At 43.4% G+C, this 144,179-nt stretch overlaps 1 protein-coding gene across 1 annotated transcript; it reads left to right on the top strand.

The window, feature by feature from the left end:
- The first annotated feature begins 58,340 nt into the window (after window positions 1–58,340).
- Window positions 58,341–138,680, top strand: LOC110503298 (Yes1 associated transcriptional regulator). Its single transcript, XM_036961713.2, has 8 exons — window positions 58,341–59,095; window positions 62,700–62,929; window positions 87,843–87,961; window positions 99,199–99,312; window positions 110,482–110,660; window positions 116,571–116,704; window positions 128,942–129,138; window positions 132,972–138,680. The coding sequence occupies exons 1-8, from the start codon at window positions 58,895–58,897 to the stop codon at window positions 133,205–133,207; spliced, it is 1,410 nt and encodes a 469-aa protein (XP_036817608.2). The 5' UTR covers window positions 58,341–58,894; the 3' UTR covers window positions 133,208–138,680.
- The last annotated feature ends 5,499 nt before the right edge of the window (window positions 138,681–144,179 follow it).

Here is a 144,179-nt window from a genome sequence, read left to right as displayed (position 1 = left end):
CAGGTAGTGAAACCACAGCAGACTGGTTGTTGTTCAGGTAGTGAAACCACAGCAGATTGGCTGTTGTTCAGGTAGTGAAACCACAGCAGACTGGCTGTTGTTCAGGTAGTGAAACCACAGCAGACTGGTTGTTGTTCAGATTCTTATCTGCAGACTTAATAGCATTGGCTTCTCAAATGACTACCTTGCATGGTTCACCAACTACTTCGCAGATAGAGTTCAATGTGTCAAATCGGAGTGCCTGTTGTCCGGACCTCTGGCTATCTCTATGGGGGTGCCACAGAGTTCAATTCTCGGGCCAACTATTTTCTCTGTACATATCAGTGATGTTGCTCTTGCTGCTGGTGATTATCTGATCCACCTCTACGCAGACGACACCATTCTGTATACATCTGGTCCTTCTTTGGACACTATGCTAACAAACCTCCAAACGAGCTTCAACGTCATACAGCACTCCTTCCGTCGCCTCCAACTGCTTTTAAATGCAAGTAAGACTAAGTGCATGCTCTTCAACCGATTGCTGCCCACACCTCCTGCCCGACTAGCACCACGACTCTGGACGGATCTGACTTAGATATGTGGACAACTGCGAAATACCTAGGTGTCTGGTTAGACGGTAAACTCTCCTTCCATACTCACATTAAGCATCTCTAATCTAAAATGTAATCTAGAATCTGCTTCCTATTTTGCAACAAAGCCTCCTTCACTCATGCCGCCAAACTTACCCTCGTAAAACTGACTATCCTACCGATAATAAACTTTGCCGATGTCATTTACAAAATACCCCCCAACACTCTACTCAGCAAACTGGATTTAGTCTATTACAGTGCCATCCGTTTTATCACCAAAGCCCCATATGCCACCCATCACTACGACATGTATGCTCTTGTTGGCTGACCCTCACTACATATCTGTTGCCAAACCCACTGGCTCCAGGTCATCTATAAGTCTTTGCTAGATAAAGCCCCATCTTATCACTATGGCCTATTTATTGCCTTACCTCTATTATCTTACCTCATTTGCACACACTGTATATATACTTTATATACTGTATTTTTGACTGTATGTTTGTTTATTCCATGTGTAACTCTGTGTTGTTGTATGTGTCAAACTGCTTTGCTTTATCTTGGCCAGGTTGCAGTTGTAAATAAGAACTTGTTCTCAACTAGCCAACCTGGTTAAATAAAGGTAAAATAAATAAAAAATCAGCCAGAAACGTTGCACACACACTTCTGCCATCTTGTGGACAGCATCTTACACATAGAATCCTATCTCGTTGTGTGGCCTTTCTCTTGCATTTTAAAGATGATGGGAAAAACTCATGTTTTTGTTTGTATTATCTTTTACCAGATCTAATGTGTTATATTCTCCTACATTAATTTCACATTTCCACAAACTTCAGTGTTTCCTTTCAAATTGTATCAATAATATACATATCCTTGCTTCCGGGTCCTGAGTTATCGGCAGTTAGATTTGGGTACTGTATGTTATCCTCAAGAGATGCTTTGGTAGGCTGGACACAACATTTTTAACAATGCTTTTTTCATAATATTACCATATGTCCCAGTTGCTTGCCATAGTTTTGAAGTAGTAGCAAAAAAACAGGCCTCATTTTAGTGCATTTTGCACCCTGCCAGCTCCTATGAGTTCTATTGAGCAGCGTAGCACCAAATCTCCTTCCGAACATTCTGTTCCCAGCCAATGTTCTGCATCCCAACGCCAGCTTCACTATTGTTGACAATAAGATCTGCCTGTGTTAACCTTGCAGTCTTACCTCAGGTAACTTATTATTAACAAGGTTATGGCTACTTGATGTACAAGCACCCTTTTTGCCTGGTTACACATTGTGGTGAGCCAATGTGTTACCGATGGCTGGCGCGTATCGATTAAATGTTAAACCTTTTTTTTCTTCAGAAAAAGCTGTAAAACAAAATGTATGTCCGTGTCCTCTTTTTCAAGATGTGGCCAATTTTAAACAGCCAGACACATTTTTTAAATTAAGAAATAACCTTTTTTTTTTTAAATGATTTGTAGTTTATGGCTGCTGGGTAAATGGCTGCTGGGTAAGTTGATATGCTTTGAAATTTGTTTATTTGTAGGCATCGAATTGAGCGAATGCTGCGCATCTTCACTGAGTTGAACCACTAAATGGATGGGTCTAGCTCATTGATTTGTATATCTGACGCAGATTATGAGCCTAGCAAGTGTCGCAAATGAGGTATGTAGTACCCACAGAAGGCTACAAGGAGGAGCAAGAGAGCTGGAAATCCATATAGTTTTGTTGCATTAAAAACCCTAAACCTACGTATAACCTAATTTAGCCTTAACCCTAATTTTAGCGTGGGGTAGAACACTTTTAACCCTAATTTTAGGGTAGGGTAGAACACTTTTAACCGTAATTTTAGCATTGAGTAGAACACTTTTATCCCTAATTTTAGGGTAGGATAGAACACTTTTAACCCTAATTTTAGCGTAGGGTAGAACACTTTTAACCCTAATTTTAGCGTAGGGTAGAACACTTCTAACCCTAATTTTAGGGTAGGGTAGAACACTTTTAACCCTAATTTTAGGGTAGGGTAGAACACTTTTAACCCTAATTTTAGGGTAGGGTAGGGTAGTTATAATATTAGATTAGTAAATAACATTATAACACTAAATAGCATTATGATATTTTTCCTAATCAAAAGCTATTTAAAATGTTGCTGTCTTTATTTTTATTTTTTATTTATTTTTATTTATATTTATTTTTGCCAGGTAGAACACTTGATCATCAAGCTATATGTGATGTTTTATTTGAAACAGGTGTGACCTAGTAACCTCTATGTGGAAGTACAGCAATTGGCGTGGGATAGGAGGGGCAGGTCTGAGACTGATCTCAGGAACCAATAAGAAAAATACCCTTTATTTCTCAGCTGCCTCACCATAGTCTTTATGTGAATTAATAACTTTGAATTGCTCAATATTTCCAATAGATGGCAGCATGAGACCATGATGCATCAGTTTATAGGCTATAGCAGCAATATGAATGACATGAAATTGCAACCAAAGACTATATGTCCCATTATTTTCTAAAATGGTTACTCATTACTTTACAGTTATATCTGTCTATCTCGTATGAGGCCTGTGATGCTTTTGGGAGAGCAAAAATGTACTATCTATAGCAGGTATTGAACACCGGCTAACTAATCACTAGTCAGATGCACTAACCCCAACTCTAGTAAACATATATTATATATTAATCTTCATATCTCATATGACACTGCGAGCATACACCCTCTGAGTAGAAAACAATAAAGTACATCTCGCGGTTAGCACATTTACCTCAACATGTTCCTCACTTGTGCGAGAAGCGGAGTGCTCACTGCCGCTGACAGCACAAGCTTTTGTCGTGGCTTGTTGAGTTGATCATGGGTATGAGACACGTGAACATGCCAGTTGGCTACTTGTGTGAGAAGGCAGGGCGGGTCGATGCTGGTTGATGAATTTGACAATGGTATGAGACATGTGAACATGCCAGTTGGCTACTTGTGTGAGAAGGCAGGGCGGGACGATGCTGGTTGATGAATTTGACAATGGATGAACTAGGAAAATAAGTTTCTCGACCAGAGGTGACTGAATTAATGTTAAAGATTATTGATCATAGTTATTTAACTATACATTCATATACACACTACCTCAATTGGGCCGACCAACCAGTGCTCCGGCACATTGGCTAACCAGGCTATCTGCAATGTGTCCCACCACCCGCCAACCCCTCTTTTACGCTACTGCTACTCTCTGTTCATCATATATGCATATTCACTAACCATATCTACATGTACATACTACCTAAATCAGCCTGACTAACCGGCGTCTTATAGCCTCGCTACTGTATATTGCCTCTCTACTGTATATAGCCTTGCTACTGTATATAGCCTCTCTACTGTATATAGCCTCTCTACTGTATATAGTCTCTCTACTGTATATAGCCTCTCTACTGTATATAGCCTCTTTACTGTATATAGCCTCTCTACTGTATATAGCCTCTCTACTGTATATAGCCTCTCTACTGTATAGAGCCTCTCTACTGTATAGAGCCTCTCTACTGTATATTGTCTGTCTTTTTACTGTTGTTTTATTTCTTTACCTACCCATTGTTTACCTAATACCTTTTTTGCACTATTGGTTTGAGCCTGTAAGTAAGCATTTCACTGTGAGGTCTACTACACCTGTTGTATTCAGCATTTTACTGTGAGGTCTACTACACCTGTTGTATTCGACATTTCACTGTGAGGTCTACTACACCTGTTGTATTCAGCATTTCACTGTAAGGTCTACTACACCTGTTGTATTCATCATTTCACTGTGAGGTCTACACCTGTTGTATTCAGCATTTCACTGTAAGGTCTACTACACCTGTTGTATTCAGCATTTCACTGTAAGGTCTACTACACCTGTTGTATTCGGCATTTCACTGTGAGGTCTACTACACCTGTTGTATTCAGCATTTCACTGTAAGGTCTACTACACCTGTTGTATTCAGCATTTCACTGTGAGGTCTACTACACCTGTTGTATTCAGCATTTCACTGTAAGGTCTACTACACCTGTTGTATTCAGCATTTCACTGTAAGGTCTATTACACCTGTTGTATTCAGCATTTCACTGTAAGGTCTACTACATCTGTTATATTCAGCATTTCACTGTGAGGTCTACTACACCTGTTGTATTCAGCATTTCACTGTAAGGTCTATTACACCTGTTGTATTCAGCATTTCACTGTAAGGTCTATTACACCTGTTGTATTCAGCATTTCACTGTAAGGTCTACTACACCTGTTGTATTCAGCATTTCACTGTAAGGTCTACTACACCTGTTGTATTCAGCATTTCACTGTAAGGTCTATTACACCTGTTGTATTCAGCATTTCACTGTAAGGTCTACTACATCTGTTATATTCAGCATTTCACTGTGAGGTCTACTACACCTGTTGTATTCAGCATTTCACTGTAAGGTCTATTACACCTGTTGTATTCAGCATTTCACTGTAAGGTCTATTACACCTGTTGTATTCAGCATTTCACTGTAAGGTCTACTACACCTGTTGTATTCAGCATTTCACTGTAAGGTCTACTACACCTGTTGTATTCAGCATTTCACTGTAAGGTCTACTACACCTGTTGTATTCAGCATTTCACTGTAAGGTCTACTACACCTGTTGTATTCAGCATTTCACTGTAAGGTCTACTACACCTGTTGTATTCAGCATTTCACTGTAAGGTCTACTACACCTGTTGTATTCAGCATTTCACTGCAAGGTCTACTATACCTGTTGTATTCAGCATTTCACTGCAAGGTCTACTATACCTGTTGTATTCAGCATTTCACTGTAAGGTCTACTACACCTGTTGTATTCAGCATTTCACTGTGAGGTCTACTACACCTGTTGTATTCAGCATTTCACTGCAAGGTCTACTATACCTGTTGTATTCAGCATTTCACTGTAAGGTCTATTACACCTGTTGTATTCAGCATTTCACTGTAAGGTCTATTACACCTGTTGTATTCAGCATTTCACTGTAAGGTCTACTACACCTGTTGTATTCAGCATTTCACTGTAAGGTCTACTACACCTGTTGTATTCAGCATTTCACTGTAAGGTCTACTACACCTGTTGTATTCAGCATTTCACTGTAAGGTCTACTACACCTGTTGTATTCAGCATTTCACTGTAAGGTCTACTACACCTGTTGTATTCAGCATTTCACTGTAAGGTCTACTACACCTGTTGTATTCAGCATTTCACTGTAAGGTCTACTACACCTGTTGTATTCAGCATTTCACTGTAAGGTCTACTACACCTGTTGTATTCAGCATTTCACTGTAAGGTCTACTACACCTGTTGTATTCAGCATTTCACTGCAAGGTCTACTATACCTGTTGTATTCAGCATTTCACTGCAAGGTCTACTATACCTGTTGTATTCAGCATTTCACTGTAAGGTCTACTACACCTGTTGTATTCAGCATTTCACTGTGAGGTCTACTACACCTGTTGTATTCAGCATTTCACTGTCAGGTCTACTACACCTGTTGTATTCAGCATTTCACTGTGAGGTCTACTACACCTGTTGTATTCAGCATTTCACTGTAAGGTCTACTACACCTGTTGTATTCAGCATTTCACTGTAAGGTCTACTACACCTGTTGTATTCAGCATTTCACTGTAAGGTCTACTACACCTGTTGTATTCAGCATTTCACTGTAAGGTCTACTACACCTGTTGTATTCAGCATTTCACTGTAAGGTCTACTACACCTGTTGTATTCAGCATTTCACTGTGAGGTCTACTACACCTGCTGTATTCGGCGCACGTGACAAATAAACTTTGATTTGAAATGGTAATAAATGGTAATAAATGGTAATACATTGTAATAAATGGTATTAAATGGTAATAAATGGTAATCAACTATAATTTTGAAACATGAGAATACAAATAGTATAATAATAATAATAATAAACGTATCATCATTATAGTAATAAACAGTCATCTGTTAAATGAAGTTTTGGTCCTTCCTCGTGCGTTAGCAGTGTGGAAAGGGACAGAAAAAAGCTTGTGCAGGAGTTTTTATGTGAGGGTGAAGGGGGGAGTGGTGTGTTCAAGAGAAAACGGATCTTCTGAGATTTCATTCGTTGTGCTGCCGATATTATTTAGCAACTGCAAATCATTTTTTTCGAAGCCATGTCGTCATCTGACCATCAATTTCTGTACCTTGTATACCTAGTAATTACTCAGAATTGCAATATATACAATATGTGTTAGTTAATTTGATCACTTAAAAGCATAAAATAGCCATTTACCACATTACAATGAACAATGCAACAATGGTCCATATACCCTTAAACCAAAAACACCATACATTTAGTTAATTATAAAAAATCAAACCCTTTCTTAAATGCCAATAAGCAGTTGGAAAAAATAACAATGTGGTCTCCTGACACTGTTTTGCTAAAAGCTGGAATTGGGCTGGAGAAATGTAACCACTAAAATGTATGGACAGGATTATGGATGCAAGGACTGACCATCCATGGTACAAAAATGATAGTTTAACCATGTTATGAGACTATACAGGACTGACCATCCATGGTACAAAAATGATAGTTTAACCATGTTATGAGACTATACAGGACTGACCATCCATGGTACAAAAATGATAGTTTAACCATGTTATGGGACTCTACAGGACTGACCATCCATGGTACAAAAATGATAGTTTAACCATGTTATGAGACTCTACAGGACTGACCATCCATGGTACAAAAATGATAGTTTAACCATGTTATGAGACTATACAGGACTGACCATCCATGGTACAAAAATGATAGTTTAACCATTTTATGTTAACCAGTTTTATTTATTTATTTATTTATTTACAAACATTGGAGTAAAACAAGCTTGCATTTTGGGTTCTGATAGAGAATGACACTTGAACAAAGCTCATAAGTTATATTATTTTCTGAATCAATGAGTTAGATATAATTAATGTATAAGTAAAACAATTGATGTAACTGTTGATTCACCTTTAACATAAACACACACTGGAAATTAGATGTGTATTTATCTCTGTCTTTGGTAGATCTTCAGAGCCTTTGATTTGATTTTAGAAGTGTGCTACCTGTTTGCCATGTAATCAGAGAATTAGAATAATGTGAATAATGAAAAGTGAAGTTAATGTTCAAACCTCAAAATGTTGAACACAAAAAAAGGCAAATGGTAGCAGATAAATAGTAAGCTGATTAAATAAGACTGCTTTTTAGACATTCCTATTTCCCCAACGTAAAGGCCATGTCTGTTTACTTTCTACACAATTTGTTTTTTTTCAGTTTCATCCTAAGAACAGATTGTAGTGGTAAAATATAGAAGGGCTACATTTAGTTGTGCTATTTAGGGGAAATGGAATTCTAAGCATCATTTCAGTCAGAAGAGGCTCTGCAAAGGTTTTTTTCAATGAATTTGCTATGGCCTCGTGCTAGTGTTCCTGCCTTGGGTGGTGAATTTTGAATTGTTCTATTGCCCAGCCTAGCTTTGACTAACCCAATCCATTGTATTTGAGTCTGATAAGCAAAGTTTCATCTCCTAATCATGTTTTAGCTCTCCGTAATTTATAATCTCTTCTTGTTGGCTAATGAGCTAGCCATCTTGTTATTGTCATAAAGGCTGAACATATTAATCAGATGTGTGTGGCAATAACTAACAAGCTACCACGTTATTTAGCTAATTAGGTTGCCGCTAACAAAGCTGGCTAGCTAGTTAGCTAAGCTAGTGCCAGTGTTAACTATGTAATGTTAGCTAGCTAGGTGGCTAATGTTAGACACCTCTGATTGAATAACATTACTTTCAATAGCTAATGTTTGGTCTACGTTGTGATTACCACTTGATGTTTAAGTGGTAATTAAATACAGTAAGTTAGCTAAATAGCTAGGTTAGTCCATTCTTTTTGACAATGAGCCAAACTAGTTTTTCAGCCAGGTCATGGCTTGTTTTTGTTGCCATGGTGAATGTTTCTTTTGAGGGGGCCAGAGTTTTTCAGTCAGAAAGAGAGTGCTCGTGACAAGCCCAGACGAGGAAGGTAATCATAAGGAAAATGTCAGTGTATAGGCAGCATGAGAATTCATAAAAAATACTATGCCTTTCACCTATAATGCTAACTAAATGTAAATTGTTAAGTCTAAATGCATTCAAATCTGATTAACATTCTACACTGCCAATGATGTAGCTGATATATTTAAAATGTTTGTATTAATATTGGTTCTCAAATTTGAAATGTTTAAGACAACCGGCATTAAAGAGCAGAACCACCAGCAGGGCCACTACCTCCACATAAACACTGCTCAGCATCATCAGACCACCAGCAGGGCCACTACCTCCACATAAACACTGATCAGCATCATCAGACCACCAGCAGGGCCACTACCTCCAAATAAACACAACTCAGCATCATCAGACCAGCAGCAGGGCTAGAGTCAGGGCCAGAGAAGAGTTAGTCAGGGCCAGAGAAGAGTGAGAGTCAGGGCCAGAGAAGAGTGAGAGTCAGGGCCAGAGAAGAGTGAGAGTCAGGGCCAGAGAAGAGTGAGAGTCAGGGCCAGAGAAGAGTGAGAGTCAGGGCCAGAGAAGAGTGAGAGTCAGGGCCAGAGAAGAGTTAGAGTCAGGGCCAAAGAAGAGAAGATTTAGAGTCAGAGTCAGGTCAGGGTCAGACGGTGGCCTTAGGGGGGACCAGAGTGGATCTCAGCCCCGGCTCCAACTCCACCACCATCCCTCTAGCTTCCAACGGCTATCACTTTACCAAGTTGGCCTAGGCAGATGTCAGGGTTCAGGGGAGCAGGCTGCAGGGGTACCAGGGAGACCAGAGTGGAAGCCAAGGAGGTCAGGGGCCAGCAGGAGAACTAGGTGTCCCAGGGTCCCCAGGAGAGTGAGGTCTGCCAGGACAGTGATGGGTTCTGTTTCGTCCAGCTCCAGGAAAGGCACGGTCATCGGACCCCAGTCTGCTACGGAGGCCAGCATGACCCCTTACAACATGGATAACTCTGTTACCACTAAGACCGCTAACAACATGGATCACTCTAATGACACCACTAAGACCCTAACAACATGGATCACTCTAATGACACCACTAAGACCCCTTACAACATGGATCACTCTAATGACACCACTAAGACCCCTAACAACATGGATCACTCTGTCACCACTAAGACCCTTACAACATGGATCACTCTAATGACACCACCAAGACCTTTACAACATGGATCACTCTAATGACACCACCAAGACCCCTTACAACATGGATCACTCTAATGACACCACTAAGACCGCTAACAACATGGATCACTCTAATGTCACCACTAAGACCCCTAACAACATGGATCACTCTAATGACACTACTAAGAACCCTTACAACATGGATCACTCCAATGACACCACTAAGACCCTTACAACATGGATCACTCTAATGACACCACCAAGACCCTTACAGCATGGATCACTCTAATGACACCACCAAGACCTTTACAACATGGATCACTCTAATGACACCACCAAGACCCCTTACAACATGGATCACTCTAATGACACCACTAAGACCCCTAACAACATGGATCACTCTGTCACCACTAAGATCAAATTTATTTTATATAGCCCTTCGTACATCAGCTGATATCTCAAAGTGCTGTACAGAAACCCAGCCTAAAACCCCAAACAGCAAGCAATGCAGGTGAAGAAGCACGGTGGCTAGGAAAAACTCCCTAGAAAGGCCAAAACCTAGGAAGAAACCTAGAGAGGAACCAGGCTATGTGGGGTGGCCAGTCCTCTTCTGGCTGTGCCGGGTGGAGATTATAACAAAACATGGTCAAGATGTTCAAATGTTCATAAATGACCAGCATGGTCGAATAATAATAAGGCAGAATAGTTGAAACTGGAGCAGCAGCACAGTCAGGTGGACTGGGGACAGCAAGGAGTCATCATGTCAGGTATTCCTGGGGCATGGTCCTAGGGCTCAGGTCCTCCGAGAGAGAGAAAGAAAGAGAGAATTAGAGAGAGCATATGTGGGATGGCCAGTCCTCTTCTGGCTGTGCCGGGTGGAGATTATAACAGAACATGGCCAAGATGTTCAAATGTTCATAAATGATCAGCATGGTCGAATAATAATAAGGCAGAACAGTTGAAACTGGAGCAGCAGCACAGCCAGGTGGACTGGGGACAGCAAGGAGTCATCATGTCAGGTAGTCCTGGGGCATGGTCCTAGGGCTCAGGTCCTCCGAGAGAGAGAAAGAGAGAAGGAGAGAATTAGAGAACGCACACTTAGATTCACACAGGACACCGAATAGGACAGGAGAAGTACTCCAGATATAACAAACTGACCCTAGCCCCCCGACACATAAACTACTGCAGCATAAATACTGGAGGCTGAGACAGGAGGGGTCAGGAGACACTGTGGCCCACTCCGAGGACACCCCCGGACAGGGCCAAACAGGAAGGATATAACCCCACCCACTTTGCCAAAGCACAGCCCCCACACCACTAGAGGGATATCTTCAACCACCAACTTACCATCCTGAGACAAGGCTGAGTATAGCCCACAAAGACCTCCGCCACGGCACAACTTAAGGGGGGGGGGGGGGGGGGCGCCAACCCAGACAGGATGACCACATCAGTGACTCAACCCACTCAGGTGACGCACCTCCTCCAGGGACGGCATGAGAGAGCCCCAGTAAAGCCAGTGACTCAGCCCCTGTAATAGGGTTAGAGGCAGAGAATCCCAGTGGAAAGAGGGGAACCGGCCAGGCAGAGACAGCAAGGGTGGTTCGTTGCTCCAGAGCCTTTCCGTTCACCCTCCCACTCCTGGGCCAGACTACACTCAATCATATGACCCACTGAAGAGATGAGTCTTCAGTAGAGACTTAAAGGTTGAGACCGAGTTTGCGTCTCTGACATGGGTAGGCAGACCGTTCCATAAAAATGGAGCTCTATAGGAGAAAGCCCTGCCTCCAGCTGTTTGCTTAAAAATTCTAGGGACAATTAGGAGGCCTGCGTCTTGTGACCGTAGCGTACGTGTAGGTATGTACGGCAGGACCAAATCAGAGAGATAGATAGGAGCAAGCCCATGTAATGCTTTGTAGGTTAGCAGTAAAACCTTGAAATCAGCCCTTGCTTTGACAGGAAGCCAGTGTAGAGAGGCTAGCACTGGAGTAATATGATCAAATTTTTTGGTTCTAGTCAGGATTCTAGCAGCCGTATTTAGCACTAACTGAAGTTTATTTAGTGCTTTATCCGGGTAGCCGGAAAGTAGAGCATTGCAGTAGTCTAACCTGGAAGTGACAAAAGCATGGATTAATTTTTCTGCATCATTTTTGGACAGAAAGTTCCTGATTTTTGCAATGTTACGTAGATGGAAAAAAGCTGTCCTTGAAATGGTCTTGATATGTTCTTCAAAAGAGAGATCAGGGTCCAGAGTAACGCCGAGGTCCTTCACAGTTTTATTTGAGACGACTGTACAACCATTAAGATTAATTGTCAGATTCAACAGAAGATCTCTTTGTTTCTTGGGACCTAGAACAAGCATCTCTGTTTTGTCCGAGTTTAAAAGTAGAAAGTTTGCAGCCATCCACTTCCTTATGTCTGAAACACATTCTTCTAGCAAGGGCAATTTTGGGGCTTCACCATGTTTAATTGAAATGTACAGCTGTGTGTCATCTGCATAGCAGTGAAAGTTAACATTATGTTTTCGAATAACATCCCCAAGAGGTAAAATATATAGTGAAAACAATAGTGGTCCTAAAACGGAACCTTGAGGAACACCGAAATTTACAGTTGATTTGTCAGAGGACAGACCATTCACAGAGACAAACTGATATCTTTCCGACAGATAAGATCTAAACCAGGCCAGAACTTGTCCGTGTAGACCAATGTGGGTTTCCAATCTCTCCAAAAGAATGTGGTGATCGATGGTATCAAAAGCAGCACTAAGGTCTAGGAGCACGAGGACAGATGCAGAGCCTCGGTCTGATGCCAACTAAGACCCTTATAACATGGATCACTCTAATGACACCACCAAGACCTTTACAACATGGATCACTCTAATGACACCACCAAGACCCCTTACAACATGGATCACTCTAATGACACCACTAAGACCGCTAACAACATGGATCACTCTAATGTCACCACTAAGACCCCTAACAACATGGATCACTCTAATGACACTACTAAGAACCCTTACAACATGGATCACTCCAATGACACCACTAAGACCCTTACAACATGGATCACTCTAATGACACCACCAAGACCCTTACAGCATGGATCACTCTAATGACACCACTAAGACCCATAACAACATGGATCACTCTAATGACACCACCAAGACCCCTTACAACATGGATCACTCTAATGACACCACTAAGACCCCTAACAACATGGATCACTCTAATGACACCACCAAGACCCCTTATAACATGGATCACTCTAATGACACCACTAAGACCCCTAACAACATGGATCACTCTAATGACACCACCAAGACCCCTTACAACATGGATCACTCTAATGACACCACTAAGACCCCTAACAACATGGATCGCTCTAATGACACCACCAAGACCCCTTACAACATGGATCACTCTGTCACCACTAAGACCCTAACAACATGGATCGCTCTAATGACACCACCAAGACCCCTTACAACATGGATCACTCTGTCACCACTAAGACCCTAACAACATGGATCGCTCTAATGACACCACCAAGACCCCTTACAACATGGATCACTCTGTCACCACCAAAACCCCTAACAACATGGATCGCTCTAATGACACCACCAAGACCCCTTACAACATGGATCACTCTGTCACCACCAAAACCCCTAACAACATGGATCGCTCTAATGACACCACCAAGACCCCTTACAACATGGATCACTCTGTCACCACTAAGACCCTAACAACATGGATCGCTCTAATGACACCACCAAAACCCCTTACAACATGGATCACTCTGTCACCACCAAAACCCCTAACAACATGGATCACTCTAATGACACCACCAAGACCCCTTACAACATGGATCACTCTAATGACACAACTAAGACCCCTAACAACATGGATCACTCTGTCACCACCAAAACCCCTAACAACATGGATCACTCTGTCACCACCAAAACCCCTAACAACATGGATCACTCTAATGACACCACCAAAACCCCTAACAACATGGATCACTCTAATGACACCACCAAAACCCCTAACAACATGGATCACTCTAATGACACCACCAAAACCCCTTACAACATGGATCACTCTGTCACCACCAAAACCCCTAACAACATGGATCACTCTGTCACCACCAAAACCCCTTACAACATGGATCACTCTGTCACCATCAAAACCCCTAACAACATGGATCACTCTGTCACCACCAAAACCCCTAACAACATGGATCACTCTAATGACACCACCAAGACCCCTTACAACATGGATCACTCTAATGACACCACCAAGACCCCTTACAACATGGATCACTCTGTCACCACTAAGACCCTAACAACATGGATCACTCTGTCACCACCAAAACCCCTAACAACATGGATCACTCTAATGACACCACTAAGACCCCTAACAACATGGATCACTCTAATGACACCACTAAGACCCTAACAACATGGATCACTCTGTCACCACTAAGACCCTTACAACATGGATCACTCTGTCACCACTAAGACCCTAACAACATGGATCACTCTGTCACCACTAAGACCCCTAACAACATGGATCACTCTAATGACACCACTAAGACCGATAACAACATGGATCACTCTAATGACACCACTAAGACCCCTAACAACATGGATAACTCTAATGACACCACCAAGACCCCTTACAACATGGATCACTCTAATGACACCACTAAGACCCCTAACAACATGGATCACTCTAATGACACCACTAAGACCCCTAACAACATGGATCACTCTAATGACACCACCAAGACCCTAACAACATGGATCACTCTGATGACACCACCAAAACCCCTAACAACATGGATCACTCTAATGACACCACTAAGACCCCTAACAACATGGATCACTCTAATGACACCACTAAGACCCCTAACAACATGGATCACTCTAATGACACCACTAAGACCCTAACAACATGGATCACTCTGATGACACCACCAAAACCCCTAACAACATGGATCACTCTAATGACACCACTAAGACCCCTAACAACATGGATCACTCTAATGACACCACTAAGACCCCTAACAACATGGATCACTCTAATGACACCACCTGCTTTTTTTGTTTTATGTACTTTATGACTGATGTCATACACCTGCTATTTTAAATATAATTCAAACTCATCATTTTTACTGAATTAGTATGCATTTCAGCCCTACTAGAGCTGAGGACCCAGTGACCCACAGACTTTCCACTGAACTCTCCCTACACATCGTGTTGGATTCTAGTCCAACAAAAACTGAACTCCCCCTGCATATTGTATTGTATTCTAGTCCAACAGAAACTGAACTCCCATATTGTATTGTATTCTAGTCCAACAGAAACTGAACTCCCCCTGCATATTGTATTGTATTCTAGTCCAACAGAAACTGAACTCCCATATTGTATTGTATTCTAGTCCAACAGAAACTGAACTCCCATATTGTATTGTATTCTAGTCCAACAGAAACTGAACTCTCCCTGCATATTGTATTGTATTCTAGTCCAACAGAAACTGAACTCTCCCTGCACATCGTGTTGGATTCTAGTCCAACAAAAACTTAACTCCCATATTGTATTGTATTCTAGTCCAACAGAAACTGAACTCTCCCTGCATATTGTATTGTATTCTAGTCCAACAGAAACTGAACTCCCATATTGTATTGTATTCTAGTCCAACAGAAACTGAACTCTCCCTGCACATCGTGTTGGATTCTAGTCCAACAGAAACTGAACTCCCATATTGTATTGTATTCTAGTCCAACAGAAACTGAACTCCCATATTGTATTGTATTCTAGTCCAACAGAAACTGAACTCCCCCTGCATATTGTATTGTATTCTAGTCCAACAGAAACTGAACTCCCCCTGCATATTGTATGGTATTCTAGTCCAACAGAAACTGAACTCCCCCTGCATATTGTATTGTATTCTAGTCCAACAGAAACTGAACTCCCATATTGTATTGTATTCTAGTCCAACAGAAACTGAACTCCCCCTGCATATTGTATTGTATTCTAGTCCAACAGAAACTGAACTCCTATATTGTATTGTATTCTAGTCCAACAGAAACTGAACTCCCATATTGTATTGTATTCTAGTCCAACAGAAACTGAACTCCCCTTGCACATCGTGTTGGATTCTAGTCCAACAGAAACTGAACTCCCATATTGTATTGTATTCTAGTCCAACAGAAACTGAACTCCCATATTGTATTGTATTCTAGTCCAACAGAAACTGAACTCCCCCTGCATATTGTATTGTATTCTAGTCCAACAGAAACTGAACTCCCATATTGTATTGTATTCTAGTCCAACAGAAACTGAACTCTCCCTGCATATTGTATTGTATTCTAGTCCAACAGAAACTGAACTCCCATATTGTATTGTATTCTAGTCCAACAGAAACTGAACTCCCATATTGTATTGTATTCTAGTCCAACAGAAACTGAACTCTCCCTGCATATTGTATTGTATTCTAGTCCAACAGAAACTGAACTCCCATATTGTATTGTATTCTAGTCCAACAGAAACTGAACTCCCATATTGTATTGTATTCTAGTCCAACAGAAACTGAACTCCCATATTGTATTGTATTCTAGTCCAACAGAAACTGAACTCTCCCTGCATATTGTATTGTATTCTAGTCCAACAGAAACTGAACTCCCATATTGTATTGTATTCTAGTCCAACAGAAACTGAACTCCCATATTGTATTGTATTCTAGTCCAACAGAAACTGAACTCTCCCTGCATATTGTATTGTATTCTAGTCCAACAGAAACTGAACTCCCATATTGTATTGTATTCTAGTCCAACAGAAACTGAACTCCCATATTGTATTGTATTCTAGTCCAACAGAAACTGAACTCTCCCTGCATATTGTATTGTATTCTAGTCCAACAGAAACTGAACTCCCATATTGTATTGTATTCTAGTCCAACAGAAACTGAACTCCCATATTGTATTGTATTCTAGTCCAACAGAAACTGAACTCCCATATTGTATTGTATTCTAGTCCAACAGAAACTGAACTCTCCCTGCATATTGTATTGTATTCTAGTCCAACAGAAACTGAACTCCCATATTGCATTGTATTCTAGTCCAACAGAAACTGAACTCCCATATTGTATTGTATTCTAGTCCAACAGAAACTGAACTCCCATATTGTATTGTATTCTAGTCCAACAGAAACTGAACTCCCATATTGTATTGTATTCTAGTCCAACAGAAACTGAACTCCCATATTGTATTGTATTCTAGTCCAACAGAAACTGAACTCCCATATTGTATTGTATTCTAGTCCAACAGAAACTGAACTCCCCCTGCATATTGTATTGTATTCTAGTCCAACAGAAACTGAACTCTCCCTGCATATTGTATTGTATTCCAGTCCAATAGAAACTGAACTCCCATATTGTATTGTATTCTAGTCCAACAGAAACTGAACTCCCATATTGTATTGCATTCTAGTCCAACAGAAACTGAACTCCCATATTGTATTGTATTCTAGTCCAACAGAAACTGAACTCCCATATTGTATTGTATTCTAGTCCAACAGAAACTGAACTCCCCCTGCATATTGTATTGTATTCTAGTCCAACAGAAACTGAACTCCCATATTGTATTGTATTCTAGTCCAACAGAAACTGAACTCCCCCTGCATATTGTATTGTATTCTAGTCCAACAGAAACTGAACTCCCCCTGCATATTGTATTGTATTCTAGTCCAACAGAAACTGAACTCTCCCTGCACATCGTGTTGGATTCTAGTCCAACAGAAACTGAACTCCCATATTGTATTGTATTCTAGTCCAACAGAAACTGAACTCCCCCTGCATATTGTATTGTATTCTAGTCCAACAGAAACTGAACTCCCATATTGTATTGTATTCTAGTCCAACAGAAACTGAACTCCCCCTGCATATTGTATTGTATTCTAGTCCAACAGAAACTGAACTCCCATATTGTATTGTATTCTAGTCCAACAGAAACTGAACTCCCATATTGTATTGTATTCTAGTCCAACAGAAACTGAACTCCCCCTGCATATTGTATTGTATTCTAGTCCAACAGAAACTGAACTCCCATATTGTATTGTATTCTAGTCCAACAGAAACTGAACTCCCATATTGTATTGTATTCTAGTCCAACAGAAACTGAACTCCCCCTGCATATTGTATTGTATTCTAGTCCAACAGAAACTGAACTCCCCCTGCATATTGTATTGTATTCTAGTCCAACAGAAACTGAACTCCCCCTGCATATTGTATTGTATTCTAGTCCAACAGAAACTGAACTCCCCCTGCATATTGTATTGTATTCTAGTCCAACAGAAACTGAACTCCCATATTGTATTGTATTCTAGTCCAACAGAAACTGAACTCCCATATTGTATTGTATTCTAGTCCAACAGAAACTGAACTCTCCCTGCATATTGTATTGTATTCTAGTCCAACAGAAACTGAACTCCCCCTGCATATTGTATTGTATTCTAGTCCAACAGAAACTGAACTCCCATATTGTATTGTATTCTAGTCCAACAGAAACTGAACTCTCCCTGCATATTGTATTGTATTCTAGTCCAACAGAAACTGAACTCCCATATTGTATTGTATTCTAGTCCAACAGAAACTGAACTCCCATATTGTATTGTATTCTAGTCCAACAGAAACTGAACTCCCATATTGTATTGTATTCTAGTCCAACAGAAACTGAACTCCCCCTGCATATTGTATTGTATTCTAGTCCAACAGAAACTGAACTCCCCCTGCATATTGTATTGTATTCTAGTCCAACAGAAACTGAACTCCCCCTGCATATTGTATTGTATTCTAGTCCAACAGAAACTGAACTCCCCCTGCATATTGTATTGTATTCCAGTCCAATAGAAACTGAACTCCCATATTGTATTGTATTCTAGTCCAACAGAAACTGAACTCCCATATTGTATTGCATTGTAGTCCAACAGAAACTGAACTCCCATATTGTATTGTATTCTAGTCCAACAGAAACTGAACTCCCCTTGCACATCGTGTTGGATTCTAGTCCAACAGAAACTGAACTCCCATATTGTATTGTATTCTAGTCCAACAGAAACTGAACTCCCCCTGCACATCGTGTTGGATTCTAGTCCAACAGAAACTGAACTCCCATATTGTATTGTATTCTAGTCCAACAGAAACTGAACTCCCATATTGTATTGTATTCTAGTCCAACAGAAACTGAACTCCCCCTGCATATTGTATTGTATTCTAGTCCAACAGAAACTGAACTCCCATATTGTATTGTATTCTAGTCCAACAGAAACTGAACTCTCCCTGCATATTGTATTGTATTCTAGTCCAACAGAAACTGAACTCCCATATTGTATTGTATTCTAGTCCAACAGAAACTGAACTCCCATATTGTATTGTATTGTATTGTATTCTAGTCCAACAGAAACTGAACTCCCCCTGCATATTGTATTGTATTCTAGTCCAACAGAAACTGAACTCCCATATTGTATTGTATTCTAGTCCAACAGAAACTGCAAAGGTTTTTTTCAATGAATTTGCTATGGCCTCGTGCTAGTGTTCCTGCCTTGGGTGGTGAATTTTGAATTGTTCTATTGCCCAGCCTAGCTTTGACTAACCCAATCCATTGTATTTGAGTCTGATAAGCAAAGTTTCATCTCCTAATCATGTTTTAGCTCCCCGTAATTTATAATCTCTTCTTGTTGGCTAATGAGCTAGCCATCTTGTTATTGTCATAAAGGCTGAACATATTAATCAGATGTGTGTGGCAATAACTAACAAGCTACCACGTTATTTAGCTAATTATGTTGCCGCTAACAAAGCTGGCTAGCTAGTTAGCTAAGCTAGTGCCAGTGTTAACTATGTAATGTTAGCTAGCTAGGTGGCTAATGTTAGACACCTCTGATTGAATAACATTACTTTCAATAGCTAATGTTTGGTCTACGTTGTGATTACCACTTGATGTTTAAGTGGTAATTAAATACAGTAAGTTAGCTAAATAGCTAGGTTAGTCCATTCTTTTTGACAATGAGCCAAACTAGTTTTTCAGCCAGGTCATGGCTTGTTTTTGTTGCCATGGTGAATGTTTCTTTTGAGGGGGCCAGAGTTTTTCAGTCAGAAAGAGAGTGCTCGTGACAAGCCCAGACGAGGAAGGTAATCATAAGGAAAATGTCAGTGTATAGGCAGCATGAGAATTCATAAAAAATACTATGCCTTTCACCTATAATGCTAACTAAATGTAAATTGTTAAGTCTAAATGCATTCAAATCTGATTAACATTCTACACTGCCAATGATGTAGCTGATATATTTAAAATGTTTGTATTAATATTGGTTCTCAAATTTGAAATGTTTAAGACAACCGGCATTAAAGAGCAGAACCACCAGCAGGGCCACTACCTCCACATAAACACTGCTCAGCATCATCAGACCACCAGCAGGGCCACTACCTCCACATAAACACTGATCAGCATCATCAGACCACCAGCAGGGCCACTACCTCCAAATAAACACAACTCAGCATCATCAGACCAGCAGCAGGGCTAGAGTCAGGGCCAGAGAAGAGTTAGTCAGGGCCAGAGAAGAGTGAGAGTCAGGGCCAGAGAAGAGTGAGAGTCAGGGCCAGAGAAGAGTGAGAGTCAGGGCCAGAGAAGAGTGAGAGTCAGGGCCAGAGAAGAGTGAGAGTCAGGGCCAGAGAAGAGTGAGAGTCAGGGCCAGAGAAGAGTGAGAGTCAGGGCCAGAGAAGAGTTAGAGTCAGGGCCAAAGAAGAGAAGATTTAGAGTCAGAGTCAGGTCAGGGTCAGACGGTGGCCTTAGGGGGGACCAGAGTGGATCTCAGCCCCGGCTCCAACTCCACCACCATCCCTCTAGCTTCCAACGGCTATCACTTTACCAAGTTGGCCTAGGCAGATGTCAGGGTTCAGGGGAGCAGGCTGCAGGGGTACCAGGGAGACCAGAGTGGAAGCCAAGGAGGTCAGGGGCCAGCAGGAGAACTAGGTGTCCCAGGGTCCCCAGGAGAGTGAGGTCTGCCAGGACAGTGATGGGTTCTGTTTCGTCCAGCTCCAGGAAAGGCACGGTCATCGGACCCCAGTCTGCTACGGAGGCCAGCATGACCCCTTACAACATGGATAACTCTGTTACCACTAAGACCGCTAACAACATGGATCACTCTAATGACACCACTAAGACCCTAACAACATGGATCACTCTAATGACACCACTAAGACCCCTTACAACATGGATCACTCTAATGACACCACTAAGACCCCTAACAACATGGATCACTCTGTCACCACTAAGACCCTTACAACATGGATCACTCTAATGACACCACCAAGACCTTTACAACATGGATCACTCTAATGACACCACCAAGACCCCTTACAACATGGATCACTCTAATGACACCACTAAGACCGCTAACAACATGGATCACTCTAATGTCACCACTAAGACCCCTAACAACATGGATCACTCTAATGACACTACTAAGAACCCTTACAACATGGATCACTCCAATGACACCACTAAGACCCTTACAACATGAATCACTCTAATGACACCACCAAGACCCTTACAGCATGGATCACTCTAATGACACCACCAAGACCTTTACAACATGGATCACTCTAATGACACCACCAAGACCCCTTACAACATGGATCACTCTAATGACACCACTAAGACCCCTAACAACATGGATCACTCTGTCACCACTAAGACCCTTATAACATGGATCACTCTAATGACACCACCAAGACCTTTACAACATGGATCACTCTAATGACACCACCAAGACCCCTTACAACATGGATCACTCTAATGACACCACTAAGACCGCTAACAACATGGATCACTCTAATGTCACCACTAAGACCCCTAACAACATGGATCACTCTAATGACACTACTAAGAACCCTTACAACATGGATCACTCCAATGACACCACTAAGACCCTTACAACATGGATCACTCTAATGACACCACCAAGACCCTTACAGCATGGATCACTCTAATGACACCACTAAGACCCCTAACAACATGGATCACTCTAATGACACCACCAAGACCCCTTACAACATGGATCACTCTAATGACACCACTAAGACCCCTAACAACATGGATCACTCTAATGACACCACCAAGACCCCTTATAACATGGATCACTCTAATGACACCACTTAGACCCCTAACAACATGGATCACTCTAATGACACCACCAAGACCCCTTACAACATGGATCACTCTAATGACACCACTAAGACCCCTAACAACATGGATCGCTCTAATGACACCACCAAGACCCCTTACAACATGGATCACTCTGTCACCACTAAGACCCTAACAACATGGATCGCTCTAATGACACCACCAAGACCCCTTACAACATGGATCACTCTGTCACCACTAAGACCCTAACAACATGGATCGCTCTAATGACACCACCAAGACCCCTTACAACATGGATCACTCTGTCACCACCAAAACCCCTAACAACATGGATCGCTCTAATGACACCACCAAGACCCCTTACAACATGGATCACTCTGTCACCACCAAAACCCCTAACAACATGGATCGCTCTAATGACACCACCAAGACCCCTTACAACATGGGGGTCTGTCACCACTAAGACCCTAACAACATGGATCGCTCTAATGACACCACCAAAACCCCTTACAACATGGATCACTCTGTCACCACCAAAACCCCTAACAACATGGATCACTCTAATGACACCACCAAGACCCCTTACAACATGGATCACTCTAATGACACCACTAAGACCCCTAACAACATGGATCACTCTGTCACCACCAAAACCCCTAACAACATGGATCACTCTGTCACCACCAAAACCCCTAACAACATGGATCACTCTAATGACACCACCAAAACCCCTAACAACATGGATCACTCTAATGACACCACCAAAACCCCTAACAACATGGATCACTCTAATGACACCACCAAAACCCCTTACAACATGGATCACTCTGTCACCACTAAGACCCTAACAACATGGATCACTCTGTCACCACCAAAACCCCTAACAACATGGATCACTCTAATGACACCACCAAGACCCCTTACAACATGGATCACTCTAATGACACCACCAAGACCCCTTACAACATGGATCACTCTGTCACCACTAAGACCCTAACAACATGGATCACTCTGTCACCACCAAAACCCCTAACAACATGGATCACTCTAATGACACCACCAAGACCCCTAACAACATGGATCACTCTGTCACCACTAAGACCCTAACAACATGGATCGCTCTAATGACACCACCAAAACCCCTTACAACATGGATCACTCTGATGACACCACTAAGACCCCTAACAACATGGATCACTCTAATGACACCACTAAGACCCCTTACAACATGGATCACTCTAATGACACCACTAAGACCCCTAACAACATGGATCACTCTGTCACCACCAAAACCCCTTACAACATGGATCACTCTAATGACACCACTAAGACCCCTAACAACATGGATCACTCTAATGACACCACCAAGACCCCTTACAACATGGATCACTCTAATGACACCACTAAGACCCCTTACAACATGGATCACTCTAATGACACCACTAAGACCCTAACAACAAGGATCACTCTAATGACACCACTAAGACCCCTAACAACATGGATCACTCTAATGACACCACTAAGACCCTAACAACATGGATCACTCTAATGACACCACCAAGACCCTAACAACATGGATCACTCTAATGACACCACTAAGACCCCTAACAACATGGATCACTCTAATGACACCACTAAGACCCTAACAACATGGATCACTCTGTCACCACTAAGACCCCTAACAACATGGATCACTCTGTCACCACTAAGACCCTAACAACATGGATCACTCTGTCACCACTAAGACCCCTAACAACATGGATCACTCTAATGACACCACTAAGACCCCTAACAACATGGATCACTCTAATGACACCACTAAGACCCCTAACAACATGGATCACTCTAATGACACCACCAAGACCCCTTACAACATGGATCACTCTAATGACACCACTAAGACCCCTAACAACATGGATCACTCTAATGACACCACTAAGACCCCTAACAACATGGATCACTCTAATGACACCACCAAGACCCTAACAACATGGATCACTCTGATGACACCACCAAAACCCCTAACAACATGGATCACTCTAATGACACCACTAAGACCGCTAACAACATGGATCACTCTGTCACCACTAAGACCCTTATAACATGGATCACTCTGTCACCACCAAAACCCCTAACAACATGGATCACTCTAATGACACCACTAAGACCGCTAACAACATGGATCACTCTGTCACCACTAAGACCCTAACAACATGGATCACTCTGATGACACCACCAAAACCCCTAACAACATGGATCACTCTAATGACACCACTAAGACCGCTAACAACATGGATCACTCTAATGACACCACTAAGACCCCTTACAACATGGATCACTCTGATGACACCACCAAGACCCTAACAACATGGATCACTCTGTCACCACTAAGACCCCTAACAACATGGATCACTCTAATGACACCACCTGCTTTTTTTGTTTTATGTACTTTATGACTGATGTCATACACCTGCTATTTTAAATATAATTCAAACTCATCATTTTTACTGAATTAGTATGCATTTCAGCCCTACTAGAGCTGAGGACCCAGTGACCCACAGACTTTCCACTGAACTCTCCCTGCACATCGTGTTGGATTCTAGTCCAACAAAAACTGAACTCCCCCTGCATATTGTATTGTATTCTAGTCCAACAGAAACTGAACTCCCATATTGTATTGTATTCTAGTCCAACAGAAACTGAACTCTCCCTGCATATTGTATTGTATTCTAGTCCAACAGAAACTGAACTCTCCCTGCACATCGTGTTGGATTCTAGTCCATCAAAAACTGAACTCCCATATTGTATTGTATTCTAGTCCAACAGAAACTGAACTCTCCCTGCATATTGTATTGTATTCTAGTCCAACAGAAACTGAACTCCCATATTGTATTGTATTCTAGTCCAACAGAAACTGAACTCTCCCTGCACATCGTGTTGGATTCTAGTCCAACAGAAACTGAACTCCCATATTGTATTGTATTCTAGTCCAACAGAAACTGAACTCCCATATTGTATTGTATTCTAGTCCAACAGAAACTGAACTCCCCCTGCATATTGTATTGTATTCTAGTCCAACAGAAACTGAACTCCCCCTGCATATTGTATGGTATTCTAGTCCAACAGAAACTGAACTCCCCCTGCATATTGTATTGTATTCTAGTCCAACAGAAACTGAACTCCCATATTGTATTGTATTCTAGTCCAACAGAAACTGAACTCCCCCTGCATATTGTATTGTATTCTAGTCCAACAGAAACTGAACTCCCATATTGTATTGTATTCTAGTCCAACAGAAACTGAACTCCCATATTGTATTGTATTCTAGTCCAACAGAAACTGAACTCCCCTTGCACATCGTGTTGGATTCTAGTCCAACAGAAACTGAACTCCCATATTGTATTGTATTCTAGTCCAACAGAAACTGAACTCCCATATTGTATTGTATTCTAGTCCAACAGAAACTGAACTCCCCCTGCATATTGTATTGTATTCTAGTCAAACAGAAACTGAACTCCCATATTGTATTGTATTCTAGTCCAACAGAAACTGAACTCTCCCTGCATATTGTATTGTATTCTATTCCAACAGAAACTGAACTCCCATATTGTATTGTATTCTAGTCCAACAGAAACTGAACTCCCATATTGTATTGTATTCTAGTCCAACAGAAACTGAACTCTCCCTGCATATTGTATTGTATTCTAGTCCAACAGAAACTGAACTCCCATATTGTATTGTATTCTAGTCCAACAGAAACTGAACTCCCATATTGTATTGTATTCTAGTCCAACAGAAACTGAACTCCCATATTGTATTGTATTCTAGTCCAACAGAAACTGAACTCTCCCTGCATATTGTATTGTATTCTAGTCCAACAGAAACTGAACTCCCATATTGTATTGTATTCTAGTCCAACAGAAACTGAACTCCCATATTGTATTGTATTCTAGTCCAACAGAAACTGAACTCCCCCTGCATATTGTATTGTATTCTAGTCCAACAGAAACTGAACTCTCCCTGCATATTGTATTGTATTCCAGTCCAATAGAAACTGAACTCCCATATTGTATTGTATTCTAGTCCAACAGAAACTGAACTCCCATATTGTATTGCATTCTAGTCCAACAGAAACTGAACTCCCATATTGTATTGTATTCTAGTCCAACAGAAACTGAACTCCCCTTGCACATCGTGTTGGATTCTAGTCCAACAGAAACTGAACTCCCATATTGTATTGTATTCTAGTCCAACAGAAACTGAACTCCCATATTGTATTGTATTCTAGTCCAACAGAAACTGAACTCCCCCTGCATATTGTATTGTATTCTAGTCCAACAGAAACTGAACTCCCATATTGTATTGTATTCTAGTCCAACAGAAACTGAACTCCCCCTGCATATTGTATTGTATTCTAGTCCAACAGAAACTGAACTCCCCCTGCATATTGTATTGTATTCTAGTCCAACAGAAACTGAACTCTCCCTGCACATCGTGTTGGATTCTAGTCCAACAGAAACTGAACTCCCATATTGTATTGTATTCTAGTCCAACAGAAACTGAACTCCCATATTGTATTGTATTCTAGTCCAACAGAAACTGAACTCCCCCTGCATATTGTATTGTATTCTAGTCCAACAGAAACTGAACTCCCCCTGCATATTGTATGGTATTCTAGTCCAACAGAAACTGAACTCCCCCTGCATATTGTATTGTATTCTAGTCCAACAGAAACTGAACTCCCATATTGTATTGTATTCTAGTCCAACAGAAACTGAACTCCCCCTGCATATTGTATTGTATTCTAGTCCAACAGAAACTGAACTCCCATATTGTATTGTATTCTAGTCCAACAGAAACTGAACTCCCATATTGTATTGTATTCTAGTCCAACAGAAACTGAACTCCCCTTGCACATCGTGTTGGATTCTAGTCCAACAGAAACTGAACTCCCATATTGTATTGTGTTCTAGTCCAACAGAAACTGAACTCCCATATTGTATTGTATTCTAGTCCAACAGAAACTGAACTCCCCCTGCATATTGTATTGTATTCTAGTCAAACAGAAACTGAACTCCCATATTGTATTGTATTCTAGTCCAACAGAAACTGAACTCTCCCTGCATATTGTATTGTATTCTATTCCAACAGAAACTGAACTCCCATATTGTATTGTATTCTAGTCCAACAGAAACTGAACTCCCATATTGTATTGTATTCTAGTCCAACAGAAACTGAACTCCCATATTGTATTGTATTCTAGTCCAACAGAAACTGAACTCTCCCTGCATATTGTATTGTATTCTAGTCCAACAGAAACTGAACTCCCATATTGTATTGTATTCTAGTCCAACAGAAACTGAACTCCCATATTGTATTGTATTCTAGTCCAACAGAAACTGAACTCCCATATTGTATTGTATTCTAGTCCAACAGAAACTGAACTCTCATATTGTATTGTATTCTAGTCCAACAGAAACTGAACTCCCATATTGTATTGTATTCTAGTCCAACAGAAACTGAACTCCCCCTGCATATTGTATTGTATTCTAGTCCAACAGAAACTGAACTCTCCCTGCATATTGTATTGTATTCCAGTCCAATAGAAACTGAACTCCCATATTGTATTGTATTCTAGTCCAACAGAAACTGAACTCCCATATTGTATTGCATTCTAGTCCAACAGAAACTGAACTCCCATATTGTATTGTATTCTAGTCCAACAGAAACTGAACTCCCCTTGCACATCGTGTTGGATTCTAGTCCAACAGAAACTGAACTCCCATATTGTATTGTATTCTAGTCCAACAGAAACTGAACTCCCATATTGTATTGTATTCTAGTCCAACAGAAACTGAACTCCCCCTGCATATTGTATTGTATTCTAGTCCAACAGAAACTGAACTCCCATATTGTATTGTATTCTAGTCCAACAGAAACTGAACTCCCCCTGCATATTGTATTGTATTCTAGTCCAACAGAAACTGAACTCCCCCTGCATATTGTATTGTATTCTAGTCCAACAGAAACTGAACTCTCCCTGCACATCGTGTTGGATTCTAGTCCAACAGAAACTGAACTCCCATATTGTATTGTATTCTAGTCCAACAGAAACTGAACTCCCCCTGCACATTGTATTGTATTCTAGTCCAACAGAAACTGAACTCCCCCTGCATATTGTATTGTATTCTAGTCCAACAGAAACTGAACTCCCATATTGTATTGTATTCTAGTCCAACAGAAACTGAACTCCCCTTGCACATCGTGTTGGATTCTAGTCCAACAGAAACTGAACTCCCATATTGTATTGTATTCTAGTCCAACAGAAACTGAACTCCCATATTGTATTGTATTCTAGTCCAACAGAAACTGAACTCCCCCTGCATATTGTATTGTATTCTAGTCCAACAGAAACTGAACTCCCATATTGTATTGTATTCTAGTCCAACAGAAACTGAACTCCCCCTGCATATTGTATTGTATTCTAGTCCAACAGAAACTGAACTCCCCCTGCATATTGTATTGTATTCTAGTCCAACAGAAACTGAACTCTCCCTGCACATCGTGTTGGATTCTAGTCCAACAGAAACTGAACTCCCATATTGTATTGTATTCTAGTCCAACAGAAACTGAACTCCCATATTGTATTGTATTCTAGTCCAACAGAAACTGAACTCCCCCTGCATATTGTATTGTATTCTAGTCCAACAGAAACTGAACTCCCCCTGCATATTGTATGGTATTCTAGTCCAACAGAAACTGAACTCCCCCTGCATATTGTATTGTATTCTAGTCCAACAGAAACTGAACTCCCATATTGTATTGTATTCTAGTCCAACAGAAACTGAACTCCCCCTGCATATTGTATTGTATTCTAGTCCAACAGAAACTGAACTCCCATATTGTATTGTATTCTAGTCCAACAGAAACTGAACTCCCATATTGTATTGTATTCTAGTCCAACAGAAACTGAACTCCCCTTGCACATCGTGTTGGATTCTAGTCCAACAGAAACTGAACTCCCATATTGTATTGTGTTCTAGTCCAACAGAAACTGAACTCCCATATTGTATTGTATTCTAGTCCAACAGAAACTGAACTCCCCCTGCATATTGTATTGTATTCTAGTCAAACAGAAACTGAACTCCCATATTGTATTGTATTCTAGTCCAACAGAAACTGAACTCTCCCTGCATATTGTATTGTATTCTATTCCAACAGAAACTGAACTCCCATATTGTATTGTATTCTAGTCCAACAGAAACTGAACTCCCATATTGTATTGTATTCTAGTCCAACAGAAACTGAACTCTCCCTGCATATTGTATTGTATTCTAGTCCAACAGAAACTGAACTCCCATATTGTATTGTATTCTAGTCCAACAGAAACTGAACTCCCATATTGTATTGTATTCTAGTCCAACAGAAACTGAACTCCCATATTGTATTGTATTCTAGTCCAACAGAAACTGAACTCTCCCTGCATATTGTATTGTATTCTAGTCCAACAGAAACTGAACTCCCATATTGTATTGTATTCTAGTCCAACAGAAACTGAACTCCCATATTGTATTGTATTCTAGTCCAACAGAAACTGAACTCCCCCTGCATATTGTATTGTATTCTAGTCCAACAGAAACTGAACTCTCCCTGCATATTGTATTGTATTCCAGTCCAATAGAAACTGAACTCCCATATTGTATTGTATTCTAGTCCAACAGAAACTGAACTCCCATATTGTATTGCATTCTAGTCCAACAGAAACTGAACTCCCATATTGTATTGTATTCTAGTCCAACAGAAACTGAACTCCCCTTGCACATCGTGTTGGATTCTAGTCCAACAGAAACTGAACTCCCATATTGTATTGTATTCTAGTCCAACAGAAACTGAACTCCCATATTGTATTGTATTCTAGTCCAACAGAAACTGAACTCCCCCTGCATATTGTATTGTATTCTAGTCCAACAGAAACTGAACTCCCATATTGTATTGTATTCTAGTCCAACAGAAACTGAACTCCCCCTGCATATTGTATTGTATTCTAGTCCAACAGAAACTGAACTCCCCCTGCATATTGTATTGTATTCTAGTCCAACAGAAACTGAACTCTTCCTGCACATCGTGTTGGATTCTAGTCCAACAGAAACTGAACTCCCATATTGTATTGTATTCTAGTCCAACAGAAACTGAACTCCCCCTGCACATTGTATTGTATTCTAGTCCAACAGAAACTGAACTCCCCCTGCATATTGTATTGTATTCTAGTCCAACAGAAACTGAACTCCCCCTGCATATTGTATTGTATTCTAGTCCAACAGAAACTGAACTCCCCCTGCATATTGTATTGTATTCTAGTCCAACAGAAACTGAACTCCCATATTGTATTGTATTCTAGTCCAACAGAAACTGAACTCCCATATTGTATTGTATTCTAGTCCAACAGAAACTGAACTCTCCCTGCATATTGTATTGTATTCTAGTCCAACAGAAACTGAACTCCCCCTGCATATTGTATTGTATTCTAGTCCAACATAAACTGAACTCCCATATTGTATTGTATTCTAGTCCAACAGAAACTGAACTCTCCCTGCATATTGTATTGTATTCTAGTCCAACAGAAACTGAACTCCCATATTGTATTGTATTCTAGTCCAACAGAAACTGAACTCCCATATTGTATTGTATTCTAGTCCAACAGAAACTGAACTCCCCCTGCATATTGTATTGTATTCTAGTCCAACAGAAACTGAACTCCCCCTTCATATGGTATTGTATTCTAGTCCAACAGAAACTGAACTCCCCCTGCATATTGTATTGTATTCTAGTCCAACAGAAACTGAACTCCCCCTGCATATTGTATTGTATTCCAGTCCAATAGAAACTGAACTCCCATATTGTATTGTATTCTAGTCCAACAGAATCTGAACTCCCATATTGTATTGCATTCTAGTCCAACAGAAACTGAACTCCCATATTGTATTGTATTCTAGTCCAACAGGAACTGAACTCCCCTTGCACATCGTGTTGGATTCTAGTCCAACAGAAACTGAACTCCCATATTGTATTGTATTCTAGTCCAACAGAAACTGAACTCCCCCTGCACATCGTGTTGGATTCTAGTCCAACAGAAACTGAACTTCCATATTGTATTGTATTCTAGTCCAACAGAAACTGAACTCCCATATTGTATTGTATTCTAGTCCAACAGAAACTGAACTCCCCCTGCATATTGTATTGTATTCTAGTCCAACAGAAACTGAACTCCCCCTGCATATTGTATTGTATTCTAGTCCAACAGAAACTGAACTCCCCCTGCATATTGTATTGTATTCTAGTCCAACAGAAACTGAACTCCCATATTGTATTGTATTCTAGTCCAACAGAAACTGAACTCCCATATTGTATTGTATTCTAGTCCAACAGAAACTGAACTCTCCCTGCATATTGTATTGTATTCTAGTCCAACAGAAACTGAACTCCCCCTGCATATTGTATTGTATTCTAGTCCAACAGAAACTGAACTCCCCCTGCATATTGTATTGTATTCTAGTCCAACAGAAACTGAACTCTCCCTGCATATTGTATTGTATTCTAGTCCAACAGAAACTGAACTCCCATATTGTATTGTATTCTAGTCCAACAGAAACTGAACTCCCATATTGTATTGTATTCTAGTCCAACAGAAACTGAACTCCCATATTGTATTGTATTCTAGTCCAACAGAAACTGAACTCCCCCTGCATATTGTATTGTATTCTAGTCCAACAGAAACTGAACTCCCCCTGCATATTGTATTGTATTCTAGTCCAACAGAAACTGAACTCCCCCTGCATATTGTATTGTATTCTAGTCCAACAGAAACTGAACTCCCCCTGCATATTGTATTGTATTCCAGTCCAATAGAAACTGAACTCCCATATTGTATTGTATTCTAGTCCAACAGAAACTGAACTCCCATATTGTATTGCATTCTAGTCCAACAGAAACTGAACTCCCATATTGTATTGTATTCTAGTCCAACAGAAACTGAACTCCCCTTGCACATCGTGTTGGATTCTAGTCCAACAGAAACTGAACTCCCATATTGTATTGTATTCTAGTCCAACAGAAACTGAACTCCCCCTGCACATCGTGTTGGATTCTAGTCCAACAGAAACTGAACTTCCATATTGTATTGTATTCTAGTCCAACAGAAACTGAACTCCCATATTGTATTGTATTCTAGTCCAACAGAAACTGAACTCCCATATTGTATTGTATTCTAGTCCAACAGAAACTGAACTCTCCCTGCATATTGTATTGTATTCTAGTCCAACAGAAACTGAACTCCCATATTGTATTGTATTCTAGTCCAACAGAAACTGAACTCCCATATTGTATTGTATTCTAGTCCAACAGAAACTGAACTCCCCCTGCATATTGTATTGTATTCTAGTCCAACAGAAACTGAACTCCCATTTTGTATTGTATTCTAGTCCAACAGAAACTGAACTCCCCCTGCATATTGTATTGTATTCTAGTCCAACAGAAACTGAACTCCCATATTGTATTGTATTCTAGTCCAACAGAAACTGAACTCTCCCTGCATATTGTATTGTATTCTAGTCCAACAGAAACTGAACTCCCATATTGTATTGTATTCTAGTCCAACAGAAACTGAACTCCCATATTGTATTGTATTCTAGTCCAACAGAAACTGAACTCCCATATTGTATTGTATTCTAGTCCAACAGAAACTGAACTCCCCCTGCATATTGTATTGTATTCTAGTCCAACAGAAACTGAACTCCCCCTGCATATTGTATTGTATTCTAGTCCAACAGAAACTGAACTCCCATATTGTATTGTATTCTAGTCCAACAGAAACTGAACTCCCCCTGCATATTGTATTGTATTCTAGTCCAACAGAAACTGAACTCCCCCTGCATATTGTATTGTATTCCAGTCCAACAGAAACTGAACTCCCCCTGCATATTGTATTGTATTCTAGTCCAACAGAAACTGAACTCTCCCTGCATATTGTATTGTATTCTAGTCCAACAGAAACTGAACTCCCCCTGCATATTGTATTGTATTCTAGTCCAACAGAAACTGAACTCCCATATTGTATTGTATTCTAGTCCAACAGAAACTGAACTCCCATATTGTATTGTATTCTAGTCCAACAGAAACTGAACTCTCCCTGCATATTGTATTGTATTCTAGTCCAACAGAAACTGAACTCCCATATTGTATTGTATTCTAGTCCAACAGAAACTGAACTCCCATATTGTATTGTATTCTAGTCCAACAGAAACTGAACTCTCCCTGCATATTGTATTGTATTCTAGTCCAACAGAAACTGAACTCCCATATTGTATTGTATTCCAGTCCAACAGAAACTGAACTCTCCCTGCATATTGTATTGTATTCTAGTCCAACAGAAACTGAACTCCCCCTGCATATTGTATTGTATTCTAGTCCAACAGAAACTGAACTCCCATATTGTATTGTATTCTAGTCCAACAGAAACTGAACTCTCCCTGCATATTGTATTGTATTCTAGTCCAACAGAAACTGAACTCCCATATTGTCTTGTATTCTAGTCCAACAGAAACTGAACTCCCATATTGTATTGTATTCTAGTCCAACAGAAACTGAACTCCCCCTGCATATTGTATTGTATTCTAGTCCAACAGAAACTGAACTCCCATATTGTATTGTATTCCAGTCCAACAGAAACTGAACTCCCCCTGCACATTGTATTGTATTCTAGTCCAACAGAAACTGAACTCTCCCTGCATATTGTATTGTATTCTAGTCCAACAGAAACTGAACTCCCATATTGTATTGTATTCTAGTCCAACAGAAACTGAACTCCCCCTGCATATTGTATTGTATTCTAGTCCAACAGAAACTGAACTCCCATATTGTATTGTATTCTAGTCCAACAGAAACTGAACTCCCATATTGTATTGTATTCTAGTCCAACAGAAACTGAACTCCCCCTGCATATTGTATTGTATTCTAGTCCAACAGAAACTGAACTCCCATATTGTATTGTATTCTAGTCCAACAGAAACTGAACTCCCCCTGCATATTGTATTGTATTCTAGTCCAACAGAAGCTGAACTCTCCCTGCATATTGTATTGTATTCTAGTCCAACAGAAACTGAACTCCCATATTGTATTGTATTCTAGTCCAACAGAAACTGAACTCCCCCTGCATATTGTATTGTATTCTAGTCCAACAGAAACTGAACTCCCATATTGTATTGTATTCTAGTCCAATAGAAACTGAACTCCCATATTGTATTGTATTCTAGTCCAACAGAAACTGAACTCCCCCTGCATATTGTATTGTATTCTAGTCCAACAGAAACTGAACTCCCCCTGCATATTGTATTGCATTCTAGTCCAACAAAAACTGAACTCCCATATTGTATTGTATTCTAGTCCAACAGAAACTGAACTCCCATATTGTATTGTATTCTAGTCCAACAGAAACTGAACTCCCCCTGCATATTGTATTGTATTCCAGTCCAACAGAAACCCTTTGACAGAGCTTTACTCTCTTTGTGTGGCTGCCAGTTTGCAAATTTGTTTGAGATTCTTTGGAGATATTATTTTCTCTTTGGAAAGCTTCTTCTTAAGTTGCATCAATACGCTGTGTTTTCATTCCCCCTGTCCCGTTCACCACCACTTACAGGATTACTATGTCATGGTGGAAATGTTATTTTTGGGTCACCTCATGTTTTTATATTGGTGGACAATTTCGAGAAGATCTTGAGGTTTTTCATAACAGAATGTATACCAGGCAGGGAAAACGAGTAACCTCTGGAAATGAAATTCCTTGAACCTTTTCCCTGACGTTATTCTTCTATTGCCTTATTGGGGGCTGTGTAATCACCTTCGATGACCCTAGAACCATTTTGCCTCTCAATGGTTAATTGTGTACTTTGCCTCAAGCCCGTGCCAACCTACAATACCAGTCGAAAGTTCCGACACACCTATTCATTCAAGGGTTTTTCTTTATTTTTGACTAATTTCTACATTGTAGAGTTATAGTGAAGACATCACAACTATGAATTAACAGATATGGAATCATGTGGTAACCAAAGAAAGTGTTAAACAAATAAAAATATATTTTATACTTTAGATTCTTCAAAGTAGCCACACTTTGTCTTGATGACAGCTTTGCAAACTCTTGGCATTCTCTCAACCAGCTTCATCTGGAATGCTTTTCCAAAAGTCTTCAAGGAGTTCCCACATTTGCTGAGCACTTGTTGGCGGCTTTTTCTTCACTCTGCAGTCCAACTCATCCCAAGCCATCTCAATTGGGTTGAGGTCAGGTGAATGTGGAGGCCAGGTCATCTGATGCAGCACTTCATCACTCTAGTTCTTGGTCAAATAGCCCTTACACAGCCAGGAGGTGTGTTTTGGGTCATTGTCCTGTTGGAAAACAAATGATAGTCCCACTAAGCGCATACCAAATGAGTGGCGTATAGCTGCAGAATGCTGTGGTAGCCATGCTGGTTAAGTGTGCCTTGAATTATAAATCACATACAGTGTCACCAGCAAAACACCCCCACACCATCACACCTCCTCTTCCATCCTTCATGGTGGGAACCACACATCCGTTCACCTACTCTGCTTCTCACAAAGACACAGCGGTTGGAACCAAAAATCTCAAATTTGGTCTCATCAGACAGTTTCCCATTGGTCTAATGTCCATTGCTCATTTAGATCAATAGAGTCCATATTAACAAAGGAAATTGAAGGACTAACAGTACAGTTAGATAGCAATAAAAACGTTACCATAGAGGCACAGAATAAGTTAGAGGAAAAACAAAAAGAAATGGAGGAATTTATTCAAGAAAGATCCAGTGTAATATATTCTAAAAATAAAGTGAACTGGATGGAATATGGGGAAAAATGCACCAAATTCTTTTTCAATCTTCAATATAGAAATGCTACCCCAAAAAATGTATTAACTTGTTACAAATGAGGGAGTCACGCATGATTCACCAAATGATATTTTGAAAGAGGAAGTAAAGTACTTTAAGAATATGTTTTCGTTTCAGTCTCCTCCATCTCCACTGACTGAAACTAATTGTATGGATTTTTTTCCTAATAATATTATAAAATTAACATCTGTACAGAAAGACTCATGTGAAGGCCAAATTACCGAGGAGGAACTGCTTGATGCAATTGTGGCCTTTAAGGATGGGAAAACTCCAGGGCTGGATGGCATACCAGTGGAAGTATATAAAACTTTTTTTGGTATACTCAAAGGACCATTATTAGCATGTTTTAACCACTCCTATATAAATGGTAGATTATCAGACACGCAACAAGAAGGTCTGATATCATTATTACTGAAACAGGACCCAAGTGGTATATATAAAGATCCAGTCCATTTAAAAAATTGGAGACCTCTTACACTTCAGTGTTGTGATGCAAAAATCCTAGCAAAATGCTTGGCACATAGAATTAAAGTATTGTCAGATATTATTCATCCTAATCAGACAGGTGTTTTACATGGACGATACATTGGAGATAATATAAGACAAGTACTGGAAACAATAGAATACTATGAAATATCGGGGACACCAGGCCTGGTTTTCATAGCTGATTTTGAAAAGGCTTTTGATGAAGTACGGCTGGAGTTTATATATAAATGCCTAGAATATTTCAATTTTTGGGGAATCTCTTAAAAAATGGGTTAAGGTTATGTATAGTATCCCTAGGTGTAAAATAGTAAATAATGGCTACATCTCAGAAAGTTTTAAACTCTCCAGAGGAGTAAAACAAGGTCATCCACTATCGGCATATCTATTTATTATTGCCATCGAAATGTTAGCTGCAAAGATTAGATCAAGTAATAATATTAAGGGATTAGAAATCCATGGCCTAAAAACTAAGGTGTCATTGTACGCTGATGATTCATGTTTTCTTTTAAAACCACAATTAGAGTCTCTCCATGACCTCATAGAGGATCTAGATACTTTTTGCTATTCTCTCTGGATTAAAACCAAATTATGATAAGTGTACTTACTATATTACGTATTGGATCACTAAAAAATACACATTTTACATTACCATGTAGTTTATCAATAAAATGGTGTGATTGTCATGTTCTGACCTTAGTTGTTTGGTTATGTCTTTGTTTAGTATGGTCAGGACGTGAGTTGGGTGGGTTGTCTATTTTCCCTTTTTCTATGATTTGGGATTTCGGTGTTTGGCCTGGTATGGTTCTCAATCAGTTGCAGCTGTATATCGTTGTCCCCGATTGAGAACCATACTTGGTCTCACTTTTGAGTGGTGGGTGATTGTTTCCTCTGTCTGTGTGTTCCACACGGAACTGTTTCGGTTTGTTATTTCACTTTGCTATTTTTGTATTTTGTGGTGTTCAGTTTGTTCTATTAAATATGGACACTTACCACGCTGCGCATTGGTCCTCCTCTTCTCCTTCATACGACAACCGTTACAGAATCACCCACCACCAAAGGACCAAGCAGCGTGGTAACGGGCAGCAGCAGCGATCTCAGGACTCCTAGACATGGGAGGAGATTCTGGATGGCAAGGGACCATGGGCACAGGCTGGAGAGTATCGCCGACCCAAGGCAGAGCTGGAGGCAGCGAAAGCCGAGAGGCGGTGGTATGAGGAGGCAGCACGGCAGCGCGGTTGGAAGCCCGAGAGGCAGCCCCAAAAATGTATTGGGGGAGGCAGACGGGGAGTGTGGCTAAGTCAGGTAGGAGACCTGAGCCAACTCCCCGTGCTTACTGTGGAGAGAGAGGGACCGGGCAGGCTCCGTGTTATGGCGTGAGGCGCACGGTGTTCCCGGTGCGCAGCCATAGCCCGGTGCGGTACATAGCAGCGCCTCGTATCGGCCTGGCTAAAATGGGCATCGAGCCAGTTGCCATGAAGCCGGCTCAGCGCATCTGGTCTCCAGTGCGTCTCCTTGGGCCGGGGTACATGGCACCAGCCCTACGCATGGTGTCCCCGGTTCGCCAGCACAGCCCAGTGCGGGGAGCATTTAGCCAGGTAGGGTTGGGCAGGCTCGGTGCTCGAGACCTCCAGTGCGCCTTCACGGTCCGGTCTACCCGGTGCCACCTCCACACACCAGCCCTCCGGTGGCAGCCCCTCGCACCAGGCTGTCTCTCCGTCTCCTCCTTACAGGTGCTCCCACCTGTTCAGTGCTGCCAGAGTCTTCCTCCTGCCCAGCGCTGCCAGAGTCTCCAGTCTGTCCTGAGCTGCCAGAGTCTCCCGTCTGTCCTGAGCTGCCAGAGTCTCCCGTCTGTCCTGAGCTGCCAGAGTCTCCCGTCTGTCCTGAGCTGCCAGAGTCTCCCGTCTGTCCTGAGCTGCCAGAGTCTCCCGTCTGTCCTGAGCTGCCAGAGTCTCCCGTCTGTCCTGAGCTGTGGTCAGGACGTGAGTTGGGTAGGTTTTCTATGTTCCTTTTTCTATGATTTGGGATTTCGGTGTTTGGCCTGGTATGGTTCTCAATCAGATGCAGCTGTATATCGTTGTCCCTGATTGAGAACCATACTTAGGTAGCCTGGTTTCACTTTTGAGTGGTGGGTGATTGTTTCCTGTGTCTGTGTGTTCCACACGGAACTGTTTCAGTTTGTTATTTCACTTTGCTATTTTTGTATTTTGTGGTGTTCAGTTTGTTCTATTAAATATGGACACTTACCACGCTGCGCATTGGTCCTCCTCTTCTCCTTCATACGACGACCGTTACACTGATGGAGATGTGGACATACTCGGTATACAAATCCCAAAAGAAAGAAATGATCTCGCTCCAATACATTTTTTATAGAAAAAATACCTGTCTATTTGTGGAAAAATCACCCTGATTAACTCCTTAGTCATACCACAGTTTACCTATTTGCTTATGGTTTTGCCTACACCTAGTGACCTGCTTTTAAATTATATGAACATAAAATATTCAATTGTATATGGAACAACAAGCCAGATAAAATTAGACCTCTCACTAAAGGCATCAGTCATACAAAAGTTATACTTAAATCCAAACTAGTTCTCTAGTAAATTGGTGAACGTATCCTCTGCAGCATGGGTAACTCTGGGTCTTCCTTTCCTGTGGCGGTGCTTATGAGAGACAGGTAACACTAATGAACGTCTCCTCTGCAGCAGAGATAACTCTGGGTCTTCCTTTCCTGTGGCGGTGCTTATGAGAGACAGGTAACACTAATGAACGTCTCCTCTGCAGCATGGGTAACTCTGGGTCTTCCTTTCCTGTGGCGGTGCTTATGAGAGACAGTTAACTCTAATGAACGTATCCTCTGCAGCATGGGTAACTCTGGGTCTTCCTTTCCTGTGGCGGTGCTTATGAGAGACAGTTAACTCTAATGAACGTATCCTCTGCAGCATGGGTAACTCTGGGTCTTCCTTTCCTGTGGCGGTGCTTATGAGAGCCAGTTAACTCTAATGAACGTATCCTCTGCAGCAGAGGTAACTCTGGGTCTTCCTTTCCTGTGGCGGTGCTTATGAGAGCCAGTTAACTCTAATGAACGTATCCTCTGCAGCATGGGTAACTCTGGGTCTTCCTTTCCTGTGGCGGTGCTTATGAGAGCCAGTTAACTCTAATGAACGTATCCTCTGCAGCATGGGTAACTCTGGGTCTTCCTTTCCTGTGGCGGTGCTTATGAGAGCCAGTTAACTCTAATGAACGTATCCTCTGCAGCAGAGGTAACTCTGGGTCTTCCTTTCGTGTGGCGGTGCTTATGAGAGCCAGTTTCATCATATTGCTTGGTGGTTTTTGCGACTGCACTTGAAGAAACTTTCAGGGTTCTTGAAACGTTCCGCATTGACTGACCTTCCTGTCTTCAAGTAATGACGAACTGTCGTTTTTCTTTTGTTTATTTGAGCCGTTCTTCTTTTAATATGGACTTGGTCTTTTACCAAATAGTGCTGTCTTCTGTATACCACCCCTAGCTTGTCACATCACAACTGATTGGCTCAAACGCATTAAGAAGGAAAGAAAATACAACAATTCACTTGTAACAAGGCACACCTGTTAATTGAAACGCATTCCAAGTTACTACCTCATGAAGCTTGTTGAAAGAATGCCAAGTGTGTGCAAAACTGTCGTCAAGGCAAAGGCTGGCTACTTTGAAGAATGTCAAATATAAAATATATTTTGATTTGTTCAACACTTTTTTGGTTGCTAAATTATTCCATATGTGTTATTTCATAGTTTTGATGTCTTCACTATTATTCTACAATGTAGAAAATAGTTATTAAAAAGTAATATGATGATAAGTTCTGCTCCCTAACAGATGTCGGGGTGATTAAATTATCAATACCTTTTAAATTTCTCATTAGTAGCCTTGATTGTAGTTGTCTGCAAATAAACCTGTTAACTAAATAATCATTATTGACATACAGTAGGCTACATTTCCAGTAAAAAAAATAGATTTCAGTTGTAGTATGCCATATTATTTCTTTCTTCCATTTTCTATTTTGTTGTTCCTATTTTGTTGGCCCTCACCTCCTCCCTGTAGATCAGCTGTCTTAACACCGTAACAGCATCAGATCAGCTGTCTTAACACCGTAACAGCATCAGATCAGCTGTCTTAACACCGTAACAGTGTCAGATCAGCTGTCTTAACACTGTAACAGTGTCAGATCAGCTGTCTTAACACCACAACAGTGTCAGATCAGCTGTCTTAACACCGTAAGATCAGCTGTCTTAACACCGTAACAGTGTCAGATCGGCTGTCTTAACACCGTAACAGCATAAGATCGGCTCTCTTAACACCGTAACAGCATCAGATCGGCTGTCTTAACACCGTAACGGCATCAGATCAGCTGTCTTAACACCGTAACGGCATCAGATCAGCTGTCTTAACACCGTAACAGCATCAGATCAGCTGTCTTAACACCGTAACAGCATCAGATCAGCTGTCTTAACACCGTAACAGCATCAGATCAGCTGTCTTAACACCGTAACAGCATCAGATCAGCTGTCTTAACACCGTAACAGCGTCAGATCAGCTGTCTTAACACCGTAACAGTGTCAGATCAGCTGTCTTAACACCGTAACAGCATAAGATCAGCTCTCTTAACACCGTAACAGTGTCAGATCAGCTGTCTTAACACCGTAACAGCATAAGATCTGCTGTCTTAACACCGTAACAGCATAAGATCAGCTGTCTTAACAGCATCAGATCAGCTGTCTTAACACCGTAACAGCGTCAGATCAGCTGTCTTAAAACTGTAACAGTCAGATCAGCTGTCTTAACACTGTAACAGCATCAGATCAGCTGTCTTAACACCGTAACAGTATCAGATCAACTGTCTTAACACCGTAACAGTATCAGATCAGCAGTCTGTATATGAAGAGTCATCAACAGTCTGTATATGAATATATGAAGAGTCATCAACAGTCTGTATATGTAGAGTCATCAACAGTCTGTATATGAAGGGTCATCAACAGTCTGTATATGAAGGGTCATCAACAGTCTATATATGAAGAGTCATCAACAGTCTATATATGAAGAGTCATCAACAGTCTATATATGAAGAGTCATCAACAGTCTGTATATGGAGGGTCATCAACAGTCTGTATATGAAGAGTCATCAACAGTCAATATATGAAGAGTCATCAACAGTCTATATATGAAGAGTCATCAACAGTCTATATATGAAGAGTCATCAACAGTCTGTATATGTAGAGTCATCAACAGTCTGTATATGAAGAGTCATCAACAGTCTGTATATGAAGAGTCATCAACAGTCTGTATATGAAGAGTCATCAGCAGTCTGTATATGTAGAGTCATCAACAGTCTACATATATAGAGTCATCAGCAGTCTGTATATGAAGGGTAACCAACAGTCTGTATATGAATATATGAAGAGTCATCAACAGTCTGTATATGTAGAGTCATCAACAGTCTGTATATGAAGGGTAATCAACAGTCTGTATATGAATATATGAAAAGTCATCAACAGTCTGTATATGAAGAGTCATCAACAGTCTATATATGAAGAGTCATCAACAGTCTATATATGAAGAGTCATCAACAGTCTGTATATGAAGGGTCATCAACAGTCTGTATATGAAGAGTCATCAACAGTCTAGATATGAAGAGTCATCAACAGTCTATATATGTAGAGTCATCAGCAGTCTGTATATGAAGCGTCATCAACAGTCTATATATGAAGAGTCATCAACAGTCTATATATGAAGAGTCATCAACAGTCTGTATATGAAGAGTCATCAACAGTCTGTATATGAATATATGAAGAGTCATCAACAGTCTGTATATGAATATATGAAGAGTCATCAACAGTCTGTATATGAATAGTCATCAACAGTCTGTATATGAATATATGAAGAGTCATCAACAGTCTGTATATGAAGAGTCATCAACAGTCTGTATATGTAGAGTCATCAACAGTCTGTATATGAATATATGAAGAGTCATCAACAGTCTATATATGTAGAGTCATCAGCAGTCTGTATATGTAGAGTCATCAACAGTCTGTATATGAAGGGTCATCAACAGTCTATATATGAAGGGTCATCAACAGTCTATATATGAAGAGTCATCAACAGTCTATATATGAAGAGTCATCAACAATCCGTGCTTCTACACCTGCATTGCTTGCTGTTTTGGGTTTTAGGCTGGGTTTCTGTACAGCACTTTGAGATATCAGCTGATGTACGAAGGGCTATATAAATACATTTTATTTTATTTTATTTGTATATGAAGAGTCATCAACAGTCTTTATATGAAGAGTCATCAACAGTCTATATATGAAGAGTTATCAACAGTCTATATATGTAGGGTCACCAACAGTCTGTATATGAAGAGTCATCAACATTCTTTATATGAAGAGTTATCAACAGTCTGTACATGAAGAGTCATCAACAGTCTGTATATGAATATATGAAGAGTCATCAACAGTCTATATATGTAGAGTCATCAGCAGTCTGTATATGAAGAGTCTTAACAGTCTGTATATGAAGCGTAAGGGGAAGTCTATATATGAAGCGACATCAACAGTCTGTATATGAAGAGTCATGGCAGTCTATATATAAAGAGTCATCAACAGTGTGCATACAGTATGAAGAGTCATGGCAGTCTATATATGAAGAGTCACAACAGTCTGTATATGAAGGGTCATGGCAGTCTATATATAAAGAGTCATCAACAGTGTGCATACAGTATGAAGAGTCATGGCAGTCTATATGTGAAGAGTCATGGCAGTCTATATATGAAGGGTCAAGAACAAAATATGTTTCCTATACTCAACAAAGTCATTACTTCCTAATATGTGGTGCAAACACTTTATTAAGGTGTTTTTGAAAATGTTACAAGTTTTCATTATACCTGGTAAACAAATATATTCTGTCAGTGCCTGCAAAACAACAATACATCTTCATAATCATTCATTCAGCTGGATGTATAGGAAAAGGACCGAAACAGAGGCTCTATGTCCAGAGGCTGGGTCCAGAGGCTGGGTCCAGAGGCTCTATGTCCAGATGCTGGGTCCAGAGGCTCTATGTCCAGAGCCTGGGTCCAGAGGCTCTATGTCCAGAGACTGGGTCCAGAGGCTCTATGTCCAGAGACTGGGTCCAGAGGCTGGATCCAGAGGCTGGGTCCAGAGGCTCTATGTCTAGAGACTGGGTCTTGAGGCTGGGTCCAGCGGCTGGGTCCAGAGACTCTATGTCCAGAGACTGGGTCCAGAGACTCTATGTCCAGAGCCTGGGTCCAGAGACTCTATGTCCAGAGACTGGGTCCAGAGGCTCTATGTCCAGAGACTGGGTCCAGAGGCTGGATCCAGAGGCTGGGTCCAGAGGCTCTATGTCTAGAGACTGCGTCCAGAGGCGCTATGTCCAGAGGCTCTATGTCCAGAGGCTGGGTCCAGAGACTCTATGTCCAGAGACTCTATGTCCAGAGACTGGGTCCAGAGGCTCTATGTCCAGAGACTGGGTCCAGAGACTGGGTCCAGAGGCTGGGTCCAGAAGCTCTATGTCCAGAGGCTGGGTCCAGAGGCTGGGTCCAGAGGCTCTATGTCCAGAGGCTGGGTCCAGAGGCTCTATGTCAAGAGACTGGGTCCAGAGGCTCTATGTCCAGAGGCTGGGTCCAGAGGCTCTATGTCCAGAGACTGGGTCCAGAGGCTGGATCCAGAGGCTGGGTCCAGAGGCTCTATGTCGAGAGACTGGGTCCAGAGGCTCTATGTCCAGAGGCTCTATGTCCAAAGGCTGGGTCCAGAGACTGGGTCCAGAGACTGGGTCCAGAGGCTGGGTCCAGAGACTGGGTCCAGAGACTGGGTCCAGAGGCTGGGTCCAGAGACTGGGTCCAGAGACTGGGTCCAGAGGCTCTATGTCCAGAGACTGGGTCCAGAGACTCCATGTCCAGAGACTGGGTCTAGAGACTCTATGTCCAGAGCCTGGGTCCAGAGGCTGGGTCAAGAGGCTCTATGTCCAGAGGCTGGGTCCAGAGTCTGGGTGGAGAGGCTCTATGTCCAGAGACTGGGTCCAGAGGCTCTATGTCCAGAGGCTGGGTCTAGAGGCTCTATGTCCAGAGGCTGGGTCCAGAGGCTGGGTCCAGAGGCTCTATGTCCAGAGGCTGGGTCCAGAGGCTCTATGTCCAGAGCCTGGGTCCAGAGGCTCTATATCAAGAGACTGGGTCCAGAGGCTGGGTCCAGAGACTGGGTCCAGAGAAAGGGCCAGAGACTTTATGTCCAGAGGCTGGGTCCAGAGGCTGGGTCCAGAGACTTGGTCCAGAGACTGGGTCCAGAGACTCTATGTCCAGAGGCTGGGTCAGAGGCTCTATTTCCAGATACTGGGTCCAGAGACTGGGTCCAGAGACTGTGTCCAGAGACAAGGTCCAGAGACCGGGTCCAGAGACTCTATGTCCAGAGACTGGGTCCAGAGACTGGGTCCAGAGACTGGGTCCAGAGGCTCTATGTCGAGAGACTGGGTCCAGAGGCTCTATGTCCAGAGGCTCTATGTCCAAAGGCTGGGTCCAGAGACTGGGTCCAGAGACTGGGTCCAGAGGCTGGGTCCAGAGACTGGGTCCAGAGACTGGGTCCAGAGGCTGGGTCCAGAGACTGGGTCCAGAGACTGGGTCCAGAGGCTCTATGTCCAGAGACTGGGTCCAGAGACTCCATGTCCAGAGACTGGGTCTAGAGACTCTATGTCCAGAGCCTGGGTCCAGAGGCTGGGTCAAGAGGCTCTATGTCCAGAGGCTGGGTCCAGAGTCTGGGTGGAGAGGCTCTATGTCCAGAGACTGGGTCCAGAGGCTCTATGTCCAGAGGCTGGGTCTAGAGGCTCTATGTCCAGAGGCTGGGTCCAGAGGCTGGGTCCAGAGGCTCTATGTCCAGAGGCTGGGTCCAGAGGCTCTATGTCCAGAGCCTGGGTCCAGAGGCTCTATATCAAGAGACTGGGTCCAGAGGCTGGGTCCAGAGACTGGGTCCAGAGAAAGGGCCAGAGACTTTATGTCCAGAGGCTGGGTCCAGAGGCTGGGTCCAGAGACTTGGTCCAGAGACTGGGTCCAGAGACTCTATGTCCAGAGGCTGGGTCAGAGGCTCTATTTCCAGATACTGGGTCCAGAGACTGGGTCCAGAGACTGTGTCCAGAGACAAGGTCCAGAGACCGGGTCCAGAGACTCTATGTCCAGAGACTGGGTCCAGAGACTGGGTCCAGAGACTGGGTCCAGAGGCTCTATGTCCAGAGACTGGGTCCAGAGGGTCTATGTCCAGAGACTGGGTCCAGAGACTGGGTCCAGAGGCTCTATGTCCATAGACTGGGTCCAGAGGCTCTATGTCCATAGACTGGGTCCAGAGGCTCTATGTCCATAGACTGGGTCCAGAGACTGGGTCCAGAGGCTGGGTCCAGAGGCTGGGTCCAGAGGCTGGTTAGAGAGGCTGGGTCCAGAGGCTCTATGTCCAGAGACAGGGTCCAGAGGCTGGGTCCAGAGACTCTATGTCCAGAGACTCTATGTCCAGAGACTGGGTCCAGAGGCTCTATGTCCATAGACTGGGTCCAGAGGCTCTATGTCCATAGACTGGGTCCAGAGGCTCTATGTCCATAGACTGGGTCCAGAGACTGGGTCCAGAGGCTGGGTCCAGAGGCTGGGTCCAGAGTCTGGGTAGAGAGGCTGGGTCCAGAGGCTCTATGTCCAGAGACTGGGTCTAGAGACTCTATGTCCAGAGCCTGGGTCCAGAGGCTGGGTCAAGAGGCTCTATGTCCAGAGGCTGGGTCCAGAGTCTGGGTGGAGAGGCTCTATGTCCAGAGACTGGGTCCAGAGGCTCTATGTCCAGAGGCTGGGTCTAGAGGCTCTATGTCCAGAGGCTGGGTCCAGAGGCTGGGTCCAGAGGCTCTATGTCCAGAGGCTGGGTCCAGAGGCTCTATGTCCAGAGCCTGGGTCCAGAGGCTCTATATCAAGAGACTGGGTCCAGAGGCTGGGTCCAGAGACTGGGTCCAGAGAAAGGGCCAGAGACTTTATGTCCAGAGGCTGGGTCCAGAGGCTGGGTCCAGAGACTTGGTCCAGAGACTGGGTCCAGAGACTCTATGTCCAGAGGCTGGGTCAGAGGCTCTATTTCCAGATACTGGGTCCAGAGACTGGGTCCAGAGACTGTGTCCAGAGACAAGGTCCAGAGACCGGGTCCAGAGACTCTATGTCCAGAGACTGGGTCCAGAGACTGGGTCCAGAGACTGGGTCCAGAGGCTCTATGTCGAGAGACTGGGTCCAGAGGCTCTATGTCCAGAGGCTCTATGTCCAAAGGCTGGGTCCAGAGACTGGGTCCAGAGACTGGGTCCAGAGGCTGGGTCCAGAGACTGGGTCCAGAGACTGGGTCCAGAGGCTGGGTCCAGAGACTGGGTCCAGAGACTGGGTCCAGAGGCTCTATGTCCAGAGACTGGGTCCAGAGACTCCATGTCCAGAGACTGGGTCTAGAGACTCTATGTCCAGAGCCTGGGTCCAGAGGCTGGGTCAAGAGGCTCTATGTCCAGAGGCTGGGTCCAGAGTCTGGGTGGAGAGGCTCTATGTCCAGAGACTGGGTCCAGAGGCTCTATGTCCAGAGGCTGGGTCTAGAGGCTCTATGTCCAGAGGCTGGGTCCAGAGGCTGGGTCCAGAGGCTCTATGTCCAGAGGCTGGGTCCAGAGGCTCTATGTCCAGAGCCTGGGTCCAGAGGCTCTATATCAAGAGACTGGGTCCAGAGGCTGGGTCCAGAGACTGGGTCCAGAGAAAGGGCCAGAGACTTTATGTCCAGAGGCTGGGTCCAGAGGCTGGGTCCAGAGACTTGGTCCAGAGACTGGGTCCAGAGACTCTATGTCCAGAGGCTGGGTCAGAGGCTCTATTTCCAGATACTGGGTCCAGAGACTGGGTCCAGAGACTGTGTCCAGAGACAAGGTCCAGAGACCGGGTCCAGAGACTCTATGTCCAGAGACTGGGTCCAGAGACTGGGTCCAGAGACTGGGTCCAGAGGCTCTATGTCCAGAGACTGGGTCCAGAGGGTCTATGTCCAGAGACTGGGTCCAGAGACTGGGTCCAGAGGCTCTATGTCCATAGACTGGGTCCAGAGGCTCTATGTCCATAGACTGGGTCCAGAGGCTCTATGTCCATAGACTGGGTCCAGAGACTGGGTCCAGAGGCTGGGTCCAGAGGCTGGGTCCAGAGGCTGGTTAGAGAGGCTGGGTCCAGAGGCTCTATGTCCAGAGACAGGGTCCAGAGGCTGGGTCCAGAGACTCTATGTCCAGAGACTCTATGTCCAGAGACTGGGTCCAGAGGCTCTATGTCCATAGACTGGGTCCAGAGGCTCTATGTCCATAGACTGGGTCCAGAGGCTCTATGTCCATAGACTGGGTCCAGAGACTGGGTCCAGAGGCTGGGTCCAGAGGCTGGGTCCAGAGTCTGGGTAGAGAGGCTGGGTCCAGAGGCTCTATGTCCAGAGACTGGGTCTAGAGACTCTATGTCCAGAGCCTGGGTCCAGAGGCTGGGTCAAGAGGCTCTATGTCCAGAGGCTGGGTCCAGAGTCTGGGTGGAGAGGCTCTATGTCCAGAGACTGGGTCCAGAGGCTCTATGTCCAGAGGCTGGGTCTAGAGGCTCTATGTCCAGAGGCTGGGTCCAGAGGCTGGGTCCAGAGGCTCTATGTCCAGAGGCTGGGTCCAGAGGCTCTATGTCCAGAGCCTGGGTCCAGAGGCTCTATATCAAGAGACTGGGTCCAGAGGCTGGGTCCAGAGACTGGGTCCAGAGAAAGGGCCAGAGACTTTATGTCCAGAGGCTGGGTCCAGAGGCTGGGTCCAGAGACTTGGTCCAGAGACTGGGTCCAGAGACTCTATGTCCAGAGGCTGGGTCAGAGGCTCTATTTCCAGATACTGGGTCCAGAGACTGGGTCCAGAGACTGTGTCCAGAGACAAGGTCCAGAGACCGGGTCCAGAGACTCTATGTCCAGAGACTGGGTCCAGAGACTGGGTCCAGAGACTGGGTCCAGAGGCTCTATGTCCAGAGACTGGGTCCAGAGGGTCTATGTCCAGAGACTGGGTCCAGAGACTGGGTCCAGAGGCTCTATGTCCATAGACTGGGTCCAGAGGCTCTATGTCCATAGACTGGGTCCAGAGGCTCTATGTCCATAGACTGGGTCCAGAGACTGGGTCCAGAGGCTGGGTCCAGAGGCTGGGTCCAGAGGCTGGTTAGAGAGGCTGGGTCCAGAGGCTCTATGTCCAGAGACAGGGTCCAGAGGCTGGGTCCAGAGACTCTATGTCCAGAGACTCTATGTCCAGAGACTGGGTCCAGAGGCTCTATGTCCATAGACTGGGTCCAGAGGCTCTATGTCCATAGACTGGGTCCAGAGGCTCTATGTCCATAGACTGGGTCCAGAGACTGGGTCCAGAGGCTGGGTCCAGAGGCTGGGTCCAGAGTCTGGGTAGAGAGGCTGGGTCCAGAGGCTCTATGTCCATAGACTGGGTCCAGAGGCTCTATGTCCATAGACTGGGTCCAGAGACTGGGTCCAGAGGCTGGGTCCAGAGACTCTATGTCCAGAGGCTGGGTCCAGAGGCTGGGTCCAGAGGCTGGTTCCAGAGGCTCTATGTCCAGAGACAGGGTCCAGAGGCTGGGTCCAGAGACTCTATGTCCAGAGACTGGGTCCAGAGACTGGGTCCAGAGGCTCTATGTCCAGAGGCTGTGTCCAATGGCTGGGTCCAGAGGCTGGGTCCAGAGACTATGTCCAGCGACTGAGTCCAGAGGCTCTATGTCCAGAGACGGGGTCCAGAGGCTCTATGTGCAGAGTCTGGGTCCAGAGGGTCTATGTCCAGAGACTGGATCCAGAGGCTCTATGTCCAGAGACTGGGTCCAGAGACTGGGTCCAGAGGCTCTATGTCCAGAGGCTGGGTCCAGAGGCTCTATGTCCAGAGCCTGGGTCCAGAGGCTCTATGTCAAGAGACTGGGTCCAGAGGCTCTATGTCCAGAGGCTGGGTCCAGAGGCTGGGTCCAGAGACTGTGTCCAGAGACAAGGTCCAGAGACCGGGTCCAGAGACTCTATGTCCAGAGACTGGGTCCAGAGACTGGGTCCAGAGACTGGGTCCAGAGGCTCTATGTCCAGAGACTGGGTCCAGAGGGTCTATGTCCAGAGACTGGGTCCAGGGACTGGGTCCAGAGGCTCTATGTCCAGAGGCTGGGTCCAGAGTCTGGGTGGAGAGGCTCTATGTCCAGAGACTGGGTCCAGAGGCTCTATGTCCAGAGGCTGGGTCTAGAGGCTCTATGTCCAGAGGCTGGGTCCAGAGGCTGGGTCCAGAGGCTCTATGTCCAGAGGCTGGGTCCAGAGGCTCTATGTCCAGAGCCTGGGTCCAGAGGCTCTATATCAAGAGACTGGGTCCAGAGGCTCTATGTCCAGAGGCTGGGTCCAGAGGCTCTATGTCCAGAGACTGGGTCCAGAGGCTGGATCCAGAGGCTGGGTCCAGAGGCTCTATGTCTAGAGACTGCGTCCAGAGGCGCTATGTCGAGAGACTGGGTCCAGAGGCTCTATGTCCAGAGGCTCTATGTCCAGAGGATGGGTCCAGAGACTGGGTCCAGATGCTGGGTCCAGAGGCTGGGTCCAGAGACTGGGTCCAGAGACTGGGTCCAGAGGTTGGGTCCAGAGACTGGGTCCAGAGACTGGGTCCAGAGGCTCTATGTCCAGAGACTGGGTCCAGAGACTCCATGTCCAGAGACTGGGTCTAGAGACTCTATGTCCAGAGACTGGGTCCAGAGGCTGGGTCAAGAGACTCTATGTCCAGAGGCTGGGTCCAGAGTCTGGGTCCAGGGGCTCTATGTCCAGAGACTGGGTCCAGAGACTGGGTCCAGAGGCTCTATGTCCAGAGACTGGGTCCAGGGGCTCTATGTCCAGAGACTGGGTCCAGAGACTGGGTCCAGAGGCTCTATGTCCAGAGAATGGGTCCAGAGGCTGGGTCCAGAGGCTTGGTCCAGAGGCTCTATGTCCAGAGACTGGGTCCAGGGGCTCTATGTCTAGAGACTGGGGCCAGAGACAGGGTCCAGATACTCTATCTCCAGAGACTGGGTCCAGGGGCTCTATGTCCAGAGACTGGGTCCAGAGGCTCTATGTCCAGAGACTGGGTCCAGAGGCTCTATGTCCAGAGTCTGGGTCCAGAGGCTCTATGTCAAGAGACTGGGTCCAGAGACTGGGTCCAGAGGCTCTATGTCCAGAGGCTGGGTCCAGAGACTGGGTCCAGAGGCTCTATGTCCAGAGACTGGGTCCAGACACTGGGTCCAGAGGCTCCCTAGTTCAGAGACTGGGTCCAGAGGCTCTATGTCCAGAGGCTGGGTCCAGAGACTGGGTACAGAGACTGGGTCCAGAGACTGGGTCCAGAGGCTCTATGTCCAGAGACTGGGTCCAGAGACTCTATGTCCAGAGACTGGGTCCAGAGACTGGGTCCAGAGGCTCTATGTCCAGAGACTGGGTCCAGAGGCTGGGTCCAGAGACTGGGTCCAGAGAAAGGGCCAGAGACTTTATGTCCAGAGGCTGGGTCCAGAGGCTGGGTCCAGAGACTTGGTCCAGAGACTGGGTCCAGAGACTCTATGTCCAGAGGCTGGGTCAGAGGCTCTATTTCCAGATACTGGGTCCAGAGACTGGGTCCAGAGACTGTGTCCAGAGACAAGGTCCAGAGACCGGGTCCAGAGACTCTATGTCCAGAGACTGGGTCCAGAGACTGGGTCCAGAGACTGGGTCCAGAGGCTCTATGTCCAGAGACTGGGTCCAGAGGGTCTATGTCCAGAGACTGGGTCCAGAGACTGGGTCCAGAGGCTCTATGTCCATAGACTGGGTCCAGAGGCTCTATGTCCATAGACTGGGTCCAGAGGCTCTATGTCCATAGACTGGGTCCAGAGACTGGGTCCAGAGGCTGGGTCCAGAGGCTGGGTCCAGAGGCTGGTTAGAGAGGCTGGGTCCAGAGGCTCTATGTCCAGAGACAGGGTCCAGAGGCTGGGTCCAGAGACTCTATGTCCAGAGACTCTATGTCCAGAGACTGGGTCCAGAGGCTCTATGTCCATAGACTGGGTCCAGAGGCTCTATGTCCATAGACTGGGTCCAGAGGCTCTATGTCCATAGACTGGGTCCAGAGACTGGGTCCAGAGGCTGGGTCCAGAGGCTGGGTCCAGAGTCTGGGTAGAGAGGCTGGGTCCAGAGGCTCTATGTCCAGAGACAGGGTCCAGAGGCTGGGTCCTGAGACTCTATGTCCAGAGGCTGGGTCCAGAGGCTGGGTCCAGAGACTCTATGTCCAGAGGCTGGGTCCAGAGGCTGGGTCCAGAGGCTGGTTCCAGAGGCTCTATGTCCAGAGACAGGGTCCAGAGGCTGGGTCCAGAGACTCTATGTCCAAAGACTGGGTCCAGAGACTGGGTCCAGAGGCTCTATGTCCAGAGGCTGGGTCCAATGGCTGGGTCCAGAGGCTGGGTCCAGAGACTATGTCCAGCGACTGAGTCCAGAGGCTCTATGTCCAGAGACTGGGTCCAGAGGCTCTATGTGCAGAGTCTGGGTCCAGAGGCTCTATGTCCAGAGACTGGATCCAGAGGCTCTATGTCCAGAGACTGGGTCCAGAGACTGGGTCCAGAGGCTCTATGTCCAGAGGCTGGGTCCAGAGGCTCTATGTCCAGAGCCTGGGTCCAGAGGCTCTATGTCAAGAGACTGGGTCCAGAGGCTCTATGTCCAGAGACTGGGTCCAGAGGCTCTACGTCCAGAGACTGGGTCCAGAGACTGGGTCCAGAGACTGGGTCCAGAGGCTCTATGTCCAGAGACTGGGTCCAGAGGCTCTATGTCCAGAGACTGGGTCCAGAGACTGGGTCCAGAGACTCTATGTCCAGAGACTGGGTCCAGAGGCTCTATGTCCAGAGACTGGGTCCAGAGGCTCTATGTCCAGAGACTGGGTCCAGAGACTGGGTCCAGAGGCTCTATGTCCAGAGACTGGGTCCAGAGGCTCTATGTCCAGAGACTGGGTCCTGAGGCTCTATGTCCAGAGACTGGGTCCAGAGACTGGGTCCAGAGGCTCTATGTCCAGAGACTGGGTCCAGAGGCTCTATGTCCAGAGACTGGGTCCAGAGGCTGGGTCCAAAGGCTCTATGTCCAGAGACTGGGTCCAGAGTCTCTATGTCCAGAGACTGGGTCCAGAGGCTCTATGTCCAGAGACTGGGTCTTGACAAAATTATTTCTTAAGGGAGCGGGGATGCTCATTTGCATAACAATTATGGGAACTGCATGGGATTACTTTTTCTATCAGCACTAGAGAAAGAGAGAGGGCGAGAGAGGGAGAGAGAGGGAATAAGCTACGCAATGTTTAAAAATAGCATAGCCTACATTTGCAACAGTGCAATCTAATTTTAGAGTGAGAGAGAGGGAGAAAGGGAGAGTGAGAGAGAGAGAAAGAAAACAAGAGAGAAGAAAGAAAGAAAGAAAGAAAGAAAGAGAGAGAGAGAGAGAGAGAGAGAGAGAGAGAGAGATAAGAAAGAGAGAGAGCAGAGAGTGAAAGAGGGAGAGAGAGAGCCGAGAGAGAAAGAGGGAGAGAGAGAGCAGAGAGAGAGAGAGAGAGAGAAAGAAAGAAACACAGCTCATCACAGCACAGCACTGACCTCTGGTCTAGGGTCAGGCAGAACACTGTCCTTCAGAGAAGTACACCACATGATGCAGTCTACACCATGTATCATTCAGATCATCAGCCTACATATGCAGATGTAACTGTTATGTTTGTTCCTTATATAATGACAAACCGGGGCGTAGGTTTAACTACTTTTAATGAACATATACTTCAGCTAGAAAACTCCATGTTTAGCCATGCAAGGCATTCTTCAACCATCCGCCTAGCCCGCATAGCCTGCTGGGTAACGCAGTCAAATGTTATTAACACATAACAACACAGCAACCTTTGGCAAAGGACACCTATAACTATCAATGATTGGACAGGTGCACCAGCAACTGCATCTAATATGCAGACTACTGGGCTAGACAGACCCTTTAATTCATAAACACACACACACGAAACACACTAAACACACACTAAACACACACGAAACACACACTAAACACACACTAAACACACACTAAACACACACTAAACACACACGAAACACACACTAAACACACACGAAACACACACGAAACACACACGAAACACACACGAAACACACACGAAACACACACGAAACACACACGAAACACACACGAAACACACACGAAACACACACGAAACACACACGAAACACACACTAAACACACACGAAACACACACTAAACACACACGAAACACACACTAAACACACACGAAACACACACGAAACACACACTAAACACACACGAAACACACACGAAACACACACTAAACACACACTAAACACACACTAAACACACACTAAACACACACTAAACACACACTAAACACACACTAAACACACACGAAACACACACGAAACACACACGAAACACACGAAACACACACTAAACACACACGAAACACACACTAAACACACACTAAACACACACGAAACACACATGAAACACACACTAAACACACACTAAACACACACGAAACACACACTAAACACACACTAAACACACACTAAACACACACTAAACACACACTAAACACACACTAAACACACACTAAACACACACGAAACACACACTAAACACACACTAAACACACACTAAACACACACTAAACACACACTAAACACACACTAAACACACACTAAACACACACTAAACACACACGAAACACACACGAAACACACACTAAACACACACGAAACACACACTAAACACACACGAAACACACACGAAACACACACGAAACACACACGAAACACACACGAAACACACACGAAACACACACTAAACACACACGAAACACACACTAAACACACACTAAACACACACTAAACACACACTAAACACACACTAAACACACACGAAACACACACGAAACACACACGAAACACACACTAAACACACACGAAACACACACTAAACACACACTAAACACACACTAAACACACACTAAACACACACGAAACACACACGAAACACACACGAAACACACACTAAACACACACTAAACACACACTAAACACACACTAAACACACACGAAACACACACGAAACACACACTAAACACACACTAAACACACACTAAACACACACTAAACACACACTAAACACACACTAAACACACACGAAACACACACTAAACACACACTAAACACACACTAAACACACACTAAACACACACTAAACACACACTAAACACACACGAAACACACACGAAACACACACTAAACACACACTAAACACACACTAAACACACACTAAACACACACGAAACACACACGAAACACACACGAAACACACACTAAACACACACTAAACACACACGAAACACACACTAAACACACACTAAACACACACGAAACACACACGAAACACACACTAAACACACACTAAACACACACTAAACACACACGAAACACACACGAAACACACACTAAACACACACGAAACACACACTAAACACACACTAAACACACACTAAACACACACGAAACACACACGAAACACACACTAAACACACACGAAACACACACTAAACACACACGAAACACACACGAAACACACACTAAACACACACTAAACACACACTAAACACACACGAAACACACACGAAACACACACGAAACACACACGAAACACACACGAAACACACACGAAACACACACGAAACACACACGAAACACACACTAAACACACACTAAACACACACGAAACACACACGAAACACACACGAAACACACACGAAACACACACGAAACACACACGAAACACACACTAAACACACACGAAACACACACGAAACACACACGAAACACACACTAAACACACACTAAACACACACTAAACACACACTAAACACACACGAAACACACACTAAACACACACTAAACACACACTAAACACACACTAAACACACACGTACAAGGGGTTGCAGATTGTATTGTACTTATTTTTAGTTCAACCTTATTCCCTTCTTATTGATTTGTTGACAACTATTCTTAATTTTGTTGCCATTGGTATTATTGCTCCTCTTCCACCCCAGCTGCCAAACTAACCCTGATTCAGATGACCATCCTACCCATGATAGATTACGGAGACATAATTTATATACCGGCAGGTAAGGTTGCTCTCGAGCGGCTGGATGTTCTTTACCATTCGGCCATCAGATTTGCCACCAATGCTCCTTATAGGAAGCATCACTGCACTCTATACTCCTCAGTAAACTGGTCATCAGGTACCTACTACAGCCCTCATCCTCCACATACAACACCCGTTCTGTCAGTCACATTCAGTCACATTCTGTTAAAGGTCCCCAAAGATGAAAATATAGAAAAAATCATTATAATTTAATGCACTTTAAACCCAAGAGCTGAGCCCAGAAACAAGCCCTCTCAGTCAGCTGGTGTTGGACCTAACCAACCAAACTGACACCAGCACTGCTTCGGAAAAAAAAGTATTAAAATAAACAAAATCATGAACCAATCAAATTACTCATATTTATAAAATTGGAAAAACGAAACAAAATCTCAAAGCCGAATAAATTGCTATCTGGCCCTAAACAGGGAATATGAATTGGCTGATTATCTGTAACGGTTGTCTTCTTCCTCCTCCTCTGAGGAGGAGTAGGAAGGAGGACCAAAATGCAGCGTGGTATGAATCCATAATGTAATTTAATGGAAAAATTAATACAAAATACAAAAGAACAAGAGAATCGAAATGAAAACCGAAACTGTCCCGAATGGTGCAAACACCATGGGGAAAAAACATACAACATTATACAATCCATGTACACAAACAACAAGTGTGCGGTTCAAATTGGCAAAAAACACACATTTCTTTCCACAGGGCCGTGCAGTGAGACGGGATAAAGCTTCAACTCCAGCCTCTTCAACATATATATCAACGAATTGGCGAGGGCACTAGAACAGTCTGCAGCACCCGGCCTACTAGAATCTGAAGTCAAATGTCTACTGTTTTCTGAAGATCTGGTACCTCTGTCCCCAACCAAGGAGGGCCTATAGCAGCACCTAGATCTTCTGCACAGATTCTGTCAGACCTGGGCCCTGACAGTAAATCTCAGTAAGACAAAAAATAATGGTCTTCCAAAAAAATGTCCAGTTCCCAGGACCATGACACCATGACATCTAGACACCGTTGCCTGAGAAAACTATACGTTGCACAGAAAACTATACATATCTCGGCCTAAACATCAGCACCACAGGTCACTTCCACAAAGCTGTGAACGATCTGAGAGACAAGGCAAGAAGAGCCTTCTATGCCATCAAAAGGAACACAAAATTCAACTTACCAATTAGGATCTGGCTAAAAATACTTGAATCAGTTATAGAACCCATTGCCATTCATGGTTGTGAAGTCTGGGGTCCGCTCATCAACCAAGAATTCACAAAATGGGACAAACACCAAATTGAGACTGTATGCAGATTTTTGCAAAAATATCCTCTGTTATAACGTAGAACACGAAATAATGCATGCAGAGCAGAATTAGGCTGATACCCGATAATTATTGAAATACAGAAAAGAGCCGTTAAATTCTACAAAAACCTAAATTGAAGTGATTCCCAAACCTTCCATAACAAAGCCATCACCTACAGAGAGATGAACCTGGAGAAGAGTCCCCTAAGCAAGCTGGTCCTGGGGCTCTGTTCACAAACAGACCCAACAGAGCCCCAGGACAGCAACACAATTAGATCCAAACAAATCATGAGAAAAACTAAAAGATAATTACTTGACACATTGGAAAGAATTAACATATCAACAGAGCAAACTAGAATGCTATTTGGCCATAAACAGAGAGTACACAGTGGCAGAATACCTGACCACTGTGACTGACCCAAACTTAAGGAAAGCTTTGACTATGTACAGACTCAGTGAGCATAGCCTTGCTATTGAGAAAGGCCGCCGTAGGCAGACAAGAAGACAGGCTGTGTGCACACTGCCCACAAAATGAAGTGGAAACTGAGCTGTACTTCCTAACCTCCTGCCAAATGTATGACCATGTTAGAGACACATATTTCCCTCAGATTACACAGATCCACAAAGAATTCAAAAACAAACCTGATTTTGACACACTCCCATATCTACTGGGTGAAATACCACAGACCACAGTGTGCCATCACAGCAGCAAGATTTGTGACCTGTTGCCAAAAGAAAAGGTCAACCAGTGAAGAACAAACACCATAGTAAATACAACTCAAATTTGTGTTTATTTATTTTCCGTTTTGTACTTTAACCATTTGTACATCGTTACAACACTGTACATATATATAATATGACATTTGAAATGTCTTTATTATTTTGGAACTTCTGTCAGTGTAATATTTACTATAATTGTTTTTGTTTACTTCACTTTTGTTTGTGATCTACTTCACTTGCTTTGGCAATGTTGACAAATGTTTTCCATGCCAATAAAGCCATTAAATTGATATTATTTACTAAGGCATGACTATAGAGTATTCATAATGTATGAAGGCTTAAATAGTTGATTCATCATTTATTAAGGAATAACTATAGTTTATTCATCATTTATTCATTTATTAAGGCATAACTATAGTTTATTAATAATTTATTAAGGCATAACTATAGTTTATTCATCATTTCCCAAGACATGACTATAGTTTATTAATCATTTACTAAGGCATGACAATACAATGGCATTTCAATTGCTATAACAATAAAACAGAACAAGTTTCCCGACACAAAAACACTCCAGATTAGTCTCAAATCTAAATCACAGTCGTAAGAATAGTTGATGAAACGTTGCTGTAGAGAAAGTTCTCCCCACTAGAGAAGAGGGATGTGGTCTCTCTGTAAAGGCTCTCTGTCCCAGTGAATGATCCCAAGCCCTGCCCATTCCGAGGTTCAGATCACATGAGTCAGAGTCGGATGTCCTGCCTGGAGTGTAGAACCAAGTCAGCTTCAACTTTACAACAGTGAGAAGGCAATGATTTACAATGCGCGCTGTCACTCCTGTTTCATGGCAAAATCGGTCAACTCTCGAAAGTTAATCTGTGCAGTTATTTGAGTTTCGCTCAAGATACGTTTTTAGCTGTTCTCTTTGTGTTTCTTTTTGGAAAAGTTACAGATACAGTTGGGTAGATATGCACGTTGTTATATTAGCTAGTGTGTCTTTCCGAAACAGCAGAAAGAAGAGTACACTTTTCGGAGATTACAATAGTTAGCACGTATATTAGCACGCCATATTGTTGGGAGAAAATACATTCACAATAAATTAACAACCTCATCGAATTTACTTTTGGAAGAATTTACTTTTGGAAGTTGGATGATTTGAGGTTTCAAGTTTCGTTCTGAAGAAAACTTTGCATTGATTTTGGCTCTTTGAATCTTTTCTATACATTTTTTTCTCGAGCAAATACGTTTTGTATTGTTTTTGGAATAACCATGGATCCCAGCCAGCACAACCCTCCAGCCGGTCACCAGATAGTCCATGTCCGGGGAGACTCGGAGACTGATCTGGAGGCCCTTTTCAACGCTGTTATGAACCCGAAAAACACAATCGTCCCTGCCTCCGTCCCCATGAGGATGAGAAAGCTACCCGATTCCTTCTTCAACCCGCCTGAGCCAAAGTCCCACTCCAGACAAGTAAGACATTAGAGACCACCCTCACACACACAACCCACCTACTAGGCCCACGACACTTTACTGACTAGTAGAGGAAAACCTTTTGTGTCGTTTTACACTTACGCACACATGTTACTACTCGGGAGTGTCCTACAACTCCAGACAAAAGCGGGAGGTTTAAAACATATTTAAAAGTCGCCAAAGTTCAGGAGCATGTCTTTAACTAATTCAACTGATTGAGAAGTTATCTTCTATTTCCTAAATACAGACCAATCAACAACTGAGCACGGTAACCTTTGAGGGAGTTGTTGATTAACGTTTAAAGTGTTATTACTATAGTAGTGCGTGCTGTGTGCATGGATTACAGTATTATACTTTTAAAATTAGTTATTTGAAGTTAGTACACAAGTTCTGGTTGCAAGTTGTAGTTGCAAAAGTGATATGAGTTATTTTATAAAAAAACTATTTTTTTGTGTTGCCTAAATAAGCTTATTAATATACAGTACCACTATAAAATATACATGATTCATTTTAAGATTGATTAAAGGTGTAACTTGTGATGTTTGTAAATTTGAACAAAATGTCCTGTGATCAAAAAATGGACTGTAGGCTTATATTTACTTCGATAGCAACAGATACGTTTGTGTAGAAGTGGATGCTGCCAGCGCGGTTTGTGAAACAATGTAGCATATTTATCTAGGAATACGGTTACAAAATCATATGCTGGTTTTTGAATCACTCAATCCTATTGACAATTTCTTCTTTTTAGTTTCTGATCTTTGGTAAAAGAGTTGAGCTAACTACATTTCGCAGTAGCTTGGAGGTAGTTCACTAGTTAATAGCCTTTTTTTTGCCATGGAGTGGTAGAGCTAACTACTGGAACTACAAACCACTTTTTCTTCTCCAAAAATATAAAAAAATATGGGTGAAGTAGGCAGTCATTTCCTTTATTTTTTGTCATCAGACCTGCCTAATTCTCACTTGAAACATTCTTGTTGTTTTTAATAGACTACATTATACATTCTGTTAAAATATAACCCCAAAAGTTATCTCTTCTTCTAATTTTTTTGTCTGTGACATGTTAGATTTATATATGATAATTTTTCACTAAGTAGTTCGGATGTAGTGGACTACTTTTTCAAAGTAACTATAGTTCAGTAAACTGTATTTTTGGTATTGGCTTTAGGGGCGGCAGGTGAGGTTAGAGTATTGGGCCAGTAACCAAAAGGCTGCTGGTTCGAATACCTGAGCTGACAAGGTGAAACATCTGTCCATGTGCCCGTGAGCAAGGCACTTAACCCTAATTGCTCCAGGGGCACTGTACAACGGTGAAGGTGGCCGTGACCCCACTCCCTGTGGATGTCTCAGGGGCAGTTGGGATATGGTGATCGTGGCCGTGACCCCACTCCCTGTGGATGTCTCAGGGGGAGTTGGGATATGGTGACCGTGGCCGTGACCCCACTCCCTGTGGATGTCTCAGGGGGAGTTGAGATATGGTGACCGTGGCCGTGACCCCACTCTCTGTGGGTGTCTCAGGGGGAGTTGGGATATGGTGACCCTGGCCGTGACCCCACTCCCTGTGGATGTCTCAGGGGGAGTTGGGATATGGTGACCCTGGCCATGACCCCACTCTCTGTGGATGTCTCAGGGGGAGTTGGGATATGGTGACCCTGGCCGTGACCCCACTCCCTGTGGATGTCTCAGGGGGAGTTGGGATATGGTGACCCTGGCCGTGACCCCACTCTCTGTGGATGTCTCAGGGGGAGTTGGGATATGGTGACCCTGGCCGTGACCCCACTCCCTGTGGATGTCTCAGGGGGAGTTGGGATATGGTGACCCTGGCCGTGACCCCACTCCCTGTGGATGTCTCAGGGGGAGTTGGGATATGGTGACCCTGGCCGTGACCCCACTCCCTGTGGATGTCTCAGGGGGAGTTGGGATATGGTGACCCTGGCCGTGACCCCACTCTCTGTGGATGTCTCAGGGGGAGTTGGGATATGGTGACCGTGGCCGTGACCCCACTCCCTGTGGATATCTCAGGGGGAGTTGGGATATGGTGACCCTGGCCGTGACCCCACTCCCTGTGGATGTCTCAGGGGGAGTTGGGATATGGTGACCGTGGCCGTGACCCCACTCTCTGTGGATGTCTCAGGGGGAGTTGGGATATGGTGACCCTGGCCGTGACCCCACTCCCTGTGGATGTCTCAGGGGGAGTTGGGATATGGTGACCCTGGCCGTGACCCCACTCCCTGTGGATGTCTCAGGGGGAGTTGGCATATGGTGACCCTGGCCGTGACCCCACTCCCTGTGGATGTCTCAGGGGGAGTTGGGATATGGTGACCCTGGCCGTGACCCCACTCTCTGTGGATGTCTCAGGGGGAGTTGGGATATGGTGACCCTTGCCGTGACCCCACTCTCTGTGGATGTCTCAGGGGGAGTTGGGATATGGTGACCCTGGCCGTGACCCCACTCCCTGTGGATGTCTCAGGGGGAGTTGGGATATGGTGACCCTGGCCGTGACCCCACTCCCTGTGGGTGTCTCAGGGGGAGTTGGGATATGGTGACCCTGGCCGTGACCCTACTCCCTGTGGGTGTCTCAGGGGGAGTTGGGATATGGTGACCCTGGCCGTGACCCCACTCCCTGTGGGTGTCTCAGGGGGAGTTGGGATATGGTGACCCTGGCCGTGACCCCACTCTCTGTGGGTGTCTCAGGGGGAGTTGGGATATGGTGACCCTGGCCGTGACCCCACTCTCTGTGGATGTCTCAGGGGGAGTTGGGATATGGTGACCCTGGCCGTGACCCCACTCCCTGTGGATGTCTCAGGAGGAGTTGGGATATGGTGACCCTGGCTGTGACCCCACTCCCTGTGGATGTCTCAGGGGGAGTTGGGATATGGTGACCCTGGCGGTGACCCCACTCCCTGTGGGTGTCTCAGGGGGAGTTGGGATATGGTGACCCTGGCCGTGACCCCACTCCCTGTGGATGTCTCAGGGGGAGTTGGGATATGGTGACCCTGGCCGTGACCCCACTCCCTGTGGATGTCTCAGGGGGAGTTGGGATATGGTGACCCTGACTGTGACCCCACTCCCTGTGGATGTCTCAGGGGGAGTTGGGATATGGTGACCCTGGCCGTGACCCCACTCCCTGTGGGTGTCTCAGGGGGAGTTGGGATATGGTGACCCTGGCCGTGACCCCACTCCCTGTGGATGTCTCAGGGGGAGTTGGGATATGGTGACCCTGGCCGTGACCCCACTCTCTGTGGATGTCTCAGGGGGAGTTGGGATATGGTGACCCTGGCCGTGACCCCACTCCCTGTGGATGTCTCAGGGGGAGTTGGGATATGGTGACCCTGACCGTGACCCCACTCCCTGTGGATGTCTCAGGGGGAGTTGGGATATGGAAGAAACACATTTCCATTACACACTGTGTGTAACAGGACAATATTAAAGTATATTTATAGTAACTTCTTCCAGTGTGATAGCTGGTAGCTTGGTAAACTGTATTCTCCTCTCTCGCCCTCCTGTCCTCTCTTCCTCTCCTCTCTCCCCCTCCTCTCTCCACTCTTCCCCTCCTCTCTCCCCTCCTCATCCCCCCTCATCTCCTCTCCTTCCTACCTCCACCCAGGCTAGCACAGATGCAGTTACGGCTGGTGCCCTCGCCCCCCACCATGTGCGTGCCCACTCATCTCCGGCCTCTCTACAGCTAGGGGCAGTGTCACCCCTGTTGGGCATGGTCCCAGCGGGCGCGCCTCCATCAAACCTCCGACAGTCGTCCTATGAGATCCCAGATGACATGCCCCTGCCCCCAGGTTGGGAGGTGGCTCAGACCCCCTCTGGACAGAGATACTTCCTCAAGTAAGTTTAAAAACAACACTGTAATAACACACTATGTAGGCTGCATCCTTTCTGGTTGTATCACCGCCTGGTGCGGCAACTGCACTGCCCACAACCACAGGGCTCTCCAGAGGGTGGTGTGGTTTGCCCAACGCATCACTGGGGGCACATTGCCTGCCTTGCAGGACACCTATAGCACCTGATATCACAGGAAGGCCATAAAGATCATCAAGGACAACAACCACCCTAGCCACTGCCTGTTCACCCTGCTATCATCCAGAAGGCGAGGTCAGTACAGGTGCATCAAAGCTGGGACCGAGAGACTGAAAAGCAGCTTCTATCTCAAGTCCATCAGACTGTTAAATAGCCATCACTAGCCGGCCTCCACCCGGTTACTCAACCCTGCACGTTAGAGGCTGCTGCCCCATATACATAGACATGGAATCACTGGTCACTTTAATAATGGAACACTAGCCACTCTCAACCCTGCACCTTAGAGGCTGCTGCCCTATAGACATGGAATCACTGGTCACTTTAATAATGGAACACTAGCCACTCTCAACCCTGCACGTTAGAGGCTGCTGCCCTATAGACATGGAATCACTGGTCACTTTAATAATGGAACACTAGCCTCTCTCAACCCTGCACGTTAGAGGCTGCTGCCCCATATACATAGACATGGAATCACTGGTCACTTTAATAATGTTTATATGGTGCTTTGCTCATCTCATATGTATATACTGTCTTCTGTTCAACTGTATTTAGTCAACGCCACTCCAACATTGCTCGTCCTAATATTTACATTTCTTAACTCCATTATTTTACTTTAGATTTGTGTGTATTGTTGTGAATTGTTAGATATTACTGCACTGTTGGAGCTAGAAACACAATCATTTAGTTAGATACTACTGCACTGTTGGAGCTAGAAACACAAGCATTTAGTTAGATACTACTGTACTGTTGGAGCTAGAAACACAAGCATTTAGTTAGATATTACTGCACTGTTGGAGCTAGAAACACAAGCATTTAGTTAGATATTACTGCACTGTTGGAGCTAGAAACACAAGCATTTAGTTAGATATTACTGTACTGTTGGAGCTAGAAACACAAGCATTTAGTTAGATACTACTGTACTGTTGGAGCTAGAAACACAAGCATTTAGTTAGATATTACTGTTGGAGCTAGAAACAAAAGCATTTAGTTAGATATTACTGCACTGTTGGAGCTAGAAACACAAGCATTTAGTTAGACATTACTGTTGGAGCTAGAAACACAAGCATTTAGTTAGATATTACTGTTGGAGCTAGAAACACAAGCATTTAGTTAGATATTACTGTTGGAGCTAGAAACTCAAGAATTTAGTTAGATATTACTGCACTGTTGGAGCTAGAAACACAAGCATTTAGTTAGATATTACTGCACTGCTGGAGCTAGAAACACAAGCATTTAGTTAGATACTACTGTACTGTTGGAGCTAGAAACACAAGCCTTTAGTTAGATACTACTGCACTTTTGGAGCTAGGAACACAAGCATTTAGTTAGATATTACTGTTGGAGCTAGGAACACAAGCATTTAGTTAGATATTACTGTTGGAGCTAGAAACACAAGCATTTAGTTAGATATTACTGTTGGAGCTAGAAACACAAGCATTTAGTTAGATATTACTGTTGGAGCTAGAAACACAAGCATTTAGTTAGATATTACTGCGCTGTTGGAGCTATAAACACAAGCATTTAGTTAGATACTACTGTACTGTTGGAGCTAGAAACACAAGCATTTAGTTAGATATTACTGCGCTGTTGGAGCTAGAAACACAAGCATTTAGTTAGATACTACTGTTGGAGCTAGAAACACAAGCATTTAGTTAGATATTACTGTTGGAGCTAGAAACACAAACATTTAGTTAGATATTACTGTTTTAGCTAGAAACACAAGCATTTAGTTAGATACTACTGCACTGTTGGAGCTAGAAACACAAGCATTTAGTTAGATACTACTGTTGGAGCTAGAAACACAAGCATTTAGTTAGATATTACTGTTGGAGCTAGAAACACAAACATTTAGTTAGATATTACTGTTTTAGCTAGAAACACAAGCATTTAGTTAGATACTACTGCACTGTTGGAGCTAGAAACACAAGCATTTAGTTAGATACTACTGTTGGAGCTAGAAACACAAGCATTTAGTTAGATATTACTGTTGGAGCTAGAAACACAAACATTTAGTTAGATATTACTGTTTTAGCTAGAAACACAAGCATTTAGTTAGATACTACTGTACTGTTGGAGCTAGGAACACAAGCATTTAGTTAGATATTACTGCACTGTTGGACTAGAAACACAAGCATTTAGTTAGATATTACTGCACTGTTGAAGTTAGGAACACAAGCATTTAGTTAGATATTACTGTTGGAGCTAGAAACACAAGCATTTAGTTAGATATTACTGTTGGAGCTAGGAACACAAGCATTTAGTTAGATACTACTGTACTGTTGGAGCTAGGAACACAAGCATTTAGTTAGATATTACTGCACTGTTGGAGCTAGGAACACAAGCATTTAGTTAGATACTACTGCACTGTTGGAGCTAGGAACACAAGCATTTAGTTAGATACTACTGCACTGTTGGAGCTAGGAACACAAGCATTTAGTTAGATATTACTGCACTGTTGGAGCTAGGAACACAAGCATTTAGTTAGATACTACTGCACTGTTGGAGCTAGGAACACAAGCATTTAGTTAGATATTACTGCACTGTTGGAGCTAGGAACACAAGCATTTAGTTAGATACTACTGCACTGTTGGAGCTAGAAACACAAGCATTTAGTTTGATATTACTGTTGGAGCTAGGAACACAAGCATTTAGTTAGATATTACTGTTGGAGCTAGGAACACAAGCATTTAGTTAGATACTACTGCACTGTTGGAGCTAGAAACACAAGCATTTAGTTATATATTACTGTACTGTTGGAGCTAGAAACACAAGCATTTAGTTAGATATTACTGTTGGAGCTAGGAACACAATCATTTAGTTAGATATTACTGTTGGAGTTAGGAACACAATCATTTAGTTAGATATTACTGTTGGAGTTAGGAACACAATCATTTAGTTAGATATTACTGTTGGAGTTAGGAACACAAGAATTTAGTTAGATATTACTGTTGGAGCTAGAAGCACAAGCATTTAGTTAGATATTACTGTTGGTGCTAGGAACACAAGCATTTAGCTAGATATTATTGCACTGTTGGAGCTAGGAACACAAGCATTTAGTTAGATACTACTGCACTGTTGGAGCTAGGAACACAAGCATTTAGTTAGATATTACTGCAATGTTGGAGCTAGGAACACAAGCATTTAGTTGGATATTACTGCACTGTTGGAGCTAGGAACACAAGCATTTAGTTAGATACTACTATACTGTTGGAGCTAGGAACACAATCATTTATTTAGATACTACTGTACTGTTGGAGCTAGAAACACAATCATTTAGTTAGATATTACTATACTGTTGGAGCTAGAAACACAAGCATTTAGTTAGATATTACTGTTGGAGCTAGAAACACAAACATTTAGTTAGATATTACTGTTTTAGCTAGAAACACAAGCATTTAGTTAGATACTACTGCACTGTTGGAGCTAGAAACACAAGCATTTAGTTAGATACTACTGTTGGAGCTAGAAACACAAGCATTTAGTTAGATATTACTGTTGGAGCTAGAAACACAAACATTTAGTTAGATATTACTGTTTTAGCTAGAAACACAAGCATTTAGTTAGATACTACTGTACTGTTGGAGCTAGGAACACAAGCATTTAGTTAGATATTACTGCACTGTTGGACTAGAAACACAAGCATTTAGTTAGATATTACTGCACTGTTGAAGTTAGGAACACAAGCATTTAGTTAGATATTACTGTTGGAGCTAGAAACACAAGCATTTAGTTAGATATTACTGTTGGAGCTAGGAACACAAGCATTTAGTTAGATACTACTGTACTGTTGGAGCTAGGAACACAAGCATTTAGTTAGATATTACTGCACTGTTGGAGCTAGGAACACAAGCATTTAGTTAGATACTACTGCACTGTTGGAGCTAGGAACACAAGCATTTAGTTAGATATTACTGCACTGTTGGAGCTAGAAACACAAGCATTTAGTTAGATACTACTGCACTGTTGGAGCTAGAAACACAAGCATTTAGTTTGATATTACTGTTGGAGCTAGGAACACAAGCATTTAGTTAGATATTACTGTTGGAGCTAGGAACACAAGCATTTAGTTAGATACTACTGCACTGTTGGAGCTAGGAACACAAGCATTTAGTTAGATATTACTGCACTGCTGGAGCTAGAAACACAAGCATTTAGTTAGATACTACTGTACTGTTGGAGCTAGAAACACAAGCATTTAGTTATATATTACTGTACTGTTGGAGCTAGAAACACAAGCATTTAGTTAGATATTACTGTTGGAGCTAGGAACACAATCATTTAGTTAGATATTACTGTTGGAGTTAGGAACACAATCATTTAGTTAGATATTACTGTTGGAGTTAGGAACACAATCATTTAGTTAGATATTACTGTTGGTGCTAGGAACACAAGCATTTAGCTAGATATTATTGCACTGTTGGAGCTAGGAACACAAGCATTTAGTTAGATACTACTGCACTGTTGGAGCTAGGAACACAAGCATTTAGTTAGATATTACTGCAATGTTGGAGCTAGGAACACAAGCATTTAGTTGGATATTACTGCACTGTTGGAGCTAGGAACACAAGCATTTAGTTAGATACTACTATACTGTTGGAGCTAGGAACACAATCATTTATTTAGATACTACTGTACTGTTGGAGCTAGAAACACAATCATTTAGTTAGATATTACTATACTGTTGGAGCTAGGAACACAATCATTTAGTTAGATATTACTATACTGTTGGAGCTAGGAACACAATCATTTATTTAGAGACTACTGTACTGTTGGAGCTAGAAACACAATCATTTAGTTAGATATTACTATACTGTTGGAGCTAGGAACACAATCATTTAGTTAGATATTACTGCAATGTTGGAGCTAGGAACACAAGCATTTAGTTGGATATTACTTCACTGTTGGAGCTAGGAACACAAGCATTTAGTTAGATACTACTATACTGTTGGAGCTAGGAACACAATCATTTATTTAGATACTACTGTACTGTTGGAGCTAGAAACACAATCATTTAGTTAGATATTACTATACTGTTGGAGCTAGGAACACAATCATTTAGTTAGATATTACTATACTGTTGGAGCTAGGAACACAATCATTTATTTAGAGACTACTGTACTGTTGGAGCTAGAAACACAATCATTTAGTTAGATACTACTGTACTGTTGGAGCTAGGAACACAAGCATTTAGTTAGATATTAATGCACTGTTGGAGCTATAAACACAAGCATTTAGTTAGATATTACTGTTGGAGCTATAAACACAAGCATTTAGTTAGATATTACTGTTGGAGCTAGGAACACAAGCATTTAGTTAGATATTACTGTTGGAGCTAGAAACACAAGCATTTAGTTAGATATTACTGTTGGAACTATGAACACAAGCATTTAGTTAGATATTATTGCACTGTTGGAGCTAGGAACACAAGCATTTAGTAAGATATTACTGCACTGTTGGAGCTAGGAACACAAGCATTTAGTAAGATATTACTGCACTGTTGGAGCTAGGAACACAAGCATTTAGTTAGATATTACTGTTGGAGCTAGAAACACAAGCATTTATTTAGATATTACTGTTGGAACTATGAACACAAGCATTTAGTTAGATATTATTGCACTGTTGGAGCTAGGAACACAAGCATTTAGTTAGATATTACTGCGCTGTTGGAGCTAGGAACACAAGCATTTAGTTAGATATTACTGCACTGTTGGAGCTAGGAACACAAGCATTTCGCTAGATATTACTGCTCTGTTGGAGCTAGGAACACAAACAATTAGTTAGATATTACTGTACTGTTGGAGCTAGAAACACAAGCATTTCGCTAGACCCGCAAAACACCAGTCTCAACATCAACAGTAAAGAGGTGACTCCGGGATGCTGGCCTTCTAGGCAGAGGAGCAAAGAAAAAGCCGTATCTCAGACTGGCCAATAAAAAGTATTAAAAAAAAAAGTATTTTTATTGGCCAATCTGAGATATGCAAAAGATGGGCAAAAGAACACAGACGCTAGACAGTAGAACTCTGCCTAGAAGGTCAGCATCCTGGAGTCACCTCTTCACTGTTTACGTTGCGACTAGTGTTTTGCGGGTACTATTTCATGAAGCTGCCAGTTGAGGACTTGTGAGACGTCTGGTTCTCAAACTAGACACTAATGTACTGGCCCTCTTGCTCAGTTGTGCACCTCCCACTCTTTCTATTCTGGTTAGAGCCAGTTTGCATTGTTTTGTGAAGGAAGTAGTACACAGCGTTGTACAAGATCTTCAGTTTCTTGCCAATTTCTCACATGGAATAGCCTTCATTTCTGAGAACAAGAATAGACTGAAGAGTTTCAGAAGAAAGGTCTTTGTTTCTGGCCATTTTGAGCCTGTAATCTAACCCACAAATGCTGATGCTCCAGATACTCAACTAGTCTAAAGAAGGCCAGTTGTATTGCTTCTTTAATCAGGACAACAGTTTTCAGCAATGCTAACATAATTGCAAAAAAGGGTTTTCTAATAATCAGATAGTCCTTCAAAATGATAAACTTGGATTAGCTAACACAACGTGCCATTGGAACACAGGAGTGATGGTTGCTGATAATCTGCCTCTCTACGCCTATGTAGATATTCCATAAAAAAATCTGCCATTTCCAGCTACAATAGTCATTTACAACATTAACATTGTCTACACTGAAATTCTGACCAATATTATGCTTTTCTTTCAAAAACAAGGGCATTTCTATGTGACCCTAAACTTTAGAATGTTTGTGTAAATGGGGATAGGAATAACATGTAAAAAAATATATATATATTTCACCTTTATTTAACCAGGTAGTCTTGTTAAGAACAAGTTCTCATTTGCAACTGCAACCTGGCCAAGATAAAGCAAAGCAGTTTGACACATACAACAACACAGAGTTACACATGGAGTAAAACAAACATACAGTCAATAATACAGTAGAAAAAGTCTATATACAGCATGTGCAAATGAGGTAAGATAAGGGAGTTAAGGCAATAAATAGGCTGTGGTGGCGAAGTAATTACAATATAGCAATTAAACACTGGAATGGTACATGTGCAGAAGATGAATATGCAAGTAGAGATACTGGGGTGCAAAGGAGCAAGATAAATAAATAAATACAGTATGGGAATGAGGTAGTTGGATGGGCTGTTTACAGGTGCAGTGATCTGTAAGCTGCTCTGACAGCTGGTGCTTAAAGTTAGTGAGGTAGATGTGAGTCTCCAGCTTCAGATATTTTTGCAGTTTGTTCCAGTCATTAGCAGCAGAGAACTGGAAGGAAAGGCGACCAAAGGAGGAGTTGGCTTTGGGGGTGACCAGTGAGATATACCTGCAAGAGCGCGTGCTACGAGTGGGTGCTGCTATGGTGACCAGTGAGCTGAGATAAGGCGGGGCTTTACCTAGCAGAGACGTGTAGATGACCTGGAGCCAGTGGGTTTGGCGACGAGTATGAAGAGAGGGCCAACCAACGAGAGTGTACATTTCGCAATGGTGGGTAGTATATGGGGCTTTGGTGACAAAACGGATGGCACTGTGATAGACTGCATCCATTTTGTTGAGTAGGGTGTTGGAGGCTATTTTATAGATGACATCGCCAAAGTTGAGGATCGGTAAGATGGTCAGTTTTACGAGGGTATGTTTGGCAGCATGAGTGAAGGATGCGTTGTTGTGATATAGAAAGCCTATTCTATATTTAATTTTGGATTGGAGATGCTTAATGTGAGTCTGGAAGGAGAGTTTACAGTCTAACCAGACACCTAGGTATTTGTATTTGCAAGACAATGATAGGTTGCTTTAACTTTTATTTACCATGTAGAAGTGTAAAACGTGTCAAACCTCCTGCATTAGTTTAAAGGTGCAGAAATCGCTGCACCATATCCTGGTTGATTAAATTATAATAGTTAATCATAACATCAGTTTATGTGACAAAACAAGCAAGTATAGTGTAGAGAATCATTGTACCGTCTAAACTGCTGTGAAATATATTTTACATTAACACGAATATTGTATTTTCAGGTGTTAAAATCTGATTTACAAAACTGAAAGTAAAAGATGCAAAAACAACACTTAAGAACGGAAAGCATAGAAACAGAGCACATAGAACAGACATACTGCTTCTTAGACTGGCTTTCAATGAGAGTGACAGATCTAAAACAAAACATTTCTATGTGAATTTGGTCGGGTCACCCAGAAAGTTGCATATTGCAAATAAATAACAATAGAAATGTGACAATTCTTTCAAAGCTTCCTGTTGGTTGTTTTGTTATGTGTATTGTTGTGATGTACTTTGTTAGAGCCTTCCAGAGAGGCCCCAACAAAACATTTCTATGTGAATTTGGTCGGGTCTCCCAGAAAGTTGCATATTGCAAATAAATAACAATAGAAATGTGACAATTCTTTCAAAGCTTCCTGTTGGTTGTTTTGTTATGTGTATTGTTGTGATGTACTTTGTTAGAGCCTTCCAGAGAGGGCCCAAGCCATAAACAAAGGACCTTTAAATGGATCGGAAAGAAAGAGAGAACTAGAGAATAGCAGCAGGGTATTCGGTCGTAGCTCAGACAGAGCCTTTGTCCAGCAGGTGAAGCCTTTGTAAATGTGGAACACATGTTGTTGAGGTCTGGGACTGACCTTCCCACCCGCCCTGTGTGTGTGTGTGTGTGTGTGCGCGTGCGCGCGCGCGCGCGTGCGTGTGTGTGTGTATGTGCGTGTGTGTGTGCGCGCGCGTGTGCGTCTACAGACATGGCCCTGTAAGAAGAGACCAGCACCCTTCATCTGAATCAGCCAACAAATACCAACAATGCTGTAATTATCAATGGCTTCACTATGTGGCCTCCCCAACCCAGCCAGTCAGTCAGTCCCCTATCCCCTCACTAGACCAGCCAGTCAGTCAGTCCCCTATCCCCTCAATAGACCAGCCAGTCAGTCAGTCCCCTATCCCCTCACTAGACCAGCCAGTCAGTTAGTCCCCTATCCCCTCACTAGAACAGCCAGTCAGTCAGTCCCCAATCCCCTCACTAGACCAGCCAGTCAGTCAGTCCCCTATCCCCTCACTAGACCGGCCAGTCAGTCAGTCCCCTATCCCCTCACTAGACCAGCCAGTCAGTCAGTTCCCTATCCCCTCCCCAACCCAGCCAGTCAGTCAGTCCCCTATCCCCTCACTAGACCAGTCAGTCAGTCAGTCCCCTATCCCCTCCCCAACCCAGCCAGTCAGTCAGTCCCCTATCCCCTCACTAGACCAGCCAGTCAGTCAGTCCCCTATCCCCTCCCCAACCCAGCCAGTCAGTCAGTCCCCTATCCCCTCACTAGACCAGCCAGTCAGTCAGTCCCCTATCCTCTCCCCAACCCAGCCAGTCAGTCAGTCCCCTATCCCCTCACTAGACCAGCCAGTCAGTCAGTCCCCTATCCCCTCCCCAACCCAGCCAGTCAGTCAGTCCCCTATCCCCTCACTAGACCAGCCAGTCAGTCAGTCCCCTATCCCCTCACTAGACCAGCCAGTCAGTCAGTCCCCTATCCCCTCACTAGACCAGCCAGTCAGTCAGTCCCCTATCCCCGCACTAGACCAGCCAGTCAGTCAGTCCCCTATCCCCTCCCCAACCCAGCCAGTCAGTCAGTCCCTTATCCCCTCACTAGACCTGCCAGTCAGTCAGTCCCCTATCCCCTCCCCAACCCAGCCAGTCAGTCAGTCCCCTATCCCCTCCACAACCCAGCCAGTCAGTCAGTCCCCTATCCCCTCACTAGACCAGCCAGTCAGTCAGTCCCCTATCCCCTCACTAGACCAGCCAGTCAGTCAGTCCCCTATCCCCTCACTAGACCAGCCAGTCAGTCAGTCCCCTATCCCCTCACTAGACCAGCCAGTCAGTCAGTCCCCTATCCCCTCCCCAACGCAGCCAGTCAGTCAGTCCCCTATCCCCTCACTAGACCAGCCAGTCAGTCAGTCCCCTATCCCCTCCCCAACCCAGCCAGTCAGTCAGTCCCTTATCCCCTCACTAGACCTGCCAGTCAGTCAGTCCCCTATCCCCTCCCCAACCCAGCCAGTCAGTCAGTCCCCTATCCCCTCCACAACCCAGCCAGTCAGTCAGTCCCCTATCCCCTCACTAGACCAGCCAGTCAGTCAGTCCCCTATCCCCTCACTAGACCAGCCAGTCAGACAGTCCACTATCCCCTCCCCAACCCAGCCAGTCAGTCAGTCCCCTATCCCCTCACTAGACCAGTCAGTCAGTCCCCTATCCCCTCCCCAACCCAGTCAGTCAGTCAGTCCCCTATCCCCTCACTAGACCAGCCAGTCAGTCAGTCCCCTATCCCCTCACTAGACCAGCCAGTCAGTCAGTTCCCTATCCCCTCACTAGACCAGCCAGTCAGTCAGTCCCCTATCCCCTCACTAGACCAGCCAGTCAGTCAGTCCCCTATCCCCAACCCAGCCAGTCAGTCAGTACCCTATCCCCTCACTATACCAGCCAGTCAGTCAGTCCCTTATCCCCTCCCCAACCCAGCCAGTCAGTCAGTCCCCTATCCCCTCCCCAACCCAGCCAGTCAGTCAGTCCTCTATCCCCTCACTAGACCAGCCAGTCAGTCAGTCCCCTAACCCCTCACTAGACCAGCCAGTCAGTCAGTCCACTATCCCCTCCCCAACCCAGCCAGTCAGTCAGTCCCCTATCCCCTCCACAACCCAGCCAGTCAGTCAGTCCCCTATCCCCTCACTAGACCAGCCAGTCAGTCAGTCCCCTATCCCCTCACTAGACCAGCCAGTCAGACAGTCCACTATCCCCTCCCCAACCCAGCCAGTCAGTCAGTCCCCTATCCCCTCACTAGACCAGTCAGTCAGTCCCCTATCCCCTCCCCAACCCAGTCAGTCAGTCAGTCCCCTATCCCCTCACTAGACCAGCCAGTCAGTCAGTCCCCTATCCCCTCACTAGACCAGCCAGTCAGTCAGTTCCCTATCCCCTCACTAGACCAGCCAGTCAGTCAGTCCCCTATCCCCTCACTAGACCAGCCAGTCAGTCAGTCCCCTATCCCCAACCCAGCCAGTCAGTCAGTACCCTATCCCCTCACTATACCAGCCAGTCAGTCAGTCCCTTATCCCCTCCCCTACCCAGCCAGTCAGTCAGTCCCCTATCCCCTCCCCAACCCAGCCAGTCAGTCAGTCCTCTATCCCCTCACTAGACCAGCCAGTCAGTCAGTCCCCTAACCCCTCACTAGACCAGCCAGTCAGTCAGTCCACTATCCCCTCCCCAACCCAGCCAGTCAGTCAGTCCCCTATCCCCTCACTAGACCAGTCAGTCAGTCAGTCCCCTATCCCCTCCCCAACCCAGCCAGTCAGTCAGTCCCTCTATCCCCTCACTAGATCAGCCAGTCAGTCAGTCCCCTATCTCCTCACTAGACCAGCCAGTCAGTCAGTTCCCTATCCCCTCACTAGACCAGCCAGTCAGTCAGTCCCCTATCCCCTCACTAGACCAGCCAGTCAGTCAGTCCCCTATCCCCTCACTAGAACAGCCAGTCAGTCAGTCCCCTATCCCCGCCCCAACCCAGCCAGTCAGTCAGTCCCCTATCCCCTCACTAGACCAGCCAGTTAGTCAGTCCCCTATCCCCTCACTAGACCAGCCAGTCAGTCAGTCCCCTATCCCCTCCCCAACCCAAATTAAATGTAAGTCATTTAGCAGACGCTGTTCAAGAGCACATCGGCAGATTTTTCAATTAGTCGGCTTGGGGATTTAAACCAGTGACCTTTCGGGTACTGGCCCAACGCTCTTAACCGCTAGGCTACCTGCCAACGACACTGATGTGTCTTGACATAGAGATCCGTCATTTACATAAGGACACTGATTGGATCAAGGCAGGCGCTATAGTAATCAACCGAAATGTGTTAATCCATATCTCAATTGGTCCAATTGGTCTGCGTAATTCCTGGGGGGCGACATGTTTACTGTTGCCTCGTTTCCCGCTGTAAGAGGTATGATATGGCTGGTTGAATTTACACTATTTAGAGTTGTGATTATCTGTTTGAGTTTTAGAGTAAATGAACCAGTATGTTGTAGTTCAGATACACAGGACGGGAGGAGCAGGCAGGAAGGGAGGAGCAGGCAGGAAGGGAGGAGAAGACAGGAATGGAGGAGAAGACAGGAAGGGAGGAGCAGACAGGAAACGGAGGAGCAGGCAGGAAGGAAGGAGCAGACAGGAATTGAGCAGCAGACAGGAAGGGAGCAGCAGGCAGGAAGGGAGGAGCAGGCAGGAAGGGAGGAGAAGACAGGAAGGGAAGAGCAGACAGGAAGGGAGGAGCAGACAGGAAGGAAGGAGCAGGCAGGAAGGGAGGAGCAGACAGGAAGGGAGGAGCAGGCAGGAAGGAAGGAGCAGACAGGAAGGGAGCAGCAGGCAGGAAGGGAGGAGCAGGCAGGAAGGGAGGAGTAGGCAGGAAGGGAGTAGAAGGGAGGAACAGGCAGGAAGGGAGGAGAGGGCAGGAAGGAAGGAGCAGGCAGGAAGGTAGTAGAAGGTAGTAGAAGGCAGGAAGGGAGAAGCAGGCAGGAAGGGAGGAGCAGGCAGGAAGGGAGGAGCAGGCAGGAAGGGAGTAGAAGGCAGGAAGAGAGTAGAGGCAGGAAGGGAGGAGCAGGCAGGAAGGGAGGAGAAGGCAGGAAGGGAGGAGCAGGAAGGAAGGGAGGAACAGACAGGAAGGGAGTAGAAGGCAGGAAGAAAGGAACAGGCAGGAAGGGAGGAGCAGGCAGGAAGGGAGGAGAGGGCAGAAAGGAAGGAGCAGGCAGGAAGGAAGTAGAAGGTAGTAGAAGGCAGGAAGGGAGGAGCAGACAGGAAGGGAGGAGCAGGCAGGAAGGGAGGAGCAGGCAGGAAGGGAGGAGCAGGCAGGAAGAGAGGAGCAGGCAGGAAGGGAGGAGCAGGCAGGAAGGGAGGAGTAGGCAGGAAGGGAGTAGAAGGGAGGAACAGGCAGGAAGGGAGGAGAGGGCAGGAAGGAAGGAGCAGGCAGGAAGGTAGTAGAAGGTAGTAGAAGGCAGGAAGGGAGAAGCAGGCAGGAAGGGAGGAGCAGGCAGGAAGGGAGGAGCAGGCAGGAAGGGAGTAGAAGGCAGGAAGAGAGTAGAGGCAGGAAGGGAGGAGCAGGCAGGAAGGGAGGAGAAGGCAGGAAGGGAGGAGCAGGAAGGAAGGGAGGAACAGACAGGAAGGGAGTAGAAGGCAGGAAGAAAGGAACAGGCAGGAAGGGAGGAGCAGGCAGGAAGGGAGGAGAGGGCAGAAAGGAAGGAGCAGGCAGGAAGGAAGTAGAAGGTAGTAGAAGGCAGGAAGGGAGGAGCAGACAGGAAGGGAGGAGCAGGCAGGAAGGGAGGAGCAGGCAGGAAGGGAGGAGCAGGCAGGAAGAGAGGAGCAGGGAGCTCTATTGTGATCCTGTCTCTACTCTATAAAAGCTCAGACACACCTGTATGATTGTCAAATGTTTGCCTGCCAACAGTACTTTGCACCTCTGAACAGTGTCGGCATTCAACCAATCTTTTTTGTGTTCACACAGCAAAGACCTTGAAGTAGTCAGCCTTGTTAAAATACTCCAAACAAGATGGTGAAAGTAGCATTGATTGGCAGTGTTGACCATGTGTGTTGCTTAGTCATGCTATTTTAAAGAAGGCCTTAGTTGATACTAGCCAGATGGCTACAGCTAGATAACTACCTAGCAAGATGACGAAGAAACAATTTAATTCACTTTCTATAATCCCATACTGCCAGTGCCAGACCATAGACAAATGTTTAGCTAGCTAGCTAACATTACCGTATTCACCAGCTAGCACAGCATCCTAGCTAGCTAAGTATGGTGCTCGCCAACTAACACAGGAAGCTGTTTCATGGAAACTAATCCATTGTGATTTAATTATGTCAATACTAGCTACAGTGGTTAGCTAGCTTGGAGGAAGTATTTAGTGTTGTGTGCATTGCATCTCTGTACTTAGCTAGCTACCATCCCATAGCCTACATTGAATATGAATTGTGACTGGCTCATGACATTTAGCCAAAGACAGTACAGTTTGAGGGGTACGTTCAGTTCGCTTTCATGTTTGCTATGTTCCCCAAAACGTTCTTGTGTGTTCTTGAACAGGGGGTCTGTTTGCTACCGTTTGTTGTGGCGAGGTGTGACTTGATGCAATGAGTGACGTATTTAAAGGGATTGGCCATGCTGACAGCGTTCCCCAACCCACAACCCAACTCCTCCCAGTTTTTCAACTGGTCATTCATTCCAGAATAAAATAAAGTACTGAACGCATCCCTGATCTAACGGTTGTCTCGCGCTGTTCAATCAAAGGCACTCCTTTGATAAGAAGTTGTTTTTGACGAAAACGTGTCAGTTTGTCATCTTCAAGAGGTTGGATTACTAAGATGTTCAACTAGATAATGACTCCAATCTATAGTCGATTGTATTTAACAACTAAGGAAGACCTTTTCCCTTCTCTCATTGACTCCTCAAACCTCGGCCTGGTCCGCCTGGTCCGCTTGGTCCGCCTGGTCTGCTTGGTCCGCCTGGTCCGCTTGGTCCGCCTGGTCCGCTTGGTCCGCCTGGTCCGCTTGGTCCGCCTGGTCCGCTTGGTCCGCCTGGTCCGCTTGGTCCGCCTGGTCCGCCTGGTCCGCTTGGTCCGCCTGGTCCGCCTGGTCCGCCTGGTCCGCCTGGTCCGCCTGGGCCGCCTTGTCCGCTTGGTCCGCCTGGTCCGCTTGGTCCGCCTGGTCCGCTTGGTCCGCCTGGTCCGCTTGATCCGCTTGGTCCGCCTGGTCCGCCTGGTCCGCTTGGTCCGCCTGGTCCGCCTGGTCCGCTTGGTCCGCTTGGTCCGCCTGGTCCGCCTGGTCCGCTTGGTCCGCTTGGTCTGCTTGGTCCGCCTGGTCCACTTGGTCTGCTTGGTCCACTTGGTCCGCTAGGTCCGCCTGGTCTGCTTGGTCCGCTTGGCCTGCTTGGTACGCCTGGTCCGCTTTGACGCGTTCCTAGAAGTCTGGTGATGTTGCGCCTCTGGGCTTAGAAACTCTGTGATTTAACCTTGGATTAGTGGAGAAAATGCCCTCTTTTTCCTTTTTGTTGTCACTCCTGTTGGTTCCCCACGTCGGGGTTCATGCTCTCTGATTGGCTCAAAGTTAAGTTGTTGGCTACCAGGATCGAAAACGATGTCCCGGGTGAAGACATATTGGTCGCGGGTGGCAGGTTTTTGGGCTACTATTAAATTGCACCACGGCCCACGTAAAAATGGAGATATTTAACTGTAACCTGCTTCTGCTGACTATCAGACAGTGAACAGCTTGTTACTGAGTGAGTGAGTGTGAGACTCATGTTTACCAGTTGTAGGTAGACTATTTAGATTGGTTATTGTGGAGATTCCTGTTTACCAGCAGGCTATTTAGATTGGTCACTATGGGGACTCCTGTTACCAGTAGACTATTTAGATTGGTCATCATGGAGACACCCTGTTTACCAGTAGACTATTTAGATTCGTCACTATGGAGACTGCTGTTTACCAGTAGACTATTTAGATTGGTCATCATGGAGACTCCTGTTTACCAGTACACTATTTAGATTGGTCATCATGGAGACTCCTGTTTACCAGTAGACTATTTAGATTCGTCAGTATGGAGACTACTGTTTACCAGTAGACTATTTAGATTGGTCACTATGGAGACTCCTGTTTACCAGTAGACTATTTAGATTGGTTATTATGGAGACTCCTGTTTAGCAGTATACTATTTAGATTGGTTATTATGGAGACTCCTGTTTACCAGTAGACTATTTAGATTGGTCACTATGGAGACACATGTTTACCAGTAGACTATTTAGATTGGTCATCATGGAGACTGCTGTTTACCAGTAGACTATTTAGATTGGTTATTGTGGAGACTCCTGTTTACCAGTAGACTATTTAGATTGGTCACTATGGAGACACCCTGTTTACCAGTAGACTATTTAGATTGGTCATCATGGAGACTGCTGTTTACCAGTAGACTATTTAGATTGGTCACTATGGAGACTGCTGTTTACCAGTAGACTATTTAGATTGGTCACTATGGAGACCCCTGTTTACCAGTAGACTATTTAGATTGGTCACTATGGAGACTCCTGTTTACCAGTAGACTATTTAGATTGGTCACTATGGAGACTACTGTTTACCAGTAGACTATTTAGATTGGTCACTATGGAGACTCCTGTTTACCAGTAGACTATTTAGATTGGTTATTATGGAGACTCCTGTTTACCAGTAGACTATTTAGATTGGTCACTATGGAGACTCCTGTTTACCAGTAGACTATTTAGATTGGTCATCATGGAGACTGCTGTTTACCAGTAGACTATTTAGATTGGTTATTATGGAGACACCTGTTTACCAGTAGACTATTTAGATTGGTCATCATGGAGACTGCTGTTTACCAGTAGACTATTTAGATTGGTCATCATGGAGACTGCTGTTTACCAGTAGACTATTTAGATTGGTCATCATGGAGACTGCTGTTTACCAGTAGACTATTTAGATTGGTCATCATGGAGACTCCTGTTTACCAGTAGACTATTTAGATTGGTCATCATGGAGGCTGCTGTTTACCAGTAGACTATTTAGATTGGTCACTATGGAGACACATGTTTACCAGTAGACTATTTAGATTGGTCACTATGGAGACACATGTTTACCAGTAGACTATTTAGATTGGTCATCATGGAGACTCCTGTTTACCAGTAGACTATTTAGATTGGTCACTATGGAGACTGCTGATTACCAGTAGACTATTTAGATTGGTCACTATGGAGACCCCTGTTTACCAGTAGACTATTTAGATTGGTCACTATGGAGACCCCTGTTTACCAGTATACTATTTAGATTGGTTATTGTGGAGACTCCTGTTTACCAGTAGACTATTTAGATTGGTTATTATGGAGACTCCTGTTTACCAGTAGACTATTTAGATTGGTCACTATGGAGACTACTGTTTACCAGTAGACTATTTAGATTGGTCACTATGGAGACACATGTTTACCAGTAGACTATTTAGATTGTTTACCAGTTGTAGGTAGATGTCACGTTCTGACCTTAGTTCCTTGGATTTATCTTTGTTTTAGTATGGTCAGGACGTGATTTGGGTGGGTTGTCTATGTTCCCTTTTCTATGTTGTGTTTTGCGTTTGGCCTGGTATGGTTCTCAATCAGAGGCAGGTGTCGTTAGTTGTCTCTGATTGAGAATCATACTTAGGTAGCCTTTTCCCACTTGTGTTTCGTGGGTGTTTATTTTCTGTGTCTGTTTGTTCCACATGGAACTGTTTGGTGGGTGGTTATTTGCTGTGTCTGTGTTCCACATGGAACTGTTTGGTGGGTGGTTATTTGCTGTGTCTGTGTTCCACATGGAACTGTTTGGTGTTTGGTTATTTGCTGTGTCTGTGTTCCACATGGAACTGTTTGGTGGGTGGTTATTTGCTGTGTCTGTGTGTTCCACATGGAACTGTTTGGTGGGTGGTTATTTGCTGTGTCTGTGTGTTCCACATGGAACTGTTTGGTGGGTGGTTATTTTCTGTGTCTGTGTGTTCCACATGGAACTGTTTGGTGGGTGGTTATTTGCTGTGTCTGTGTGTTCCACATGGAACTGTTTGGTGGGTGGTTATTTGCTGTGTCTGTGTGTTCCACATGGAACTGTTTGGTGGGTGGTTATTTGCTGTGTCTGTGTGTTCCACATGGAACTGTTTGGTGGGTGGTTATTTGCTGTGTCTGTGTGTTCCACATGGAACTGTTTGGTGGTTGGTTATTTGCTGTGTCTGTGTGTTCCACATGGAACTGTTTGGTGGGTGGTTATTTGCTGTGTCTGTGTGTTCCACATGGAACTGTTTCGTTTGGTTATTTCACGTGTCCTTTATTGTTTTGTTTCAGTGTTGTTTTAATAAAGAGCATGAACACGTACCACGCTGCACATTCGTCCTCCGATCCTTACCACTTTTCCTCGTCAGAGGAAGACAGCCGTTACAGTAGACTATTTGGATTGGTCTTTACGGGAGACTCCTGTTTACCATAAAACATATTAACTGATATAACGGCTACAAAGCATTGGAAAATGACTTTAGGCGCACTAGAGCTCTTTAGATAAATTATCTCAGAGGTGGTTTAAAGTCAACTACATTCAAATGTCGACTTTTCTTATGGATAACCGCATCAAGTGTGTTTTACTCAGTTGGAGCCCTGCGAGAGTAGAACTTTGAAATGGAAGTTACAGAACTCCCTCGCGTGCTTCTGTTATGGGAAAATGTCCACAATTAAAAGGACATTAAATGTGGAGAATCATAGGCTACATTAGCATCTGTTGGCTATCACAGGCTATTAATTTATATACCATTCTAGGCTACAGCAGCGTAACATTTTATACAGTACAATAAATATGTTGAATGACGATATAGCAAACAGATTTAATACATAGCATTTGACTGCGTTTTTAGTTGTGGCCTCATGTTACTATGCCCTTGTTAATGGCCATGTTTAGTTCATGTCAAGGCTCAGGATAAGACCCAGATGCAGACTGTATTACAGAAGCAGGGGGCAGGCAAACGACAGGTTGCGATTCTCTGTCCAATTTTCATCACTCAAACTCTCCTGTCAAATGTATCTATAGCACATACAAAATGTATTTACAATTCTAAACTGTGTGGTTTGAGCCCTGAATGCTGATTGGTAGAACGTCATGGTATATCAGACTGTGTACCATGGGAATGACAAAAACATGACTTTTTACTATTCTAATTACATTGCTAGCCAGTTTATATTAGCAATAAGGCACCTCAGTGGTTTGTGGTATATGTCCAATATACCACGGCTAAGGGCTGTGTTTAAAGAGCAGCCGTTAGCCGTGGTATTTTGATATATACCACACCTCCTCTGGACTTATTGTTTAGTCATAGAAGTCAAAACAAGTTAAATCCATTGATCTGGAGAGTTTAATAAGGGCCATTTATCTTTTATCTTGTGACGTATTCTTAAACATACAATAATTACTATTTGGAAGGAAAACCATATTTAGCTTCTTAGCCGACGTCGTTAAAAATTACGTCGATATTCCTTCTGTCATGTACTGTCATGTTGTGTCTTGTCTCTGTCCTTTCCCTTCACCCTGTCTCCCTCTGCTGGTCGTTGTTAGGTTACCTTTTCTCCCCCTCTTTCCCCCAGCTGTGCCTTGTCTCCTCCTAACCACCTCGTCACCCCTTTTCCCACCTGTTCCCTTTTTCCCTCTGATTAGGTCCCTATATCTCTCTCTGTTTCTGCTCCTGTCTTTGTCGGATTCTTGTTTGTTGTGTTTCATGCCTGAACCAGACTGTCGTCATGTTTGCTGTAACCTTGTCTTGTCCTGTCGGAATCTGCCGGTCCGTCTGAGCCTACCTATGTTTGGTAATTAAAGAAGCTCTGTTTAAGTTAATTCGCTTTTGGGTCCTCATTCACGCACCGTAACAGAAGAATCCGACCAAGAATGGACCCAGCGACTTCGGATCCTCTCCACTCAGCCGTCGGGATCCAGGGAGCGATGCTAGGCAGACACGAGCAGGAAGTGTCTGCTGCTCGACATGCCGTTGAGACCCTGGCCACCCAAGTCTCCAACCTCACAGAACAGGTTCACCATCTCCGCCTCGATCCACCGGCCACTTCCAGGGCTTTCGAATCTCCGGAGCCCAGAATCAATAACCCGCCGTGTTACTCTGGGGAGCCCACTGAATGCCGCTCGTTCCTCACCCAGTGTGATATTGTGTTTTCTCTCCAGCCCAACACTTACTCCAGGAGCACTGCTCGTGTCGCCTACGTCATATCTCTCCTTATTGGACGGGCTCGTGAGTGGGGCACGGCAATCTGGGAGGCAAGGGCTGAGTGTACTAACCAGTATCAGGACTTTAAGGAGGAGATGATACGGGTTTTTGATCGATCTGTTTTTGGGGAGGAGGCTTCCAGGGCCCTGTCTTCCCTATGTCAAGGTAATCGATCCATAACAGACTACTCTATTGAGTTTCGCACTCTTGATGCCTCCAGTGGCTGGAACGAGCCGGCTTTGCTCGCTCGTTTTCTGGAGGGTCTCCGCGCAGAGGTAAAGGATGAGATTCTCTCCCGGGAGGTTCCTTCCAGCGTGGATTCCTTGATTGAACTCGCTATTCGCATTGAGCGACGGGTTGATCTTCGTCACCGAGCTCGTGGAAAGGAGCTCGCGTTCTCCGTTGCCCCCCTCTCCGCATCACTACCATCTTCCTCTGCCGGCTCGGGTGCTGAGCCCATGCAGCTGGGAGGTATCCGCATCTCGACTAAGGAGAGGGAACGGAGAATCACCAACCGCCTCTGTCTCTATTGCGGTTCCGCTGGTCATTTTGTCACTTCATGTCCAGTAAAAGGCCAGAGCTCGTCAGTAAGCGGAGGGCTACTGGTGAGCGCTACTACTCCTGTCTCTCCTTCAAGATCCTGCACTACCTTGTCGGTCCATCTACGCTGGACCGGTTCGTCAGCTTCCTGCAGTGCCTTAATAGACTCTGGGGCGGAGGGCTGTTTTATGGACGAGACCTGGGCTCGGGAACATGACATTCCTCTCAGACAGTTAAAGGAGCCCACGTTCTTGTTCGCCCTGGATGGTAGTCCTCTCCCCAGGATTCAGCGTGAGACGCTACCTTTAACCCTCACTGTTTCTGGTAATCATAGTGAAACCATTTCTTTTTTAATTTTTCGTTCACCTTTTACACCTGTTGTTTTGGGCCATCCCTGGCTAGTTTGTCATAATCCTTCCATTAATTGGTCTAGTAATTCTATCCTCTCCTGGAACGTCTCTTGTCATGTGAAATGTTTAATGTCTGCTATCCCTCCTGTTTCCTCTGTCTCTTCTTCACAGGAGGAGCCTGGTGATTTGACAGGGGTGCCGGAGGAATATCACGATCTGCGCACGGTGTTCAGTCGGTCCAGGGCCACCTCTCTTCCTCCACACCGGTCGTATGATTGTAGTATTGATCTCCTTCCGGGAACCACCCCCCCCCGGGGTAGACTATACTCTCTGTCGGCTCCCGAACGTAAGGCTCTCGAAGATTATTTGTCTGTAGCTCTTGACGCCGGTACCATAGTCCCCTCCTCCTCTCCCGCCGGAGCGGGGTTTTTTTTTGTCAAGAAGAAGGACGGGTCTCTGCGCCCCTGCATAGATTATCGAGGGCTGAATGACATAACAGTGAAGAATCGTTATCCGCTTCCTCTTATGTCTTCAGCCTTCGAGATCCTGCAGGGAGCCAGGTTTTTCACTAAGTTGGACCTTCGTAACGCTTACCATCTCGTGCGCATCAGGGAGGGGGACGAGTGGAAGACGGCGTTTAACACTCCGTTAGGGCACTTTGAATACCGGGTTCTTCCTTTCGGCCTCGCTAACGCTCCAGCTGTCTTTCAGGCATTAGTCAATGATGTCCTGAGAGACATGCTGAACATCTTTGTTTTCGTTTACCTTGACGATATCCTGATTTTTTCACCGTCACTCCAGATTCATGTTCAGCACGTTCGACGTGTCCTCCAGCGCCTTTTAGAGAATTGTCTTTTTGTGAAGGCTGAGAAGTGCACTTTTCATGCCTCCTCCGTCACATTTCTCGGTTCTGTTATTTCCGCTGAAGGCATTAAGATGGATCCCGCTAAGGTCCAAGCTGTCATTGATTGGCCCGTCCCTAAGTCACGCGTCGAGCTGCAGCGCTTTCTCGGCTTCGCGAACTTCTATCGTCGTTTCATCCGTAATTTCGGTCAGGTGGCAGCTCCTCTCACAGCCCTTACTTCTGTCAAGACGTGCTTTAAGTGGTCCGTTTCCGCCCAGGGAGCTTTTGATCTCCTCAAGAATCGTTTTACATCCGCTCCTATCCTTGTTACACCTGACGTCTCTAGACAGTTCGTTGTCGAGGTTGACGCGTCAGAGGTGGGCGTGGGAGCCATTCTTTCTCAGCGCTCCCTCTCTGACGACAAGGTCCACCCATGCGCGTATTTTTCTCATCGCCTGTCGCCGTCGGAACGTAACTATGATGTGGGTAACCGCGAACTGCTCGCCATCCGGTTAGCCCTAGGCGAATGACGACAGTGGTTGGAGGGGGCGACCGTTCCTTTTGTCGTTTGGACTGACCATAGGAACCTTGAGTACATCCGTTCTGCCAAACGACTTAATGCGCGTCAGGCGCGTTGGGCGCTGTTTTTCGCTCGTTTCGAGTTCGTGATTTCTTATCGTCCGGGCTCTAAGAACACCAAGCCTGATGCTTTGTCTCGTCTCTTCAGTTCTTCAGTAGCCTCCACTGACCCCGAGGGGATTCTCCCTGAGGGGCGTGTTGTCGGGTTGACTGTCTGGGGAATTGAGAGGCAGGTAAAGCAAGCGCTCACTCACACTCCGTCGCCGCGCGCTTGTCCTAGGAACCTTCTTTTCGTTCCCGTTCCTACTCGTCTGGCCGTTCTTCAGTGGGCTCACTCTGCCAAGTTAGCCGGCCACCCTGGCGTTCGGGGTACGCTTGCTTCCATTCGCCAGCGTTTTTGGTGGCCCACCCGGGAGCATGACACGCGTCGTTTCGTGGCTGCTTGTTCGGTCTGCGCGCAGACTAAGTCCGGTAACTCTCCTCCTGCCGGCCGTCTCAGGCCGCTTCCTATTCCCTCTCGACCGTGGTCTCACATCGCCTTAGATTTTGTCACCGGACTGCCTTCGTCAGCGGGGAAGACTGTTATTCTTACGGTTGTCGATAGGTTCTCTAAGGCGGCTCATTTCATTCCCCTTGCTAAGCTTCCTTCTGCTAAAGAGACGGCACAAATCATCATCGAGAATGTTTTCAGAATTCATGGCCTTCCGTCAGACGTCGTTTCGGACAGAGGTCCGCAATTCACGTCTCAATTTTGGAGGGAGTTTTGCCGTTTGATTGGGGCTTCCGTCAGTCTCTCTTCCGGCTTTCACCCCCAGTCTAACGGTCAAGCAGAACGGGCCAATCAGACTATTGGTCGCATCTTACGCAGTCTTTCTTTTCGCAACCCTGCGTCTTGGTCAGAACAGCTCCCCTGGGCAGAATACGCCCACAACTCGCTTCCTTCGTCTGCGACCGGGCTATCTCCTTTTCAGAGTAGCCTCGGGTACCAGCCTCCGCTGTTCTCATCTCAGTTCGCCGAGTCCAGCGTCCCCTCCGCTCAGGCTTTTGTCCAACGTTGCGAGCGCACCTGGAAGAGGGTCAGGTCTGCACTTTGCCGTTATAGGACGCAGACTGTGAGGGCTGCTAATAAGCGTAGAACTAAGAGTCCTAGATATTGTCGCGGTCAGAGAGTTTGGCTCTCCACTCAGAACCTTCCCCTTAAGACGGCTTCTCGCAAGTTGACCCCGCGGTTCATTGGTCCGTTCCGTATTTCACGGGTCATTAATCCTGTCGCAGTTCGACTTCTTCTTCCGCGATACCTTCGTCGCGTCCACCCGGTCTTCCATGTCTCCTGCATCAAGCCCGTCCTTCGCGCCCCCGCTCGTCTTCCCCCCCCCCCCCATCCTTGTCGAGGGCGCACCCATCTACAGGGTCCGTAGAATTTTGGACATGCGTCCTCGGGGCCGTGGTCACCAGTACCTCGTAGATTGGGAGGGGTACGGTCCTGAGGAGAGGAGTTGGGTTCCCTCTCGGGACGTGCTGGACCGTGCGCTGATCGAGGATTTCCTCCGTTGCCGCCAGGTTTCCTCCTCGAGTGCGCCAGGAGGCGCTCGGTGAGTGGGGGGGTACTGTCATGTACTGTCATGTTGTGTCTTGTCTCTGTCCTTTCCCTTCACCCTGTCTCCCTCTGCTGGTCGTTGTTAGGTTACCTTTTCTCCCCCTCTTTCCCCCAGCTGTGCCTTGTCTCCTCCTAACCACCTCGTCACCCCTTTTCCCACCTGTTCCCTTTTTCCCTCTGATTAGGTCCCTATATCTCTCTCTGTTTCTGCTCCTGTCTTTGTCGGATTCTTGTTTGTTGTGTTTCATGCCTGAACCAGACTGTCGTCATGTTTGCTGTAACCTTGTCTTGTCCTGTCGGAATCTGCCGGTCCGTCTGAGCCTACCTATGTTTGGTAATTAAAGAAGCTCTGTTTAAGTTAATTCGCTTTTGGGTCCTCATTCACGCACCGTAACACCTTCTTAATTCGCTCGATAACGTTATGGAAAAAGTGTCTCTTGGATAAATGTGTCAACTCCTCTCTTGGATAAATGTGTCAACTCCTCTCTTGGATAAATGTGTCAACTCCTCTCTTGGATAAATGTGTCAACTCCTCTCTTGGATAAATGTGTCAACTCCTCTCTTGGATAAATGTGTCAACTCCTCTCTTGGATAAATGTGTCAACTCCTCTCTTGGATAAATGTGTCAACTCCTCTCTTGGATAAATGTGTCAACTCCTCTCTTGGATAAATGTGTCAACTCCTCTCGCCGAGATTGGTTTTTTGGGGGATAGTTTTCAGGCCTTGGTTCAGTTCAGTTTGTGGGGTTCCCTCCCTAAAGGGAAGCTCTATACAGTATAATGTGTCGTCCAGTGATATGGACCGTCATTTACAGAGATGGCGTCTGGACAATATACTTTTCAGCTTCAAATCAGCTTCCCAGTTTTCTCTTTCTCCTAAAATAAGTTGTGGGCCCTGTAGAAGAATCAGCACATATTTTATGCTCTTAATAACTCTACTCTTCTTGCAGTTTTTGATTCCATTTTCCATTAACGTTTTTAAAAAGTTTCATGACAGTTGTTCATTTCGTTCAGTGATGGACTCTTCTCTTCTCTCTGTGCAGCCATCTGGACCAGTCGACCACCTGGCTGGACCCTCGTAAGGCCCTCCTACAGATGAACCAGGCCCCTCCCACCAGCCCTGTACCAGTCCAGCAGCAGAACATCATGAGCCCAGCTAGTGGTCAGGACACATACACACACATACACACACATACACACACACACACACACATACACACACACACACATATACACACACACATACATACATACACACACACATACACACACACATACATACACACACACACACGCACACAGTTGTGTATGTTGCACTGACAACATAGGGGGTTCTTTTGGAGCATTCAATGGCTTAAATCAAACCAAATCAAATCAAATTTATTTTATATACCCCTTCGTACATCAGCTGATATCTCAAAGTGCTGTTCAGAAACCTAGCCTAAAACCCCAAACAGCAAGCAATGCAGGTGTAGAAGCACGGTGGCTAGGAAAAACTCCCTAGAAAGGCCAAAACCTAGGAAGAAACCTAGAGAGGAACCAGGCTATGTGGGGTGGCCAGTCCTCTACTGGCTGTGCCGGGTGGAGATTATAACAGAACATGGCCAAGATGTTCAAATGTTCATAAATGACCAGCATGGTCAAATAATAATAATCACAGGCAGAACAGTTGAAACTGGAGCAGCAGCACGGCAAGGTGGACAGCAAGGAGTCATCATGCCAGGTAGTCCTGAGGCATGGTCCTAGGGCTCAGGTCCTCCGAGAGAGCGAGAAAGAGACAATTAGAGAGAGCATACTTAAATTCACACAGGACACCGGATAGGACAGGAGAAGTACTCCAGATATAACAAACTGACCCTAGCCCCCCGACACATTAACTACTGCAGCATAAATACTGGAGGCTGAGACAGGAGGGGTCAGGAGACACTGTGGCCCCATCCGATGACACCCCCGGACAGGGCCAAACAGGAAGGATATAACCCCACCCACTTTGCCAAACCACAGCCCCCACACCACTAGAGGGATATCTTCAACCACCAACTTACCATCCTGAGACAAGGCCGAGTATAGCCCACAAAGATCTCCGCCACGGCACAACCCAAGGGGGGGCGCCAACCCAGACAGGAAGATCACATCAGTGACTCAACCCACTCAAGTGACGCACCCCTCCTAGGGACGGTATGAAAGAGCCCTAGTAAGCCAGTGACTCAGCCCCTGTAATAGGGTTAGAGGCAGAGAATCCCAGTGGAAAGAGGGGAACTGGCCAGGCAGAGACAGCAAGGGCGGTTCGTTGCTCCAGAGCCTTTCCGTTCACCTTCACACTCCTGGGCCAGACTATACTTAATCATATGACCCACTGAAGAGATGAGTCTTCAGTAAAGACTTAAAGGTTGAGACCGAGTATGTGTCTCTCACATGGGTAGGCAGACCATTCCATAAAAATTGAGCTCTAGAGGAGAAAGCCTTGCCTCCAGCTGTTTGCTTAGAAATTCTAGGGACAGTAAGGAGGCCTGCGTCTTGTGACCGTAGCGAACATGTAGGTATGTACGGCAGGACCAAATCGGAAAGATAGGTAGAAGAAAGCCCATGTAATGCTTTGTATGTTAGCAGTAAAACCTTGAAATCAGCCCTTTCCTTAACAGGAAGCCAGTGTAGGGAGGCTAGCACTGGAGTAATATGATCAATTTATTTGGTTCTAGTCAGGATTCTAGCAGCCGTATTTAGCACTAACTGAAGTTTATTTAGTGCTTTATCCGGGTAGCCGGAAAGTAGAGCATTGCAGTAGTCTAACCTAGAAGTAACAAAAGCATGGATTCATTTTTCTGCGTAACTTTTGGACAGAAAGTTTCTGATTTTTGCAATGTTTGGGGCTTCACCATGTTTCATTGAAATGTACAGATGTGTGTCATCCGCATAGCAGTGAAAGTTAACATTATGTTTTCGAATGACATCCCCAAGAGGTAAAATATATAGTGAAAACAATAGTGGTCCTAAAACAGAACTTTGAGGAACACTGGAATTTACAGTTGATTTGTCAGAGGACAAACCATTCACAGAGACAAATTGATATCTTTCCGACAGATAAGATCTAAACCAGGCCAGAACTTGTCCGTGTAGACCAATTTTCCAATCTCTCCAAAAGAATGTGTTGATCAGTGGTATCAAAAGCAGCACTAAGGTCTAGGAGCACGAGGACAGATGCAGAGCCTCGGTCTGACGCCATTAAAAGGCCATTTACCACCTTCACAAGTGCAGTCTCAGTGCTATGATGGGGTCTAAAACCAGACTGAAGCATTTCGTATACATTGTTTGTCTTCAGAAAGGCAGTGAATTGCTGCGCAACAGCTTTTTCTAAAAATGTTGAGAGGAATGGAAGATTCGATAAAGGCTGATAGTTTTTTATATTTTCTGGGTCAAGGTTTGGCTTTTTCAAGAGAGGCTTTATTACTGCCACTTTTAGTGAGTTTGGTACACATCCGGTGGATAGAGAGCCGTTTATTTTGTTCAACATAGGAGGGCCAAGCACAGGAAGCAGCTCTTTCAGTAATTTAGTTGGAATAGGTTCCTGTATGCAGCTTGAAGGTTTAGAGGCCATGATTATTTTCATCAATGTGTCAAATGATATAGTACTAAGTCACTTGAGTGTCTCCCTAGGTCCTGGCAGAGTTGTGCAGACTCAGGACAACTGAGCTTTGGAGGAATACTCAGATTTAAAGAGGAGTCCGTAATTTGCTTTCTAATGATCATTATCTTTCCTCAAAGAAGTTCATGAATTTATTACTGCTGAAGTGAAAGCCATCCTCTCTTGGAGAATGCTGCTTTTTAGTTAGCTTAGCGAAAGTATCAAAAATAAATTTCGGATTGTTCTTATTATCCTCAATTAAGTTGTAAAAATAGGATGATCGAGCAGCAGTGAGGGCTCTTTGAAACTGCACGGTACTGTCTTTCCAAGCTAGTCGGAAGACTTCCAGTTTGGTGTGGCGCCATTTCCGTTCCAATTTTCTGGAAGCTTGCTTCAGAGCTCGGGTATTTTCTGTATACCAGGGAGCTAGTTTCTTATGAGAAATGGTTTTAGGGGTGCAACTGCATCTAGGGTATTGCACAAGGTTTAATTGAGTTCCTCAGTTAGGTGGTTAACTTATTTTTGTCCTCTGACGTCCTTGGGTAGGCAGAGGGAGTCTGGAAGGACATCAAGGAATCTTTGTGTTGTCTGTGAATTTATAGCACAACTTTTGATGCTCCTTGGTTGGGTTCTGAGCAGATTATTTGTTGCGATTGCGAACGTAATAAAATGGTGGTCCGATAGTCCAGGATTATGAGGAAAAACATTCACAAGATTCACAACATTTATTCCATGGGACAAAACTAGGTCCAGAGTATGACTGTGACAGTGAGTAGGTCCAGAGAAATGTTGGACAAAACCCACTGAGTCGATGATGGCTCCGAAAGCCTTTTGGAGTGGGTCTGTGGACTTTTCCATGTGAATATTAAAGTCACCAAAACTTAGAATATGATCCGCTATGACTACAAGGTCCGATAGGAATTCAGGGAACTCAATGAGGAACGCTGTATATGGCCCAGGAGGCCTGTAAACAGTAGCTATCAAAAGACAAACATTTTGTTTTCTTTTTTGTAAATTGAAATTTGCTATCATAAATGTTAGCAGCACCTCCGCCTTTGCGGGATGCGCGGGGGATATGGTCACTAGTGTAGCCAGGAGGTGAGGCCTCATTTAACACAGTAAATTCATCAGCCTTAAGCCATGTTTCAGTCAGGCCAATAACATCAAGATTATGATCAGTGATTAGTTCATTGACTATAACTGCCTTGGAAGTGAGGGATCTAACATTAAGTAGCCCTATTTTGAGATGTGAGGTATCATGATCTCTTTCAATAATGACAGGAATGGAGGAGGTCTTTATTCTAGTGAGATTGCTAAGGCGAACACCGCCATGTTTAGTTTTGCCCAACCTAGGTTGAGGCACAGACACAGTCTCAATGGGGATAGCTGAGCTGACTACACTGACTGTGCTAGTGGCAGACTCCACTAAGCTGGCAGGATGGCTAACAGCCTGCTGCCTGGCCTGCACCGTATCTCATTTTGGAGCCAGAGGAGTTAGAGCCCTGTCTATGTTGGTAGATAAGATGAGAGCACCCCTCCAGCTAGGATGGAGTCCGTCACTCCTCAACAGGCCAGGCTTGGTCCTGTTTGTGGGTGAGTCCCAGAAATAGGGCCAATTATCTACAAATTCTATCTTTTGGGAGGGGCAGAAAACAGTTTTCAACCAGCGATTGAGTTGTGAGACTGCTGTAGAGCTCCTCACTCCCCCTAACTGAGAGGGGGCCAGAGACAATTACTCGATGCCAACACATCTTTCTAGCTGATTTACACGCTGAAGCTATGTTGCACTTGGTGACCTCTGACTGTTTCATCTTAACATGACTCTAGTCAGTGAGCTGTCTCAGTTGGTGTCCTAGTGGAATTTGCGCTAGGTGGGTTGAGAGAGGTAGAATGAGACTATTTCTAGGTGGGGTTAGAGAGAGGTAGAACTAGACTATTCCTATTTGGGGTTAGAGAGAGGTAGAACTAGACTATTCCTATTTGGGGTTAGAGAGAGGTAGAACTAGACTATTCATAGGTGGAGTTAGAGAGAGGTAGAACTAGACTATTCCTAGGTGGGGTTAGAGAGAGGTGGAACTCGACTATTCATAGGTGGGGTTAGAGAGAGGTAGAACTAGACTATTCATAGGTGGGTTGAGAGAGGTAGAATGAGACTATTTCTAGGTGGGTTAAGAGAGAGGTAGAATGAGACTATTCCTAGGTGGGGTTAGAAAGAGGTATAACTAGACTTCCTAGGTGGGGTTAGAGAGAGGTAGAACTAGACTATTCATAGGTGGGGTTAGAGAGAGGTAGAACTAGACTATTCCTATTTGGGGTTAGAGAGAGGTAGAAATAGACTATTCCTGGGTGGGGTTAGAGAGAGGTAGAACTAGACTATTCCTATTTGGGGTTAGAGAGAGGTAGAACTAGACTATTCCTATTTGGGGTTAGAGAGAGGTAGAACTAGACTATTCCTAGGTGGGGTTAGAGAGATGTAGAACTAGACTATTCCTAGGTGGGGTTAGAGAGAGGTAGAACTAGACTATTCATAGGTGGGGTTAGAGAGAGGTAGAACTAGACTATTCCTAGGTGGGATTAGAGAGAGGTAGAACAAGACTATTCCTATTTGGGGTTAGAGAGAGATAGAACTAGACTATTCCTAGGTGGGGTTAGAGAGAGGTAGAAATAGACTATTCCTATTTGGGGTTAGACAGAGGTAGAACTAGACTATTCCTATTTGGGGTTAGAGAGAGGTAGAACTAGACTATTCCTATTTGGGGTTAGAGAGAGGTAGAACTAGACTATTCATAGGTGGGGTTAGAGAGAGGTAGAACTAGACTATTCCTAGGTGGGGTTAGAGAGAGGTAGAACTAGACTATTCATAGGTGGGGTTAGAGAGAGGTAGAACTAGACTATTCATAGGTGGGGTTAGAGAGAGGTAGAACTAGACTATTCCTAGGTGGGGTTAGAGAGAGGTAGAACTAGACTATTCATAGGTGGGGTTAGAGAGAGGTAGAACTAGACTATTCATAGGTGGGGTTAGAGAGAGGTAGAACTAGACTATTCATAGGTGGGGTTAGAGAGAGGTAGAACTAGACTATTCCTAGGTGGGGTTAGAGAGAGGTAGAACTAGACTATTCATAGGTGGGGTTAGAGAGAGGTAGAACTAGACTATTCATAGGTGGGGTTAGAGAGAGGTAGAACTAGACTATTCATAGGTGGGGTTAGAGAGAGGTAGAACTAGACTATTCCTAGTTGGGGTTAGAAAGAGGTAGAACACGACTAACCCTCTCCAACATGTTTGATGGGAGTCCATTGATTGGCAGTTCTGTCTACCAACCAGACCTATTGTTTATACTACTGAACAGGTTATGCTGCTTGTTTTGTTTGTAGACACATTTCTTGACTGTTTATTAAAGTAAATGTATCTAGTAAATCAATATGATAAGCACTTTCAGAGCTTTAACGTTTCAACAGTGGTTTCTTTGTTCATTTAATATACAGTACCAGTCAAAAGTTTGGACACACTTACTTACTCATTCAAGGCTTTTTCATTATTTTTACTATTTTCTACATTGTAGAATAATAGTGAAGACATCAGGACTATGAAATAACACACATGGAATCATGTAGTGACCAAGAAAGTGTTAAACAAATATATTTTAGATTTTACATTCTTAAAAGTAGCTGGCCTTTGCCTTGATGACAGGTTTGCACCACTCTTGGCATTCTCTCAACCAGCTTCATGAGGTAGTCACCTGGAATGCATTTCAATTAATAGGTGTGCCTTCTCAAAAGTTAATTTGCTGAATATCTTTCCTTCTTAATGTGTTTGAGCCAATCAGTTGTGTTGTAACAAGGTAGGGGTGGTATACAGAAGATAGCCCTATTTGGTAAAAGACCAGGTCCATATTATGGCAAGAACAGCTCAAATAAGCAAAGAGAAACGACAGTCCATCATTACTTTAAGACATGAAGGTCACTCAATCAGGACAATTTCAAGAACGTTTTTTCAAGTGCAGTCGCAAAAACCATCAAGTGCTATGATTAAACTAACTGGTTTAACTGGTTGCCAGTGACGACAGAGACAGAAGTCATGTTAGTGACCCAACTGAGACAGCTCTCTGACTAGAGTCATGTTAGTGAATCAACTGAGACAGCTCTCTGACTAGAGTCATGTTAGTGACCCAACTGAGACAGCTCTCTGACTAGAGTCATGTTAGTGAACCAACTGAGACGGCTCACTGACTAGAGTCATGCTAGTGACCCAACTGAGACGACTCACTGACTAGAGTCATGTTAGTGACCCAACTGAGACAGTTCACTGACTAGTCATGTTAGTGACCCAACTGAGACGGCTCACTGACTAGAGTCATGTTAGTGAACCAACTGAGACGGCTCACTGACTAGAGTCATGTTAGTGACCCAACTGAGACAGCCCACTGACTAGAGTCATGTTAGTGAATTAACTGAGACAGCTCTCTGACTAGAGTCATGTTAGTGAATTAACTGAGACAGCTCACTGACTAGAGTCATGTTAGTGAACCAACTGAGACGGCTCACTGACTAGAGTCATGTTAGTGACCCAACTGAGACAGCCCACTGACTAGAGTCATGTTAGTGACCCAACTGAGACAGCCCACTGACTAGAGTCATGTTAGTGACCCAACTGAGACAGCCCACTGACTAGAGTCATGTTAGTGAACCAACTGAGACGGCTCACTGACTAGAGTCATGTTAGTGACCCAACTGAGACAGCCCACTGACTAGAGTCATGTTAGTGACCCAACTGAGACAGCCCACTGACTAGAGTCATGTTAGTGAACCAACTGAGACAGCCCACTGACTAGAGTCATGTTAGTGAACCAACTGAGACAGCTCACTGACTAGAGTCATGTTAGTGAATCAACTGAGACAGCTCTCTGACTAGAGTCATGTTAGTGAACCAACTGAGACGGCTCACTGACTAGAGTCATGTTAGTGACCCAACTGAGACGGCTCACTGACTAGAGTCATGTTAGTGACCCAACTGAGACGGCTCACTGACTAGAGTCATGTTAGTGAACCAACTGAGACGGCTCACTGACTAGAGTCATGTTAGTGAACCAACTGAGACGGCTCACTGACTAGAGTCATGTTAGTGAACCAACTGAGACGGCTCACTGACTAGAGTCATGTTAGTGACCCAACTGAGACGGCTCACTGACTAGAGTCATGTTAGTTACCCAACTGAGACGGCTCACTGACTAGAGTCATGTTAGTGACCCAACTGAGACGGCTCACTGACTAGAGTCATGTTAGTGACCCAACTGAGACAGCTCACTGACTAGAGTCATGTTAGTGAACCATCTCAACTCAAATCAAATTTTATTTCTCACATACACATGGTTAACAGATGTTAATGCGAGTGTAGCGAAATGCTTGTGCTTCTAGTTACGACAATGCAGTAATAACCAACGAGTAATCTAACCTAACAATTTCACAACAATTACCTTATACACACAAGTGTAAAGGAATGAATAAGAAAATGTACATAAAAATATATGCATGAGCTATGGCCGAACGGCATAGGCAAGATGCAGTAGATGGTATAGAGTACAGTATATACATATGAGATGAGTAATGTAGGGTATGTAAACATTATAAAAAGTGGCATTGGTTAAAGTGACTAGTGATACATTTATTACATACATTTTTCCATTATTAAAGTGGCTGGAGTTGAGTCAGTGTGTTGGCAGCAGATACTCAACGTTAGTGGTGGCTGTTTAACAGTCTGATGGCCTTGAGATAGAAGCTGTTTTTCAGTCTCTCGGTCCCAGCTTTGATGCACCTGTACTGACCTCGCCTTCTGGATGATAGCGGGGTGAACAGTCAGTGGATCGGGTGGTTGTTGTCCTTGATGATCTTTTTGGCCTTCCTGTGACATCGGGTGGTGTAGGTGTCCTGGAGGGCAGGTAGTTTGCCCCCGGTGATGCGTTGTGCAGACGTCAATACACTCTGGAGAGACGTACGGTTGTGGGCGGAGCAGTTGCCGTACCAGGCGGTGATACAGTCCGACAGGATGCTGTCGATTGTGCATCTGTAAAAGTGTGTGAGACAAGCCAAATTTCTTCAGCCTCCTGAGGTTGAAGAGGTGCTGTTGTGCCTTCTTCACTACGCTGTCTGTGTGGGAGGACCATTTGTTTGTCCATGATGTGTACGCCGAGGAACTTAAAACTCTCCACCCTCTCCACTACTGTCCCATTGATGTGGATAGGGGGGTGCTCCCTCTGCTGTTTCCTGAAGTCCACTATCATCTCCTTTGTTTTGTTGACGTTGAGTGTGAGGTTATTTTCCTGACACCACACTCCGAGTGCCCTCACCTCCTCCCCGTAGGCCGTCTCGTCGTTGTTGGTAATCAAGCCTACCACTGTAGTGTCGTCTGCAAACTTGATGATTGAGTTGGAGGCGTGCATGGCCACGCAGTCGTGGGTGAACAGGGAGTACAGGAGAGGGAACCCTTGTGGGGCCCCAGTGTTGAGGATCAACTGAGACAGTTCACTGACTAGAGTCATGTTAGTGACCCAACTGAGACAGCCCACTGACTAGAGTCATGTTAGTTACCCATCTGAGACAGCCCACTGACTAGAGTCATGTTAGTTACCCAACTGAGACAGCCCACTGACTAGAGTCATGTTAGTGACCCAACTGAGACAGCCCACTGACTAGAGTCATGTTAGTGAATTAACTGAGACAGCTCTCTGACTAGAGTCATGTTAGTGAATTAACTGAGACAGCTCACTGACTAGAGTCATGTTAGTGAACCAACTGAGACGGCTCACTGACTAGAGTCATGTTAGTGACCCAACTGAGACAGCCCACTGACTAGAGTCATGTTAGTGACCCAACTGAGACAGCCCACTGACTAGAGTCATGTTAGTGACCCAACTGAGACAGCCCACTGACTAGAGTCATGTTAGTGAACCAACTGAGACGGCTCACTGACTAGAGTCATGTTAGTGACCCAACTGAGACAGCCCACTGACTAGAGTCATGTTAGTGACCCAACTGAGACAGCCCACTGACTAGAGTCATGTTAGTGAACCAACTGAGACAGCTCACTGACTAGAGTCATGTTAGTGAATCAACTGAGACAGCTCTCTGACTAGAGTCATGTTAGTGAACCAACTGAGACGGCTCACTGACTAGAGTCATGTTAGTGACCCAACTGAGACGGCTCACTGACTAGAGTCATGTTAGTGACCCAACTGAGACGGCTCACTGACTAGAGTCATGTTAGTGAACCAACTGAGACGGCTCACTGACTAGAGTCATGTTAGTGACCCAACTGAGACAGCTCTCTGACTAGAGTCATGTTAGTGAATCAACTGAGACGGCTCACTGACTACAGTCATGTTAGTGAACCAACTGAGACAGCTCACTGACTAGAGTCATGTTAGTGAATTAACTGAGACGGCTCACTGACTAGAGTCATGTTAGTGACCCAACTGAGACAGCCCACTGACTAGAGTCATGTTAGTGACCCAACTGAGACAGCCCACTGACTAGAGTCATGTTAGTGAACCAACTGAGACGGCTCACTGACTAGAGTCATGTTAGTGAACCAACTGAGACAGCTCACTGACTAGAGTCATGTTAGTGAATCAACTGAGACAGCTCTCTGACTAGAGTCATGTTAGTGAATTAACTGAGACGGCTCACTGACTAGAGTCATGTTAGTGACCCAACTGAGACGGCTCACTGACTAGAGTCATGTTAGTGACCCAACTGAGACAGCTCTCTGACTAGAGTCATGTTAGTGAATCAACTGAGACGGCTCACTGACTAGAGTCATGTTAGTGAACCAACTGAGACAGCTCACTGAATAGAGTCATGTTAGTGAATTAACTGAGACGGCTCACTGACTAGAGTCATGTTAGTGAATCAACTGAGACAGCTCACTGACTAGAGTCATGTTAGTGAATCAACTGAGACAGCTCACTGACTAGAGTCATGTTAGTGAACCAACTGAGACGGCTCACTGACTAGAGTCATGTTAGTGAATCAACTGAGACAGCTCACTGACTAGAGTCATGTTAGTGAATCAACTGAGACGGCTCACTGACTAGAGTCATGTTAGTGACCCAACTGAGACGGCTCACTGACTAGAGTCATGTTAGTGACCCAACTGAGACGACTCACTGACTAGAGTCATGTTAGTGACCCAACTGAGACGGCTCACTGACTAGAGTCATGTTAGTTACCCAACTGAGACGGCTCACTGACTAGAGTCATGTTAGTGAACCAACTGAGACGACTCACTGACTAGAGTCATGTTAGTGACCCAACTGAGACAGCTCACTGACTAGAGTCATGTTAGTGAACCAACTGAGACGGCTCACTGACTAGAGTCATGTTAGTGAATCAACTGAGACAGCTCACTGACTAGAGTCATGTTAGTGAATCAACTGAGACGGCTCAAATCGAATAATCTGTATATTAATTTAAAATCTGTGACTTTATTCATTCAATAACGGTTGTTATTTGAGCTTCTAATCATCTCTATTTGGTCTGATGGTGACATATTGTTTGGACCCCTTATTGGCTGCTCATAGTTGAACACACCCATCCAGATGACTTTCTGTCTTTATTGGTGGGTTTCCTGGAACTAGCTGTTGCGGATCTATTCAGTATCACTCTACATCCCTCCTTCTGTTTCCACACGCTGCACAGACAGTATGCCTTAGCAGAATCACCACACACACCCTGCCTGCCCAGCCGCAGCCTAATCTCCCTGTGTATGTGCCTGTCTCTCTCAGGTCCTCTCCCTGACGGCTGGGAACAGGCCGGCACCTCTGAGGGAGAGATCTACTACATCAACCACAAGAACAAAACCACCTCCTGGCTCGACCCACGCCTGGAGCCGTGCTACAGTGAGATAACACACACCTCTCAGTTCTGTCATGTTCACCTCTCAGTCTGTCATATTCACCTCTCAGTCTGTCATATTCACCTCTCAGTCTGTCATGTTCACCTCTCAGTTCTGTCATATTCACTTCTCAGCCTGTCATGTTCACCTCTCAGCCTGTCATATTCACCTCTCAGCCTGTCATGTTCACCTCTCAGCCTGTCATATTCACCTCTCAGCCTGTCATATTCACCTCTCAGCCTGTCATGTTCACCTCTCAGTTCTGTCATATTCACCTCTCAGCCTGTCATGTTCACCTCTCAGCCTGTCATATTCACCTCTCAGCCTGTCATGTTCACCTCTCAGCCTGTCATGTTCACCTCTCAGCCTGTCATGTTCACCTCTCAGCCTGTCATATTCACCTCTCAGTCTGTCATGTTCACCTCTGTCTGTCATGTTCACCTCTGTCTGTCATGTTCACCTCTCAGCCTGTCATGTTCACCTCTCAGCCTGTCATGTTCACCTCTCAGTCTGTCATGTTCACCTCTGTCTGTCATGTTCACCTCTGTCTGTCATGTTCACCTCTCAGTTCTGTCATGTTCACCTCTCAGCCTGTCATATTCACCTCTCAGTCTGTCATGTTCATCTCTCAGTTCTGTCATGTTCATCTCTCAGCCTGTCATATTCACCTCTCAGTTCTGTCATATTCACCTCTCAGTTCTGTCATATTCACCTCTCAGTTCTGTCATGTTCACCTCTCAGCCTGTCATATTCACCTCTCAGTTCTGTCATGTTCACCTCTCAGTTCTGTCATGTTCACCTCTCAGTTCTGTCATGTTCACTTCTCAGTTCTGTCATATTCACCTCTCAGTCTGTCATGTTCACCTCTCAGCCTGTCATATTCACCTCTCAGTTCTGTCATGTTCACCTCTCAGCCTGTCATATTCACCTCTCACTTCTGTCATATTCACCTCTCAGTTCTGTCATGTTCACCTCTCAGCCTGTCATGTTCACTTCTCACTTCTGTCATATTCACCTCTCAGTTCTGTCATGTTCACCTCTCAGCCTGTCATGTTCACCTCTCACTTCTGTCATATTCACCTCTCAGTTCTGTCATGTTCACCTCTCAGCCTGTCATATTCACCTCTCAGTTCTGTCATATTCATCTCTCAGTTCTGTCATATTCACCTCTCAGTTCTGTCATGTTCATCTCTCAGTTCTGTCATATTCACCTCTCAGCCTGTCATATTCACCTCTCAGCCTGTCATATTCACCTCTCAGCCTGTCATATTCACCTCTCAGCCTGTCATGTTCACCTCTCAGTTCTGTCATGTTCACCTCTCAGTCTGTCATGTTCACTTCTCAGCCTGTCATGTTCACCTCTCAGCCTGTCATATTCACCTCTCAGCCTGTCATGTTCACCTCTCAGTTCTGTCATATTCACCTCTCAGCCTGTCATGTTCACCTCTCAGCCTGTCATATTCACCTCTCAGCCTGTCATGTTCACCTCTCAGTTCTGTCATATTCACCTCTCAGCCTGTCATATTCACCTCTCAGCCTGTCATATTCACCTCTCAGCCTGTCATGTTCACCTCTCAGTCTGTCATATTCACCTCTCAGCCTGTCATGTTCACCTCTCAGTCTGTCATATTCACCTCTCAGCCTGTCATATTCACCTCTCAGCCTGTCATGTTCACCTCTCAGTCTGTCATATTCACCTCTCAGTCTGTCATATTCACCTCTCAGCCTGTCATGTTCACCTCTCAGTCTGTCATATTCACCTCTCAGCCTGTCATGTTCACCTCTCAGCCTGTCATATTCACCTCTCAGCCTGTCATATTCACCTCTCAGCCTGTCATGTTCACCTCTCAGCCTGTCATATTCACCTCTCAGCCTGTCATGTTCACCTCTCAGTCTGTCAAGTTCACCTCTCAGTTCTGTCATATTCACCTCTCAGCCTGTCATGTTCACCTCTCAGCCTGTCATATTCACCTCTCAGTCTGTCATGTTCACCTCTCAGCCTGTCATATTCACCTCTCAGTCTGTCATGTTCACCTCTCAGCCTGTCATATTCACCTCTCAGCCTGTCATATTCACCTCTCAGCCTGTCATATTCACCTCTCAGCCTGTCATGTAACACTTTACAGTGAAATGCTGAATACAACAGGTGTAGTAGACCTCACAGTGAAATACTGAATACAACAGGTGTAGTAGACCTCACAGTGAAATGCTGAATACAACAGGTGTAGTAGACCTCACAGTGAAATGCTGAATACAACAGGTGTAGTAGACCTTACAGTAAAATGCTGAATACAACAGGTGTAGTAGACCTCACAGTGAAATGCTGAATACAACAGGTGTAGTAGACCTTACAGTAAAATGCTGAATACAACAGGTGTAGTAGACCTCACAGTGAAATGCTGAATACAACAGGTGTAGTAGACCTCACAGTGAAATGCTGAATACAACAGGTGTAGTAGACCTTACAGTGAAATGCTGAATACAACAGGTGTAGTAGACCTTACAGTGAAATGCTGAATACAACAGGTGTAGTAGACCTTACATTGAAATGCTGAATACAACAGGTGTAGTAGACCTTACAGTGAAATGCTGAATACAACAGGTGTAGTAGACCTTACAGTGAAATGCTGAATACAACAGGTGTAGTAGACCTTACAGTGAAATGCTGAATACAACAGGTGTAGTAGACCTCACAGTGAAATGCTGAATACAACAGGTGTAGTAGACCTTACAGTGAAATGCTGAATACAACAGGTGTAGTAGACCTCACAGTGAAATGCTGAATACAACAGGTGTAGTAGACCTTACAGTGAAATGCTGAATACAACAGGTGTAGTAGACCTCACTGTGAAATGCTGAATACAACAGGTGTAGTAGACCTCACAGTGAAATGCTGAATACAACAGGTGTAGTAGACCTCACAGTGAAATGCTGAATACAACAGGTGTAGTAGACCTTACAGTGAAATGCTGACTACAACAGGTGTAGTAGACCTCACAGTGAAATGCTGAATACAACAGGTGTAGTAGACCTCACAGTGAAATGCTGAATACAACAGGTGTAGTAGACCTTACAGTGAAATGCTGAATATCACAGGTGTAGTAGACCTTACAGTGAAATGATGAATACAACAGGTGTAGTAGACCTTACAGTGAAATGCTGAATACAACAGGTGTAGTACACCTTACAGTGAAATGCTGAATACAACAGGTGTAGTAGACCTTACAGTGAAATGCTGAATACAACAGGTGTAGTAGACCTTACAGTGAAATGCTGAATACAACAGGTGTAGTAGACCTCACAGTGAAATGCTGAATACAACAGGTGTAGTAGACCTTACAGTGAAATGCTGAATACAACAGGTGTAGTAGACCTTACAGTGAAATGCTGAATACAACAGGTGTAGTAGACCTCACAGTGAAATGCTGAATACAACAGGTGTAGTAGACCTGACAGTGAAATGCTGAATACAACAGGTGTAGTAGACCTCACAGTGAAATGCTGAATACAACAGGTGTAGTAGACCTCACAGTGAAATGCTGAATACAACAGGTGTAGTAGACCTCACAGTGAAATGCTGAATACAACAGGTGTAGTAGACCTTACAGTGAAATGCTGAATACAACAGGTGTAGTAGACCTCACAGTGAAATGCTTACTTACAAGACCTTAACCAACAATGCAGTTAAGAAAATATTTACTAAATAAACTAAAGTAAATAAAGTTACACAATAATAAAAAGTTTCACAATAAAATAACAATAATTAGGCTTTATTCAGGGGGTACTGAGTCATTGTACATGTAGGTTGGGGTACATCATAAACAGATAGTAACAGCAGTGTACATGTAGGTTGGGTAAAGGGACTATGAGTACATCATAAACAGATAGTAACAGCAGTGTACATGTAGGTTGGGGTACATCATAAACAGATAGTAACAGCATTGTACATGTAGGTTGGGGTACATCATAAACAGATAGTAACAGCATTGTACATGTAGGTTGGGGTACATCATAAACAGATAGTAACAGCAGTGTACATGTAGGTTGGGTAAAGGGACTATGAGTACATCATAAACAGATAGTAACAGCAGTGTACATGTAGGTTGGGGTACATCATAAACAGATAGTAACAGCAGTGTACATGTAGGTTGGGTAAAGTGACTATGAGTACATCATAAACAGATAGTAACAGCAGTGTAAAAACTAAGGAGGGGGGGGGGGTCAATGCAAATAGTCTGGTGGCCATTTGATTAGCTGTTCGAGAGTCTTATGTCTGGGGGATAGAAGCTGTCAAGGAGCCTTTTGGTCCTAGACTTGGTGCTCAGGGTACTGCTTGCCGTGCGGTAGAGGAGAGAACAGTCAATGACTGGGGTGGCTGGGGTCTTTGACAATGTTTAGGGCCTTCCTCTGACACCACCTGGTATAGAGGTCCTGGATGGCAGGAAGCTTGGCCCCAGTAATGTACTGGGCCGTTCGCACTACCCTCTGAAGTGCCTTACGGTCGGAGGCCGAGCAGTTGCCATACCAGGCGGTGATGCAACCGGGCAGGATGCTCTCGATGGTGCAGCTGTAGAACTTTTTGAGGATCTGGGTCCCATGCCAAAACCTCTCCTGAGGGGGAAAATGCGTTGTTGTGCCCTCTTCACGACTGTCTTGGTAATAGAGTTTAGTAGTTTTTTAGGTTAGCCCGTAGTTCATGCTGGACTCATGAGTAAACTCACTTTAATTCAATATCCAGTGACGAGTCAGACTATGCCATCTTTCTAATCACATTTCAACTTCTTCTCTGGGTTCACTGCTACTACAGGACTTTACAGAGTCTGGGAGAAGAAAGGTTGCAGCAATAACAACAACACGTTTTACAGGAGACCCATTTTCAAGTCATTTCCAAGGGATTCCATATAGTTAATCCTGTTCGGAGTGGTTTGGGCAACACACACAGCTAACCCTATAGTCCAGAACTCGGACCATGGCTAAGTCTTGGTGTTAGGACTAGCCGTTAGCCATTTTAGTGTTTCAGCAACAGCTGAGTTAGCCGTTAACTAATCCTTTGGACTGTACATGTGAGAGGTCAGTAGTGCTGCTGTAGCCATTGGTGGGCTGGCGTTGGACTGGTGATCTGGTGAAAGGTACCTGTGTGTGTGTGTATGTACCTGGTGTGTATGTACCTGGTGTATATGTACCTGGTGTGTATGTACCCGGTGTGTATGTACCTGGTGTATATGTACCTGGTGTGTATGTACCTGGTGTGTATGTACCTGGTGTGTATGTACCTGGTGTATATGTACCCGGTGTGTATGTACCCGGTGTGTATGTACCTGGTGTATATGTACCCGGTGTGTATGTACCTGGTGTATATGTACCTGGTGTATATGTACCTGGTGTGTATGTACCTGGTGTGTATGTACCTGGTGTATATGTACCCGGTGTGTATGTACCTGGTGTGTATGTACCTGGTGTGTATGTACCTGGTGTGTATGTACCTGGTGTATATGTACCCGGTGTGTATGTACCTGGTGTGTATGTACCTGGTGTGTATGTACCTGGTGTGTATGTACCTGGTGTATATGTACCCGGTGTGTATGTACCCGGTGTGTATGTACCTGGTGTATATGTACCCGGTGTGTATGTACCTGGTGTATATGTACCTGGTGTGTATGTACCTGGTGTGTATGTACCTGGTGTGTATGTACCTGGTGTGTATGTACCCGGTGTGTATGTACCTGGTGTATATGTACCCGGTGTGTATGTACCTGGTGTGTATGTACCTGGTGTGTATGTACCTGGTGTATATGTACCTGGTGTATATGTACCCGGTGTGTATGTACCTGGTGTGTATGTACCTGGTGTGTATGTACCTGGTGTGTATGTACCCGGTGTGTATGTACCTGGTGTGTATGTACCTGGTGTGTATGTACCTGGTGTATATGTACCCGGTGTGTATGTACCCGGTGTGTATGTACCTGGTGTATATGTACCCGGTGTGTATGTACCTGGTGTATATGTACCCGGTGTGTATGTACCTGGTGTGTATGTACCTGGTGTGTATGTACCCGGTGTATATGTACCCGGTGTGTATGTACCCGGTGTGTATGTACCTGGTGTGTATGTACCTGGTGTGTATGTACCTGGTGTGTATGTACCTGGTGTGTATGTACCTGGTGTGTATGTACCTGGTGTGTATGTACTAGAGGTGGACCGATTATGATTTTTCAACGCCGATAACTTTACCGATTATTAGAGGACCAAAAAAAGCCGATACAGATTAATCTGACAATTGTTTTGTATTTATTTGTAATAATGACAATTAGAACAATACTGAATGAACACAGACCAGACACTAATCCAATACCCAGATGTGACCGACCAGACACTAATCCAATACCCAGATGTGACCGACCAGACACTAATCCAATACCCAGATGTGACCGACCAGACACTAATCCAATACCCAGATGTGACTGACCAGACACTAATCCAATACCCAGATGTGACCGACCAGACACTAATCCAATACCCAGATGTGATTGACCAGACAGTAATCCAATACCCAGATGTGACTGACCAGACACTAATCCAATACCCAGATGTGACCGACCAGACACTAATCCAATACCCAGATGTGACTGACCAGACACTAATCCAATACCCAGATGTGACCGACCAGACACTAATCCAATACCCAGATGTGACCGACCAGACACTAATCCAATACCCAGATGTGACCGACCAGACACTAATCCAATACCTAGATGTGACCGACCAGACACTAATCCAATACCCAGATGTGACTGACCAGACACTAATCCAATACCCAGATGTGACTGACCAGACACTAATCCAATACCTAGATGTGACCGACCAGACACTAATCCAATACCCAGATGTGACTGACCAGACACTAATCCAATACCCAGATGTGACTGACCAGACACTAATCCAATACCTAGATGTGACCGACCAGACACTAATCCAATACCCAGATGTGACTGACCAGACACTAATCCAATACCCAGATGTGACTGACCAGACACTAATCCAATACCTAGATGTGACTGACCAGACACTAATCCAATAACCAGATGTGACTGACCAGACACTAATCCAATACCTAGATGTGACTGACCAGACACTAATCCAATACCCAGATGTGACCGACCAGACACTAATCCAATACCCAGATGTGACTGACCAGACACTAATCCAATACCCAGATGTGACCGACCAGACACTAATCCAATACCCAGATGTGACCGACCAGACACTAATCCAATACCCAGATGTGACTGACCAGACACTAATCCAATACCCAGATGTGACCGACCAGACACTAATCCAATACCCAGATGTGACCGACCAGACACTAATCCAATACCCAGATGTGACTGACCAGACACTAATCCAATACCTAGATGTGACTGACCAGACACTAATCCAATACCCAGATGTGACCGACCAGACACTAATCCAATACCCAGATGTGACTGACCAGACACTAATCCAATACCCAGATGTGACCGACCAGACACTAATCCAATACCTAGATGTGACTGTCCAGACACTAATTCAATACCCAGATGTGACTGACCAGACACTAATCCAAAACCCAGATGTGACTGACCAGACACTAATCCAATACCCAGATGTGACTGACCAGACACTAATCCAATACCCAGATGTGACCGACCAGACACTAATCCAAAACCCAGATGTGACTGACCAGACACTAATTCAATACCCAGATGTGACTGACCAGACACTAATTCAATACCCAGATGTGACTGACCAGACACTAATCCAAAACCCAGATGTGACTGACCAGACACTAATCCAATACCCAGATGTGACCGACCAGACACTAATCCAATACCCAGATGTGACTGACCAGACACTAATCCAATACCTAGATGTGACTGACCAGACACTAATCCAATACCTAGATGTGACCGACCAGACACTAATCCAATACCCAGATGTGACTGACCAGACACTAATCCAATATCTAGATGTGACTGACCAGACACTAATCCAATACCTAGATGTGACTGACCAGACACTAATCCAATACCCAGATGTGACCGACCAGACACTAATCCAATACCCAGATGTGATTGACCAGACAGTAATCCAATACCCAGATGTGACCGACCAGACACTAATCCAATACCCAGATGTGACTGACCAGACACTAATCCAATACCTAGATGTGACTGACCAGACACTAATCCAATACCCAGATGTGACTGACCAGACACTAATCCAATACCCAGATGTGACTGACCAGACACTAATCCAATACCCAGATGTGACCGACCAGACACTAATCCAATACCTAGATGTGACTGACCAGACACTAATCCAATACCCAGTTGTGACCGACCAGACACTAATCCAATACCTAGATGTGACCGACCAGACACTAATCCAATACCTAGATGTGACCGACCAGACACTAATCCAATACCCAGATGTGACCGACCAGACACTAATCCAATACCCAGATGTGACTGACCAGACACTAATCCAATACCTAGATGTGACTGACCAGACACTAATCCAATACCTAGATGTGACTGACCAGACACTAATCCAATACCCAGATGTGACCGACCAGACACTAATCCAATACCCAGATGTGACTGACCAGACAGTAATCCAATACCCAGATGTGACCGACCAGACACTAATCCAATACCTAGATGTGACTGACCAGACAGTAATCCAATACCCAGATGTGACCGACCAGACACTAATCCAATACCCAGATGTGACCGACCAGACACTAATCCAATACCTAGATGTGACTGACCAGACACTAATCCAATACCCAGATGTGACTGACCAGACACTAATCCAATACCCAGATGTGACTGACCAGACACTAATCCAATACCCAGATGTGACTGACCAGACACTAATCCAATACCCAGATGTGACCGACCAGACACTAATCCAATACCTAGATGTGACTGACCAGACACTAATCCAATACCCAGATGTGACCGACCAGACACTAATCCAATACCCAGATGTGACCGACCAGACACTAATCCAATACCCAGATGTGACTGACCAGACACTAATCCAATACCCAGATGTGACCGACCAGACACTAATCCAATACCTAGATGTGACTGACCAGACACTAATCCAATACCCAGATGTGACTGACCAGACACTAATCCAATACCCAGATGTGACCGACCAGACACTAATCCAATACCTAGATGTGACTGACCAGACACTAATCCAATACCCAGATGTGACTGACCAGACACTAATCCAATACTCAGATGTGACTGACCAGACACTAATCCAATACCCAGATGTGACTGACCAGACACTTCTGATAAGGACCAGTTTGTCTTTTTTTCTCACCATTGACCTTTTCATATTGATCATATGACCTTTCTATCACATGTTCCTAACCCTTTCTATCACATGTAGTTGTGTCATTCTTTTTTCTTATCTCAACCCAGGATGTGCAACACCCTGGACATGCAACACCCTGGCAATAACCTCCCTGTTAAATTGACAGCTGACAAATATTGACCTAACCTTCAAAGAACAGAAAGCTGCAGATCATTTTAATAGTTCTCAGCTGGCACACCCTTCGTAGAGTGTGTGTTTGTGTGCGTGTCTGTGTGCATGTGTGTCCTTATGAGTAATTCACACTGCAACAATGTAGTAAACTAACAGAGTCTGCCTCTCTGTCTGTCTGTCTGTCTGTCTGTCTGCCTGCCTGCCTGTCTGTCTGCCTGTCTGCGAGTCAGAAAGAGGAGGCGATTCACTGTTTGATTGATGCGTTGTGGAAGACTTGTGATCTGTTCTGGAAAGACTTTGAGATGCGTTGTGGAATGCCATTTTAAATTAACATTTTAATATATTTGTATATTATTTTTTTTATACATTTGTTTTCTTTATTTCTTCTTATTATTTGTTTTTGTAGTTTTATTTATTTGTATTTATTTTTTACGTTGTGGAAGACTTGTGTTGCGTTGTGTTGGGGCTTCTTTCCCTCTCATTGGCTCAACACTAGAACACAAAGGCTTGAAATGGCAAATTGCACCCTATTCCCTATAAAGTGCACTACTTTTCACCGTGGTGCATAGGCATGTGGGACACACCTAAACACTCACAGTACACAGACAGGCAGACAGACAGACATGCAGACAGACAGGCAGACAGACAGGCAGACAGACAGACAGACAGACAGACACCATTTCTGCAAAAGAGAGTCCAATGCACAAGATGTAATAGTTTCACTTTGATTGTAACTTGGTTGTAGGAATGAATGGTAGTGTGTAGAGAATGGTCATGGCTGACTGTAGCATACATAATACAAATACATCATATACACAGTACACCGTATACACAGTACACCAAATACACAGTACATCAAATACACCTAATACACAATACACCTGATACACAGTACATCAAATACACCTAATACACATTACACCTAATACACAGTACATCAAATACACCTATACACATTACACCAAATACACAGTACATCAAATACACCTATACACATTACACCAAATACACAGTACATCAAATACACCTAATACACAGTACATCATATACACAGTACACCGTATACACAGTACATCAAATACACCTATACACATTACACCAAATACACAGTACATCAAATACACCTATACACATTACACCAAATACACAGTACATCAAATACACCTGATACACAGTACATCAAATACACCTAATACACATTACACCTAATACACAGTACATCAAATACACCTATACACATTACACCAAATACACAGTACATCAAATACACCTATACACATTACACCAAATACACAGTACATCAAATACACCTATACACATTACACCTAATACACAGTACATCAAATACACCTAATACACAGTACATCATATACACAGTACACCGTATACACAGTACACCAAATGCACAGTACACCAAATACACCTAATACACATTACATCAAATACACAGTACATCATATACACAGTCAACAGTATACACAGTACACCTAATACACAGTACACCAAATACACCTAATACACATTACACCAAATACACAGTACATCAAATACACAGTACACCAACAATGCTGGATGATTTGTGTGTTGTAAAATCTGATAATTAACCTCTCACCCCTCTCTCCCTCTGGAGGCCTGAACCAGCAGCGTATCACCCAGAGTGCTCCTGGTAAGCAGGGGAGCCAGCTGCCTTCCAGCCCCCAAAGTGGAGGAGTCATGGGGGGCAGCAACCAGATAAAGCTCCAGCAGCTGCAGATGGAGAAGGAGAGGTTGAGACTGAAACACCAGGAGCTGCTCCGCACCAGACCACAGGTCAGCAGAAATCCATATAAACTAACCTGAATCCCAACTCAGATCCATGTCTATATAAACTAACCTGAATCCCAACTCAGATCCATGTCTATATAAACTAACTGAATCCCAACTCAGATCCATGTCTATATAAACTAACCTGAATCCCAACTCAGATCCATGTCTATATAAACTAACCTGAATCCCAACTCAGATCCCTGTCTATATAAACTAACCTGAATCCCAACTCAGATCCATGTCTATATAAACTAACCTGAATCCCAACTCAGATCCATGTCTATATAAACTAACCTGAATCACAACTCAGATCCATGTCTATATAAACTAACCTGAATCCCAACTCAGATCCATGTCTATATAAACTAACCTGAATCCCAACACAGATCCATGCCTATATAAACTAACCTGAATCCCAACTCAGATCCATGTCTATATAAACTAACCTGTCCCACCACACATTATCCCAGTTCCACTACACAGTATATCTCTATTTTTTTATCTCTCTCTCTCTCTTTCTCTCTCTCTCTCTCTCTCTCTCTCTCTCTCTCTCTCTCTCTCTCTCTCTCATTCTCCCCCTCTGTCTCTCTCTCTCTCTGTCTCTCCCTGTCTCTCTGTCTGTCTCTCTCTCTCTTCTTACTCAAGTGGAAGGATCACATAGCTGTGTGATGTCTGTCTGTTTAATCCTAGATTTAACTTGATATACAGTGGATAGAACGCAAATTAACTCTGACACAGACAGACAGACAGACAGACAGACAGACAGACAGACAGACAGACAGACAGACAGACAGACAGACAGACAGACAGACAGACAGACAGACAGACAGACAGACAGACAGACAGACAGACAGACAGAAAGAGGGTGAAGGAGAGACTAACATGTGTAATGTGTATATGATCCACTAACATGTGTAATCTGTATATGATCCACTAACATGTGTAATGTGTATATGATCCACTAACATGTGTAATGTGTATATGCTCCACTAACGTGTGTAATGTGTATATGATCCACTAACGTGTGTAATGTGTATATGATCCACTAACATGTGTAATCTGTATATGATCCACTAACATGTGTAATGTGTATATGATCCACTAACATGTGTAATCTGTATATGATCCACTAACATGTGTATATGATCCACTAACATGTGTAATGTGTATATGATCCACTAACGTGTGTAATGTGTATATGATCCACTAACATGTGTAATGTGTATATGATCCACTAACATGTGTAATGTGTATATGATCCACTAACATGTGTAATGTGTATATGATCCACTAACATGTGTAATCTGTATATGATCCACTAACATGTGTAATGTGTATATGATCCACTAACATGTGTAATCTGTATATGATCCACTAACATGTGTATATGATCCACTAACATGTGTAATGTGTATATGATCCACTAACGTGTGTAATGTGTATATGATCCACTAACGTGTGTAATGTGTATATGATCCACTAACATGTGTAATGTGTATATGATCCACTAACGTGTGTAATGTGTATATGATCCACTAACGTGTGTAATGTGTATATGATCCACTAACGTGTGTAATGTGTATATGATCCACTAACGTGTGTAATGTGTATATGATCCACTAACGTGTGTAATGTGTATATGATCCACTAACATGTGTATATGCTCCACTAACATGTGTATATGATCCACTAACATGTGTAATCTGTATATGATCCACTAACATGTGTAATCTGTATATGATCCACTAACATGTGTAATGTCTATATGCTCCACTAACATGTGTAATGTGTATATGATCCACTAACATGTGTAATCTGTATATGATCCACTAACATGTGTAATGTGTATATGATCCACTAACATGTGTAATGTGTATATGATCCACTAACATGTGTAATGTGTATATGATCCACTAACATGTGTAATGTGTATATGATCCACTAACATGTGTAATCTGTATATGATCCACTAACATGTGTAATCTGTATATGATCCACTAACATGTGTAATGTGTATATGATCCACTAACATGTGTAATCTGTATATGATCCACTAACATGTGTAATGTCTATATGCTCCACTAACATGTGTAATGTGTATATGATCCACTAACATGTGTAATCTGTATATGATCCACTAACATGTGTAATGTGTATATGATCCACTAACATGTGTAATGTGTATATGATCCACTAACATGTGTAATGTGTATATGATCCACTAACATGTGTAATCTGTATATGATCCACTAACATGTGTAATCTGTATATGATCCACTAACATGTGTAATGTGTATATGATCCACTAACATGTGTAATCTGTATATGATCCACTAACATGTGTAATGTGTATATGATCCACTAACATGTGTAATGTGTATATGATCCACTAACATGTGTAGTGTGTATATGATCCACTAACATGTGTAATGTGTATATGATCCACTAACATGTGTAATCTGTATATGATCCACTAACATGTGTAATGTGTATATGATCCACTAACATGTGTAATGTGTATATGATCCACTAACATGTGTAATGTGTATATGCTCCACTAACATGTGTAATGTGTATATGATCCACTAACGTGTGTAATGTGTATATGATCCACTAACATGTGTAATCTGTATATGATCCACTAACATGTGTAATGTGTATATGATCCACTAACATGTGTAATCTGTATATGATCCACTAACATGTGTATATGATCCACTAACATGTGTAATGTGTATATGATCCACTAACGTGTGTAATGTGTATATGATCCACTAACATGTGTAATCTGTATATGATCCACTAACATGTGTAATGTGTATATGATCCACTAACATGTGTAATGTGTATATGATCCACTAACATGTGTAATGTGTATATGCTCCACTAACATGTGTAATGTGTATATGATCCACTAACGTGTGTAATGTGTATATGATCCACTAACATGTGTAATCTGTATATGATCCACTAACATGTGTAATGTTTATATGCTCCACTAACATGTGTAATCTGTATATGATCCACTAACATGTGTATATGATCCACTAACATGTGTAATGTGTATATGATCCACTAACGTGTGTAATGTGTATGTGATCCACTAACATGTGTAATCTGTATATGATCCACTAACATGTGTAATGTGTATATGATCCACTAACATGTGTAATGTGTATATGATCCACTAACATGTGTAATGTGTATATGCTCCACTAACATGTGTAATGTGTATATGATCCACTAACGTGTGTAATGTGTATATGATCCACTAACATGTGTAATCTGTATATGATCCACTAACATGTGTAATGTTTATATGCTCCACTAACATGTGTAATCTGTATATGATCCACTAACATGTGTAATCTGTATATGATCCACTAACATGTGTAATGTGTATATGATCCACTAACATGTGTAATGTGTATATGATCCACTAACATGTGTAATGTGTATATGATCCACTAACATTTGTAATGTGTATATGCTCCACTAACGTGTGTAATGTGTATATGATCCACTAACGTGTGTAATGTGTATATGATCCACTAACATGTGTAATCTGTAAATGATCCACTAACATGTGTAATGTTTTTATGCTCCACTAACATGTGTAATGTGTATATGATCCACTAACATGTGTAATGTGTATATGATCCACTAACATGTGTAATCTGTATATGATCCACTAACATGTGTAATGTGTATATGCTCCACTAACATGTGTAATGTGTATATGATCCACTAACATGTGTAATGTGTATATGATCCACTAACATGTGTAATCTGTATATGATCCACTAACATGTGGAATCTGTATATGATCCACTAACATGTGTAATGTGTATATGATCCACTAACATGTGTAATGTGTATATGATCCACTAACATGTGTAATGTGTATATGATCCACTAACATGTGTAATCTGTATATGATCCACTAACATGTGTAATCTGTATATGATCCACTAACATGTGGAATCTGTATATGATCCACTAACATGTGTAATCTGTATATGCTCCACTAACATGTGTAATCTGTATATGATCCACTAACATGTGTAATGTTTATATGCTCCACTAACATGTGTAATGTGTATATGATCCACTAACATGTGTAATGTGTATATGATCCACTAACATGTGTAATGTGTATATGCTCCACTAACATGTGTAATGTGTATATGCTCCACTAACATGTGTAATGTGTATATGATCCACTAACATGTGTAATGTGTATATGATCCACTAACATGTGTAATGTGTATATGATCCACTAACATGTGTAATGTGTATATGATCCACTAACATGTGTAATCTGTATATGATCCACTAACATGTGTAATCTGTATATGATCCACTAACATGTGGAATCTGTATATGATCCACTAACATGTGTAATGTGTATATGATCCACTAACATGGGTAATGTGTATATGATCCACTAACATGTGTATTGTGCATATAATCCACTAACATGTGTAATGTGTATATGCTCCACTAACATGTGTAATGTGTATATGATCCACTAACATGTGTAATGTGTATATGATCCACTAACATGTGTAATGTGTATATGCTCCACTAACATGTGTAATGTGTATATGATCCACTAACATGTGTAATCTGTATATGATCCACTAACATGTGTAATGTGTATATGATCCACTAACGTGTGTAATCTGTATATGATCCACTAACATGTGTAATGTGTATATGATCCACTAACATGTGTAATGTGTATATGATCCACTAACGTGTGTAATCTGTATATGATCCACTAACATGTGTAATGTGTATATGATCCACTAACATGTGTAATCTGTATATGATCCACTAACATGTGTAATCTGTATATGATCCACTAACATGTGTAATGTGTATATGATCCACTAACATGTGTAATGTGTATATGATCCACTAACATGTGTAATGTGTATATGATCCACTAACATGTGTAATGTGTATATGATCCACTAACATGTGGAATATGTATATGATCCACTAACATGTGTAATGTGTATATGATCCACTAACATGTGTAATGTGTATATGATCCACTAACATGTGTAATGTCTATATGATCCACTAACATGTGTAATGTGTATATGATCCACTAACATGTGTAATGTGTATATGATCCACTAACATGTGTAATGTGTATATGCTCCACTAACATGTGTAATGTGTATATGCTCCACTAACATGTGTAATGTGTATATGATCCACTAACATGTGTAATGTGTATATGATCCACTAACATGTGTAATGTGTATATGATCCACTAACATGTGTAATCTGTATATGATCCACTAACATGTGGAATCTGTATATGATCCACTAACATGTGTAATGTGTATATGATCCACTAACATGTGTAATGTGTATATGATCCACTAACATGTGTATTGTGTATATAATCCACTAACATGTGTAATGTGTATATGCTCCACTAACATGTGTAATGTGTATATGATCCACTAACATGTGTAATGTGTATATGCTCCACTAACATGTGTAATGTGTATATGATCCACTAACATGTGTAATGTGTATATGATCCACTAACATGTGTAATGTGTATATGATCCACTAACATGTGTAATCTGTATATGATCCACTAACATGTGTAATGTGTATATGATCCACTTACATGTGTAATGTGTATATCATCCAGTAACATGTGTAATGTGTAAATGCTCCACTAACATGTGTAATGTGTATATGATCCACTAACATGTGTAATGTGTATATGATCCACTAACATGTGTAATGTGTATGTATATGCTCCACTAACATGTGTAATGTGTATATGATCCACTAACATGTGTAATGTGTATATGATCCACTAACATGTGTAATGTGTATATGATCCACTAACATGTGTAATGTGTATGTTGTGTGTTGAAGGAGCTTGCTCTGAGGAACCAACTGCCCACCAGTATGGAGCAGGATGGGGGAACCCTTAACCCCGTGTCGTCCCCTGGGATGGGCCAGGACGCCCGAATCATGACCACCAACAGCAATGACCCATTCCTCAACAGGTACGCCTACCTCTTTGTCTGGAACTTATTTGTTGTCTTAAGCCAGAATTCAGATTGTGCTTTGTCTGCAATGCACCTTTAAAAAGGCAATGCTCCCACGTTCATAGAAACCACATTCACTGTAAACACTGCATATGTAGGCCCAATCGGATGTCACCTTTAAATGGCATTGTCCAAATCCGCAGTCGAATCCTGGCTTGAGTTTAGCTAAATCTGTGTCCAGGAAACCAGCTCTGAGTGTTCTAGATTGGCTAGACTTTACCAATATTTAAAACAATAGATTTGACCTTTACCTGGGTCAACTGCCTTGTTCAGGTGCAGAATGACAGATGTTTACCTTGTCAGCTCAGGGATTCGATCCAGCAACCTTTCGGTTACTAGTCCAACACTCTAACCTGCCGCCCCAACACACAGATGGGAAAAGTGACTCATGATTTGTGAAATAGTGTTTGAAGTATTAGTTACTTCAGAAAGCATTCAACCCCCTTGACTTATTCCCAGTTCAACATGGATTACATATCTGTTTTCTCACCCATCTACACACAATGACAATAATGATAACATGTTTTTAGAAATGTTTGGGGAAAAAATCTGAATTAAATACAGAAATATCTCATTTACATAGCTATTCACACCCCTTTGTCAACACTTTGGCAGCGATTACAGAGGTTTCTACACATTTGCCCATTATTCTTAAAAACAATATTCAAGCTCTGTCAAGTTGGTTGTTGATCATTACTAGACAACCAGTTTCAGGCCTTGCTGTAGATTTTCAGGTAGATTTATGTCAAAACTAGCTTGGCCACTCAGGAACATTCACTGTCTTCTTGCTAAGCAACTCCAGTGTAGATTTAGCCTTGTGTTTTAGATTATTGCTGGAAGGTGAATTCATCTCCCACTGTCTGTTTGTTTTTACCCTGAAAAACTCCCCAGTCCTTAACGATTACAGGCATACCCATAGCATAGCCACAACTATGCTTGAAATAATGCAGAGTGGTACTCAGTAATGTGTTGTATTGGATTTGACCCAAACACAACACTTTGCATTAAAGACAAAAAATAAATTGCTTTGCCAGTACTACTTTAGTGCCTTGTTGCAAACAGATGCATGTTTTGGAATATTTTCTATTTTGTAAAGGCTTCCTTCTTTTCACTTGCATTCTGAAAGTATTCAGACCCCTTCACTTTTTCAACATTTTGATACATTACAGCCTTATTCTAAAATGGATTAAATAAATACAAATCCTCAGCAGTGTATACACAGATGTTTACAAATGTATAAAAAAATAAACAGAAATACCTTATTTACATAAGTATTCAGACCCTTTGCTATAAGACTCGAAATTGAGCTCAGGTGCATCCTGTTTCCATTGATCATCCTTGAGATGTTTCTACAACATGATTTGAGTCCACCTGTGGTAAATTCAATTGATTAGACTTGATTTGGAAAGGCACACCTGGAAAGACACACCTGGAAAGACACACCTGGAAAGACACACCTGGAAAGACACAACTGGAAAGGCACACCTGGAAAGGCACACCTGGAAAGGCACACCTGGAAAGACACACCTGGAAAGACACACCTGGAAAGACACAACTGGAAAGACACACCTGGATAGACACACCTGGAAAGACACACCTGGAAAGGCACACCTGGAAAGACACACCTGGAAAGGCACACCTGGAAAGACACACCTGGAAAGGCACACCTGGAAAGGCACACCTGAAAAGGCACACCTGGAAAGACACAACTGGAAAGACACACCTGGAAAGACACAACTGGAAAGACACAACTGGAAAGACACAACTGGAAAGGCACACCTGGAAAGACACACCTGGAACGACACACCTGGAAAGGCACACCTGGAAAGACACACCTGGAAAGACACACCTGGAAAGGCACACCTGAAAAGGCACACCTGGAAAGACAACTGGAAAGACACACCTGGAAAGACACAACTGGAAAGACACAACTGGAAAGGCACACCTGGAAAGACACACCTGGAACGACACACCTGGAACGGCACACCTGGAAAGGCACACCTGGAAAGACACACCTGGAAAGACACACCTGGAAAGACACACCTGGAAAGACACCTGGAAAGACACAACTGGAAAGGCACACCTGAAAAGGCACACCTGGAAAGGCACAACTGGAAAGACACACCTGGAAAGACACACCTGGAAAGACACAACTGGAAAGACACAACTGGAAAGGCACAACTGGAAAGACACACCTGGAAAGACACACCTGGAAAGGCACAACTGGAAAGACACATCTGGAAAGACACAACTGGAAAGACACAACTGGAAAGGCACACCTGGTTAGACACACCTGGAAAGGCACACCTGGAAAGGCACACCTGGAAAGACACAACTGGAAAGACACACCTGGAAAGGCACACCTGGAAAGGCACACCTGGAAAGACACACCTGGAAAGGCACACCTGGAAAGGCACAACTGGAAAGACACACCTGGAAAGACACAACTGGAAAGACACACCTGGAAAGACACACCTGGAAAGGCACACCTGGAAAGGCACACCTGGAAAGACACACCTGGAAAGGCACACCTGGAAAGACACACCTGGAAAGACACATCTGGAAAGACACACCTGGAAAGACACAACTGGAAAGACACAACTGGAAAGACACAACTGGAAAGGCACACCTGGAAAGACACACCTGGAACGACACACCTGGAAAGGCACACCTGGAAAGGCACACCTGGAAAGACACACCTGGAAAGGCACACCTGGAAAGGCACACCTGGAAAGACACACCAGGAAAGGCACACCTGAAAAGGCACACCTGGAAAGACACAACTGGAAAGACACACCTGGAAAGACACAATTGGAAAGGCACACCTGGAAAGACACACCTGGAAAGGCACACCTGGAAAGACACAACTGGAAAGACACACCTGAAAAGGCACACCTGAAAAGGCACACCTGGAAAGACACACCTGGAAAGGCACACCTGGAAAGACACACCAGGAAAGGCACACCTGAAAAGGCACACCTGGAAAGACACAACTGGAAAGACACACCTGGAAAGACACAATTGGAAAGGCACACCTGGAAAGACACACCTGGAAAGGCACACCTGGAAAGACACAACTGGAAAGACACACCTGAAAAGGCACACCTGAAAAGGCACACCTGGAAAGGCACACCTGGAAAGGCACACCTGGAAAGACACACCTGGAAAGGCACACCTGGAAAGGCACACCTGGAAAGGCACACCTGGAAAGACACAACTGGAAAGACACACCTGGAAAGACACAACTGGAAAGACACACCTGGAAAGACACACCTGGAAAGGCACACCTGGAAAGGCACACCTGGAAAGGCACACATGTCTATATAAGGTCCCACAGTTGACAGTGCATGTCAGAGCAAAAACCAAGAGGTTGTAATGTGAATAAAGGGAAAAAGGCTATTTTTGAACATGGGGTGAGACATTCTTACTAATCTGGTAGAGAACCAGTTTGGATTTAATTATAACTTTTGTATGACTGAAGTTTTTAGTGAGAGGTCTCATGTTTTAATATTGAAACATTTCTGCCTTCCAAATTCATATTTGTTATATAAATAGGCCTGTTAAATGTTGTCTGGCTTGCCATTCCAAATCAAATGGAATCTTTTTTTCTCATATAATTTCAAAAGCAGGTCGCTAGGTGTAGGCAAAACCATAAGCAAATAGATAAACTGGGAAATGACTAAAGAGTAAATCAGGGTAATCTGGGATATGACCAAAGAGTAAATCAGGGTAATCTGGGATATGACCAAAGAGTTAATCAGGGTAAACTGGGATATGACTAAAGAGTTAATCAGGTTAAACTGGGATATGACTAAAGAGTTAATCAGGGTAAACTGGAATATGACTAAATAGTTAATCAGGGTAAACTGGGACATGACTAAAGAGTTAATCAGGGTAAACTGGGATATGACTAAAGAGTTAAACAAGGTTAACTGGGATATGACTAAAGAGTTAATCAGGGTAAACTGGGATATGACTAAATAGTTAATCAGGGTAAACTGGGACATGACTAAAGAGTTAATCAGGGTAAACTGGGATATGACTAAAGAGTTAAACAAGGTAAACTGGGACATGACTAAAGAGTTAATCAGGGTAAACTGGGATATGACTAAAGAGTTAAACAAGGTTAACTGGGATATGACTAAAGAGTTAATCAGGGTAAACTGGGATATGACTAGAGTTAATCAGGGTAATCTGGGATATGACTTAAGAGTTAATCAGGGTAAACTGGGATATGACTAAAGAGTTAATCAGGGTAAACTGGGATATGAATAAAGAGTTAATCAGGGTAAACTGGGATATGACTAAAGAGTTTTTCAGGTTAAACTGGGATATGACTAAAGAGTTAATCAGGCTGAGTTTTCCACAAATAGACAGGGATTTTAATTTCCATGGTAGCAAAATCATGTGGAGACACAGGGCGTTAGGAAGCAGGTAGTGTGATTTCCTTAAGAGCCTGAGGGTGATAGTTTGTAGTGTGATTTCCTTAAGAGCGTGAGGGTGATAGTTTGTAGTGTGATTTCCTTTACGGTCCATTAAGGTATTTAAAACCGTATTATAATCTCCCATCGTAATAATATAGTCTAGTGTTTTGCTTGCAGGGTTGATTATTTATTTTCAAGAAGCGTGGATCATCGTAATTTGGACCATATAGATTAATGAGCCATATCTTTTTATGGTCCAATAATATATTTCAAATAATCCATCTACCTTGATGATCTGTTTGGACAATTTGCACATTCGGATCAAAATGACTGTAAATTAATATCATCACCCCTTCTGAGTTTCTTTGCCCAACAGTAGTATCTAACTAAATGCTTGTTTTTATAGCACCAACAGTGCAGAAGTATCTAACTAAATACTTGTTTTTATAGCACCAACAGTGCAGTAGTATCTGACTAAATGCTTGTGTTTCTAGCTCCAACAGTGCAGTAATATCTAACTAAATGCTTGTGTTTATAGCTCCAGCATTGCAGAAGTATCTAACTAAATGCTTGTGTTTATAGCTCCAGCATTGCAGAAGTATCTAACTAAATGCTTGTGTTTCTAGCTCCAACAGTACAGTAGTATCTAACTAAATGCTTGTGTTTCTTGCTCCAACAGTACAGTAGTATCTAACTAAATGCTTGTGTTTCTTGCTCCAACAGTACAGTAGTATCTAACTAAATGCTTGTGTTTCTTGCTCCAACAGTACAGTAGTATCTAACTAAATGCTTGTGTTTCTTGCTCCAACAGTACAGTAGTATCTAACTAAATGCTTGTGTTTCTTGCTCCAACAGTACAGTAGTATCTAACTAAATGCTTGTGTTCCTAGCTCCAACAGTAATATCTAACTAAATGCTTGTTTTTATAGCACCAACAGTGCAGTAGTATCTAACTAAATGCTTGTGTTCCTAACTCCAACAGTAATATCTAACTAAATGCTTGTGTTTCTAGCTCCAGCAGTACAGTAGTATCTAACTAAATGCTTGTGTTCCTAGCTCCAACAGTAATATCTAACTAAATGCTTGTTTTTATAGCACCAACAGTGCAGTAGTATCTAACTAAATGCTTGTGTTTCTAGAACCAACAGTGCAGTAGTATCTAACTAAATGCTTGTGTTTCTAGCTCCAACAGTAATATCTAACTAAATGCTTGTGTTCCTAGCTCCAACAGTGCAGTAATATCTAACTAAATGCTTGTGTTCCTAGCTACAACAGTGCAGTAGTATCTAACTAAATGCTTGTGTTTCTAGTTCCAACAGTACAGTAGTATCTAACTAAATGCTTGTGTTTCTAGTTCCAACAGTACAGTAGTATCTAACTAAATGCTTGTGTTTCTAGTTCCAACAGTACAGTAGTATCTAACTAAATGCTTGTGTTCCTAGCTCCAACAGTGCAGTAGTATCTAACTAAATGCTTGTGTTCCTAGTTCCAACAGTACAGTAGTATCTAACTAAATGCTTGTGTTCCTAGTTCCAACAGTGCAGTAGTATCTAACTATATGCTTGTGTTTCTAGCTCCAAAGGTGAAGTAGTATCTAACTAAATGCTTGTGTTCCTAGTTCCAACAGTACATTAGTATCTAACTAAATGCTTGTGTTCCTAGTTCCAACAGTACAGTAGTATCTAACTAAATGCTTGTGTTTCTAGAACCAACAGTGCAGTAATATCTAACTAAATGCTTGTGTTCCTAGTTCCAACAGTACAGTAGTATCTAACTAAATGCTTGTGTTCCTAGTTCCAACAGTACAGTAGTATCTAACTAAATGCTTGTGTTTCTAGTTCCAACAGTACAGTAGTATCTAACTAAATGCTTGTGTTCCTAGTTCCAACAGTACAGTAGTATCTAACTAAATGCTTGTGTTCCTAGTTCCAACAGTGCAGTAGTATCTAACTATATGCCTGTGTTTCTAGCTCCAAAGGTGAAGTAGTATCTAACTAAATGCTTGTGTTCCTAGTTCCAACAGTACATTAGTATCTAACTAAATGGTTGTGTTTCTAGCTCCAACAGTGCAGTAGTATCTAACTAAATGATTGTGTTTCTAGCTCCAAAGGTGAAGTAGTATCTAACTAAATGCTTGTGTTCCTAGTTCCAACAGTACATTAGTATCTAACTATATGCTTGTGTTTCTAGCTCCAACAGTGCAGTAATATCTAACTAAATGATTGTGTTTCTAGCTCCAAAGGTGAAGTAGTATCTAACTAAATGCTTGTGTTCCTAGCTCCAACAGTACAGTAATATCTAACTAAATGTTTGTGTTTCTAGCTCCAACAGTACAGTAGTATCTAACTAAATGCTTGTGTTTCTAGCTCCAGCAGTGCAGTAATATCTAACTAAATGCTTGTGTTTCTAGCTCCAACAGTACAGTAATATCTAACTAAATGCTTGTGTTTCTAGCTCCAACAGTACAGTAGTATCTAACTAAATGCTTGTGTTCCTAGTTCCAACAGTACAGTAGTATCTAACTAAATGCTTGTGTTCCTAGTTCCAACAGTACAGTAGTATCTAACTAAATGCTGGTGTTCCTAGTTCCAACAGTGCAGTAGTATCTAACTATATGCCTGTGTTTCTAGCTCCAAAGGTGAAGTAGTATCTAACTAAATGCTTGTGTTCCTAGTTCCAACATTGCAGTAGTATCTAACTACATGCTTGTGTTCCTAGTTCCAACAGTGCAGTAGTATCTAACTAAATGTTTGTGTTTCTAGCTCCAACAGTGCAGTAATATCTAACTATATGCTTGTGTTTCTAGCTCCAACAGTGCAGTAATATCTAACTAAATGATTGTGTTTCTAGCTCCAAAGGTGAAGTAGTATCTAACTAAATGCTTGTGTTCCTAGTTCCAACAGTACAGTAGTATCTAACTAAATGCTTGTGTTCCTAGTTCCAACAGTGCAGTAGTATATAACTATATGGCTGTGTTTCTAGCTCCAACAGTGAAGTAGTATCTAACTAAATGCATGTTTTCCTAACTCCAAGAGTACAGTAGTATCTAACTATTTACAACAATACAAACAAATCACAGGTCGTCCCAGTGACTGACAGACCACCCCTGTCCACCTGGATCCCAGGTTGTCCCAGTGACTGGCAGACCACCCCTGTCCACCTGGATCCCAGGTTGTCCCAGTGACTGGCAGACCATCCCTGTCCAGCTGGATCCCAGGTCGTCCCAGTGACTGGCAGACCATCCCTGTCCAGCTGGATCCAAGGTCGTCCCAGTGACTGGCATACCATCCCTGTCCAGCTGGATCCCAGGTTGTCCCAGTGACTGGCAGACCATCCTGTCCAGCTGGATCCCAGGTCGTCCCAGTGACTGGCAGACCACCCCTGTCCACCTGGATCCCAGGTCGTCCCAGTGACTGGCATACCATCCCTGTCCAGCTGGATCCCAGGTTGTCCCAGTGACTGGCAGACCATCCTGTCCAGCTGGATCCCAGGTCGTCCCAGTGACTGGCAGACCACCCCTGTCCACCTGGATCCCAGGTCGTCCCAGTGACTGGCAGACCACCCCTGTCCACCTGGATCCCAGGTCGTCCCAGTCACTGGCAGACCACCCTGTCCACCTGGATCCCTGGCCTCTGAGTGATGGGGACCCATCCTTTATAAAGAGCTCCCAGTGACTGGCAGACCACCCTGTCCAGCTGGATCCCTGGCCTCTGAGTGATGGGGACCCATCCTTTATAAAGAGCTCCCAGTGACTGGCAGACCACCCTGTCCAGCTGGATCCCTGGCCTCTGAGTGATGGGGACCCATCCTTTATAAAGAGCTCCCAGTGACTGGCAGACCACCCTGTCCAGCTGGATCCCTGGCCTCTGAGTGATGGGGACCCATCCTTTATAAAGAGCTCCCAGTGACTGGCAGACCACCCTGTCCAGCTGGATCCCTGGCCTCTGAGTGATGGGGATCCATCCTTTATAACGAGCTCCCAGTGACTGGCAGACCACTCTGTCCAGCTGGATCCCTGGCCTCTGAGTGATGGGGACCCATCCTTTATAAAGAGCTCCCAGTGACTGGCAGACCACCCTGTCCAGCTGGATCCCTGGCCTCTGAGTGATGGGGACCCATCCTTTATAAAGAGCTCCCAGTGCCACCCACATAACAGAAGCAGATTAACTGCCACAAGCATTTCCAGCCGCCCTCACCTCCATTATATTGTATATAGTTATTCAAAAGTATATATAAAAAAATCTTGTATATCTTAATTTATTTCCACAATTAATTAATAATATGCGCAAAAAATTTGGCAGTTCATGCGAAGGATTGTTACCTATAACCAGGATTGATATTACAAAAATACAATTTTTAGCAAGCATTCACAATTATTGTGATTCATCCTATATTTATCCCTAACATCATTACCTCATAGCAACAGATGTGGGAAACACGCACACACACACACACACACACACACACACACAATTTCCCCACAAACAACCACAAGCTCAGATGTTCAACAGATGTTCCATCCCCAAGCCTCAAGAGATAAGTTGTTTGAGAAGTCATGCAAAATTGAGCAAGAATGTGGAGATTTGATTAACCAATGTGAAGTCCTAGGTGATGGAGATCAGATACACCCCTTTCCCCTGAAAGACAGACACGCTGGTCCCCCGTTGTGACCATTTCCCCAAGCATCTCTGCAGTCAGACCTTTTAATGATTTTGTGCCACCGGGGCCACAATAGCTTGCCCCTTCTCTGATTGTCCGAGTGTGACCCCCTCCCCATGAGTTACCGCAGCTAGTGTTGCCAGCACTGCCACTGCCTGGGTGGGGGCCCCCCACCGGAATCCCCACCGGCTCGCTACAAGGTCGTCAAGGTTCTCATTAGCAGCTTTGAGAATTTCCTTGTATATTATGCTCTCCCATCAGGGGGCTTTGGCTTTGCAGTACCAACCCTGTCAGGTAGGCTCAGAACCACCAACCCTGTCAGGCAGGCTCAGAACCACTGTTGGACCAACCCTGTCAGGCAGGCTCAGAACCACCAACCCTGCCAGGCAGGCTCAGAACCCCCAACCCTGCCAGGCAGGCTCAGAACCCCCAACCCTGCCAAGCAGGCTCAGAACCCCCAACCCTGCCAGGCAGGCTCAGAACCCCCAACCCTGTCAGGCAGGCTCAGAACCACCAACCCTGTCAGGCAGGCTCAGAACCACCAACCCTGTCAGGCAGACTCAGAACCACCAACCCTGTCAGGCAGGCTCAGAACCACTGTTGGACCAACCCTGTCAGGCAGGCTCAGAACCACTGTCGGACCAACCCTGTCAGGCAGGCTCAGAACCCCCAACCCTGTCAGGCAGGCTCAGAACCACCAACCCTGTCAGGCAGGCTCAGAACCACCAACCCTGTCAGGCAGGCTCAGAACCACTGTTGGACCAACCCTGTCAGGCAGGCTCAGAACCACCAACCCTGCCAGGCAGGCTCAGAACCCCCAACCCTGTCAGGCAGGCTCAGAACCACCAACCCTGTCAGGCAGGCTCAGAACCACCAACCCTGTCAGGCAGGCTCAGAACCACTGTTGGACCAACCCTGTCAGGCAGGCTCAGAACCACTGTCGGACCAACCCTGTCAGGCAGGCTCAGAACCCCCAACCCTGTCAGGCAGGCTCAGAACCACCAACCCTGTCAGGCAGGCTCAGAACCACCAACCCTGTCAGGCAGGCTCATAACCACCAACCCTGTCAGGCAGGCTCAGAACCACTGTCGGACCAACCCTGTCAGGCAGGCCCAGAACCACTGTTGGACCAACCCTGTCAGGCAGGCTCAGAACCACTGTCGGACCAACCCTGTCAGGCAGGCTCAGAACCACCAACCCTGTCAGGCAGGCTCAGAACCACCAACCCTGTCAGGCAGGCTCAGAACCACCAACACTGTCAGGCAGGCTCAGAACCACCAACCCTGTCAGGCAGGCTCAGAACCACTGTCGGACCCCCCTGTCAGGCAGGCTCAGAACCACTGTCGGACCAACCCTGTCAGGCAGGTTCAGAACCACCAACCCTGTCAGGTAGGCTCAGAACCACTGTCGGACCAACCCTGTCAGGCAGGCTCAGAACCACCAAACCTGTCAGGCAGGCTCAGAACCACTGTCGGACCAACCCTGTCAGGCAGGCTCAGAACCACCAACCCTGTCAGGCAGGCTCAGAACCACCAACCCTGTCAGGCAGGCTCAGAACCACTGTCGGACCAACCCTGTCAGGCAGGCTCAGAACCACTGTCGGACCCCCCCTGTCAGGCAGGCTCAGAACCACCAACCCTGTCAGGCAGGCTCAGAACCACTGTCGGACCAACCCTGTCAGGCAGGCTCAGAACCACCAACCCTGTCAGGCAGGCTCAGAACCACTGTCGGACCCCCCTGTCAGGCAGGCTCAGAACCACTGTCGGACCCCCCCTGTCAGGCAGGCTCAGAATCTTGAGAGGGCTGTGCTGCTTTATCAGGTCTCTGACCGCATTCATCTTTCTGTCCTGGCTGCATATAGGCTACTTACAGCAGGCCTACAGATAAGAACTTCTGCTTAGTGTGTGGGTCCATCAGGTGGGTGTCTAGGGTATATGGTTAGAGACCGCTCCATCATGATAGGACAATAGATAAATCAACTATATTTATAATCTATTTTAAAATGAATATCCCATATCTGCACAACATGTAAAGCTCTCTAGGATTTGCAACTATTTTCCTGTTTTGCTCCAGAATCTTCCAAACACAAAAACACACACCTTCTGTCACAATACACCCACACACACCCACATACTATGTCCTCTGTTTGCTGTGTTTTTATCCAAACCATGTTGATTCCTACCTCATTTCAGGCTTTTGTGTTTCAGTTCGTTATATTTGTAGAGGTATTATTTCAATAATGATCCTTTCTTCCAATGCTGTCTTTTATCTATTTATAAATACTTTGGATAGAAAGTTGAATAATAATTATTTTACAACATTCACTATCTTGAATGGTATAGTGTATTTGTTGTGTATTTCTTTTTCCTGGCAGCAGAGTGTGCAGTTTATAGAAGGTTTAACATAACCTAATGTGACTAGCCTCTGGAACCTCCTATTAAAGAGGACCAGGAACAACTCTGGGCTCTAGAGCCTCTACTAAAGGAGCAGGAAAAACTATTGGATCTAAACCCTCTACATAGAGAGGAGCAGGTACAACCCTGGGCTCTAGAGCCTATACTTAAAGAGCAGGAACAACCCTGGGCTCTAGAGTCTCTACTTAAAGGGCAGGTACAACCCTGGGCTCTAGAGCCTATACTTAAAGAGCAGGGGAACAACCCTGGGCTCTAGAGTCTCTACTTAAAGGGCAGGTACAACCCTGGGCTCTAGAGCCTATACTTAAAGAGCAGGAACAACCCTGGACTCCAGAGCCTCTACTGAAAGAGCAGGAACAACTCTGGGCTCTAGAGCCTCTACTGAAAGAGCAGGAACAACCATGGACTCCAGAGACTCTACTTAAAGAGCAGGAACAACCCTGGACTCCAGAGCCTCTACTTAAAGAGCCAATGAGAGCTAAGTGGAATAGGCAGCCAGCCAATGAGAGCCAGGCTGACTAGACAGCCAACCAATAGCAGACAGCCCGTGTGAACGTGTGATTCGGGTCCCTCCCCTTCCCCGGCTCAATGCTCCGCCCTCTCTCAGCAGATTTTATTATAGAAATTACTATAAGGTTTAACAGTAATTACATTATAAAATAATAACATTTGATGTGTCCTGTATCTTGTCTCCACAGTGGGACCTACCACTCCAGGGATGAGAGCACAGACAGTGGTCTGAGTATGAGCAGCTACAGTGTCCCCCGTACCCCCGACGACTTCCTCAACAGTGTGGACAGTGTCCCCCGTACCCCCGACGACTTCCTCAACAGTTTGGACAGTGTCCCCCGAACCCCTGATGACTTTCTCAACGGTGTGGACGAGATGGACACAGGTGAGACATACTAGCTCCAGTTAGCAGCATGGACCTGATGTTGAGATGGTCTGGTATCAGTCAGTATGTCTGATGATGTGATTAACTCACAGTGTTGTCAATACACTTCCAGTATCAGTGGTTTGTCATTAAGTTATTCAATGGACTGGGCTGTTTAGTCAGGATCATTATGGGACAATACTAGGACATTACATCATAATACATTATAACAACATCATAATACACTAGAACAACATCGTAATACATTATAACAACATCATACTACATTATTACATCATCATAATAAAACATTATAACAATATTATAATACATTATAACAACATCATAATACATTATTACATCATCATAATAATACATAATAACAATATTATAATACATTATAACAACATCATAATACATTATAACATAATAAATTATAACAACATCATAATACATTATTACAACATATTAAAACATTATAACTACATCATAATACATTATAACAACATCATCATACATTATAACAACATCTTAATACATTATAACAACATCATAATACATTATAACATAATACATTATAACAACATCATAATACATTATAACAACATCTTAATACATTATAACATAATACATTATTACAACATCATAATACATTATAACAACATCATAATAAATTATTACAACATCATAATACATTATAACAACATCATAATACATTATTACAACATCATAATACATTATAACAACATCATAATACATTATTACAACATCATAATACATTATTACAACATCATAATACATTATAACAACATCATAATACATTATAACAATACATTATAACAACATCATAATACATTATAACATCATAATACATTATTACAACATCATAATACATTATAACAACATCATAATGCATTATAACAACATCATAATACATTATAGCATAATACATTATAACAACATCATAATACATTATAACAACATCATAATACATTATAACAACATCATAATACACTAGAACAACAACGTAATACATTATAACAACATCATAATACATTATTACAACATAATAAAACATTATAACAACATCATAATACACTAGAACAACAACATAATACATTATAACAACATCATAATGCATTATAACAACATCTTAATACATTATAACATAATACATTATAACAACATCATAATACATTATAACAACATCATAATACATTATAACAACATCATAATAAATTATTACAACATCATAATACATTATTACAACATCATAATACATTATAACATCATAATACATTATTACAACATCATAATACATTATTACAACATCATAATACATTATTACAACATCATAATACATTATTACAATATCATAATACATTATTACAACATCATAATACATTATTACAACATCATAATACATTATTACAACATCATAATACATTATTACAATATCATAATACATTAAAACAACATCATAATACATTATTACAACATCATAATACATTATTACAACATCATAATACATTATTACAACATCATAATACATTATAGCAACATCATAATGCATTATAACAACATCATAATACATTATAGCATAATACATTATAACAACATCATAATACATTATAACAACATCATAATACATTATAACAACATCATAATACACTAGAACAACAACGTAATACATTATAACAACATCATAATACATTATTACAACATAATAAAACATTATAACAACATCATAATACACTAGAACAACAACATAATACATTATAACAACATCATAATGCATTATAACAATATCATAATACATTATTACAACATCATAATACATTATTACAACATCATAATACATTATTACAACATCATAATACATTATTACAACATCATAATACATTATTACAACATCATAATACATTATAACAACATCATAATACATTATTGCAACATCATAATACATTATAACAACATCATAATACATTATAGCATAATACATTATAACAACATCATAATACATTATTACAACATCATAATACATTATAACAACATCATAATACATTATTACATAATACATTATAACAACATCATAATACATTATTACATAATACATTATAACAACATAATACATTATAACAACATCATAATACATTATAACAACATCATAATACATTATTACATAATACATTATAACAACATCATAATACATTATTACATAATACATTATAACAACATCATAATACATTATTACAACATCATAATACATTATAACAACATCATAATACATAATAACAACATCATAATACATTATTACAACATAATACATTATAACATCATAATACATTATAACAACATCATAATACATTATTGCAACATCATAATACATTATTACAACATCATAATACATTATAACTACATCATAATACATTATAACAACATCATAATACATTATTACAACATCATAATGCATTATAACATCATAATACATTATAACAACATCATAATACATTATTGCAACATCATAATACATTATAACAACATCATAATACATTATTACATAATACATTATAACAACATCATAATACATTATTACATAATACATTATAACAACATCATAATACATTATTACAACATCATAATACATTATTACAACATCATAATACATTATAACAACATCATAATACATTATAACATAATACAATATAACAACTTCATAATACATTATAACATAATACATTATAACAACATCATAATACATTATAACAACATCATAATACATAATAACAACATCATAATACATTATAACAACATCATAATACATTATAACATAATACATTATAACAACATCATAATACATTATTACAACATCATAATACATTATTACAACATCATAATACATAATAACAACATCATAATACATTATAACAACATCATAATACATTATTACAACATCATAATACATTATTGCAACATCATAATACATTATAACAACATCATAATACATTATTGCAACATCATAATACATTATTACAACATCATAATACATTATTACAACATCATAATACATAATAACAACATCATAATACATTATAACAACATCATAATACATTATTACAACATCATAATACATTATAACAACATCATAATACATTATTACAACATCATAATACATAATAACAACATCATAATACATTATAACAACATCATAATACATTATAACATAATACATTATAACATAATACATTATAACAACATCATAATACATAACATAATACATTATAACAACATCATAATACATTATAACATAATACATTATAACAACATCATAATACATTATTACAACATCATAATACATTATTGCAACATCATAATACATTATAACAACATCATAATACATTATTACAACATCATAATACATTATAGCAACATCATAATACATTATAACAACATCATAATACATTATAACAACATCATAATACATTATTACAACATCATAATACATAATAACAACATCATAATACATTATAACAACATCATAATACATTATAACAACATCATAATACATTATTGCAACATCATAATACATTATTGCAACATCATAATACATTATAACAACATCATAATACATTATTGCAACATCATAATACATTATAACAACATCATAATACATTATATCATAATACATTATAACAACATCATAATACACTAGAACAACAACATAATACATTATAACAACATCACAATACATTATAACAACGTCATAATACATTATAACATAATACATTATAACAACATCATAATGCTTCATAACTTTACATAACTCATCCATGTGGTTGTTTTGTCATAATCAGGGGACTCCCTGCCGGTCTCCATGGGAACACAGGCCAGTCGTTTCCCTGACTACTTGGACGTCATCCCGGGGACAGATGTAGACCTTGGCACGCTGGAGAACAAGAGCATGGCCGTGGAGGGGGAAGAGCTAATGCCTAGTCTCCAGGAAGCCTTGAGCTCCGACATCCTAAACGACATGGAGTCAGTTCTGGCAGCCACCAAGATGGACAAGGAGAACTTCCTCACATGGTTATAGACCAAGCCGGACCTGGGCCTGCTCACTGATAAGCTATAGTATACAACATCGGTTTACAAACTTTTTTTTGCTACTTGACCCACCAATTGAGGTGGGTGTTTAGTCATGACCCACCAATTGAGGTGGGTGTTCAGTCATGACCCACCAATTGAGATGGGTGTTTAGTCATGACCCACCAATTGAGGTGGGTGTTTAGTCATGACCCACCACACGATTTGAGCAGTGGAACAACATGCTCTGACCCGCAGGTATATAGGAGAGAGGAGAGGAGCCTGGGATTAGCTACAATGGGCTCTATAGGAGAGACACTGCTCTTCACTCCTATAGTCCACACGTTTACCTGCTGCCTAGTCAAACTCTCAGACCAGTGAACGATGTGTAGTTGCCTTGATTAAAATATTTTCCTCCTTCCTGGATATGAATGATATCTGTCATCGGGCAGCATACATGTTAACATGGCCGACTGAGGCACTGCTATTCTGTTGTTTCTATATCTTTCTTTTTGTTGTCTGTGTCTTCAAGGCTGGCCTGTGAACACACAATTTATTCAAAGGTCCCTGAATCTTTTCACACGGCTGGCATTCTCAATCTGTCCATCATCTTTACCTGGTTGTTTCTCTACCACACCTTTACATCTAGGGTGTCTTACCTGCTGGCCGGCCGGCAAGGCAAGGGGCTTGCTGCTCTCCTTATCCCCCAACCCCCACATCTGATCTGGGTGGCTGCCTGCCTGTACTCCTCTCACCTCGGCCCCAGGCTTCCTGACAATAGCATTCAAGCATTGTATTATCCTGCCTTTTTTTCTTTTAATTCATGTATTTTACATTGTTGTTTTAAATAGTTTTTGTTTTTAATGATGAGCCGGAGAAAACCCAAAATGATATATCTGAAGTTGTGTCAAGAACTGTATTGATTTGGAAGGTTAGTTTAGGTACGTTAGGTTAGGGCTTCGCCCCAAATGGCACATATTCCTGACATAGTACACTACTATGGCCCCTGGTAGTAGTGCACTAGATAAGGTATAGGGTGCTATTTGGGATATAACCTGGTTTACACAAGCTGGAGTCCCAGTTAGGACATGTTAGCTCTGTGTGGTGGTGATGGGGCTATTGCCTGGAGCCTGGGCCGGGGACCTCGCATACTATACTCAGTGGTGGAAAAAGGACCCAATTGTTATACTTGAATAAAAAGTAAAGATACCTTAATAGAAAATGTCTCAAGTAAAAGTGCAAGTCACCCAGTAAAATACTACCTGAGTAAAAGTCTAAAAGTGTTTGTTTTTAAATCAACTTTAGTATCAAAAGTAAAAGTATAAATCACTTAAAATTCCTTACATTAAACAAACCAGACCTCACCATTTTCTTGTTTTTTAATTTACAGATAGCCAGGGGTACACGCCAACATAATTTACAAAAGATGCATGCATGTGTGTTTACTGAGTCCGCCAAATCAGAGGCAGTAGGAATGACCAGGGATGTTCTCTTGATAAGTTTGTGAATTAGACTATTTTCCTGCCCTGCTAAGAATTCAAAATGTAAGGAGTGCTTTTGGGTGTCAGGGAAAATGTATGGATTCAAAATTACATTATTTTATTTAGGAATGTAGTGAAGTACAATTATAAGTTGTCAAAAAAGTAAATAATAAAGTACAGATACCCCAAAAAACGACTTAAGTAGTACTTTAAAGTATTTTTACTTAAGTACTATACACCACTGGCTATACTATACAATATGATACATACGTACTGCTGCTTGGCTGTGCCAGCATGTTTATACGTTTTTGTCAAATCAAAGTGCCTTCAGTTGTATTTTTTGAGAGAAGAAGAGCAAGAAAATCTACACCAAGTAATAATACTAAATAATGTGTCTAAGAAGTTGTATTATTGCCAAACAAACATCAAAAATACTCTCCTCTACTTACGTTAATGTCCAATAATCAACAGTATGTTTCTGTTTTTATAAAAACGTGTTATTATTATGGGACTTCAGTAACACTTTACTTGACACCCTTGACACGATCATAACCATGTCATAATATGTCTTAACAGCTACCATAACCATACCATAACCTGTCATAACACTATCATGACCCATATATTTACACCTGTTGTGACATATTGTGTTATTTCATGGCTGGTTATGAACCCTATATGCTGTAAGTTTGTTGTTGTTGTTGTTGTTGTTGTAATGAATTGTTAACAGTCATCATATTTTAAATAACTTGTAGAAAATACTCTTTATAACACTGTCAAGAAGCTTTATGACATCATAATCAGATAGGCTTTTCACGTACATCCCCTTATTTCAGTCATTAGTCAAAAAGATGGTGTCTTGTCCTGCTCCTGTCCTCCTGTGTCTTGTCCTGCTCCTGTCCTCCTGTGTCTTGTCTTGTCCTGCTCCTGTCCTCCTGTGTCTTGTCTTGTCCTGCTCCTGTCCTCCTGTGTCTTGTCTTGTCCTGCTCCTGTCCTCCTGTGTCTTGCCTTGTCCTGCTCCTGTCCTCCTGTGTCTTGCCTTGTCCTGCTCCTGTCCTCCTGTGTCTTGTCTTGTCCTGCTCCTGTCCTCCTGTGTCTTGTCTTGTCCTGCTGCTGTCCTCCTGTGTCTTGTCCTGCTCCTGTCCTCCTGTGTCTTGTCCTGCTCCTGTCCTCCTGTGTCTTGCCTTGTCCTGCTCCTGTCCTCCTGTGTCTTGCCTTGTCCTGCTCCTGTCCTCCTGTGTCTTGTCTTGTCCTGCTCCTGTCCTCCTGTGTCTTGTCTTGTCCTGCTCCTGAAATCTGCTCTTGCATTTGCCCCAGGCACTGGGGGGCCACGGGGACTGGGACGGGGGGACGGGGTGCATGTGTGACATCAATGTGTGCACAATTACAATGATAATTTAATATGGTCAATTTCAGAACATTTTAAATTACATAAACATACTGTTGACAAGTAGGCTATGGTGTAATGGAAGGTTTTGCCTTGTGTGCTGTGCTAGGTTTTGTGAGATTTTATATTCTTATGTATGTGTCATAACCAGCCCTAAAATAACTACCGTGGTAGGTTTTTGGCACTCTTATTTTTTTAACCTTTATTTAACTAGGCAAATCAGTTAAGAAAAAATTATTATTTTCAATGACGGCCTAGGAACAGTGAGTTAACTGGTCTAGGAACAGTGAGTTAACTGCCTGTTCAGGGGCAGAACGACAGATTTGTACCTTGTCAGCTCGGGGTTTTGAACTTGCAACCTTTCGGTTACTAGTCCATTGCTCTAACCACTAGGCTACCCTGTCGCCCATGCATGTAGATGTATGTAGATATGTCATGTATGTATATGTCATAACCAGCCATAAAATAACACAATGTCGCAACATGGCTGTTAAGACCATATTATGACAGATTATGACAATTTATGTCAGTTGACATTACACCACATGTTTTGATGCTTGGTGTCATGTAAAGTGTAAAGTGTTACCGGGATATCTTATTTTTAATGAAGCCTAGCTTCTTTATATTTCAGTCTTATTTCTGTTTTATCTTTTAATCATCTTCTAAGTTAATTAGGTTATTATTTTGTGATGTATTATAGATCAAACCGCTTTTTAGTTTTTACTTTATCGTGATGTTTTATAGGTAGATTGATACATTTTAACCGGGCCACCTTTCAGCACATCACTGCAACAGATCCAACTGACATGGGGCTTTTCAGAACCAAAACCAGAATCCGTTACAAATTCCCTCTTTCACCAGTTCACGATATCTGGTTGGCAGATTGGTTATGATTTTATCGGGGTTAGGGTTATTGTATCCTTATCAATCACACTCAGCTTTCATTCTTTCCCTATTACCTGAGGATATTCTTAATCAATAACCCATCCCCCAAAAAAGGAACAGTTTGAAGAAAACAAGAAAACAAAAGGCACTTTGGATCAATAAGAACTGGTTTGATGTAGTGTCCCAAATGACATCCTATTCCCTACATAGTTCACTACTCAATACATGTCAAAAGTAGTGCACCTTTGAGGGAATAGGGTGTCATTTAGGAGACAGTGATTGTCTCCATGTCTGAAAGGAAGTCTATGGACTTACTGCCCTCGTATAGACCTGCTGTTTTGTGCTGTGCTGAAACAGATGGTGGTTAGGACATGTTTTAGCTGGTTAGAAAAGCATTTTTGTGAGGTTCCAGCCGGGGCTTGATTTGATCAATGGTAAATGTGAGTTACAGCATGGGGACTCTAGTTGGTGTACAGTTAGAATTTCTCCTCATGAACAAAAACAACAAAAATCAATCAGCTATGATTTTACTAAAGTCAGGAATTGTTGTGATGAGTTATTTTTTATTTTTTTTAAACATTTCCTAATAATTCTTCTTCCAAATGATACTGAATCTGCCTTCACGGGTGACAAAAATGATGAAAATGATTTGTTATTATCACCCGCTATCTGTCTAACTACACATGTATAAGTGAATGAGAGCATGACTTCGTGTTTGAGGTAACAGAGATTTCTGAGTAGTCAGAGGCAAAATACCATCTCTAGACATGGTGGCCATTTTGATTGACTAACCCTGTGAGGATTCTAGGAGTTCTAGAATAGAACAAACAAGTACGTGATTTTTTTCTTATTTTTTTTTACATTTTTGTTATGAGTTTGTTTCCATTCTTCCAGAACAAGAGAACACTACAGCAACATTATGTTATTGCTATATTTCTTCCTTTATGATCAGAATCGCTGCTTTCTCAGATGTTTAAATGTTGATGACACTTAGGGCTCTATTCAATCCGTATCGCGGTAATTGAGCATCACAGCGTGATTGAAATTTGAAGGCAATGCCTTCGCGTTAGCAGAGACTGCATTGACGGTAAAAGCTGCAAATGTCGGCTCAATAGGAAATTACCTTTACATTTCTAGTGCTGTATGTGTAACACTTCAGCGATCCAGATTGAATAGAGCCCTAACACATTATCCAGACTGAATAGAGCTCTAACACATTATCCAGACTGAATAGAGCCCTAACACATTATCCAGACTGAGCAGAGCCTTAACACATTATCCAGACTGAATAGAGCCCTAACACATTATCCAGACTGAGCAGAGCCTTAACACATTATACAGACTGAATAGAGCCCTAACACATTATCCAGACTGAGCAGAGCCTTAACACATTATCCAGACTGAATAGAGCCCTAACACATTATCCAGACTGAATAGAGCCCTAACACATTATCCAGGCTGAAGAGTCCTAACACATTATCCTGATTGAATAGAACCCGAACACATTATCAAGACTGAACAGAGCCCTAACACATTATCCAGACTGAATAGAGCCCTAACACATTATCAAGACTGAACAGAGCCCTAACACATTATCCAGACTGAATAGAGCCCTAACACATTATCCAGACTGAATAGAGCCCTAACACATTATCCAGATTGAATAGAGCCCGAACACATTATCAAGACTGAACAGAGCCCTAACACATTATCCAGACTGAATAGAGCCCTAACACATTATTCACTCATAACATCGCTCAGTTCCTTTAATGATCTATCAGCCTGTCTACTGTAGAGGAAGGACATTTTGACGACTGATGATATATTGCTAGCTACACTAAAAAGCCAAGATGCCAAATTGGCAGTATTTAACTTTTTACAGAACAAATGTTTTACATTGTTACCATGTACATTTTGAGTGTGGATTATGTTTTCAGTCATTTCCATTCAGTTGATTGATTCTCTGATTATCATGTATAGCACTGATGGTGGCTATTGGATGGATGGGTTAAACAGTGAGAGAGACAGAACAATGCAACTAAAGTGACTTTTCTTGTCATCGTTGGTGGTCCGCTACTCTACCGTGCTTGTATTGCACATATACAGAATGTTGGCAGAAATGATTTATTTGTCACAGAAGTGTGACTTTGTCCATAGCTAGTTTGTGTAATTGTCAGACTAAATCAAATCAAAGTTTATTTGTCACATGCGCCGAATACAACAGGTGTAGACCTCACAGTGAAATGCTGAATACAACAGGTGTAGTAGACCTTACAGTGAAATTCTTACTTACAGGCTCTAACCAATAGTGCAAAAAATGTATTAGGTGAACAAGTAAGTAAAGAAATAAAACAGTAAAAAGACAGGCTATATAAAGTAGAGAGGCTATATACAGACACCGGTTAGACTGATCGAGGTGACTATAGTTAACTGTTGACTGTCTTTGGATCGTAGTACTAACCACTGTCAGACTACAGTTAACTGTTGACTGTCTTTGGATCGTAGTACTAACCACTGTCAGACTACAGTTAACTGTTGACTGTCTTTGGAGCAGGACTCACCACTGTCAGACTACAGTTAACTGTTGGCTGTCTTTGGAGCAGGACTAACCACTGTCAGACTACAGTTAACTGTTGACTGTCTTTGGAGCAGCACTAACCACTGTCAGACTACAGTTAACTGTTGACTGTCTTTGGATCGTAGTACTAACCACTGTCAGACTACAGTTAACTGTTGACTGTCTTTGGATCGTAGTACTAACCACTGTCAAACTAGTTAACTGTTGACTGTCTTTGGATCGTAGTACTAACCACTGTCAGACTACAGTTAACTGTTGACTGTCTTTGGAGCAGGACTCACCACTGTCAGACTACAGTTAACTGTTGACTGTCTTTGGAGCAGCACTAACCACTGTCAGACTACAGTTAACTGTTGACTGTCTTTGGATCGTAGTACTAACCACTGTCAGACTACAGTTAACTGTTGACTGTCTTTGGAGCAGCACTAACCACTGTCAGACTACAGTTAACTGTTGACTGTCTTTGGATCGTAGTACTAACCACTGTCAAACTAGTTAACTGTTGACTGTCTTTGGATCGTAGTACTAACCACTGTCAGACTACAGTTAACTGTTGACTGTCTTTGGAGCAGGACTAACCACTGTCAAACTAGTTAACTGTTGACTGTCTTTGGATCGTAGTACTAACCACTGTCAGACTACAGTTAACTGTTGACTGTCTTTGGAGCAGGACTAACCACTCACGTTTAAAGGATTGGTATTTAGACATTATCGAAATGCACACAACAAAAATGAGACTATATTCAGTAACTGTGATCATGTTATAGATATTATTTGCATGTATTTTATCTTTATCTCCTTCTATAATACTTTGAATTGGAATAAAGTATATACCTTCTGGTAATTATGTCTGGAGTTATTTTCCTTCCTATGATCAGATAGAGGTTCTACTCACACACAGACACACACACCCATTAACTCATAACTGTCATCTATTCTGTAGGAGAGATACGCCCTGACCTTTGATATCTCTGTTTTCATTCTATTTTGGTTAGGTCAGGGTGTGACTCGGGGTGGTACGCTAGTTATTATATTGTCTAGGGTTTTTGTATGTCTAGGGTGGTTGTAGTTCTAGGGGTTTTTGTATTTTTCTATGTTGGCCTGATATGGTTCTCAATCAGAGACAGCTGTTTATCGTTGTATCTAATTGGGAATCATATTTAGGTAGCCATTTTCCCTTTTTTGTTGGTGGGATCTTGTCTATACAGCCTGTTCAGCACTAGTTTGTGTAGCTTTACGGTTCGTTTTGTTATTTTGTTGGTTAATTAAGTGTTCATTCTGTTAATAAAAAGAATGTACGCATACCACGCTGCACCTTGGTCCGATCCTTATAACGAACGTAACAGAAGATCCCACCAAAAATCGACCAAGCAGCGCGATCAGGAGGAATGGACCTGGGAGGAGATCCTGGATGGAGCAGGACCCTGGACGCAGGCTGGGGAGTAATGCCGTCCTAAGGAGGAGATCGAGGCAGTGAAAGCTGAACGGCGATATTACGAATTGTACCAACGAGACAAGCACGAGAGGCAGCCCCATAACTCAGATTGGCTGAGTCAGGTTGGAGACCTGAGCCGACTCCTCGTGCTTACCGTGGGACCGTGTGACTGGTCAGACACTGTGTTACGCAGTGATGAGCACGGTGTCTCCAGTTCGCATTCACAGCCTGGTGCGCTCTATTCCAGCTCCTCGCTAGAATGGGCATCCAGCCAGGAAGGAGGGTGCCGGCTCAGAGCTCCTAGTCTCCAATACACCTCCTTGGACCAGGATATCCTGCGCCAGCTCTGCATACTGTGTCTCCGGTGTGTCTGCGCAGCCCAGTGCACAGCTTGCCGGGCTCAAGTGAGCATCCAACCAGGACGTATTGTGCCAGCTCTACGCTCAAGATCTCCAGTGCGCCTCCACAGTCCAGTACGTCCTGTGCCTGCTCCCCACACTCGCCCTGAGGTGCGTGTCACCAGCCCGGTACCACCAGTGCCGGCACCACACACCAGACCTCCAGTGCCCCTCCACAGTCCAGTATGTCCTGTGCCTCCTCCCCGCACTTGCCCTGAGATGCATGTCTTCAGCCTGGTGCCACCTGTACCAGTCCCACACACCAGGCCTCCAGTGCGCCTCCAGAGTCCAGTACGTCCTCTGCCTCCTCCCCGCACTCACCCTGAGGTGCGTGTCTTCAGCCCGGTGCCACCTGTACCGGTCCCACGCACCAGGCCTCCAGTGCGCCTCCATAGTCCAGTACGTCCTGTGCCTGCTCCCCGCACTCGCCCTGAGATGCGTGTCTTCAGCCCGGTACCACCAGTGCCTGCACCACGCATCAGGTATCCAGTGCGCCTCCACAGTCCAGAGCTTCTGGCGACAGTCCCCAGTCCAGAGCTTCCGGCGGCAGTTCCCAATCCGGAACCTCCAACGACGGGTCACAGTCCGGAACCTCCAACGACGGGCCACAGTCCGGAACCTCCAATGACGGCCCACAGTTCGGAACCACCAACGAGGGCCCACAGTCCGGAACCTCCACCGACGGTCCGCAGTCTGGAACCACCACCAACGGTCCACAGTCCGGAACCTCCAACGACGGTCCACATTCCGGAACCTCCAACGAGGGCCCACAGTCCAGAACCTCCACCGACGGTCCGCAGTCCAGAACCACCAGCGACGGTGTCCAGTCCAGAGCCTCCGGCGATGATCCACGGTCCGGTTCTATAAAGTTATAGCTTCACGTTTCGTTTTGTTATTTTGTTGGTTTATTCGGTGTTCATTCTGTTAATAAAACGAATGTACGCATACCACACAGCGCCTACATCTCTTTACCAGTATAATACATCTCTTTACCAGTATAATACATATCTTTACCAGTATGATACATCTCTTTACCAGTATAATACATCTAATACATCTCTTTACCAGTATGATACATCTCTTTACCAGTATAATACATCTCTTTACCAGTATGATACATCTCTTTACCAGTATAATACATATCTTTACCAGTATGATACATCTCTTTACCAGTATGATACATCTCTTTACCAGTATGATACATCTCTTTACCAGTATAATACATCTCTTTACCAGTATGATACATCTCTTTACCAGTATAATACATCTCTTTATCAGTATGATACATCTCTTTACCAGTATGATACATCTCTTTACCAATATAATACATCTCTTTACCAGTATGATACATCTCTTTACCAGTATAACACATCTCTTTACCAGTATAATACATATCTTTACCAGTATAATACATCTCTTTACCAGTACAATATATATATATATTACCAGTATAATACATCTCTTTACCAGTACAATATATATATATATATATATATTACCAGTATAATACATCTCTTTACCAGTACAATATATATATATATATTACCAGTATAATACATCTCTTTACCAGTACAATATATATATATATATATATATATTACCAGTATAATACATCTCTTTACCAGTACAATATATATATATATATTACCAGTATAATACATCTCTTTACCAGAACAATATATATATATATATTACCAGTATTATTGTGTGAATTCCACTTGTAGTAAAGCTTTCAGGTCTGTTTTCAATGAGGTGCTTCAAATAGACAAGTGGCTTAAATATCTTAATAGTTTAATGAGGTATTACTCCCTCATGACTACATTAAACAACATCAACTAGACAATAGCTACATCTTTGTAGTTTATTTGTGGTAGTAAAGGCAAGTTCCTCTCTTATTTGTAATGAATACGATGAGAGACAGAGCTGTTTTCATTCGCAGGGCGCAGCAGGTGTTTATTTGTAAGGGACCACAGGAGGAGGCAGGTAGCTGGGTCCAGGGGCAGGCAGGTCATACACAGGAGGAGGCAGGTAGCTGGGTCCAGGGGCAGGCAGAAGGTCATACACAGGAGGAGGCAGGTAGCTGGGTCCAGGGGCAGGCAGAAGGTCATACACAGGAGGAGGCAGGTAGCTGGGTCCAGGGGCAGGCAGAAGGTCATACACAGGAGGAGGCAGGTAGCTGGGTCCAGGGGCAGGCAGAAGGTCATACACAGGAGGAGGCAGGTAGCTGAGTCCAGGGGCAGGCAGAAGGTCATACACAGGAGGAGGCAGGTAGCTGGGTCCAGGGGCAGGCAGAAGGTCATACACAGGAGGAGGCAGGTAGCTGGGTCCAGGGGCAGGAGGTCATACACAGGAGGAGGCAGGTAGCAGGGTCCAGGGGCAGGCAGAAGGTCATACACAGGAGGAGGCAGGTAGCTGGGTCCAGGGGCAGGCAGAAGGTCATACACAGGAGGAGGCAGGTAGCTGGGTCCAGGGGCAGGCAGGTCATACACAGGAGGAGGCAGGTAGCTGGGTCCAGGGGCAGGCAGAAGGTCATACACAGGAGGAGGCAGGTAGCTGGGTCCAGGGGCAGGCAGAAGGTCATACACAGGAGGAGGCAGGTAGCTGGGTCCAGGGGCAGGCAGAAGGTCATACACAGGAGGAGGCAGGTAGCTGGGTCCAGGGGCAGGCAGAAGGTCATACACAGGAGGAGGCAGGTAGCTGGGTCCAGGGGCAGGCAGAAGGTCATACACAGGAGGAGGCAGGTAGCTGGGTCCAGGGGTAGGCAGAAGGTCATACACAGGAGGAGTCAGGTAGCTGGGTCCAGGGGCAGGCAGAAGGT

The sequence above is a fragment of the Oncorhynchus mykiss genome, chromosome 24 (genome assembly GCF_057628025.1).
Source record: "Oncorhynchus mykiss isolate SJ-2025 chromosome 24, ASM5762802v1, whole genome shotgun sequence".
In the NCBI taxonomy this organism is placed as follows: Eukaryota; Metazoa; Chordata; class Actinopteri; order Salmoniformes; family Salmonidae; genus Oncorhynchus; species Oncorhynchus mykiss.
The sequence above is the reverse complement of the archived record's forward strand: the minus strand, read 5'-3'. Positions and strand labels throughout refer to the sequence as shown.

Excerpts from the sequence above, each read along its gene's own strand:
- LOC110503298 (XM_036961713.2), top strand. The coding sequence starts at position 58,895 with ATGGATCCCAGCCAGCACAACCCTCCAGCCGGTCACCAGATAGTCCAT. Across the intron at positions 62,930-87,842 it reads GGACAGAGATACTTCCTCAA|CCATCTGGACCAGTCGACCA; the intron begins GTAAGTTTAAAA and ends CTCTCTGTGCAG. Across the intron at positions 110,661-116,570 it reads TGCTCCGCACCAGACCACAG|GAGCTTGCTCTGAGGAACCA; the intron begins GTCAGCAGAAAT and ends TGTGTGTTGAAG.